A 133,614-nucleotide genomic window follows, 5' to 3' on the forward strand; every position below is an offset into this window, starting at 1 on the left:
ATTTTTTGCAAAATGTGATTTTACTTAACGAATATAGTTTTTCAGTAGACATCCATTTTCACTTTTTATACATTATTATATGTGTTTGTACTTTTTTGTACTGAAAATAGTTTATTTTCTCAGTTTCAGTTGAATTAATTATTGTTTGGTATAATTGCTTGTAGACTTGTAGAAACCAAATGTTGTTGCCCTCCCCAAAATATCATTTTGATTCATCAATATGACTAACAATTGAATAAACAACTCAAAATGAAAGTATATACTCTACAGTTTCTACCTTTCATGTTTCAAAAATGCTTAATTTATTTGCTTTTTATCGTATTTAGGAATGACATTTTGATAGCGTAATTAATTATGCAGTCTTCATCATAAAAAAAAATCATCAAAGAAACCAGACTATAAACATGATAAACGACTCTTCATCAGTGAAGGTTAAATAAAGTTGAAGAGCATTGAGACCCAAAAATTTCCAAAGGAAAATTGAAGTAAAAAGATTTTGAATATTACAGAGATAAATTCCTTAACCCTTTTGATTATTTTATGCAGATGGTTTGTTCAAGTTTTATCAGTTATTGCTAGTATAGCCGAGCTTTACAAAAGCTGGGGTATACTGTTTTATCCATGTCTGTCTGTCCGTCAGTCTGTCCGTCCAATGAATATATTTCGTCGCATCTCTCTCAGGAATTTCTGAAATTTGGTTTCAGGTTCTATATAAGTCTATACTGTGTTGTGCGTTTTCAGATGCATCACTAAACAACTTCCTGGTCACCTTATACTTTTAGCAGGCAGGGGTTTCATTAGTGATATTGATTGCTATTATGAAAATGTTGTTCAAATTTCTATACATATTGTTAATGTAAAGAATCATTTGAAAGGTGAGAGGTAGTAATTTTTTAATTGCTTAAAAAATGTCTAATCTAAGCTTTCGTATTATATTTTTTTTTAAAAAGTGTTCTATATCTATATAAGAATCAGACATGGTTAGAATTACAACTTGTTAATAAGTTACAATGGGAGATTATCTGAAATCATTAATCTCATCTCCCTTTCAATCTTCAAAGAAAGTATTAAGCTTAAATAATATTTCAACAAGTAATCTAGATTTCCATTTAAAGAAAGCTTTCTAGTATGCATAGAAAACACTTAAAAGAAATAATTAAAAAAAATCAGTTTTGACATTTTTTACGCCGTTGAAAAATTTATACTGGAGCAAGAGTCACTGACTTTTGCTCGAATATATGCATCTTCTCATAGTTGATGAAGAGAAAAGTGTTTGTTAATGAAATTGGACTAGAGATTTTGAAATATTTTTATGTTGACATGGTTGATATGTTCTAATTATATTTTTATGTAGACAACTCTATATAATCCCACCCACTCATATACACATTCACTTATTAAATATTCGAAAGAAACCATCAGATGTAAATTCAGGAATTCGATATACCAGATAAAAGATAACCCAAATCCATTGAAATCACTCGTAATATTTCCAATGACTCCAGATTACCTTTGTTATACAATTGAAGATAAATTGTAAGACAAACTAAATAATAATCATAATAAAAAACAACAAATAGTAAGTTTGAATTTTGGCAATTTTTTGTCATGGATTTATTAGGACAGTTCAACTATATATCAACCGGCCTATGAATTTGCATTCATCGACAATGTCTCATTAATGTCCAAGATAAAAACATAGAAGGGCAACCATCATATGTTTTCTCCAAATGGCAACTGGGCTACCAGACGCCAACTGTAATAAATTCAGCCATTCAGTAAATCAATATATTCAGATCATATTCTGTCCAATCCATGACGCTTCTTTAACGATATCTGAAAATATACAACAGAGAGCAGAAAATATTCTCAAGGGTGGGATAGGGTGGGTTTTGTGTTCCTTCAGTTGAAATCACGCAATGAACAAATCACGAAAAGCATGCAATTTTATACCAAATAAAAGCGGGAAAACCGCTTACGAAATTATGTAGGTAAATAAAAGACGCTCAAGTCGTTCAAAATTAAAGAAAAGATAACTCTAGTTTAGCAGACGATAATCTTAATTTATTAAATTGATTTAATGCTTAATGATTAAATCTTATTATTAAATATTCGAAAGAAACCATCAGATGTAAATTCAGGAATTCGATATACCAGATAAAAGATAACCCAAATCCATTGAAATCACTCGTAATATTTCCAATGACTCCAGATTACCTTTGTTATACAATTGAAGATAAATTGTAAGACAAACTAAATAATAATCATAATAAAAAACAACAAATAGTAAGTTTGAATTTTGGCAATTTTTTGTCATGGATTTATTAGGACAGTTCAACTATATATCAACCGGCCTATGAATTTGCATTCATCGACAATGTCTCATTAATGTCCAAGATAAAAACATAGAAGGGCAACCATCATATGTTTTCTCCAAATGGCAACTGGGCTACCAGACGCCAACTGTAATAAATTCAGCCAAATGCTAGCAAACTTGTTTGAAAGCATCGCCCAACAAAATTTATCAATCCATGACAAAAAATTAACTTTAACTTACAAAACAAATTAAAAATTTAGGTTTTGAACAAACATATTAATTGAACGGAGTTTAAAAACTAAACATTAGTTCATCGAAGTATATCAACTATACTAGACATTAGTTCAACGAAGTATATCAACTATACTATACAACAGTTCAACGAAGTATATCAACTATACTATACAACAGTTCAACGAAGTATATCAACTATACTATACAACAGTTCAACGAAGTATATCAACTATACTATACAACAGTTCAACGAAGTATATCAACTATACTAAACAACAGTTCAACGAAGTATATCAACTATACTATACACCAGTTCAACAAAGAATATCAACTTTACTATACAAAAGATCAACAAAGTAATCAACTTTATTATACAACAGATCAACGAAGTAATCAACTTTACTATACAACAGATCAACAAAGTAATCAACTATACTATACAACAGCCCAATGAAGAATATCAACTAAACTATACAACAGATCAACGAAGTAATCAACTTTACTATACAACAGATCAACGAAGTAATCAACTTTACTATACAACAAAACAACAAAGTAACCAACCATACTATACCACAGATCAACGAAGTAATCAACTTTATTTTACAACAGATCAACGAAGTAATCAACTTTATTTTACAACAGATCAACGAAGTAATCAACTTTACTATACAACAGATCAACGAAGTAATCAACTTTACTATACAACAGAACAACGAAGTAATCAACTTTACTATACAACAGATCACCGAAGTAATCAACTTTACTAAACAACAGATCGACGAAGTAATCAACTTTACTATACAACAGAACGAAGTAATCAACTTTACTATACAACAGTTCAATGAAGAATATCAACTAAACTATACAACAGATCAACGAAGTTATCAACTTTATTATACAACAGATCAACGAAGTAATCAACTTTACTATACAAAAGATCAACGAAGTAATCAACTTTACTATACAACAAAACAACAAAGTAACCAACCATACTATACCACAGATCAACGAAGTAAAAAACTTTACTATACAAAAGATCAACGAAGTTATCAACTTTACTTAACAAAAGATCAACGAAGTAATCAACTTCACTTTACAACAGTACAAATATAAACAACGTGCACAACAAAATTAAGATTTTTAAACTTTGTATTTACAACTAACAACAAAACTGTTGTATATTCAACAGAGCTGTTCAACTTGATGCATGCGTTTAACAAATGAAATAAATTATTCAACTGACATACAACTTCATGTTTCCATGCACGATGGCTTGCAACTTTAAATAGGTTAAAATTCATTTGGATATAAAAATCTGTTTGGATCTTAATAAACAACTCTAATGCTGACTGAATAGCATTAATAAAAATGTCACTGCCAATATATGACAGATTCGCCATGATCTGACAGCGAAAAGAGTTGGGTGGATATCATCAAAATCAGTATGTTTAATAGCCTTGCCCCCAACTTTGTGTAGGTAAGATCTAACCCCCTTTGTTTAAAACAGTCTGAAACTGAAATCTTGTCAATGATTTCCCATTTATATGGCAAAAATGAGGACCATCATATCCAGGTCTTATTTGCAAAAAGGCTTTAAAACTTTGTAGAGGACAACTCTGATTTGATTCATTTTATTTATTTTTTACAACTAAAGTAGTGGATCTCCCTTTTTGATCAGTTTTGAAAAAAAATTAAAAAAATATCGTAATAAACAGCTAATAAAGATGGTCAATATAAACATCCCGCCTATGTAAAACATGCTCTTGCATAACATATGTTGTAATGGCAAATTCACTCACACGTAAAAATGCAGCAAGCTAAGTTAAATGCTGTTTGAAACAATATTGTTTCATAATAAGAAGAGCACACGTGCCTCAAAGCCACATTTAATCTAATCAATAGTCAAAGGTGCTCGAAGATCTTAAGAATTGTAAAGTCTATCACAACCACCCAAAAGTTTCTGAATGATAAAAGATTTAGTTAAATCTTCATTCCCTTGAATTTTCAATTTGTAACTTATTCCAGATATATATGATCTAATTGTAACGATGAATAATGATTTAGTGACAAAAAAACAAACAAACAATGTAACCAATAATTTGTCTGTTACTTGGTGGCCAACTAAGGGGAATAGAATATTCCATCCTGAACATATTGAACGAATGCAAAACATTTTTAGAAACATTTCTGGTACTTTGAGAAATTGAATAATTCAACAATTTTGAAGCTTGTATAACAAAAGATCTAAGAAGTCATGTTGAATAGTTTGTGGCGTCCGGTCGGCATTGCGCGTTACTTCTCTGAACTTCTGTATCTGTCCACGAGATAAAGCATCAGCAATAAAATTGTTTTTGAAAAAATATGCAACGCTTTAAATTAAAAATTAAATAATAATGTCCACAAAACTATTTTACTTAACAAAAAAACATAACCCTGTCATTTTTTGAAGATTTTGATTTTAAAATTGTAACAGCCATATTATCACAATGAAAAATTATATTCTTATTCGTAAACCTTTCTTTCCATAAAAAGATGGCCAAAGCAATAGGTATAATTTCCAATTAAGTAATGTCACTTAATAAAACTTTGCCCCAACTATGGCCATTGTAAAATTGCCCATGGTCCATTTAAATAAGCTGCACAAACCAGTGAATGACCACCTGCACTGTCAGTATACAAATGTAAATCAGCATTTGAAACCCAATTCAAATCTTGGATATATGTTTAGCCATTAAATTCTTTATAAACATATTGCCACATATGCAAATCATCTCGTATTCCTTTGGTCAATCTTATAAAATGATGAGATATTTTAACATTTTTAAAAGAGCCATATAGATGCCTCATAAATGCCCTTCTGGAGGGAAGAGCCCTTGCACAAAAAGCCAATGAACCTGTTAAAGACGCACTTCTTTCAGAGTAATTTTTCTTTTGCTATAGGAACATCCAAGTTTGAGCAAACTTTTGAAAATGCAGTCATAAGACAGAGACAGTCATCTTATGAGCTTCTCCAACAAATATAAAATCATCAAGATAATGATCCAAATTTCAGAATGCGTTTTATTTTTAACTGACCAATGCAAAAGGTTGAAAAAAAAATTCAAATGTAGCACAACTAATAGAACATCCCAAGGGCATTTTTTTTTTTGGATATAGTAAAGACCATTTAGTTTCAGATGCCTAGTAAATCAAAATCACCAGGATAACATTTAAGTAAAGGAAATGCCGATTTAATATTCATTTTTTCCATTAAAGCCGAATTCTCCATTTGTTTTACAATTTTGACTGCATTGACAAATGATGAATAAGTGACGTTGATAAACTGAGTATCAATAAAATCATTGATACTTTCATTTGAAAGTAAGACAAATAAGTTATCAATCTAAGTCCACCAGTTTTCTTAGGAACTAAACCAATAGGTAAGCACCGATGATTTGAAATAGGTTTATGTTTGAATGGGCCTGCCAATCGACCTAATGATATCTCATTATTCCACTTCTTTTGAGCTTCAAAAGGGTGTTTCAAAACAGACAACAAATTTCTATATTCACAATTCACATGAACGTGTAGACCTAATGAATTTTAAAACCATATTTAAATCCATTCAAAAGTTCAACAGCGCTTTGCTTATCATGATATAGTTCCAGAAGCTTAGAGAGTTCATTTACATTAACCGGAGAAGTTCATAGGGCCCAAATATTAAACTGGTCTGGATGTAGTTCTGAAAAATTATAAATTATCTTTGCTAAAACCTCCTTTTTGGTTTTGTCTATTAGCAGAGTTGTTAACAAAACGTGAAATGTTATTTCTCTTAAACCTAGATGGACCAGTATTACATTCATAGTCCATAAGCAACGACAGCGTAAAGCAGGATGATTAAAACCACATTTGAGACATGCATGCCTGTATTGGCAACTGCGTTTATTGGAAAAACCTTTAAAATTAAAATCACAGCATTTATATCCAACATTAGCCTGCTGTTGTTTTTGAGTATTGTTAGTTAAAATATGCAACAACAAAAATTAAATAAAAATCTATGGATGACCATTATTTAGTATGATCCCTTGATACAACTCAAACGAAATTATTGATCATAAGAATACCATTTTTCGACAGGATGATCAGCCGCTGCACCGCTTATGATTGACATATATGAGAAAAGTTCACTTGCTTTTCACGGATACTTTTCAATAAGGACCTGGATATAAGCAATACAACCATCAGTCCAATCCTCAACATAATTAACAGTATGGTTTTTCTTAACTTTATTTTGTATAACCAGCATACCATCATTAATTCAAATGGTGTTTTCTTTTTGTTTGACTGTTGAAATTGTTTTGATGCATAAGGGACAAATCAATATATTCAATGCCAAATTTTTTCCTTAAGCTTTTGAGTTATCAATATAACAACCTCATTAAAACCAGGCAACATAGAGGTTCATCAAAAACTTCAATAACCTCACCTAAGGCAGCTAATTCAGGTTCAATCTCTTGAATTCTTCATCTGGTTGCAAGGCAACTAGTTGAGGTTCATCAACCCTCCGTCGTCTTACTACAGGGGCATCTTCATCAACATCAACTTTGGGACACCTTTTCTCATTCCTAAACGGTGGTTGAAGTTGTTCCCTGGGAGCCATTCTAAGACGAATCTCTAACCGTGTCCTGCCGACGACGCCTGCCTCTACCTCCTGGCGTTGTTATAAACTATTATAATTATTAAAACAAATTAGCTACATACATCAAGTCTTGAAATCTCATTCAACTTTCAAAAATAAATTCAACTTCTTATTCTATCATTCAAGTTAGATAAATAAAATATCACATATAACCCACTACGTTGTCTTAAATAAAATTAATATACATTTGAATGCATTAAAAACCTGAAGTTGGTAATAAAACGCAATTAAAACAAGTGCAATGTTCCTTCAAACCAAATATAACGTCGATATAAACGATAAGTTAAATTACCAAGCTTACTTAATTATCCGCAAATCAAAAAACTTATAAAAGATGTACGTGTAACAAATTAAACATTAGCGGGCATGTAAATGTTAAAACGGCTTACACTACAAACATGTAATTACCTGTTTAAAGAATATCGCTCATACATTACAATCAAAACAAATATATCACCTGTATTAAAGCATTTTAAATTTAATGCTATTCAATGATTAATATATGTGTGCACAAATGTAACTATTAAATAATAGTCTAATCAGTATAAATGCTATCCAAGTAAGCGATACATTGAATTAAGAATCAAACTTTTTGCAAGAACAACTTTCAAATAAAATAGAATTATTCTTTATAAATTACAGAAATAAAATCATTCGGAAAATTCAACTGCAACAACTATATCTATTTATCACTAAAACATATGAACTTATCTTATGTCTGAATCAGCCTATCCCTTTTGTGTTCCTTCAGTTGAAATCACGCAATGAACAAATCACGAAAAGCATGCAATTTTATACCAAATAAAAGCGGGAAAACCGCTTACGAAATTATGTAGGTAAATAAAAGACGCTCAAGTCGTTCAAAATTAAAGAAAAGATAACTCTAGTTTAGCAGACGATAATCTTAATTTATTAAATTGATTTAATGCTTAATGATTAAATCTTATTAATAGCTTATATAATAATAGCAGTAGCATTCACACGCTTCAACACTTTATGGTGATTTAATAATAAAATCTTTGCAGTTATGCATTTCGGTGAGAAAAATTATTTGAGACATCTTAAATGTCAACATAGGCAAATTCTTTATTACTCGACAAACAAAAACTTGCAAAATGGAGTGCTAGATTTTGAGATTTTAATTTAATTTTTTTTATCATCTTCAATTGTTATAGCCATGTTAAAATACATCATTTCGATTAGTTAGGTTCTTTGATCAGACTTGTTTGGATCATATGTTTTAATTTTGGAAATCAACACAAGATTCCCAAGGGAAATAACCCTAATAATTTCAGATTGAAACTATATATAACAAACAGCAATCATACACTGGTATATATGTATTGTAGTTTATAAAATCACATTTTCACACCACATGTCATTAATGAGCAAGTGTTATATATCACACCATAAGTCATTAATAAGCAAGTGTTATATATCACACCAGATGTACTGAATATTTGTAAATATAGAAAATAACCTTAAAATGTTGTCCTTTATTAAAAAAGTGAAATGTTTATATATTTCAGGGGGAATTTAACACAGGGAATCAAGGTAATTGAAAATAAAATATTTTCGAAATAATATATTTTCATATGCTCTTGAGAGGGAGCGGGAATCGTAATCAGATAAATTTTGAAATGGTTTGAAGCGAAACATATATCATATTCATTTGGACTTGAGCAAATTGGTATCAAAACTGCTTAAATAAAATAAAATGTCCCAAAATGAAGTTTCTTAATTACGGATTAAATATTTGAGTAACTAATGATACTATTTTAAATTATAGTTATTATCCATATAGACACATCTGCATTTCTATTGGTCTTTACATCTTTTTAATCATTAATTTGTTGTTATTGCTTTCAGCCATCAGAATGCCAGCAATAAATCCTCCTAACCCTATGCAGCAGAGCATGGGCATCATGTCAACATCCATCCAATTACCACAGCAATCTGGTTCCCAACAACCAATCCAGGCTGGAATAGACCCTGGTAACCTTTCCATCATTCCAAATCATCCAATACAAGGACAGAACAAAGACAGGAAAATCATATGGTCAGGTAATGTGAACAAATTGTTAAATAAACATACAGTATTAGATATTCATGTCAATAGAGTTCTGAATTATAGATTGTGTTTAGAATTACAGCACAAATGGTTCCTTTACCAATATTATATGTCGTAAAAATGACAAACATATCACTTGTATAGCTGTGGAGTAAACAGTACTATTATTGTAAATTGTATTATCTCTCCATTATAAAAGTTCAAGAAAATATCAACAGCTGTCAGAATAAAAAAACAGTAAAAGAACAGACAATACCATGGCAAAAAAAGAGAAGACACCGCACAGAAAACTTTGAAATTTGAACAACATGAACAAAACTAAAATCGTTGTGAGAAATTGATAATATGGAAGAAATAGCAATCTGCTCCACTAGTTGTACATACAATATCCTTTATGAAGTGAAACAGATTTTTTTTCTTAAGCCTCGGTCACACCTTACCGGATAGCTCGAACGGACGCCTAACGGATAACTTTTTTTCAATCCGTTCATGTCCGTTAGACGTCCGTTCTTATCCATTAGGCGTCCGTCCATATCCGTTAGCCGTCCGTTAAGCGTCCGTTTTATCCGTTGACGTCCGTTCTGGCCGGTGGTAAATTTTGAGCATGTTCAAAACTTTGAACGGACGTCCAACGGATAAAATGACCGTTGAACGTCCGTTAGGCGTCCGTTAGACGTCCGGTTTATACGGTACTCGTCCGTTTTGTATCCGTTACGAGTCCGTTATGCGTCCGTTGGAGATCCGGTAGACTAATTCACCAAAGGACGTCTACCGGACGCCTAACGGACGCCTAAAGGATAAAACGGATGTGAAACGGACATTAAGGGAAGGATAACGGATAAAACGGATGCCTACCAAATGTAAAACGGACAAATGCCAATTGAAATTTCTCATGGTTTATTGCATTTAATTTTTAGATGGTTTATTGCCTTTAATTTTCAGAATATTTTGTTCATCCGTTTTATCCGTTACGCTTCCGTTAGGTGTCCGATTTATCCGGTACTCGTCCGTTGGATGTACGTTCGACGTCCGTTCTGTCCGGTAAGTATCCGTTTCACGTACGTTCAATGTTCGTTGTGTGTCCGTTAGGCATTCGTTACATGTCCCTTAGTACACCAACGGACTCCCAACGGATAAAAATTTTGTCAACGGATAATTTTTTTTATCCGTTAGGCGTCCGATCGAGCTATCCGGTAAGGTGTGACCGAGGCTTAAATCTAATTTATCTAATTTTAATAAAACCTCAGGTATGCTTGAATATCAGGAGAAGATTAAATCAAATGGTCCAACACAGCTTAAAATGCCTCGTCAACTACAGTGCCAACTTTCAATAGGGGCTGCAGACCCAGAAATGTGAGTATTGGTCCAACACAGCCTGAAATGGCTCGTCAACTACAGTGTCAACTCTCAATAGGGGCTGCAGACCCAGAAATGTAAGTATTGGTCCAACGCTGCCTAAAATGGCTCGTTAACTACAGTATCAACTCTCAATAGGGGCTGCAGACCCAAAAATGTAAGTATTGGTCCAACACAGCCTAAAATGGCTCGTCAACTACAGTGTCAACTCTCAATAGGGGCTGCAGACCCAGAAATGTAAGTATTGGTCCAACACAGCCTAAAATGGCTCGTCAACTACAGTGTCAACTCTCAATAGGGGCTACAGACCCAAAAATGTAAGTATTGGTCCAACAAAGCCTCAAATGGCTCGTCAACTACAGTGTCAACTCTCAATAGTGTCTTTTAACTAAAGTAGAAGTCATGGAATTCTAGAACTTAATTAATAAAATTTATACTTTAGAAAAATATTTCAAAATTCATGCAAAATTTTACTTTTCTACTTTTCGGATAAAGAATAATGTACCAGACATGTCAAGATTTAGCATCTAAATGACTAATCATCTTAAAGTAGGATTTACAACTGAATTTTACAGATTACAAACTATGGAACTAAACGACAGATTATTTAATAAAGACTAAAAGACAGATATTTTAAAAAGACTAAGAGACAGATATTTTATAAAGACTAAGAGACGCTGAGACTGAAAACATATATTAACATCAAAATTATGGATTAAGTAAATTTTTTCATGAAAATCCTTTATTCATAGTTTTACTTGATGTATTTCAGTATTACTACAAATTGGCCAAAGGAACTTATAATGCAGTTGATACCACGGTCTTTGCTTAGCTCTCCACAGTTCCAGCCATTGTATAAAAGTTCTCGTCAAGTGTCCTTTCACTTCGGTAACTACAACGTGGACTCTTTAAGGAATCTCCGCAGAACAATGAGTTCTGGTTTTGTAAGTTAATTGTATGAATGTGGTAAAACAATATAACTGATAATACCAAAAATATAACAGCTTCAATTTTATACTTAGTATTTTCAGCTTTGTTGAAATTAAAACAACATTAAGAATTATAACTAGATTTTCTTTTTTAACCACAAAATGAATTGTTTAAAAATCATATGAAACATAAGGAAATATATTTTATTATTAATAAAGTTGATGTTATTTGATTATTTTAAGTAAATCAATCAACTTACCACATATTCCATATAAGAAGTGTAGATATCAAAAGAAAATACAAAATTACCTCCCATGTTCTATATTGTGGTGACAGTACATGATCTTGTCAGTCAAACAAATGATACAGGTCAATAGTACAGTGCCTAAATGTAAATGTGTGTAATATCAACCAGTTAGTGATAGTGGTAGACTATTCAGATGATAGCTGTATGTTTTGATGTGTAAGTCGGCTCTTGGACCGGGTTTTTGGATATCAATGTGTATAATAAAGGACATAATTTATATTTTTTACTCAAATTTAATTTTAGGCTGGTTGTGGTCATTTCCCTCCTGGTACCAAGTGTGACGTATTACTCATCCTGTTTAGTAACAAGAGGGAGGCCTTTATAGGGGTGATCCCTAATGATCAGAAAGCATTTGTTGATGGTTTAAGAAATTTGATATTTACCCATAAACTGAAGGTAAGTTATTTGCTAGTTAGTTAACATGCACTGCAAATTGAAAAAATAGTGCAACGTTTATATGATTGCAATTAATGCTTCAGAATGAGTATTGCAATAACATGAATAATAAGAACTTGCATCTAATATCTGATACATATATCTGAATCCATATTTTTCAGAAATTAGCAATAATAAATGCATGCAATAATTTGTGCATTTACAGTATATACGTAGACTGAAATGTTTTCTGATACCTCTTTTTGTTAAATACTTATTTTCAATTGAAATCCTAGACTGAAAGCCTATTACATTGGTTTTGTATCCCTATATAGTGTAGGAAAAAATAAAAGACTTATAATTCATAAAGGCAGAACTTTATACAGTGATTAGTTGGGTATACAGCCACAAATGTTAATGGCAAATGCCTATTCTTTCTCACAAGCTAATTAATCAACTGGAATGGTTTAAACTTATTTCCTCTTTGATTGTTCAATCACTATGTTTTACAGCAAGCACGGGCCCAGCAGCAGGCTGGAGGAAGTCCACATCAATTTGTACAGCAGCCTCAAGGTGGTTTACAAATGGGACAAGGCATGGCAAATTCCCCACAGGTAATTATTGTTCAAAGTTATAGGTGTAATATTTTACCCCTATAGTTATTATATGAGAACTGAAGAATATCTGTGCCTATAAATTTCATTTACCAAGTAGATTTTGTGTAAAAAAAGATTATTATAGAAAAAAACACTAGAAGGGTTAATTAATTAACATGAAAAACATCTCGTTTAGGATACAATTCTGTTACTTTCACTAGTTTTCAGTCAACTATAAAAAACTACAGTGTCCAATGTTTGGAGTGTAACATTTGAATAGTTGTATCCTTATTTTATTTTACTATTACCTTTCGTTTCAGGAAATTAGTAGAATTTGTTTTGAAAGGCAATAACTCAAATTAGGTACAAATCATGTGTCTAGAATATATTTTGGGAAGGCTACTTTATCTTTTAGAACCAAAAAAATAATCTGTTTTTTTTTTTAATAATTTTTAAACTTCATCATGATAAGGGTATATTGTTGCAAAGAAACAAAAAAAAAACATCAATTAATAAGTTTATTTGACATTTTTTTCAGATGCAGCAGCCTGGACCATCGCATACAATGACATCTACTGGCATGGTTACACAGACTTCAAATATGGTACTGACATTGTTTTAATTTGTTCAGTTTCTGCTTTATATAAAGTAATAACAGCATCACACATATATGTGTTTTTATAAAAATATATAGAGAGATAAAAGACTTGGCATAGACATCTATTAATCAGGGAGTTTAATACCTTACCAAATATAGTGTGTACTGACTCGTCCGTAATTATTTCATGATGTTTCCGAAAGTTGACTTACATTTACTATCTTCTTCGTTACTTTCCCCTCTTTTGTAATTTCCCCTTATTTACATGCTCACGTTGATGATTCAGCATCATTTATTGATATATCTGCCAGATTCCGGCACAGTGTAAGTTTATAACATATTGACAATTTGAAGAACTGTTTATTGTAAACATATATAACATGTATTGTGTTTTGATGACGTATAAAACGTTGGGTAAATGGCAATGATGACAAATATGCCACGTCACCAGATTATTTGTTTTATTGTTTCACAACCGTTTGTTATTACTTGTAAACACACAGATACAACATTTACACTATAAAAATGTTCTATAAACATTCAAATACCCTTTTTGGTAATTTTTGTATGATTCATAGCACCCCCCTCATTTCGTTATTTTTAAAGTATGGAAAGCAATTCGTGTCATAATTTGCATACATAATTTTTGATACTTGTCGAGTTTTCAACACATTAAAAGCTGTACACACCAGTTTGACTCACAGTTATGTTACAAACTTGATATATTGTTAATACTTGTATTTTTTATGTGAATGTATGGAACACAATTAGTGTCATAAGCCAACTTTGTATTTTTGTATGTTTTGGCAAATCTTTTTGATTGATAGGTTTTATATTGAGTTTTTATTTGTTCTTTCAGCTTTTTACCGTTTGATGTTCACGTTCAGTTTGGAGTTATACTTACCTGTCATCATTTGTAATCATTCATTGAACACCAGCATACCTTTGTTATTCATGCTACATTGTGTTAATAGAGTGGATTATATGACAATAAATAAAACGGTTATCTTTAATGAAGTCCATTATTTAATGCCCGCAAAGAATAGATGGGAGTCATTACATAGTGAAACCTGACTAAACTGCAAACCCTTTTTATCTGTTTCAAATTTGTTAAAGACTTATAATTTATAGTATAAAAACAACAGAAGTACTTTATCATACTCTAAAATTCATCAATTTTTCTAATTCTTCAATTTTTGTAACTAAATATTGAATCTATGTACAGTTTATGATCAATACTACATGATATATTAAAATTGGTTTTTGTTCTGAGGATAAAATATATAGTATGACAACAATTATTCACTTTACTAGGTGCCACAGGCTGGGAACATGCAGCAACTTCAGCAACAACAGGCGATGGTAATTATTGAATTAAAATATAGCTTTAATATTTGGGTCTCATTATTGCAAATAAATCATTGTTATGCTGTGAGTTAAACCAATGCTCTTCAACTTTGTACTTGTTTGGCATTATAACTGTTTTGATCTGAGAGTCACCGATGAGCCTTATGAAGATGAAACTCGCATCTGGTGTACTAATTTATAAGCCTGGTACCCTTGATTACTAAATAAACCAAAAAAGTTATTATTTTGTATCAAATTTTATTACCGGATTCATAAATACTCATATAGAATCATTGTATAGAAAAACATTATGAAGAATCAAAAACTTTATAAGTTACAAGATTTATGTATAATGCTGTATCCATGCTTTTTTTCCCATTTAGACATTCACACATTATCATAATTCAATGGTTTATGTTTATATTTATACATCAAATATATAGCAGATATATGTCAGTCAGAATGATACAATTGAATCATTTTGAGAAGACAAAAATTATTTCTTTGTTTTGCTATGAATTTTTTTTATTCTTTATAGCAACAAAAGATCCAGGAAGCAAAATTACCAGAACAACGAACAGAACAACAGTTATTAGGTTGGTGTCTGCTTAAACAAATTGATGTGATGTGTGTTTTATTTTATATTAACATTTTATTGTTTCTGCTTTATTTTAACTTCTGTTTTTAAGATGTTTTAAAATAAGTTTTGGAATGAGCTTGTGACAATTTTCTATTCATATTTTATGTCAAAATTATTTATTGTCTGAAAGGCCATGTGATTGAAAACCATAATTTGGTAACCATTGTGTAAAAATTTAAACATTCCATTTTTGTGGTTAAAGCAAAAACATAAATGCCTCATTGAGTTCTAAAAACTTCATAAACCTTCTGGAATGAGTTTTGTAATTTTTTCTGAACATGAAAAACTAAATCATTTCAAAGTTGACTTTATGCATGACCTATATACTCTGTCATGTCATGCTTATTATAAATGTGGAATTCATCGCAGCAATGATAGTACATACTACATTGCATTGAGGTTTTACCGTTTAGGAGAATCACATTTGATTCTGACAATACCTTGCCCCATCATACCAAAACTTATAAGGAATAATATATGGATGGGCCTTCATATTAGAGAAATCCACTTTCATTTCGATCGTGAAAAAAAAGTATTTTTGCTGCAATACAGCATTTTGGTCAAATTGACGCATAAATCCTTTAATATTGAAGTTATATTGCCCTGTAATGACGATTCCCACCCTTTTCTATTAATAGAAGCTTTAGATAGCAGCCTGCTTTTTAATGCTAATTTTTACAACTTTTTTTCATTTTTGCTTTTTATCTTGATAACTATTTTTGATACAAGTACAGTATATTGATAGAAAGTTTAAAAAATTGAAAATGACCAGCAGGACTATTTACCAATACTTCTCTATAAGAGTTGCTGCCCTTCCATTCTTTTTTCCGACAAAAAGTGGCCGTTGTAGGTAAGCTACACAGGCTCTACAGATCCTCTAGTATGAATTAGAATTATTTTAGAACAAACAAAGGTACTTAAAATAATTTTTTTTCCTAATTGGTTTGTAAAGTGGTGTATAAATGAAGTTCCGATTAGAAATTAAAGATTTGATAGATAGTCTATGTTGAAATGTTATCTTATTATTTAATATCTTTAAGTTTTTGATTTCAAATATTAGGAACCTTTCTTTTTTCTTCAACCCATAGATATATTTTATGTTTTATTTTCATCTATAAAACAGTAGTATTTTTGTTACATTACAACTATTTTTAGAATCCATCTTCTTCAACATTATTACTCTTATTTCCTGCTGTATCCTTTAAGATGAGATATATTTTGGTCCACCGCCAAATATGTATAGTGGTAGGTACATTGTCGCGATGGTGATGGCTATCCCATGATGCATGGCAAGCATCCCATACTTTGTTAAATTGATGGTGCATTACATTTTATTTCAGGTCATTCTAAAAATACAATCATATTGGATAAATGGCTTTTGGATGAGGAAACTGTATCTTATAATTTTACTTCCTTTCCCTCTGCTAATTCTAAAAATAGGGGACATTGGGTATTTATTATTATAGTTAGATGGGTTCTTTTCTATGTATGCTAATGTGAATTAAACATATAATAAAAAAGGTTCTTTATTGTGTATGCTGATGTAAATCAAACAATTATAAACAAGGTTTTTAACATATGCTAATGTGAATTACTGTAAATTCAGAAATTAATTCACACATTTATTATTGTGATTTTTGAAAATTGAACCAACAAGGAAGTTTAATTATTGAGATTTTAGATAAAGATACATACAGATATATGCACACTATATCAGAATGTGAATTCGTATGATTGCGATACTTAAGCAATCTCATTATTCACATTAGTGAAAATCTCACGATTATTTCTGAATTTACTGTACAAAAATGATAAACTATCTTCAACAAACTGTTGTCCTGTTACTGATAACTTTTCTTTCTTGTCATATTTAAAAATAATTTGTGAATAAAACCCCTTAGAACCCTAAAGTGAGAACAATTGAGATTCATTCCTTTTGGACAGTTCTTTCACATCTGATCTTTTTAAAAAAGTGACTATGATGTCAGAACAGTTAAAATACAAAGCTAAAAAGTAGTCAATATATGATGTTAATGTAGTAGAGGTATCAATAACTCTATTAATGGGATCTTATAATGATCGATGTCAGTATGTTGAAATACAAAGGCAAGCAATATTAGTTGAGAGGGATACCATATTTTTCTACATAAATATGTTTAAGTTAAATCTCATACTATTTGCTTACCCTCCCTTATATACAAGATGCTGTGGATAAAATTTCATTTGGTACCAATTTTCGTGGATACAGGAAAAATAGTATTGTAATATGGATATTTTATTTCATGGATTTACCAAAGTCACTGTGCTTAAATGGATGTGGGTAACTTAAGTTACCTACAGCCTAAGATGGAGCCGCCTGGCGTCGGTAAGAAAGTTTGCTCGTACATAATAACAATACCATGAGTACAACAGAAATGTTCATTTATTAAAAAGTTATATCAATATTTTAGGGAAAGTTTGCAATGTAAAACATGATTAAATACTTTGAAATATACTATTACAGCACGAAAAACACTTAAGATGTTCGTAACTTGAAAACAACTTGTCCGTAACTTTTTTCATTATACCAATAGTGATGTCCGTAACTTTAGCATGATATCTGTTATTTTTAAAGAATCGATATTCATGGATGTAAATGTTTTAAAGAAATGATAAATAACAAAAATACCGAACTCAAAGGAATATTAAAAGTCCATTATCAAATCGCAAAGCCAAAAGCTCAAATTAACACATTAAATGAATGGAAAACAACGGTCATATTCATGACTCAGTACAGGCATTACAAAGTTAAATCACAAAATACTGAACTACGTAATGGTATCTGTATAATATATACTGATGGTCCTTCCTTTTAATACCTGCTCAAAATCTACTGTATTGGCGGAAGATGAAAATTGGGAAAAATTAACGGTAAATCCATGACGCTCTTTTTAATAGCTGTGTTCTTTTTGTCTCTTGGTTAGTTTGTAGCATATCGTAATTGTATAAATCTAGGTAATAATTCAGGGGTTTAATAGTGTTTCTTGTCCTTTATATTGTTGAGATTGTCAGTCTAATAATTTTGAAAAAAAAAAGTTTCCCACATTCGAGAATAAAGTTACGGACAGTCTGATTATTTTTGACTATTAAGTTACAGACATCTTATGCATATTTTAAAAGTTGTCCTTGCGCAAATGTGAACTAAAAATTAACAAATTTATTGTGATGATAAGTAATTTCTTTATTCTATAATCCTATCAATATTTACAAGGAGCATGAAAAACGTCACAAAACATAGATTTTGTATCAATTATATATCAACGAGTCTGCCATCTTCGGCTGTGGGTAATTTAAGTTACCCACAGCCGTTTAAGCACAGTGGAAGCTAGCTTAGAAGCCAGAGAAACCTTTACCCACTAAATCAAAGAAAATAGACATCCCTTAAATAATTATGAATCCCAGTATAATTTTTTTGTAATACACACAGGGGAATTACATTTTCAATCTTATTATTGAACTTTTTTGCAGGATTGAAATAAGAAACTATTCATCAATGGTTGGAAGCTTTTGTTGATATTGTATAGTAATCTAAAACAAATGGTCAGGGACACTATTTATACCCTGAATTACAATTTTATAAGCAGAAGAATTTACCAACAATGTTTGAAAATAAGACTTAAAGATCCCTCCATTTTACACTACAGTAAGCCTCAATCAATAATTTATTTAATTTATATTTGTTGCACAGCTCTCTTTTCATAGGCATGAATCATATATGGTTTCTCTCTGTACTTAGATCAATACAGAATTACTTAGACTTGCATATATATACATATATATATACAACTCGTCTAAACATCAACCCAACAATGTTAGATCTGTAAATTTGCTTTCGCAAATTTTTGGTTCTTCCCTCGCCGGGATTCGAACCCATGCTACTGTGATATCGTGACACCAAATCGCCATATGTATATATTGTATTTGAATCAGCTTTAGGTCATCTGCAAACGTGTTGTAAACTATAGCACTCTAGTGATGAGTCTGAAGACTTTTTGCATTTCTTTTAAAATTAAAACTATCAGGTCAAAAAGGTTAACATTTAAAATGTATCATAGAAAAGCAAAACTTTCGTATGAAATGATTGTTTTAATACCGTATCGTTAAAGCTCACTTTAATCATAATATTGAATGTATTTTTGATTTTCAACAGAAGACTGTAAAAAACTATATACATTTATATAAATAATACAATTCAATTCAATTCAATATTTTATTTAAGTCTCATCTCTCAATAAAATATAATACAACATTACATTAAATGTAAAAATATATAAATATAAAAAGAGAGCCATTCTGTACAGAATTACAAGAGACTATATCATTAAAAATTATATAAAGAATGCATCTATTATAAAACATATTGACATTAACATTATTTACAGTATAAAACATTTCTACGTCTATTTAAAATAAGATTACAGGCTTTGGCACAGCTACGAATCATATTATTATCTGTAAATAAAAACACTAATTTCTGTTTATCATCATAAGACATAAAATCACTATTAAAATGTGTTGCTTCATCAAATAATGTTTTTCTAAAATCATCATACAAAGGACACGATAAAATAACATGGGCTTCATCTTCTACATGTCATATGTCTTAATCAATCGTTATAAGGATTAAATGTGGAGCGGTTTCATTATATCTCTGGATTGTAATCACCCTGTCCAATTATATTCATCGCCCTTTTCTTAGAAAATAACTGAAAAGAATGACTTCATATTGGGTCCACATCTTGACAGAAATAAGAAATAAGTATTAATTGTGTGTGGTTTCCAGATATATGAGGTTATCACATCCTCTTTGTTGATACTATGAATTTTTCAACATATTGAATAAAAACAATTTTTTCGCCACAGAACTTTCGGAAATTAATTAACAGATTGTCGCTTTATATTTGATCATTAGTTTAAGAATGATGAGTTGTAATATGTAAACACTTTTCAGACCTGCCAAACACAAACTAATTTCTGTATGGAGATGAAAAGTTATATTTTCTTTTAAGTAATCCCACCATAGCTTTGAGTATACTCAAGGTCAATAGCTGTATTCAAAAATTCAAGCATTTGATGTATATCAATGATATCAGTGTATCAAAATGATTTTAAATCAAAATTCAGGTTTTAATTTAATTTTATAAGAGTAAAAAAAGTTCTATACTAATATTTGGAATGCTTCTTATTTTTTGCCTGCTTTTTCCCCAGCATAAATCAGATATAAAAAGAAAACAACTAAGGTTTAATACAGATCTTAAATTTTGTGTAGAACAATATCCAATTTCCATAATTTTGTTTTATGAGTTTATCAAACCACCTTCATTGTTTTCCAGCTCAACAAAGGCTTCATCAACAAAGATTACAGCTGCATCAGCTACATCAACACCAACAACAAGCATTTCTTCAACAAGTCAGTAATCATCAACTTCAACAACTTTTGCTCAGTCAACAGGTAAATACCTACATAAGCCAATTAATAATGGTACTGCTTAGACAACTGATGGGTAAAATCAAGAGTTATTCAACATGTCAGTAATCATCAACTGAAACAACTAATCCTAACACAAATGCCATTGAAGTAAGTAACACCAACATGTGTCAACTCATATCAGTAATCATCACAACAACTTACACTGAGTCAACATGAATTTGGGGAAGTATCAACAACAAAGATTTATCAACAAATCTATGATTATCAATTACAACAACTACTGCTTAGACAAGAGGTAAGTTACAACAACATGAGCTTATGAACAAGTCAGTAGTCATCCACTACCCTGGAGTCAGCAAGTGAGTTAAAAGACCCTTAGCCAATCAACAATACAGTATACTTCAACGACAAAATCCAAAAAAAAAAATCATTAAAAACAAAAAGAGTCAATCAAAAAGGCGGTTATAAACAACTACAACAACACCTATATAGTCAATTGGTATTACAGTAAGCTACAACAATAATCAATAACTCCAACAACTATTTCCAAGTAGAAAAAAACACTCGAGCTAGTAATAATAAGAAACAATGAAGAAGTCAGTAATAATAAATTACAACAACTATTTCTTTGTCAAATGTATTCATGGTAGTAGCAACAAGAGTCAATCAACAAGTCAAAATGCAAGTAAATGCTGCTTTTTGTGCGGATTATGTAGTTATAGTTAAACTCCTGCTAGGAGTTGATATGAGTCATTAAGATTATTAATTTTTAAATTGAACATCACAGCAACAAGGCCAGCAGATTAGAGAGTCACCAATGATGATGCAGCAACAGCTCCGAGGACCAAATTCACAGGGACAACATAATGTGATGGGAGGGGCACAACAGATGATCCCTAATTCAATGCAGATGGGTCAGCAAGGTCAGGTCATGGATCAAGATCAATCAAACTTATTAGACAATTTCGACTTCGATGATTTGTTTTAAAAACTTGTTTTCTGTTATTATGGAGGAAGAAAATATTCAGAATGAGATTACATATCTTTTGAGATAGAAGTGCAATTTGACATTTTTCATTAAAGATTTTATAATGACCAAGAAAATAAATGTTTTGTCATTTTATAGATTTGTGCAAGTATTTAATATTTATTTGTATGAAATTTTTATCAAATATCATTAATTGCCTTAGAACAACATTGCTTTCTTATTTAGGTATATTGTAATAGGTGAGTGTAAGATTATCTGGTTTCTGAGTTGTACCAGACAAAACGATAAGTTGTAATACAATATTAAGCCAACGAAAGGTCATCAGTCATTGATAGTTTTGCCTAACAACGAAGCTGTCACCATACATAGGAATCAGGTATTATTGTCTTGTTCCACACTTTATTTCAATCATGCAACTCCTTAAAATTACATAACAAAATTCATCTACAGGACATGACATGATGATGTGTACCATCTTTTTTAAGGAGGCTCGCGGGTACAAAAATTTCAGATTTTTTTTTAACATTTTCGTTTTCATTACAAATTTTATTTATTACACTAGTAGTTGTTACTTTATGATATGGTACACAAATAAACGGGAAAAACAATTCGTTGATGACACAGATGACTTTTAAAATATTGTTTACCGTTCCAAATGAAATAAAACATTTCTCTTTCTAGATTGCCAATTTACGTTTTATTTATGACTGTCATACTTACTAAGCATGTGAATTGTGGAATAATAAGTAATTTGATTATCAAGATTTTACCGATGATAGTGAGATGCCTTTTCTCCAAAGATTTCATAAGTGAACTTATTTTCCCAATTTAGTTTTGCGCGTTCTGCTTTATTTATGCCGACATACAATCCCAGCACTTTAACGGGTTTATCTGTAAACTTTATATCATCGACTTCATCTTTCCACTTTTTTAGTTTTCCTATCCAAATGCCTTCCGTTTTGTTTTCATTCAATTTAAGACCAGAAAATGTGGCTAATATTTCAATAACGTTTAATGCTGCTATAATTTCATATTTTGACTTAAGGAAAACAGTGGTATCATTTGTTAACTGGGACATTTTCAAATTATGTTGTGAATGGTCAAGTTTCATTTCAAAACCTTAAATGTTATTATCATTCCTTAATTTACATGCCATGATTTCAACTGCAATCACGAAGATCATGGAAGAGCTGAGGTTTTGCTGCTACTATCGATGATTACGTGTAAAAATAATGAAACGATCGTCTTATTCAAACTGGTAAGAAAATAGCGTTAACCTTTATCATAACGTTCCGTTTTATAGATAATGTCCATTCACAGACAAATTCAGACTTAAGTGACTTAATTGGCTGCATAATTCTAAATAATATTAAATTTATTTAGAAACAAGAGAAGCCGTTAAATCTGTTGCAAAAATTGACTTTCATCTAATAATTGACAAATACATGTAAAGAAGGTTAATCATGTTAATTACATGATTGAAGCGGTAATTTATTTTTCATACTTTATGAAAGTCGTGCATCCGAAGCGCTTTTCTGTGTTTACCTTAATTAAGGTTGTTTTAATGTCTGCATATACACGTAGCTGTATATCTGTTGAACCAAAAAAAAAAAAGAAAACAACAGAGCTGTTGTCACCATTGCTGAGGAAGTTAGAACCTTTGTATTATTTGGCACATTATGGCAGAACCTGCATACGAATATACATCTCCAAATTGATATGATTTTCCAGAGCTTTTGCTTCTAATAATGATAGGAGATTTGTGTTTACAAATAAATATATTACAAACCGTTCAACCGTTAAAGATGACAATAGGTAAGTTCCACATTTAACAACTAATACTATTTTACGAAAACAAACTAACAACGTCATGGCAAAAAACAGATATACGCTAACAAAAACCGGGGGTGATCTCAGGTGTTCTGAAGTGAAAGCATAGTTTACTACAAAACGATTTAATCACAAAAGTTTAACATTCAGTAAAACTGTTTACCTTTGGAACATTTGAGATCACCATTTTTTTGTAGGAGTTTGTTTTATTGTTTTCCATTGATTTGCGTAGGCCTAAGTATGTTTCGAAGAAAACTCGCTCATTTAAAAGCAATACTATATTTATATTAAAATAAATTTCTTTATTGAATTTTGTTGAAAAAAATTAGATTACCTTAGATATATTTGGCAAAACTTTTAGGAATTTTTGGTCCTCAATGCGCTTCAACTTCGTACTTTATTTGGCCTTTTTAACTTTTAAGGATTCGAGCTTCACTAATGAGTCTTTTGTAGACGAAACGCGCGTCTGGCGTATTTACAAAATTTAGTCCTGGTATCTATGATGAGTTTATTCATTTTTGAACAGTATGAAAATGCTATTCCAGGGGTTGATGAACAAGTAACACACTATGAAATGAAATGTTAACATTGTTTAAACGCATTTTACGAAATTATACAGATTACAACACTCTTTCATGTAAGATTAAACAAACGTTCTGTTTATAACGAATAAAGGGCCACTTGTTTTAAATTTAAGACATGTAAGGATCACCAGCCGTATATAACCGATGCCTTAATGCAATTGCATTTAAATAAATATTGATAAACATTCTCATATTAAGCAGGCATATTCTAACGTAGTCGTTGTTTGTAGAAGTCATTTCTTCTGCACATCATTTGTAATATTTCTGTTGATGATTGAAATTTGTACATTACGTTTACGTCATTTTTCAGAATGTTTGTATAACTTGCTGTAAGGAGATGTCTGCCATGTCCTAATTTACATAGAGATTTTATTATAGCGTTTTCTTCTCGTATTAAATCCAAGTCTATTTTCATTCCCAGGGTTACTTTTTCTAAGTTTTGTAATACGAGTTATATTTCTTTGTTTTCTGCTCATATTTCCTGTATACAATTTTGAAGATTTTTATCACCTAAAAACAATACATACAAAGTCAACAGTTGTATTGATGTATTTTAGTCTATACTGAAATAAACGAAATGTGCTAATGCAAGTACGGTTTGGCCAACAGTAAAAAGTGTTCTAGATGTTATTAAAAATTCTGTTAAATGCTCATAAATCAGTTACACTTGATTGCTATTTCTATATATATCACAACTGCAATTCCCTTTTAAGCACTCTGATTGTATACTTGAACAAAATGCTGTCAGGTTTGACTTAAATTGGTAACAATTACCCTGCACCTGAATAAGTAATTTAGGTTCATGTTAGTTTTACTGTTCTTTTGTTTCGATGGTAGGGGAGGGAGGTGCAAATTCTTTCCTAAATGATGACATAAAGCAATAATTTTAATTCAAGTTTTTTTTTCAGATTGTTTATCCCTTTAATGAATTGTGTATTGCATGATAGTTTTAAGGAAAATTATATATGTTTTTTGGGTTTCAATTTTTTCAAAAGATATAGCGTAAGGACATTAATGTCTATAACAGTCATTTGTATTTCAATTTGGTGTCTTATCAAACTTTCATCAAGGTCTGGTAAAATAAAATTATTTCTAACTGAACTTCGAAAAAGATATTTGTAATTCCTATAGTACAGTGAAGGCTAAATCAACATATACTTACATGTATTCCAAATTTTAGCCTACTCATTCAAACTTGCTAAAGCAATGCATGTCAGCTAGCATAGAGGTAAACCACAATTCAGTGTAGAACCTTAGAAATATATTAAACTCTATATGCACAATATTTTTAACTGAAATGTAACTGATACATACAGTTAATGTAAATATTTAAAATAATAATTATATGTTGTTGTACACGGATATATTTCCGAATTGAATTGAAAATGTTCGTACGATTTCTTCGTATTTGAATCGTGCCATTTGAACATTCGATAGTGTTACTAACTGTCATATCATTTAGACATAACAAATATATAAGTTAGTTAAATATTCTATTTTCATATTAATTAACATTAATATTAAAAGGGGATGAAAACAAATAATTATACTTTGATATCAATTTATATAAATATAAAAAAATGGGACAAAAAAAAAACCTAAACGAAACCGACAACACAATGTCTAAAAAGAAACGAAAACAAAAACTTAAACAACTGTAGCGAAATATTGCAAAAGGAAATGAAATGTGATCAATATTCCACAAAAATCTGAGCTTTATCCAAATTTCTATGTTAGGGCAAGCAATCCTTTAACTGGGTTAAAACATGTATGTAACGGATCTAAGTTAAAGAAAATGTCCAAAACCAAACATGTACATGTATACCACACAAATAAAAAATATCTGAAGAGAGTGTTTATTTAGAAGAGCAAGATTTACTTATATGCTATAATTTTGTTTGCTCAAACTGTAAGTAAATATGATAACTCTAAAATCGTTTATTCAAGTCTTTTTTTGTAGTTGTGTTTTTGCTTCCTGTCGATCTTCTTATTCAAGCTCTCGCCCACTGTGTTTTAGTTTACTACACAACTGTTTTAGTCTAATGGTTGCAAACTCAAAATATTATATGTTTGCATTCATTCATAAAAAGATAAATTGATCAAGGCTGTAATAACCATGAAATATTATGTCAATTGATAATATGTAAGGCTGAACAATATAGTTTTCCATACATTTTTGCGTACTCCTTAGTTATATTCGTGAGATAAATGCGATTATAATGCTTTGTCTACTAAAGAAAAACGATAAACATTTAGAAAAGAAAGCAATAAGTTTGACTACAGAGACTCTTAAAGTTTTTATATAAAATTTCGAAATGTTGTTATCAAAAACTTGTTTAATAGATTGGACAATGATATATCAACAAATATTTCACCATAAACCTATTTATAATTAAAAAAAAAAGTTATATTATATTTTCCTATTTTCAACGCTTTAAAAAGTTTCTACTCCAGTACCTTCCTTCCTTGCATATCGTATGTCATATTCAACTAAGTTAGACATCACGTGACTTTTGTGACGTATAATAGCCGCCATTTGGTATTATATTTCCCCATATAAAATGCATGTATTCTTCAATAAGGTTTAATTTTCTCATAAACCTGATCCGTTTTCGTACTTTTGCAAATCAATCCTTGATATTCAAACATAATTCTATCAAACAATGTTGGTCCTAACAGTTTAATTTTTGATTAAATTCGGTCAAATCGACATCGTAAAACATGCGCTTTTTCTCGTCATTTCTCCGTTGACTCAATGCTAACTTACCGATATCCATGTCTACTTTAACAACAAATAAAGAAATTTTGTAAATAAAACTCAAACTTTGCAAATCGATCAAGTATATTCAAACATATAGCTGGCGAAAAATACTACTTAAAACAGTTTAATTTCAGGGCAAATTCGGTCAAACATCGATTTAAAAAAGGGAATTTTCCGAGATTTTTCAAAATGGCGGCTGATGTATCATATGGAAATGTTGCATCAAATCAAGGATTTCTATAGTAAGACTTTCCTAGATTATATCTAATTTTTCATAAAGAATCTCTGATGTTTCTGTTATTTTCCTTTAGTGATATTTCGATATCATTGATTTCAAAATTTCTTAATAAAAAAAAATATTTTTAGTGTGACACGGGAACATTTATTTTGACAGATATTCATCCAGGAGATACTTTTACCAGAAAATAGTTTACAATATCTATAATAAAAAAAAAATCTTCTTTTTTTTAAAATATTTTTAAAGTTTTCTGTATATTCTTTTTTTTCTTTAGAAATATATTAAACATTCCTTTTAGAAAAAAAAAAATGTCTTCCTAAGAGAAAAAAACGATGTCCAATTATAATAGATAAATATTCTATACCTTTACATTCCTTGACCGGACAGGTAAAATCTAACTTTGGTTAAATGTTACATCATAATATATTGTCAGGTAGACGTGCAAACCAAAAGCAACCAGGTGACATTCAACATCCTGTCAGTGTGTATACATGTATTACCGGTATACCAGAGTTTAAATTTTGTGATATACAACAAAAATTTTAAAAATGTACAAATAAATATCTTCTCCTTCCCGTGTCAAATCAGAAGAAGTATGGTTCATAATAAACTTAAGGAGAATATTAATATTATGAAAATTGCTTTAAAAAAATATGTTTTGCTTTAAAGGCATTCAAATATTTATATGTTTCTATACAGGGTTTCCCCTGGGTCAATTATTGTTTTCGCTAACTCTTTCGCCCAAACAATATATTTTTCGCCACTTTATTAATTTTTTTTCGCCAAGTAACACAAATATATTTTTCTTTTTAAATTTTCCTTTTTTCCAGCCTTCCCCCCTCCTTAATAAGAAGTGTTTTTTACAACAAAACAAAGCATTTTATCACTTGGAATGGTGTAGTCATTACATTGAAGGGTTACTCTAATGCCAACCTTTTGAATAGATTTCTTCATAACCACAGTTTTCTTTTCTAGACCATCGTAAATAAGTAAAACGATATGCTTGAAACACGTGTGTCACTGAAACGACTTTAAAGTACCCACTCCAATCAATGATCTTGAAAGTTAAATGATAAAGTTTTAAATCAGAAACCTATTTTGCTTTTGAACATATTTCGTCATGACAACAATTGTCTTTTCTGGACATGAGAGGAAGCGTAAAAATTTTGCTTCAAACACGTGCGTCGCAAAGTGGTTACAAAAATCCCTTTTGTGACATGTGACAGAAGCCATATCATACAATCAACACCTTTATTAATTAGTCCTTTGATGTCGATATTATGAATGCAATCAGCTGATTATTGATTTTCTGTCAAAATCTTAACGAGTTCAAGATGAATTCCGAGTATCGTCTGATCGGTAAAGTCAGAGAAACCCGAAAAAAGTAAATAAACAAGATGGCTGAAAATAAATCGTTATATATATTTCTTTCGCCAAATTCTTTCGCCAATGATGAATTTTAATCGCCACAATTATAAACAACCCTGTTTCTATAATTATTTCAAAGAAATATTCTGATTCAAATTTTAATTTAAATGAATTTCGATAATTGAATATGATTTTATTGTTATTTATTTTTTGATTCAATATTTAAAGCTAAATCCAGGCAATGAATCGATATAAAGTTTAAATTGTGTAAAAAAAAAGAGTTATTGTATACATTCCAGCAGAGACGTATGATACGATTGATCTGGTTTCAACAATGTTGTATACCCTATAATATCTATCGACAGAGTTATCGGTCCTGAATAGGACTGATATAGTTGGGTATGATTGAATAGGTGTTTTATTCTGAATGAACCACAAGTCAACATTGTTTTTGATAATCATTCACGTGCAAAAAAAGGTCAACAGTATTGATCGAGGAAGTATGAGACACAAAGGCAGCTTCTGTCAAAACTAAGGTGAGTTATAATTTATATTTAATATTCAAGAGTTACGTTTTTTTTTAATTTATTTTATTATTTTTCTACAAATTTGAGAAAAGGTTTTCTCGTTATTCAGCAGGCTTCTTTTTATCATGTTTATCATATTTTTTCTTTCGTTAACTTACATATTTGCCTACTCTTATAAGAAGATATCATTTGAAATTTCAAGGACGTTTCATATATATTGATCAACAATCTGATTTTCTAAATAAGTTATATCACAATGTTGTACATTTTGACTAATACGGTTCTTACAGAAATGGTCACATGACAAATTATATATTCAAAGTTCGCTTGAAAACGTATAGAGCAGCATTCTGTAATGCATTACGACCATATTTATATATTTGATGATTTTTGTACAAATTATATGCATAATAGAAAAGGAATATTGCAAGATTATTTTTAGAATATATAAACAAGTATATACTTTGTGACGACATCTTATTATCATCATATTAATAACGGATATTAGAAATTATATATTTTTGATCGATAATTCAAGTAGATATCTTTTACTGAATAAATCGTATAATAGGTAAAAATCCAGATTATCCTTAATGATGAGACTCAAAATAAAGATTTCTGCATAACCTACAATATACTGAATAGGGAAAAAACATTATTGAGTGTTATGTCGTAAATCTTTTTAACTGTCGGTCGATCTTTTATTGTTAAATTAAAAAGGTGTAATAGTTTCTGTACGGAATACGTTTGACGAAATTTAAAACGCGGACATAAAAGGTTTAAGTCAATGAGGAGATTCCTAAATAATATAATGTCTTACGGTACGTTTCACATTGTCTATATATTACATTACACGTTATTGTTTAAATTTGTAAAACAAAACATTTTAAAGTGCCATAGGATAGCTTTTTGTCTTTCATATCAATGTAAATTTGGGAAAACTAGATTTGAGCATAGTTAATGTTTTTACTGTTTATTCCAAAACACATTATATAAACATTAATTGTTATATTCATACAAGCGACGATTTTAATTTGCAAGAATACCTGTATAATTAAAATGTTTTCATCTTTGATTTCCTGATACATATTGTACTCGTTTCTCCTAGCTATTTTTTTCACACCCCTGGTGTAAATTCTATATATATTTTTTTTAAATATGTGTTGGTTTTTTTTTTCGTTTTTTCTTATTATTATCCAATACAAATTAAAAGAAACCAAATTTAATTTGTAATAGTGCAAGGTTAAATGCGCGGTAATCTAGGTAAAAATTTCACCTGTTTTAATTATCAAAATAGTAGCATTAAACAGTAGTGGGACATCTTTGTCATTTTGAATGGAAATATTTCAGGACATTTTAATCTCATGGGCCAAAATAGGCAAATAAATGGGAGGAAAAAAAATGTAGGAACAAATGTTTCAGAAAAAGCATGCAAAATAACAACATAAAATCAATACAGAGCAATATTTCGTTCGTCTATGATTAATTAAATTACACTGCTTTTATAAAAACACAAAGGACAAATTAAGTGGTTAACAGTTTACAAATAAAGCGCATTTCTTCTTTGCCGGTCTGTGATTATAGATGATCATAAGTATTTAAATAATATCTCGAGGCAGAAAACTCCACTCCCCATACCAACATAAACTTATTTTACATGGGTAATTAAGAAATTCCGCCTTTCGTCCAGGTTATTTTTAGTTAAATACCTAGGTGTCAGACCACCAACTGTACTTGTATATGAGTATGCATTTAACATTGACGATTAATGCGCTCCAAATGCGCTCCATAGTACACTTATTTATGATTTCCAGAAAACCAGGGGTTATTTTTGGAGTACTTCTTTTTGAAGTTCATTTTTTTTCCTTAGAAGGCTTAAAGGTATGTTGTAAACTTGCATGCATAACGCTGATTCATGTACAATTCAATGGTTTCAATGAAGCTAAACTTAAGATCACTTTTTTAGAAAGCTGTGAAAAGTGCAAAATCTCTCCAATTTCGAACGTATGTAAAAATAGCCCTACTCTGACACAAAATATTGCTTTTGATGTCGTTGTTTACTTCAACTAACTAACAAACTTGCAAAAATGAAACTTTTGGTGAAAGAGAAATATATTTACATCATTTTAAGCCCAAATTTTCTTGTCTATGAGTTTGCATTAACAATTGAGGATTCATGCGCTCCATAGTATACTAATTACAGATTTTCAGAAAACGAGGGGTTATTTTTGGAGCAACTCTTTTGAAGGTCAGTTTTTTTCTTCTTAAAAGGATATACCTGGTTTCTATGAAGTTAAACTTGAGGTAATATACTTAGAAACTGTGAAAATTGCAAAATTTAGTTGAACAGATAGGGATATTTAATTCGTGGTCTGACCAATTACACTACCTATATGATATGATGATTATGTCAACATATTAGTAAAGTAACATTCAATTGTTCCTTTCAGAATACGTAACTTATCAGCTTTATCTTGTTAGTAGATATGGTTGAACATATTGTTTCATTAAATTTTGGATGTCATAAAAATTATGATAAAGACCATAATATTATGCCGTAATTAAACAACGAAAGTAGAATTACTACATGTACATGTATCTCATTAATAAGTCTAATTAGCAAACGGATGCGTTTAGTGGCATTTTTTTCCATTTTATTTCCTAACAAACAATACCGGTATGACAAGCAGATTTTATATTAAGCATATATGTTGAAATACATTTCTGCTATCGATCTCTATATATAAAGATAATTTTGTAAAAAGTGTAAGCTTGCATTGATAGTTTAATGTGCGGACTAGGTTTGTAAATTTCTGTATTACCTAGTACATACTGAACAGAAGTTCATTCCATTATTCAAAATAAGCTATTTTAATTTTCACCCGTATTGCTATTTTTAGGTCCTTCGGTACTCCTCTTATATGAGTTGTGGGACATATTGACTGTATACCTTTTGTTCCTCTATTAATAGGCTTTTGAATGAAGTATCATATATATTTGTAATAAGTGGCTGAAGGGTCGCAGCAGTACATTTTATTATTCAAAATTTGCTATAATTTTCAATATTTTCACGCGTATTTTGGCATTTTGGTCCTCCGTTACCCTTCTCATTGTTATTGCAACACAATGGACATGTTATATTTATGAATAAGGGATGATTAACAGCAAAGGTAACGTGAAAACAAGATAACGTTAAGTATTTTAATATTTATATATGTTTTGGTATTCTGGTCGTCCATACATTGAAGCAAGGATTTTTGTTTAAAAATTAGTAAGGAAAATCCACTAGTTTATTCTCCGAAACTAAATTGATGAATGAATTTAGGTTTAATATTTTAAGGAGTGCATTGATTTTTTTCTGATATTAATTTGAATATTTGTTAGATAACATCAAAATGACTAATACAGTTTCATTTTATCGAGATGTCAATATATTTAACCTAGATGATGATTTAATATTCCGAGATCTCATTTTAATAAATCGAGATAACGATATATTACATCATGTACATGGAGAAAACGATATAAAAATCCGAGAACTTCATATAATAAATCAAGATAACGATATAATAATCCGAGATCGCAATATAATAAAACGAGATAACGATATATAATTCGCCATCTCGTTATAACACTATCGTTTTATCGAGATAATGATATAATAAATCGAGATAACGATATAATAGTTCGAGATCTCGATATGATAAATCGAGATAACGGTATAATAATTCGAGATCTCGATATAACAATTTCGTGTTATCGACCTAATTTTTTGTGTGTCCCCTTATACGAAAGTCGAGAAGGCTCACCTTCAATTCAGAATTCATCATTCATAATTCAGCATTCAGAATTCGGAATTCAGAATTCGGAAATATTAATTTTCTAATGTTATAAACTTAGTTATAATGGTAATAATTAGTATTTGTTTTCATTGTAATATGAAAATTTATTACTTTTCCTTATATCTTTGTACAAAAAGTATTCTCATTATCCGTATTTTGACATGTAGATACGGACCTTCATATAGTTTGTATCTATAATTTGGAAGGGATTTTTTAAGGGGTAAAAATCAAGACGAGAAACAGGTGACGCGGATCCTAGCAGTTTGCTAGTTTTGGGCTTGCTATCCCTCAACACTATATTACATGCCTCTGATTCTAACTACAATCCCCTTTTTTCGTTGCCCTTGTATTAAAGCATGTTTCTGAATATTTACTAGTTCCGTGAAACGTTTTTCTATGAAAAATGTTTGATTTTGAAAAAAAGTTCAGATATATATTTAAGCCTTCATTTTTTTGGCATTCCAGTTTCCACTGACGCGATAAGAACGTGTAAATCATGGATATTCTGCAGAGAAAGGCGATATCAATTTCCTGCGATTTTTAGTGTGGTGCTAGCAGTCAACATTTCAACAACTTGCACAATACTGAGTACATACAAAAACGCAATACAACAAGTTGAAAGTTTTATAACAGTTACTTCATTATCTACTATAATAAAAGCAACAAAAAAATTTAATAACCTTGGTATTGCACATGTTTTTTATTTCATTTGGATCGATCAAATTAGTTTAACGAGTGAGTGAATGAATTCTGATTAACGTACAGAAGCAAATAAAATATTTGCATATTCATGATGTGAATATGTGCATGAATGATGAATAAACTCTGCTTTGTCCTTGTTCGACAAGTTTAGCCGGACACCAATTTCAAAGTCTTTTGTTTGATCTAGCTGGCAAAGATTCGAACTTACGACAATTTGTACTCAGACAAGCACGCTAACCATGAGACCATCTAGGGTGAATAGTATAATCATGGATGTTTAAACATTACTACCACGGAATAATATATTCTTCCCTGAACAAATATTTTTTATAAATATCTTTTAAATCCTGTTAATTACATAGATACTGATATATTTCATGGGAGATAAATGGTTTCAATCTTTAGACAAAGTAATGTTCCATTTGTTGTTGCGTTTTAATTGACACTCACTATACAAGGGAAATCAATGACCAATCATCATAGACTATCAATTACAAACCTATTAAACTCATAATGTAAATTAAACCTATTTCTCGTATCAAACATAAATTAAAAGAACTAGCCAAGGAATTTGTTTTGTCCCGGCCGATAAAGTTGCTAATAATATTATTATTGTTTGACGTAAATTTTACATTGAGGTTCTGAAAAAAGAAATCACCAATTCACCAACATTCCAACTGACTCCACTTAATTGTTCAAATAAGGCCTTCGAAAATAGTGGAATTAATTATTTTTAGAGTGTCAAGAACTCGTTGGAAGTACTTGATAAATTGCATGCTTATATTGGTGATTTTGAATCTGTTCAAAGTTAGATTTGTCTACCCTGTATACCACATTGCCTCACATTCTCATAAAGAAAAAATTTACACACTTAATTAAATGGGCATTTAAAAAAGTCAGAATGTGAAAATATATGTTTAAACTCTTTTATGTCATTTTTTAGTAGCAATAAACAAAAAAAACTATGTTAATTGGACATGCTTTGATACTATACATGCCCTTGAATTTTTACTAGATAACATTTTTGTTCGCTTTGGGGATTTCGTATATCGTCAGATTATCGGAATTCCAATGGGGACTAACTGTGCACCACTTATTGCGGACCTGTTTTTGTATTGCTATGAGTTACAATTTATGACAAAAATAAGCAAAGACCCATCGAAACAACATCTTATAAACAAATTTAATAATACTTTTAGATATTTGGATGATATTTTGGCTCTCAATAATGACGACTTCGGTATGTATATTAAATAAATGTATCCTGTTAAACTTACTTTAAATAAAGCTAATACTAACAATGACCACTGCCCTTTCCTCGATCTCGATATGTATATCACTAACGGAAAGCTGAATACTAAAATTTATGATAAAAGAGATGATTTTTCATTTCCTATCGTTAATTATCCATTTTTAGATGGTGATGTTCCCTTGTCACCATCTTACGGTGTTTATATATCTCAACTTGTACGATTCGCTCGTGTATGTAACAATGTTTTATATTTTAACGAGAGAAATTTGTGTATTACTGAAAAATTATTACACCAGGGTTTTCGATATCACAAACTAGTCAACACATTTACTAAATTTTATCATCGGTATAAGGACAGCATTCGTAAATATAGCTCAACATGCAGACTTCTTATACGTTCAGGTATTTCACATCCAATTTTTTATGGAAATATTCTTTATAAAGCACAAAGGTGTCAGTATTCACCTCAGAAACTAACAAAACCTTTGAATAGACTTATTAAGAAGGGATATAGTTACGATACTGTTGTCAGGTCATTAAAGATTGCATATTTTGGCGTTAATATTGATTCACTTATAGGGTCTTTGCATCGGAACTTAACACATTTATTATAAAAACAGTTGTTGGCATGACACGGGTTATGTTCTTCTCATATATGTTATGATGGTAAGATACTAAACCCCTAACGGGAAGGATTGTGCCTGATGTACATATGATGAAATCATAATCTTTCAGTTAGTTTAATTAAAGTCTGGAGCTGGCATGTCAGTTAACTGCTAGTAGTCTGTTGTTATTTATGTATTATTGTCATTTTGTTTATTTTCTTTGGTTACAACTTCTGACATCAGACTCGGACTTCTCTTGAACTGAATTTTAATGTATGTATTGTTATTCGTTTACTTTTCTACATTGGCTAGAGGTATAGGGGAGGGTTGAGATCTCACAAACATGTTTAACCCCGCCGCATTTTTGCGCCTGTCCCAAGTCAGGAGCCTCTGGCCTTTGTTAGTCTTGTATTATTTTAATTTTAGTTTCTTGTGTACAATTTGGAAATTAGTATGGCGTTCATTATCACTGAACTAGTATATATTTGTTTAGGGGCCATCTGAAGGATGCCTCCGGGTGGGGGAATTTCTCGCTACATTGAAGACCTGTTGGTGACCTTCTGCTGTTGTTTTTTTCTATGGTCGGGTTGTTGTCTCTTTGACACATTCTCCATTTCCATTCTCAATTTTATTATCTTAAGCCAGCAAATTCTGAAGGTTCTAATACTAAAATCTGACAAGTAAACAACCTGTGTATTTTTTATCTTTATCTTGATCTTGTATAATTGAATCGGTCGCAGTTGAAAATTAGCTCTTATAATAATTATTATAACTTTATTTAAGGAATAAAAAAGAAGATGTGGTATGCTTGCCAATGAGACAACTCTGCACAAGAGACCAAAATGACACAGATTTAACAACTATAGGTCACTGTATGACTCAATTAGCATTCACTTATCTACCTCGAGACGCCCCCCCCAAAAAAAAAAATAAATAAAAAAATAAAAAAATAAATAAAAATAAAAAAGAACAAATTTTATAGAAATTACAAGTTAATGATTGTCTGTAGAAAAGGAAAAAACATAAATTTATACAATCAATTTATTGCTCAGACTTGTATGTAAAAGTGTCTATATTTTGGAACTCATAATTGATAATAAATAGTTAATATCTTTTTAAATATAACCAATATATTTGTTCTAGTACTTTAAGTTTTAATACTGCAGTTAATAACGTGTGTGTAGGAGGCACACGCGGGAAATGTTTCCTTGTAACAGTTGATTGGCATACAGTAAAACATGCGATGATAGTTTTCATTTTCCACATCACGTATCTTGAATTTTGGACTTGACTGTATTTAACTTAATAAAAAAAAAGTTGGCCAAGTTTTGAAATAAATTATTTATTTTTATAGTATAAAATTCCCCCTTAAAAAATAGACGCATTATGATATTTAAACGTATATAACCGTCCGTCTTAAATAGGCTGAATATGGCGTGTAGTTGACTTTAAACTAACTTAGTTGTTTATATATACGCTTTGGTCACACCTAAACGGATAGCACGAACGGATGAAGAAAAGGTTTGTCCGCTGACAATATTTTCTCCGGTCGTTAGCCTCAGATCTCCCTCCGTCGGTACATTAACTGATATATATCACATGGATACCGGATATGAAGGCTATAGGATATGAAATGTACGGTAACATATATAACGGATGTAGAACGAACATGCAACCTGACGAATATCGTAACAAATTGAGATGATATACGTTACTCATCCGTGCGAGTTATCCGGTATGGTGTGATCAGGGCACGGTCAAACGATCTGTATACGTTTTGGTGAAGTTATGACTGTTCGTTCCAGAACTATGGGATTTTTTTTATTAGTTAAAAAAAGGAAGGTATGTTTTTACATATCTTTAAAATGCCATATTTGATTGGCTTTAAACTCTTTGTTGTTATAGTCTTAAGGTCTATTTAATTGTTGGTGACATTTTTATTTAGGTATTTAGGTTCGTGAGTTGGACTTCTTTTGAAAAAAAATATTTAACGGGGGAATATATTTCTTACGTGTCGCGCTGTATTTTGAAAATGCCTTTTGAAATTGGCTTAACACTTTACACAGTTGTTATGGTGATATAAGGTCTGCACAGTTTTGGGTGAAATTTTATTATTTTCATGTCGCAGTGCGTCTTGAGAATGCATTGTTTTATTTACTTCCGACTTTGCACAATTGTCTGTTGTCATATTATTAAATACAGCCGGGTCATACACGTATGGTAGGACATTTGCCAGCTGGACCATATGAGTATCAATACCAAATAGGTATTTTATACATGTATCAGAAATTCTTAAAATATCTTCAAAAATGTAAAATTTATATTCTACAAAAACGATGATAGATTTCAATAGTTGAAATGGAAATAGCTGAAAAAATTGAAGAAATTGGATTTGAAAGGATCAAATATTAGTATATGTCCGTTTAAAAAATACTATGACGGTATTGTTGTATAACCATTGCCCGTCCGTCCGTCGTCCACACTTCGTACAATATAACTCAAAAACGATTTTTGATATTTTAAAACATCCGTGCAACCTTGCATTATATTTAGCCGGATAGGGTCCGGCAAGGTGACGTCACGCTAGTCCTACAACCATTATTCCGACATCCAATTATTCCGACAACCCATTGCTCCGACATCTCATTATTCCGACAGCTCATCATTCCGACAATGCATTTGTCATTACCTTGTGGATTAAGTTTCTCTAAAATGACCAACTTCACTCTCGATATAATTTGTGGTTGTCCAACGTTCTTATTGCCATTATTCTTCTCATGATGGATATTTGCTGGATATTTGTCTCAGTTTCTTGGAGAAACACATGCTTATTAATTGACCCCTTTCAGGATTATTGCCCTTCAAATTCATTTTTTTGCAATTTTTTGTACATTTTTGTAATCTTTTACAAAAATCTTATCCTCAGTAACTTCGGAGCCAAATTAAACCAAACTTAGCCTGAACCATCCTTATGGAAATATTGTTTAGCAAAATGTTTCTGAAAACTTCGCCCATCAACCAAGATGGACGCCATTGCTAAAAATAGAAAGGGGGTAAAAAGAAGTTTAGCTTATATCTCTGAAACTTAATCATGAAGATCTATCTACTGTTGAAAGTTTTACTCGCCTCGGACAACCTGCTGTTTGATTACTTCCCTGAATTGGTAATTTTTAGGACATTTGGCAGTTTTTGTTTATTTTCTTGAATATTATTGTAGATAGAGTTAACTGTACACAGCGAAAATGTTTAACAAAGTAAATAAAAGCAACAGTAGTATACCGCTGTTCAAAACTCGTAAATCGATGGACAAAAAACAAAATCGGGGAAACAAACTAAAACAGAGGGAAACGCTTTAAATAAAAGAGGAGAACACGACACAACATAAAAATGTAACACACACAGAAACGAACTAAACATTAGACAAAATCCGATGAGAATAACAAATATCACATCAAAACCAAATACACGAATTTGGGATAGACAAGTACCGTGACACGTCTTATTGTATGTGAATTCACACTCAAACACAAGAGAAAACAAACGACACAACGGAAACACAACGTTAAAATGTAACACACACAGACACGAACTATGATATAACAATGGCCATATTCCTGACTTGGTACAAGGCATTTTTCAAGAAAAAAATGGTGGGTTGAACCTGGTTTTGTGGCATGCCAATAATCGCACTTTAATGGTAAAGTTAAATATAACATTAAAATATTACAATACAAATAAGTAGGTGAACATATTAGACAAAGAAACACACGAATAATTGCTAACAAAAGGCATCTGGTTTAAAAGTTAATACGCCAGAAACGCGCCGTCCACACAAGACTTACCAGTGACGCCAATATATAAAAGTTCGAAAGGCAAAACAAGTACAAAGTTGTACAGCACTGAGGATGAAAAGTTCAAAAAGGTTATGCCAAATATGGCTAGGATTTTCTTCTTGGGATAAGAACATCCTTATTATTTAGAACAATTTATGCTATTGCAAACAGTAAATTTTATCAAATGAATATAAAAGATATACATGATAAAACTAAAGTTTTAACTAATTACAGAAAACCAAACCGGATACATACATAAACCAACACAAAAAATAGACACATCCGACTTAGTCAAGGCCTCAACGCAAAAAGTGAAAAAAAGTGACGTCAAATACGAAGTGGTGAAAAGGCACATAAATTACGTAACATTTGAAATTCTGAAACAGCACAAAAATGACGTCACATAAGAATGACTAAAACTATTCAAAATAAGATATAATAAGGATTGATTTAAGATTATATTTGAACTAAATACTGATATTACATTGCATAACAATGCACATTGCAACAATTGTTGATAGCAAACTAAGGTAGCAATTAACTATATTATATAGCTATGTCCGGTTTGTTTTGAAACTAACTTCAAACGTAAAACATCGTACAGATTACATTGAACAAAATCAAATTTAATAAATGAAGGCGGTGATTAATTTTCTTTACCATAACACATGAATATAATAAAAAAGACGTCAACACATTTGACAAAATCCGAAGAGAATTGCAAATATATCATCAAACTAAATACATGAATTTGGGATAGATAAGTACTGTAACACGTCTTATAGTAAAGCGAATTCACACTCAGTAAAACAGTCACAATCGGGAATAAGTCACGTTCGGTAATTAAAAGATTAGACGACATAATGACTAACCACAATCTACCAATGTCCATGTGGTAAAAATGTCCTTAGCTAGTTTGGTAAAGTCGTAATGGTGTCCATAAAATATACGGAGTGTCAATTTTAATCTGTGCTCCTCATAACTTTGTTGGAGCAGTTTCTGCGTAAGGAGTACACTCCTGTATATGAAGTATGTATAGTGTGAACAAGCACGAGAATAACGTATCAATAGACAACTTTCGAGTTTGATGCATTTCCGCCAAAAACTCTGGTTTTAGTGAACGTCATTTGTGCGTTTAGGGCGTCGTCACTTCCATTCTAATGTTGAGCGAGTGGTTGGAAAACTATAATTCTTTATTGTACGATTTATTCGGCAAATTGTATTCTCAAAATTGACAATCAGCACTGCTGTCATTGGGGAATTGTCATTGAGTACCTACAGAACAACCATTATGTCTAGTTTATCCTTCACAAAGACGATCACTAGGACGTTTGATGAACGTTAATAGTGCATAGATACAGGCGAGCCCCTCTATCTGTTAAATGGCGTCATCAAGGCGCGCATAGTTGACGATTTTTTTCCGGTGACGGATGAACTCGAAAGTGGTCTATTGTGATATGTAAACACTGTGCGGGACAAATTTGCCATTCCGGTATCGGCAAATCTGACTTTGTCGGTTTACAAGATATCAAAAAAAAATTTTGTCCAGTGATAGATTATTGAAAAATTAAAAAAATGCCATATGTCCCAACTTGTCACTGTTGTCACTCTTGTCACTGCAGCTGATTAAAAGTACATTTCCCATGGGAAATTTGATAATTCCCATGGGAATATTAGAATTTCCCATGGGAACATTGAAAGTTCCCATGGGAAAAATTACTTTTCCCATGGGAAGTTTAGAGTTCCCATAGGAACTTTAAAGTTCCCATGGGAACATAAGTAAATTGTTTGTTCCCATGGGAAGTTCTAAATTTCCCAAGGGAAACTTTAAATTTCCCAAGGGAACTTTTCTTCCCAAGGGAACTCCTTTTCTTCCCATGGGAAAATACTTTTCCCATGGGAACAATATTTTTTCCCATGGGAACAATAATTTTTCCCTTGGGAACAATATGTTTTCCCATGGGAACAATAATTGTTCACATGGGAAGTGATATAACTAAAAAGAAAACATAAAAAAAATCTTCTAATTGCATGAGTGAAGCAATTTCACAAAACGGACTTAGTTATTATGGGTGCAAGTATTTCTTTGAATCTTAATTGTAGAAATATATAATTGTGTGTTCTACGATTTTTGTCTTGGCATGCTTAATTGAAAGTAAATCACTACGTGTCAAAAATTTAACTACTATAAATTCAGAAATTATTGCTGTTTTTATTATTGTGAAAATAGTGACAGGGTTATAATCACAATAATATACACTTGCATATTGAAATTTTTTATGAACTAAACAGGATTATTCTAAATTTTGCACACAAAAAAATGATGAAATTGAGAAAAATCGCACTTACAATTGCTAGCAATAATTTCTGAATTTTCAGTATATAGTTTTGCATATATAGCTTTCACACCATTGCACACAGTGTCTTATGTTTATCCATTTGAATGTTTTTGTGTTTTTTTCATGCAGACATTTAAATGTTGATAGGTCTTGCTCATTGTTGACGGCTGTTCAGTCACTGGCTGAAAATACCTTTATCTCTGGTTTTTAGTTGTCTCATTGGCAATCACATACCATATCCTTACTTAATTTCAACACTTCTTAATTTAAGTTATATACATTTGAGAATATCATTTTCAAAAAGACAAAACATTACAATTGGTATAACAAATAAGGCACTTGTGTTTTAATATTTCATCTTTCACTGAGATAACACCATCAAGTAAAATGTGTAAAACAAAAACAGAAAATTAAACAAACAGCAATAAAATAACTCAAGCAAGTGTCAATAAACCTGCACAAATAACATGAATAACATATCTAAGGTCATAAGCAAGTGACAATAAAACATACAGCAATAATATATCTAAGGTCATAAGCATAAACATGCAGCAATATAATACATTGTATATCTAAGGTCATAAGCAAGAGACAATCAACATACAGCAATAGTATATCTAAGGTCATAAGCATAAACATGCAGCAATAATATATCTAAGGTCATAAGCAAGTGACAATCAACATACAGCAATAATGTATCTAAGGTCATAAGCATTTAAAAAAAAACATGCAGCAATAATATATCTAAGGTCATAAGCAAGTGACAATCAACATACAGCAATAATGTATCTAAGGTCAAAAGTATAAACATGCAGCAATAATATATCTAATTTCATAAGCATAAACATACAGCAATAATATATCTAAGGTTCTCTGATATTTGTCCTAAAAATGTTTGGCTCTAGCACCACTGTTGAAAAAGTAATGCCACTTTTTTCAACAATTTCCTCAGAGGAAAAAGAGTTTTCCTCAAGGGAAAAAGATTTCCCTTAGGGAATTTGCTGCATAATTATTTCCTTTGAGGAAATTCTTTTTCTTTTGAGGAAATTTGCCGCTTCAAATTTTCCTTTGAGGAAATTTCCTCTAAGGAAATCATTGTTCTTCAAATTTCCTCTAAGGAAATTTCTGAACATCAAATTTCCCTTAAGGAAATGTTTTTCCTCTATAAAAATTTCATAACAGTACAAACATTGACAAACAGTATAAATATATTTTCTCCTAGACTGAATTATTGATCATGTTGATACAAAAGATTATATAAAATAAACACTTTTCATGTCAAATTAACTTGTCTTCTGTTTCAGCTGCTGTGTATAATTATTCTACCCCCTACATAACAGTTCAGTGCATAAATAATTCCATTCACAAGACATCTTCCTTCAATTGGTTGAATAAATTTTGGCAACTTGTTCTTCAAACATCTTCTCTGTATATTTGATAGGCAGTTGCTATTTGTCCGGCTAGCCGGACGAATAGTACCAGGACTATTTGTCCGGCCAATACAATGCGCATGTCACTATTTGTGTGTGCGTGTAATATTATCTTCAGCGGCACCAGGGGGTAGCACATGTTTGTATAATCTTTATTGTTAGGGCCTAATCTTGTAACTAGTAATTGAAATTGTTGTTTTCTTCATACCAGAATATAGACCAATGTGGATGACGAATAATTATAGAAAAGTCATGTATATTCCATATTTTTTAAATAAGTAGAGAGAATAAATTGCTAGTAAAACAAACTTTTAAGTATTGTTTGACTCAGTAGTGCATTTTAAGTTAACGTAAAGGATTTTGTGTAGCTGAAAAAGGTACAAAATTATTATGTCTGTAGCTGTCAAAGAGAATTATAGACCCCTTGACATAAAGTTATCCATATTTTGAGTGAGAGATTGGAGATTTTTCTATGTCCCCCCCCCCCCCAAAAAAAAAAGAAAAAAAAGTGAACTACAGAAATTCTGGATTTTATTTTATTTACGTGAGGGGTCGGGGTGACACGGTGTGCTCCTTTTCTCAAATTGCACATTTTCTTTTTTTCTCCTAATCCCATCTTTGTTGTCCCCTGTATTTCATTATCCCACTTTTTATAATCCTATATCCAACATCCCCACTTCAAGGTTGTAACCCCCCCCCCCCCCTTTTCTTTAGTCCCTTTCATAAGATTATATCATTTTTTGAAGTTCATACTATCGTTTTTCATTGTCAAATTCCGAAAACTGCAAAATTTATCCGTGACAAATATTGATATCGCCGTTTTCAGCCATGATCTTAAAATTGAAAATCAGTGATCGGATTACACGCGCCCCCTCGGTGCTACTGAAGATAATATTACACACACTTCCGAAAGCACATAATCATTATATGACATGCGCATTGCAATGGCCGGACAAATAGCCCTGGCACTATTCGTCCGGCTAGCCGGACAAATAGCCACTCCGTATGTGATATGATGGAGAGCCATGTACATAATATTATGTACATAAATGGATAACGCATGTGTTTATTTCGACAACAAACATGACAAAGACACTATTTTTTTTCTTAATTTCTCCATAATCCATCAGTGAATATGTAGGTTGTTACATTTTACACCATTGTGTCCTTGTGCATCTTTGATAGTACTCCATTTTGTTTATAGCAATTTTGTAGAATTTTTTCTATTTCTTTTTCCAGAAAAACACACAATTGAGTTCATTTCACATTAATTAATCCAATTAGCACATTATGTAGAAAAGTATTAACAAATAAGTTTCCTCTTCAGTATAGACTTGCAGGACCTGACGATGATCATAAAAACCAAGATATCTGACCTATAAATACATAAAATAAAAATAAAAAGTTATAAACATGATAAATGGAGAAAAAAACAGCAATATAAATAGGCTTATTTTATCATGTTTTAATTAAAGTCATAAGAAACCTCAAATTAAAAAAAAATATGTATAATAATTATGTTTTTTTACTTATTTTTAATTGCTTGCTTCCAGGAAGCAATTCACCGATACATATTTTCCATATACATAGTGACCCGAGCGTAACCCTCCTCGTAAAAATCCGGTGACCACAATATGCAAGGATCTGTCATTGAAATAAACAAATAGCTGATTATACATGTTAAACACGTGCTCAATACCCATGCTTTTTGTGATTTGTTTACTATAAGGTGGCAATCGGTAAAACTCAGCTTCAAAACACGGCATTTAATGAGCAGCATTATTTGTTAAATCATAACAAACAGAGAGAAAAAAAAATTGACGATTTATATGATATACTTGTGAAAATAATGATAAAATCGTGCACAGAGGACTAAGTTTATGATGTATACATGCATTGGTTCAAAAGTTGGACAAACTTTATTTTTCATCACTCACTCGTTTCATATGGCGTACTTTAACATTTGAGAAACTTTCATTTGATATTCTTACTTGTCATGCTTTATATGAGTTCTCTTATTTCAGTGCTTTGTGTCCAAGATTTAATATTCGTTGTTTAGTGCCTTGCAGTGATATTTAAAGTTTAGCCACTTGCAAAAGTTGTTATAGAATGTTCATATGCTGTGTTATTTGAACCACTGTCCTATATTATTGTCAGGTAAGAGGTTGAGTGCTCACAGACATGATATTTTTTTATTAATTGTTATTGTTTTTGAACATGTTGAACTAAATTGGATTGTTTAAATCTTTTCATGTTGGGAACTTTATTGGCTGACCTATAAAGGAAGTGTTGTCTCATTATTGAAGGCCAGCCCATCATTGGCCTTTAATTTCTTGCATCCACTTCTTTGAACTCTGGTGGATAAGTCACTCATTTACCATACCACATCTTCTTATTTTTATAAGAGTCATCATTCAAAGGCAATTACTTTTATCATGTTTATTACTGTAATTCAGAAATTATCCAGAGGTTTTTAGTAATGCGATTAATGTGACTGGGTGAGTATCGCAAAAATAAGAAATCATATTTTGATAACAGAAACATATATATATCATGTATATACATGATATATAATTGATGCAGATTTTTTTTGTAATCACAATAAGTTGTCCATTCCCTGAAAAATCACAATAATAAAGGCAAGCAATAATTTCTGAATTTACAGTATATAGAAGTGGTCTTACCATTTAGGCCTTGTTGTATTCTGTTTATCTTGTTTTGTCGCTCATTTCTATTGAAACTGTTTATATTTTTCATTATTTTTCTATATTTCTTGTCCTATAAAACATAAAAAGGGTAAAAACTATTATTAAACATCAGTATTTTCTTTATATACAATAATATTTAATAAGAATGGAATATTTGTGCTATTTCATTTCACAAACTTTTTGTCAGTCATGACTTTCAAAGACTTTCACCCTGGTCAATAGTTTAAAAAACAAACATTCCCATACTTTTTCTTGGTGTTCGTACTAATTTTTCATTGGACAACAAAAACATGATTTAACTATTCTTCTATGATTTGTTTTGCTTGACTACCTTAAACTCTGAAATATTGTTTACACTGTATAATCTGTATGTGTCTCACTCGTCAAAATTTCAAATTAATATATAAATAACCAATAAGAATGCTATGCATGGCTCAGCTTGATACAAACGTACACTTTAAACCCTGAACAGTTGGAGCAAGTATGGACACAACATTCAATTCAAACTTTTCTCCATTGGTTAGAGGTATAGAGGGAGGGGGAGATCTCACAAACATGTTTAACCCCGCCGCATTTTCCGCCTGGCCCAAGTTAGGAGCCTCTGGCCTTTGTAAGTCTTGTTTTATTTTAATTTTAGTTTCTTGTGTACACTTTGGAAATTAGTATGGCGTTCATTATCACTGAACTAGTATATATTTGTTTAGGGGCCAGCTGAAGGACGCTTCCGGGTGCGGGAATTTCTTGCTACATTGAAGACCTGTTGGTGACCTTCTGCTGTTGTTTTTTTATTTGGTCGGATTGTTGTCTCTTTGACAAATTCCCCATTTCCATTCTCAATTTTATGGATACAACTCTGAATTGTAAATTTGGATTGTGATTCAATAGTTGATGCAGCATAGGTTTCTGACATTGAATGAATGTGGTCCAAGTACTTAAAAATTTTAAATTGACAATTAACCTCTAAAATGGTCCAATATTCAAAATCTTAATACATGGTTAGATGCAGCATATCAACATGATCACAGAACCCAAATAATTCATTATTTGATGAAATCAAATAAAGTTCAATTTTGGACCCTTTAGATCTCAAAGTGGACCAATTTGTTAACGGGCCAAAATATCAAAAATCTAAATGAATGGTTAGATTCAGCATATCAAAGAACCCCATATATTCAATTTTTTGGAAATCAAACAAAGTAAAATATTGGACCCCAATTTGGACCAACTTGAAATTTGGGCCAATACTAAAAATCTAAGTAAATATTCAGATTCAGCATATTAACATGATTAAAGAACACCAAGAATTTTAATATTATTAAAATCAAAATAAGTTTAATTTTGGACCCTTTGAACCTTAAGATAGACCAATTTAAACAGGACCAAAAAATTAGGAAGCTTAATACACAGTTAGATTTGGAATATATATATCAAAGAACCCCAATAATTCAATTTTCTATAAAATCAAACAAAGTTTAATATTGGCCCCTTTTGGCCCCTAATTCATGTAATTTCTAAACAACTCTGGACAAAAACTCTGGTCACAAACCCTGTGTTTGAGTTTCATAGATTTCTGTTAACTTATACTAAAAGTAATTATGCGAAAACCAAGTGTCTTCGGACTACGACCACTACATGATAAAATTAAGAATGGGAATGGGGAATGTGTCAAAGACCCCCCTTTTTTGGACTATCAATGCATTTGAATGGGGACATGTAATTACCCCCCCCCCCCTTTTTGTCCTGGGTTAGGAAACCCCTTTTTAAAATGACTGGATCCGCCCCTGAAGGGTCTATCATTAAGTTTGACAACTTCAGACATACTACTTTACCAAAAAAATTGACACATTTCATCCAATTTAATTCATTCTTTACTTGCTATTTCATCCATAATATTTTAAAGAAAGAAATTTGGAAGGAGTATGATTTTAATTTGCAAGTTATACACTATCCAAACTAGAGACCTGATAGAGTAGATATATACTTGACTAAGGGAGCTACCATTTGTTTTATGGGGGGGGGGGGGGGGGGGCTAGGATGAAAAATTTTATCCTGCATTTTTTTTAGCTGTAATCTCTGTCCTGCCTTTTTATTTTTCACTCTGTTCGTTCCTGCCTTTTTTTTTTTTTTTTTAGTTTATCCTGACTTTTTTTACCTAAATTGTCGTCCTGACTTTTTTGCTAGTGTCTCATCCTGCCTTTTTTTTTCTCAAACAGTCAGGGGACTTACTTAAATGAGTGATTTTCTAAATCACTGATTTAAGTAACATTATTTCCATAAAGGTTGGAAGTTAGAGTTGTCTTTCTTTAATAATCACCCATTTAAGTAGTACAAATTAATCACTAGAAGAAGTGATTTAATTTTATTGTAGCTTTAAATATAGAATACTAATGATCCAGGGACTAATTATGTTTCTAAACTTATCAGAACCAACATCTGTGTTGTCTAGGATGACCAGGTCATTTCAGGTGATGACCTTGTACTGAATCTAGGATAATGACATAAAAATCACTTGTTTAAGTATCAGACCTCAATTTCCTTCCCAAAAATCACTTCTTTAAGTATCATTTTTTTTAATTATCCCTACTAATTTCAACACCCCCGAACAGTGAGATTTTTATCGCAACAGTAGAATTTTATTACATAATCTGAAAGATGAAACCTTGAACTTCACAGGAAAAATACTCCCACTGCTGGGAAAAATCTTTGAAGAAAGTATCAGTTCATTATGTAAAGCCATTATTATAGCATTTTTTCAACTAAAATAGAATTTTCAGCTAAATGATAGCATCAAAGGCAGAAACCTTTCTACTTAAAAGAAGCAAAAAGTTTATTTTTTTTTTAATTTTACTAATTAAAAGATATTATTTAAACCAGATGTGTTTAAAATTTGGAAAAAAATACAAAATTTCAATTTGTGACAAAACCACAATTTTGCTACTCGAATAAGTGATTTAAAAATCACCTATTTCAGTAAGTCCCCTGACTGTCAAAACTCCTGTTCTGCCTATTTTTTTCAAATTTCATCCTAGCCCCCCATAAAAATCAAATGGTAGCTCCCTAATTTAAATCAAACTTGGGGTGACTGGCGACAAAGATTTAAGGAAATAGATGACAGTTTACCTACAATGATCTAGCTTCATGGCAATGGCATACATTACAGACTACATCATGTACATGGTCATTCTTAATTATGTTTAAACTTTGGGAGTTCATTTTTTTAATGTTTAAAGCTAACAATTTCAACTACATACATTTATCAAGATTTGATTCTACATTTATATATAATTGTGTATGTCACATGTATGTACATGATGTATTTTAATGTAAAGCATCTGAAAACTCATTAGCCGTTTTCATAGCCTATGCCTGAAAACAGAGATTTCTTATTAAGGAGAAAGCCCCGCCCCCCCCTTTTTGGTGTGAAATATTTTGTTGATTATATAGGGAATCACTGAAGCATGACTGGAGCAAGCATCCCCCTCTGCCCCCCCCCCCCCCCCCCCCCCCCCCAAAAAAAAAAAATTATTAAAAAATGGAAATTTCTGGATCTGCCCATGTCAACCTTTCACTCAGGTCATTGGTGAAGAGTTGTCACACAAAATAAATGATATCAAATGTTCATATGTATATGTTTTAGCTCGTGTAGGTGTAAGGAGGCAACCATTTGATTTGTAGGGCGAAAAGGGTGAATAATCTTGCCTTGTAAAACTTGTGCTATAAATAAAAATTAATACATTTCCATTTAAAAATCCGTCAGCCCAATCTCATCCAGTGAAATACATTATTATCTGTTTTCGAAATTATATGGAAGTACTTAGTAGTTCAGACGCATTGCAAGGCATTTTTTCTAAGGAGACGTGTAGACTCATTTAATTGGGGGAATGGAACCAATAAATTGATAGGATCCGATATGATCTTCCCAGTAAGGAGCACCTATTTTTTTAGGTAATTATTATTAGTGTCGGTGATCTCACAAGTAAATCAGAGAAAATATTGCATGCAAGTTAATAAGCAGAGAAGAGACAATTATCAACTTGTGTATTATTCATTTTCTCGCAGTTATTTACGGTAAATTAACTATATGTATATATATCCCAAAACAGGTGTTCGGTTCTAGTACTATACAATTTAGTAAAACTGCTATATTTTGGGGCCGAAAAGGGGTCTTACTGAACCTACTCCTTTATAAATCTTAAGTAGGAATGCGTGGGTTCCATTTCATGAGACCTACACGGATTTTTTATAAAATAAATTTAAAAATTATAAATACAGTTTTCAATTCTTTCCCGGCATAGATAAAAAAAATATGAAAATAAATAATCTTTTGAAAATAATACGATATGGTTTAATTATTTCACTTCATTATAATGATAAATCCTTTAGATCTGAAATGTTTAATTAAAACGAATTTATCATTTTGATCTACCGATAAACTTTAAATTGAAGTGACATGGTCAGTTAAGTAACCTGATTAGTTGCATGGCTGATTACCATCTTACAGGTGACCCAGTAATTTTCCATATGACACTAGCGTGTACCCTCGGAGTGTGTATAACTTATTTTTTGGGGAACATCCTGTCCACGTGTAATACTTAGCATATCTTGCAACATTTGACATTAAACAAATTTTCTTTGTAGCACCGGAGGCAATTTCATGTTCAACCACACAGAAAATTTCACACAAAAAATATGATAAAATCATAAGAAAAAGAATAAGAAATACTAACAAATAAATTTGGCATTAATAAAACGGGGATTCGTGTATTCAAGGGCTTATTTTCAGTGGACAACAACAAATGGAAGTTTTTAACGACCTTGACTGGCTATAATATATATATAGCACTTGCACGGTCGTTCCAGTGGACATATTTCATACCAGATTACTTATTCTTTTTATATATATGACAATTATTGTTTAATCTGATACACGTACCTATAATGTACAGTATTTTGAACAGCTTCAAATATATGGGGTCCGTAGTAATACCGCAAAGGACCTCCTTAGTGCACTAAGAACAAAAATGTGCACTAAGGACCTGATGGAATGATACAACTGTTACAAAGGACATGGCATATAAAAATAGACGTTGTAAAAATTCATTATTTTAAATTTTACAATTATACCTTTTTTAATAAGAAAGTTATCTAATGTGTATTCGACACGTGCCTCAAAAAATTGATTGTCACCTTTTTAGTGTAATAGGTAGAAATTCACGTTCGCTCAACCTTGACCCGTTCATAATCTGCTAGTAAACTGTTTAAACATGTATATATGGTATTTCAAATTGTTCTTTATTTTTTTCCCATTTGTTTGTTTCTGCCGTATTTATTCTGTCTGTTATAATTTTTACTTCTAAAGTAATAAAGTATTTTCAACTCTTTTCAGTTTGGGAATTTTTAATCCTTTTAATTTTAAAAAGACAAATAATTGTGAACACTTCACGGAAAAGTGAGGATTTATATTTGGTTGCTTAACGTCCAGTTGCCAATACTTCATTCATTTTTCTGATGTCAGGGACCATGCCTCACAGCAAGGTTTTATAAGGATAGAACATAGGCAAATGCAAATAGATTCTATTGACTATATCTTTGCTGCTTTGGTCTCTGCATGTATAATGATTCATTATGTTTTATGGGATACTTAACTTCTGTTCTACAAATTTTATATTAAAATATATTCTGATTTTTCATTTTTAATGAGATTTTAGTTTCTGTTGATTAGAGGCAGTACAAAAAACATGTTTTAATCATAATTAAGGTGAACCCCCCCCCCCCCCCCTGTCAACATGACACCCAACCACACCGCTTGAAAATCTTAAAATATTTTTTAATGTTATCTTTACTATATATATATATATATTGAATAGGGTGACACGTTGTCGCTACATAATAACCAGATAAAATGGATCTTGTTTATACAAAAAATCTTTCAAGATTGTGGTTTCTCAAACATATGGGAGTCACAAAATTTTGTTAATAAAGAATGGTTAAAAACTGTCATAAAGCAGAGATTGCTATATCAATATATTCAGAACTGGAATTCCCTCATTCAAAATTCGTCAAAAGGTATAAACTACAAAAATTTAAAAAAAAAAACTTGAAATTGAAGAATATTTTAATATTTTGGACTTCAAAGACGCTTTTGTTTTTTGTCGATTTCAAACGACTAATACTAAGTTGTCGATTGAAACAGGAAGATGGCAAAACGTAATCAGAGAAAACCGCTTTTGCAGTCTATGTAACAATCGACAAATAGGTGACGAATATCATTTTATATTTGAATGCAAATTTTTCAATCAAAAACGAAAAGAGTTTTTAACTGCATATTTTACAAAACGGCAAAATACAGTTAAATTCTCTGAAGTTATGTCAAGTACAAGAAAACCAGTTCTGAAGAAGCTTTGTTTTTTTTTATAGAAAATATAAATACTTGTGTTTGTCGGCCCGTGCTTGTACTCCTGGCTTGTAACTTTTGTAACCTCTCTCGCTTGTTTTGTACATATTGTAAATATTTATTGTTGTATTTGTTATCTCTGTACCGATGTAATGCATTTGCTTTATGAGAATAAAGATATATAAGTAACTTCTTTAAATATACACAAGTCATAATTACATTGGCCAGAGGGTAACTTGATAATTAGAGGATCAAAGGATTTAATTAAGACAATCCAAGACTGCTACCTCTATATTTTATTATACATATCTTTATTAGCCTCATTTAGGGTGATACAGCAATTGCAAAACGGGTAGATACGATCTGTAATCAAATAATTAAACTAATCAGAAGTTTATTTAGAGTAACCATATGCCGGATGAACAAAAAGTTTGCCATTTATTGAAAAACATATGGTTTTATATAACAAGAAAACTTCTCTAGTATTCTAAACATTTATCATGTACCCCCTCCCCCAAACCTCCGCTTCAAGCTCTAGATTTGCGCCTGCACATTGTGAATTATATTTCTTACATCACGATGCTTATTACATTATAAAATAAAATAGTATTCATCTTCAATTGTTGAAATAAAGATGAATTGTTAAAAAAAAAAGCATTGACATCAGTTTTAAAGTTATTGTTCATAGGAGACAGTTATGATTTATAGTCTCTTTTTAAAACGTAATATAATTTTACCTCTTGGAGTTTTTCTACATTACTTCTGTAATCGGATTTTGAAGAACCCCACGGACACCACATACTCTCATGCATATGTCACTCATTCAAGGTATAATGATAATATATGTAAACTCTTGTGTTGTTAACAAGGAAACGAAATCTCAAAAGCATTTTTGTCTCAATTTGTATCTCAAAATATGGTTCTTTAATTTAAAAAAAAAGCTTGCATAGCAATTTCCTTAAAAACAAAATATAACAAAGGCAAAGTTTTAAAACACAAAATTCATTTTTTTTTAATTTTTCTTTCATAAACTTGAAAATTTACCACGCTAAACCGTTAAGTTTATTCAACAACAACCATTAACTAATCAATAAGTAACGATAAAAAGACAATTGTGTATTGGATTAGGTTGATTGAACATGATGATTATTGAATTTGCAATAAGCCGTTGGTCACGTGCCGAGTGGCACGCGTTGATTAAAAAGTCATTTAACTTCAAAATTACAATATCTATTGATACCTAACTTTACAGATATGAGGTATTTAATCATATCCTCCTATATATCCATATTCTCTGAGATCTTAAAACATCGTTTTAGTGTCCTTAATGCAAAAACTTTCTTCTTAGTCAGCGCCTTTAAGAATTCCTTTGCGGTATTTCTACACACCGAAATATATGGCCTTATTGGTAAAATACCCACGTGAAAATACCACAGTGTTAGTGTCACTAATAGTCAAAATATTGTGCCGTGAAAACTGGAAATGAAGTTTAGCGGGACATAGGAAATTACAAAAATATTAGAATTGTTTACTTGCATAGTGTAAGCGGGATGCGGGAATCTAAAAAAAATAAATAGTAACTATAAAGCGAGATCCGTGAACAGAACCCCCAAATGAGACCCCATTAGTTGTGGCTTATTTTTGGTCTTTTTAGCTAGTTTCCTTCCCCTACATTACTTGTAAGTTGATCGTTTTTGTAAAGCAGCACTCGAGGTTTGACAGTATATTACCAAGAAATGCACAAAATATTGAAAAAGAAGGTTTAGAAAATTTAAATAATGGTATGCACACACACTCCCCTGTCAGCACAGACAATTATATTTTTGTAAACGCGCCAAACTCATTTCTTCCACAGTGAGACAAGCTTTACAATGTTGATGGTGGTGAAAATCTAGTCCAAATAATTATTACGTCTTGCAAGGCTATTTTATTTCTGGAACGCTTTCCTCTGACGAAGCCGAAATGTGAAACCAAATCAACAAGAAGTCTAACATCTATAATAGAACTGAATATAAAATCGAAATGTAAATGGGGAATGTATCAAAAGACCAAAGAGCAGATAGCAGCCAAAGGGCACCAATGGGTCTTCAATGCAACGAGAAAATCCCACAACCCGAGAAGGGGTTCCTAACCAAAGACAAATGGAGGGGGGGGGGGTCCAACTACATGTCCCCATTCAATACAATACAATACAATACAATATGCTTTATTTGAAAAACACTTTGTCACATTGACATGTGAAACAAGAGGTAAATTACAAAATACAATCACATACAATTAAAAAAAAAATAAAACAACCTAGAAATAAAATATATGGAAAATTACTTTATATTATAATATTTTAGTTAACTTTGAAATGAATATAGACACATTTTTAAATAATAAGTTAATATTTGTCAATGACAGTTAGTCCTTTCATTTTTGCTTAATTCTGATATTTCACATAGTACTCTGGAATATGCTGATTTCTGATATTTTTTAACTAATAAAGAATTGCATTCAAATAAATAATGGAATTCATTGCCAATTGCAGTTAAACACAGATTGCATGTCCTTTCTTCTTTTGGAATGACTTATACCATCTTCCCAGCTCTACTGGGATTTTACATTGCAGCATCTTAATTTTGAAATATATTTACGTTCGAATGGTGTTAATTTTAAAATTCAAATGCATTGATCGTCCAATAAAGAACAATGTATAAAGGGGGGTTCCAACATGTCCAACCCTCAGACCCTCCTGGATCCCTGCCTGTGAGGCATGCTTTAGCTTGCCATTAATGTATACTAGTTGAGTGATAATGGACGTCATATTAAACTCTTTGATATTAAAAAAGAAACTAAAATAAAAATCATACAACGGTCACAAAGGCCATTATCTGGCTCCTGACGTGGGAAAAGTGCAAAATGCAGTGGGGATGAAAGCCTTTACTGTAAATTCCTGAAATTACAATTATATAAATCATCTCACATCTTTGCGCATTTCTTGAAATTGGTCATATTAATAAATGCATGCAATATTTTCAGAAAATTTCAATATATAGGCTTTTTAAAAAAAGTCAATCTTGTGCATGATTTATCAATGATTATACTTGCACAATTAACGCATGTTGTTCTCAAAACTAAGAGGTGTCTATGCTATTTATGACAATTTTCATGGTTCAGTGGTTATAGTTAAGTTTTTGTGTTTTGGTCTGTTTTTCTCATACTTTATGCAATAGGTCTACTATATTTGTTGTATGAAATGATTGTAAGGTGAACATGTCTAGTGGGATGATATCATCTGACCTTGACCTCATTTTCATGGTTCAGTGGTCAAAATTAAGTTTTTGAGTTTTGGTCTTTATCTATTAAATACTATAAGCCATAGGTCAACTGTATTTGGTGTATAGAAATATTTTATGATCTTTATGTCAGTGGCACAGGTTTTATTTGACCTTGATCTCATTTTCACGGTTCATTGATCAGTGTTTTTGTGATTTGGTCTATTTTTCTTAAACTATAAGTAATAGGTCAACTATAATTGTTGCATTGAAGCCTTGTTAGCTGTATATGTCTGCCTGGCATGGTTCATCTGACATTGTCCTCATTCTCATGGTTCATTAATAGTCTTTATTTATTTATTTTGGTTAATGTTAAGTTTATGTGACAGTTGTGATAAAGCTTTATACTTAGGACTATCAACATATTATCAATGATTAGTAAAAGAAGGCGAGACATTTCAGCATGTGCACTCTTCTTATTAAACACACATTAATATACATCATGTACATTAAACAGCAAAAAAAAATATTGATGCAAGATGCCATTCAATAATAACTTTTACTCTTTTATGTATAGGACAAGAACTATAGAAGATACAGAGAAATTATAAACAGCAGAAATGATAGGCAATTTAAAATTTGCAGAAGCAAACTAAACCTAAATGGTAAGGCCACTTTTATTTATTATACGACCGCAAAATTTGAAAAAATTTTCGTCGTTTATTGCTATCACGTTGGCGTCGTCGTCGTCCGAATACTTTTAGTTTTCGCACTCTAACTTTAGTAAAAGTGAATAGAAATCTATGAAATTTTAACATAAGGTTTATGACCACAAAAGGAAGGTTGGGATTGATTTTGGGAGTTTTGGTCCCAACATTTTAGGAAACAGGGGCCAAAAAGGGCCCAAATAAGCATTTTCTTGGTTTTCGCACTATAACTTTAGTTTAAGTCAATAGAAATCTATGAAATTTTGACACAAGGTTTATGACCACAAAAGAAAGGTTGGGATTGATTTTGGGAGTTTTGGTTCCAACAGTTTAGGAATTAGGGGCAAAAAAAGGGCCCAAATAAGCATTATTCTTGGTTTTCGCACAATAACTTTAGTTTAAGTAAATAGAAATCTATGAAATTTAAACACAAGGTTTATGACCATAAAAGAAAGGTTGGTATTGATTTTGGGAGTTTTGGTCCCAACAGTTTAGGAATAAAGGGCCCAAAGGGTCCAAATTAAACTTTGTTTGATTTCATAAAAAATTGAACAATTGGGGTTCTTTGGTATGCCGAATCTAACTGTGTATGCAGATTCTTAATTTTTGGTCCCGTTTTCAAATTGGTCTACATTAAGGTCCAAAGGGTCCAAAATTAAACTTAGTTTGATTTTAACAAAAATTGAATCCTGGGGGTTGTTTGATATGCTGAATTTAGAAATGTACTTAGATTTTTAATTATTGGCCTAGTTTTCAAGTTGGTCCAAATGGGGGTCCAAAATTAAACTTTGTTTATCAAAAATTGAATAAATGGGTTCTTTGATATGCCAAATCTAACTGTGTATGTAGATTCTTAATTTTTGGTCCAGTTTTCAAATGGTCTACATTAAGGTCCAAAGGGTCCAAAATTAAACTAAGTTTGATTTTAACAAAAATTAAATTCTTGGGCTTATTTGATATGCTTTATCTAAATATGTACTTTGATTTTTGATTATGGGCCCAGTTTTCAAGTTGGTCCAAATCAGGATTCCATATCAAGTATTGTGCAATAGCAAGAAATTTTCAATTGCACAGTATTGCACAATAGCAAGAAATATCTAATTGCACAATATTGTGCAATAGCAATTAATTTTCAATTGGAGTTATCTTTCTTTGTATAGAATAGAAGTTGATAATATATGTTGGAAATTTGCCAGACATGACTATGATGTCATTTTCTATTTTTATTTGCCAATAACTTTATGTAAATAACTTCATTGGAAATTTGCCAATATAAAATGTTGCTGATGAAGCTTTTTTTCCTTATCTTATCTAAAATGTTTTTAGATAATGTATGTTGGACATTTGCCAGACATGACTATGATGTCATTTTCTATTTTTATTTGCCAATAACTTTATGTAAATAACTTCATTGGAAATTTGCCAATATAAAATGTTGCTGATGAAGTTTTTTTTATTGTTTTATACAATAAACAATGTATATTCACTTTTACTACCAACCAATCTTTACCATTCAGTGATAACAAGCACTTTATTTTACATTTTAATATTTTATGATGTATTTAAAAGAGTAGTTATTGTTGCAAACTCCATTAGAAATTTGAATTGATATCAGTTTTGGAAAAAGGGAAACGGGGATGTGAAAAAAAGGGGGGGGGGGTTTAAATTTTTCTCATTTCAGATTTCATAAATAAAAAGAAAATTTCTTCAAACATTTTTTTGAGAGGATTAATATTCAACAGCATAGTGAATTGCTCAAAGGCAAAAAAAATATTTTAAGTTCATTAGACCACATTCATTCTGTGTCAGAAACCTATGCTGTGTCAACTATTTAATTTTAGATTTAAAAAGTTTGAAGAAGAAATCTTTAATTGATTTGTAAAATCTTGACATTTGTTTTGTGTAAAAAAAAACATGTAATGTCAAAAATTTGATCACAATCCAAATTCAGAGCTGTATCACGCTTGAATGTTTTGTCCATACTTGCCCCAACTGTTCAGGGTTCGACCTCTGCGGTCGTATAAAGCTGCGCCCTGCGGAGCACCTGTTTTTTTTTTAAAGTTGTTGAACTTGAAAGATGATAATCATGATTACTATAAAAATTAAAAGATGTGGTATATTAAATATGAAAACTATCATGGCTTTAAGAAAGCAATTGTAGGCCTGTGACGACCTTCAATAATGAGAAAATCCATACCCTATAGTCACAGTAGGCAGCTATAAAAGACCCAAAGATGAAAAATTGAAACAATCCGACATGTCCAAACTGTAAAACTAATTGCCTAGTTTATTACAAAATAAATTACAAAAAATAAATATAACCGGTATGAAACAACAACAACAACAACCACTAAATTTTAGTGTCAGACTAAACTTACAAAAACTACAGGCTCTGAACTTTGGACAGGCACAATAGGAATATGGCAACCTATGATGTAAATTTCCTGCAAACACAGACTGGACTAATGTAAATCAACTAATTTTTCGCGACTACTTTATTTTGCGTTTTATACTTTCTAGTCTACATCACAACTAATTATTTTTCGCAAGGTTCAAGTTTACTTAATGAATTTTAATAAAGAAAGCTACATATGAAAAACATTTATTGCTGTTTCTCTCTCCATTTATAACATTTTATTTGTTTATTTTGTGTATTTATAGGTGATCAGACATCTTGGTTTTCACGATCAATAGGTCATTACTGAAGAGGAAACTTAAAGTTGAAATTTATTTACAAAGTGCATAATTGGATTAATTTGAACTGGAATGTGTGCTTTCCTGCAAAAAAGAAACAGGAAATTTCATCATTATCACATGATAATGCCAATAAACAAAATGGAGTTCTATCATAGATACACAAAAACACTATTGCATAAAAGCAACAACATATTATATATATTATTCGAAAGAAAGGAGAATGCAGAACAAATACTATTTTGTTGTTGAAAAAAGGAACACCAGTTTTATCCACTCATTTACATCGCTCCCTCATATCAAATATACGGAAGAAGATCATTGAAGAACAATTTGCAAAAATGTTTTCTCTTAGAATTGAAGGAAAATGTTAAGTGAATGGAATAATGTATTCACTGAATTCTTACGTAGTGGATTGAAAACTGTACACAAGCTGAAACAGAAGAAAATTTTAATTTAAAATAACACGAAAAGTGTATATTTTATTATTTAATCTGCAAATATATAAACAAATTCTTTAGAACACCACAAATGGTATGACATTCAAATTGGTTGCTTATTAATGTATTGCATTGAAACAATTACATGAATTACAAAGAAAACAGAATCATTTGCTACAAATTTTTGTTATAAATCATAGTTAAATTTTATAAAAAGTATGAACAATACCTAGATCTAAACAGTCAGACTTTATCAATTTTCAATGTCATTAAAATGTTGAGTCAAACATTTGTGAAAGTTTTGAATATCATTTGCATCAACTATACAGTCTTGTAATAATTATATTCATACTGTTTGTATACATGGTATAGCGAAGAAATGTTTAACAAGAACAAATAAGGGAAATTTGATGTTCAGAAATTTCTTTAGAGGAAATTTGAAGAACAATGATTTCATTAGAGGAAATTTGTTGTCTTGAAGGAAATCTTTTTCCCTTGAAAAAAAAATTTCCCTTGAGGAAAAAACAATTTCCCTTTGAAGAAAAATCTTTTTCCTTTAGGGAAATTTGATTTCCCTTGAGGAAAACAACTATTCCTCTAAGGAAATTGTTGAAAAAAGGGGCATAACTTTTTCAACAGTGGTGCTAGAGCCAAACAATTTTAGGACAAATATCAGGGAACCAATACCAACCAAGTTATCAACTTCATTTTGACTTAACTCCAAAAATTAAGGTGAACAACTTTTGCACTCAGCGGAATTGCAAACTTGTCCCGGAGACAAATCTGCTTTTCTGAGATGTTTTACAAGGTTCCAAAAATGTGTTATCCCCTACAGCTTTCCATCCAGCTAAGGCAGAAGTATATTCTCTTTTATTCTCATATATCCAGTATCTGCAACAAATTGTAATTTTTCTGAAGAAAAAAATTCAAATGGAAAATAATGTTTGTATTGTACATGTTATAATATAGTATGTTCCCATGGGAAGAAAAATTGTTCCTATGTGAAAAAAAATTGTTCCCATGGGAAGAAAAATTGTTCCCATGGGAAGAAGATTTGTTCCCATGGGAAGAAATATTGTTCCCATGGGAAGAAAAATTGTTCCCATGGGAAGAAAAATTGTTTCCATGGGAAGAAAATTTGTTCCCATGGGAAGAATTAATTCCCATGGGAACTTTTTGTATTCATCTTTTCCCATGGGAACTTTAAAGTTCCTATGGGAACTCTAAACTTCCCATGGGAAAAGTAATTTTTCCCATGGGAACTTCCAATGTTCCCATGGGAAATTCTAATATTCCCATGGGAAATGTACTTTTAATCAGCTGCAGTGACAAGAGTGACAACAGTGACAAGTTGGGACATATGGCATTTTTTTAATTTTTCAATAATCTATCACTGGGCAAATTTTTGTTTGGATATCTTGTAAACCGACAAAGTCAGATTTGCCGATACCGGAATGGCAAATTTGTCCCGCACAGTGTTTGTAAACACCATACGAAGGGGCAGAGGGTATAATACTGCTGAGAAATTAGAAATTGATCATTGATAGGTTGAAATCGTCCCGTTTATCATAGATTTTCGTGTGAAGTCGTCCATCTGCGTCAATATTTAGGAAAATATCAAGGCATGAAGCTGTCCTTCTAGTGTCAGTAGTATCCTTAATTTCAAGTTCACTGGGATATATGAGATGTAAGTTTTGGCTGAAATATGAGTTATTCAATGATACAACATCATCAATATATCGGAAAGTAAAATTAAAGAATTTTGCAAGGTGCTTTTTCTTTTTGTCTTTTGGTAAGTTCGGAATAAATTATGCTTCATACGAGTAGAAAAACAAATCGACCAGCAGGGGTGCACAATTAGTACCCATTGAAATACCGACTGTCTGTTGAAATATAAATCCTCCAAATTCAACAAATATATTGTCTATCAAAAAGTCCAGCATTTTGGTAATACCATATTCAGTATATTTTCTGGAAGATGCAGTGTGATTCTTCACAAAATATGAATTATTGTAACCCAAAACAATTTTTTTTCCATGATTCCCATTGTTATAGAAAACGCTCTGTTTTATTAGATGGTGAGGTCGATCTTTCAACTGAGCATGGGGAATAAGCCCTTCTAATAAGTCAACATGATCTGAATTGTCAATTGACTCTTTCAGGTGTTATTCCACTTGAAAGTCAATGTAATCATTTTTTTTTAATTTTTGTTATTTTTTGTACAAAAATCTTTTCCTCTGAAACTACTTGTCCAAGTGCATTATAGGTAGAGATAACTGTAAACAGTTGGACTGTTCAGTAAAGTTAGATCTACAAACAAGTAATCACTACCAAAACAGAGAATGTTGTCATGAATTATATTGTAATTGCCTATATAGTTGTATGTTCCTTCCTAGAATCGGATAATGCCTAGAATACCATAAAAGTCATGAATTAAATATATATAAAGCATTATGTTGTTTTTGATTGATTTTGTATTACTTTTATTGAAATCATTCTAATAAATGTGATTATTTGGGTCGGGTGCCTGTTTAGTCAATTAAAGACTCATAAGCGACGCGCTTGCCGAAATATTAAATAATCCATCTTAAAAGAACATGTAGAAGTTGCAAATCAAAAAAAGTATTAAAACATCTTAAAAGTAAAGACCACTTAAACCAAATTATTAGATCTGGAAAAAACAACCTTAGTCTTTTAAACAATTGCTGGAAATTTTGTCGGATGACGCCAAATTAACACCAATGTGTTGACTTTTGAAGAGGGTCTACTTGGGGAGTATGAAATCTGCAACGAAACATAGACGGATAGTTTTAGATACGAGTCTGATAAAGTGATGCTTGATTTAAGGTCAGTGCTGTGAACATATCTTTATCTGACACGCATCTATTGCTTTTACAGTGAAGATGTCCACTTGGATTTGCACCTATAGTGAAGAAGAACTGATTAATTTGACGTTAAACGGTTGTTTGCTTCTTCTTTTCTTCGAACAAGGTCAATCGGGGTGGGGATAAATAGTATTTATATTATCGTGTGATAGACACATTTTGAGGGAGTTAATGGACTAAAAGGAACGAAAAACAGCGTACGGTGTATGTTAGGAAGGTGATGAGGGGGACAATTTGAACCAGAGACTTATAGGGGTAGATTTCAAAACGGCAAAAACACATAGGTATGACAAAGAGCAACCCTCTCTATAGATTATGGACAACACAATAAATATAAAATATTCATATAAGGTAGAGTAGTTAACATAAAGACAGGCATACAATTTTCATATCACAATTAAAACATATCACAATTGTTACAATATGTATGTTATAACATTTGAAAAAAATGATTACCCAATTCTGAATTCTGAATGCCGAATTCTGAATGCTGAATTCTGAATTATAGGTGAGCCTTCTCGGCTTTCGTACGCCTTCGGGCTCGGGGATCTGAACAACCCTTTTTGTTCGAAAGTCTTTTAATATCAATATTAACTTATCATTGAACTTTTACTATTACTTACGGCTTCCGTATTTACGCATTTCATTAGAGGTAATTGTTGAAAGTGAGAGAAAACACAAAACATGTCAGTGTGCCATATGATGTCTTATTTCATCCCAAATATAGGCACCAATATAATTAAGTATAGTTATAAATATGTGTTTGTACAAATTTTAAATTTGATATCACCTTTTTCAATAATTACGAAATTTAAAAGGGAAAAACATACAGTTGTAATGGTGCAAAGTGTAAAATCTATCTTGGTGATACAGTTTCTTTTGAAATCGAGAATTATCTGCATATTCTGCCGGAATCTTACGAAATCTAACTACATTGAATAAATCAAACTAAAACAGTTAAAACCGTTCATTCTTAGACTTAAATATTCCAGTTTAAAAAAAAAAAAATCCAACAAAATGGGTATTTTTCTTTCCCCATTGTATTTATTTTTCATTTTTGGATGGTGTTGTACCTTGTTTATATATTAAAACTAGTTTGCTGTTTTCATGTCTTACGTCTTGGATATCAATGAACGTAATGTACATGTATTTATCACTGGTGAACTATTTATTCACTTAGAATGTTAATAAGAGTCTTAACGATACTTTTTGTTGTTGGGATATATAAGTACCCGGTCACGTTCACTCTATCTAGTATTTTTATTTGTAACCATCTAATGAGTTCACCCTTTTTCAAATGGTTTTATAGTTCGTTCTTGTTTTTGTACTTTTACACCACTGTCACACTAACATGTTTAACCTCGCCACATTCTGTATGTATGTGACCGTTCCATGTCATTGTAGTTGGGAGCCTGTAGTTCAGTGGTTGTCGTTTGTTGATGTGCAACATATGTGTTTTGCATTCAATTTTTTGTACCTTAATTAGATCGTTAGTTTTCTCGTTTGAATAGTTTTACATTTGTCATTTCGGGGCCTTATATAGCCGACTAAGCTGTATGGGCTTTGCTCAATGTTGAAGGCCGTACGGTGACCTATTGTTGTTAAATTTTGTTTCATGTTTTTTTTGTGAAGAGTTGTTTTTTTGGCAACCATACCACATCTTCTTTTTTATATCAATAATCATTCGCATTGCAGGGTCGTGTTTATGGCAGAATGTTAATGACATCTTTGAAAACGTCTTTGGTTATTTTTGTATCATTTGTTGTTGACTAAACTAGCTTGTTTCGATCTACTGAGTTAAGTCAATTTTCAAACAATTTTTAAAGGTTGGTCAAACATCACTGTCCAATGACAAATGGAGATTTGGGCGCTCGATAAACCTGTTAGATTTCGTCAAAGCCTTTGTTCTATTCCAAATAAATAGTAAACCACAAAAACATGTTTTGCTTTATCAACAATAATTATAAATAATTTGTGTATATATTTTATGCTATTCAAATAATGCAGGGCAAATTGCCTCTTTAGTTTTGAAAAAAATATGTTCTTTTAAACTCTTAGTTTGTCTGATACTGTTCAAAGTAATGAATCAATTTAGTTTTTGATTTATCTTGAAAATTCAATAAATAAGATCGTGTACTGCAATCTTTGACTTCTCTTACTTATTCTTTAACGATATATGTTCTCGATAAATTGAATTACAGCCGTGATCGAGTATGTTTACATAATTTTCCATTCGAGATTTTTGGTGAAATTTTTGGCAGGATCATTTCTACTTCTCAATTTTTGGTCATTATTTGGCCTTGCTCTCTCCATCATGGTCTATTGATTTTAAAACTGTTGCTTAGGTTTGAAGGTTAGGGGAACTACTAATAATTATTCATTGATACTTATTTGCTGTTGTATAACATAAGAATATTTTATTGTCATGGTGATAAGTTTGCCCTTCTCCTTTTTATATCGCCAATCAACTCTGAAACGTTTACTTTGTTTAAGTTTAAAGTTTGGGATTATTTTTTGTTAATGGGAAACGACTAGTGATACTACAAATATATTCAATATTTAGTTATATAAGCATTATCATATCTCATTTTAATGGAATATATCTAGCTCCACTCCTTTTCTATAGTCTATTATCTTTGCAACTTTTCATGATGTTTTTGATAAGGTCAATATGGACATCGAATGGTAAACCAATACTAATTGGTACGCAGTTTTTAAAAAACTTAAGGTTTTTTTCTTCTTTTCCACTCAACTCGATGTTTCATTGAAAAAGGAATAACTTGATAACTTGATTATTACCATGATGATTTTAATTCATACATTCGCTCTGTACTATAATAGTTACATACATAAGTGACATATTTATATGTCCACACTTTGTGCATTGGGAATGATTGATCAAAGGAATTGTCACCCAAAAGTTTCATTTCTATTAGCAAGCTTACTGTAAATAAAAACCCTTAACCAGTGACAAAATGTAAACATAGTTTATCTTAAAATCAAGGACAATCACCTTGGATTTCAGGTAATTCTATGACTGCACATGACTGCATGTAACATGAGTTAACAATTAATTCTTCCCTGATATTTGTTATACGGACCACTAATTTTTGAAGTTTGAATTTTCATACGAGAATGGTAAACAATACTTAATCAATGCAGGTATCAATGTATTGTAATATTTTAATGTTTTGTAAATTTTGACCTTAAGTTAAATTGGCTTTATATCTGTTTATTTGTGTACACAGAGAAAATTAATGACGCAAGGGTAATTTGACAAATGGCTAGTTTTATTATCTGCAATTAAAGTTGAACTGATGTGATTCAGACAAGTACTAATGTCTTGGGATGTAGGGTAATAAAATTAGTTATGCCTATTTTGTTTGTCTAGAGGTAAAGTTATTAAACTCATGATAAAGGTCAGTTGTTCAAGCAATTGGGAGATTGGGTATCAGCTGTGATACTGTAAGGATGTGTCTTGAATCAGTTAGATTCTGGAGGACTTGTATTTAAAGTTTATATGTTTAAACTTTGTAACTATATTTGTCAATGTAAGTATTGTACATTTGTTAATAAACTTGTATATATATACCGTATTATTTAGTTACTAGGAATTTACCACATGATATATTGTCGTGCCAAAGATGGCTATGTCCGTCCGTCTGTGTCGGTGTTGACCTCCCCTCGATGACGTTACAGGATTTATCTGACTGTTTATGGCATCCCTAGTGATTTTTGTATTATTTCTTAATGGTTCTGAACTAGCGTTCGGTAACTGCAAGTACTGTCAGATCTGTACTTACATTTTGTCACTTTGGTGGCAGCGGTGGGATGAAAAGGTTTAAGTATGGAGACTTAAACTGAAGTGTGTATTCTTGTGTTTGTGCTTTGTTGTTTGGTATCTACGTTTTACACGTCCACGGACGACAAATGCCAAATATACTCTTTAACAGGGTAACCCTTAAAATCTCTGATAGCGTGATTAAGGGAATCCTGGTCACATAAATAAATAAATGGATCCTGGTGTAGTCTGAACGAAGTCTTGCAAGTTACATATAAACACAAAGTCGATTAAAAGCTCAATAATGTATTATTCAAAATTCAAAGTACATGTTACAGTTATACAAGTTTACAACATCTAAAACTGCAGGCTCAACAATACGGTGGTATAATCATAAATCGTAAGTACACACCTCTCGTACACAAAATCGTCTCCCCTCCTCTTATATCGTAGCTCGTCTATCTTCTCACTATCTATTTCTTTAAATTCTCCCTCGCCCTGCTCGTCCGAATTTAAAGCATTTAATTTCTAATTCAATAGGCTATAAACAAGACAAACACAGATGTAGGGTTAGTTGCTCGCAGTAACATCGTATTTTCTCTTGCGATACAATATTTTATTTTACTGATATGTACATATTTCTTCAATCGAAACATTATATAAACACATGACATATAACATTGTTCCTCTTTCGCATCGTTTCTTTTCCCCCGGCTAATGCCTCCAACGCCTGTACGTACAATAAACATAGCAGCAACTGCACATATACCTATGTGACCAACTTCAATCCGACGTAACTGCGAGCACCTTCGATACTAATACATTTAAATCCCAAACTTTATATAGTACCTTTAAACCCCACCCATAAAAACCGCCAAAACTTTCCTCGTGCCTCCTGCACCTAACATCAAACTTATAAATAGTACATACTGTTACAAAACCAGTATCCAAACTAGTTATACTAGTTCCCATCTGTAAATATTAACTACAAATAGCAAACGGGAAAAACCCTATTTCAAACGAAATAAAATACATTTAAATTCTCCCTCGCCCTGGTCGTCCGAATTTAAAGCATTTAATTTCTAATTCAATAGGCTATAAACAAGACAAACACAGATATAGGATTAGTTGCTCGCAGTAACATCGAAATAAAGAAAATGAAACAGTTCAGAATAAGATGCTGATATAAAAAGTCTTTTGAGATATTGCTAATTGAAGATGAATCTTCAACCACTAAACTGGACCAATATCAGTTTCAAGTCGACAATCGGAACGTCAAATACGTCATATTGAACCGGAAGCTTTCGCAATAGATGGTTATGCAGACAAATTTTTTGCAAATCTTGAATCGATGGATAATTTCTCAAACTGTTTTCCTTGATTCTGTAAATAGAAGAACACAATCAAAACTTCATACATACATGTACTTGTATCTTAATCAGATAAACATTAAACTCTATAGATATATACATATTTCATATCTATATACATCAACTTCTAATCATACTATGTGATTCTTTATGTTACACACTGCAACATAGCTCATGAAAGTCTAAACATATATGCATCTCAGATCTACATACATCAACTTCTAATCACACTGTGATCATTTATGTCACACTGCGCAACATAGCTCATGAAAGTCTAAACATATATGCATCTCAGATCTACATACATCAACTTCATATCACACTGTGTGATCCTATTGTTACATTCATAAAAATCTAAACATATATATATATATATCTATTATATCAACAACAACAAAAAACAAAGTCTACAGCTATGTCTGAAGCTCTGACTTTGTACAAGGTTTCTTATTATCTTTGTTACATTTTTAATATCGATTTTAAATTAAAAAAGTTTTCCACTCAATATGTTATGTACCATGTGTACGGACTGTAAAATATTACTGCTTACCGTTTTAAAATCTCTCCAAGTTGAACTCTTGGTACTGTCCGATTTATCTCACATAAAAACGGGCTACTTTTTATACCTACACCTGCATATTTGTGGCATCCGGGAAATAATTAGCACATACATAAGGTCTCCAATATGGTACTAAAACTCTGATCGTTTTATAGTAAATGCGACCTGCTGATAAAATAAAATCAAAATTGTGGTATTTAATGAAAAAACATATAAAATTGATGATTATTACAAGTCTCATCTTCAAATCAATTGTATACATATATTTAATTATGTACAAAAGTTAATGCCTTTATATTTAATCTTTTGTTTTCTGTATATTCATTTAACTATACAACATCCCATGGTGCATTGTGCAACCAATCACATCGCTCCCAGCGACAACATTCCATGGTGCACTACACTGTGCAACCAATCACATCGCTCCCAGCGACAACATTCCCAGCGATCTAATAAAATAAATTTCATACATACCATTTCAAACTCATCTGTAACTCGTATCACTTTCCGTGACAAAATCATCTCACTGAGAGAAGATTTAAACATATGTTGTTTCCATGTCTCAAATCTAGTACAAGTCTTACAAATTCTTTACCTGAACTTTGTACTGACACAGTAATCAGATTTATACAAAAGATGGACACTGTAATATTTAGTGAGCATTTCATCTATCAACTTTTAAATAAAAGTTGCATGCTTAAAAGCTGATTTGTTTTTCATATTAATGAACTCAACATGGTTCACATGGTTCAGTATTGAATGGAAATATATAACCAAATTCTGTAGTATTTTAAAATAAAATCATAAACCTGTAAAACGGTTTTTAAAAGAACACAAATATATTGATTTTCGCTTCTATCTTAATAATACGTTCCAGGCATGATTTCAGAATGTAAATAAAGTCAACATTATACTCAACTCCGTCATGTGAAAACATGTTCCTCTTTCGCATCGTTTCTTTTCCCCCGGCTAATGCCTCCAACGCCTGTACGTACAATAAACATAACAGCAACTGCACATATACCTATGTGACCAACTTCAATCCGACGTAACTGCGAGCACCTTCGATACTAATACATTTAAATCCCAAACTTTATATAGTACCTTTAAACCCCACCCATAAAAACCGCCAAAACTTTCCTCGTGCCTCCTGCACTTAACATCAAACTTATAAATAGTACATACTGTTACAAAACCAGTATCCAAACTAGTTATACTAGCTCCCATCTGTAAATATTAACTACAAATAGCAAACGGGAAAAACCCTATTTCAAACGAAATAAAATACATCTCTTTTATACTACTCTAATTAACCTGATTAAAATATGGTTAAATGACTCTGAACAAAGAAATATTCTACAGGAGCCATATTACAGGAGCCCGGAGCCCATGAGCCCGGAGCCCGGAGCTAAGGTCAACCGAAACTGCGGTCAACCGAGGCACCTGTATAAACAAAGCAACGGGGCACCAGCTGATTAACATGATTGATTTGACATTTAACAAGTACAAGCTGATTGAAGGCGATAAAAATAAATTGTAAGGAATTACTTTATAACGGTTAATGAGAATAAGTAATCTAATCATACCATGATAATAAAATACAAAGATGCATGTAATAAACGAAAAACGTTACACAACCCCCCTCTTAGCCCTGAACTTCCACTGTTCAGTTTATGCAGCATAATAAATATAATAAAACTATAAACATTACACATTTCATAATGATATTCTAACTGTTCCTTGAACACCAAAAAAAACTTGGGATCCAAGAGTAACTTAAAAGACAAAATAAAATTTGTTCCGATTGACACCAATCAAAAAGTTAGGGTCACAGGTTCCAAATTTTCATAATAAACTTTAAAATAGTTTTGCGAACAAAATTAAAGTCTATGTAAAAATAAAAATAAGCACCTATCAAAACAAAAATATATTAAAAAAATATATAGATTTGCTAACTAGTGCTTTCAATGATATATTTTAAGTCTACAATTTTTTTTAAGATTTAAAAAACTTTTAAAACAATAGAATTTACTGTTCTTTAATTTTTTTTAGTTAATCATTGTTTAAAGGGCTCCGTGACACCATAACAATATGTTTAGGTTCTCGTGCACCAATTTGTACTTTTGAAGGGCTCCGTGACACCATAACAATATGTTTAGGGTCTCATGCACCAAATAATGTTTAAATTTCGACTATAAACAGTCACAGCAAAACTTCTGCATAAAACAACATATGCTTCTGTAGTTACATCTTAATCACTATCCCAGTCTTCAACTTCAAATATCGGCTGCTGAATTTGTTTGAAATTCAGGCTAACGAGATCCTTCTCTCCAATTCTTAAGCGTTCTTCCTGCATTGAATTATTTACCGCCTCCTGCAGGGTATTAGGTCTGGTTCGCTTGACAGCAAGGCGAAAATCCTCTGATTGTCCGCACTTGTCAAGGAACGCGTTAATAGACTTCTCCTCTACAATCTCAAGATTGCCCGGATACGCTCTACGGTACACATCCTCTATTGTTTGACCGAAGTCTCTCAAAGATTCTTCCGGTTTTCCTTTTCTCAGTGATGCCTCTGTCACATACCTTTCTTTCATCGCCGTATGTCCAAATCTTTCTTCCATCTTCCGTTTCGGGTGTTCAAAATCTCTTTGAATAATTAATGGCATCCCGTATGCAAAGGTCTAAGCTTGTCCTCTTAAAGTACTAAGTAGTACCCTACGTGCCTTTTCGTTATTCCAAACATTTAACTCGGGTACATTCTCAAAGTATTGTATCAATTCATTCCAAACGTCATCGCTGACTTCGGAAAACGTTCTACGGACAGGGTATTCGTTTGATGGTCGAACATTTCTCACACGAAAACATTTGGTTTTCGGCATATCTGTAGTTAATTCATTTGCCCGATTATGACAATCTGGCGATTGAATTTGTTTTGTCGATGTGCCCATGTTTTCCAATTCGTGCCCGGATAACTCCATTTCCGTGTTCCTTTGCCTGTTGAAAACAGAGCTGTTAGGTCTAGGATAGGAGTAAGAGGGCATTTCATCTGAATCATAGGGCGTATCGCTTTCATCCATCATGGTGCGAAACTCCTCAGTTCTTCGTCTCTTCTCGGACAATGTTTGTTGAGCGTTGTCTGTTTCCTGACCATTAAGAACGAAATTCCATATCAATTTTAAAACAATTGTACAAATTAATAGTCCTATTATCACCAAGCGCCCAATCATAACGTATTCCGGAGATTTCTGTACAACCCGGTTGTAAGGAAAATAAAGCCATGCTGATGCAACGAGGCCGCTACTGAGTGTAAGCAAAATAACCCACATTTGCCAAAATTTCTTCCAGCCATTTTCTCCGTCCTTTTCCGTATTGCTCATCTTCTGGATAACTCTATAATGATTTTTTATTGGGTAACAGTGCCCGATGTTCCGGCGATACCGGACCTCTGACAAATTCTCTGTATGAATATCATTAGGAGTACGTCCAGTGGCAGGCAAACTACCTAACCCAGAATCTGCTGGGGAAACTACTTGATTTCTAAAGCAATTCTTCCTTACCTGAGAGAGCATTGGAGCCAGAGTTGATGTCCTTGTTGTTCTTTTTGGTGTTTCCATTATTTTATTACAAGTTCGTTGAAGTCACACACAGTAAATCCCACCGCTGCCACCAATGTGACGAAAAGGTTTAAGTATGGAGACTTAAACTGAAGTGTGTATTCTTGTGTTTGTGCTTTGTTGTTTGGTGTCTACGTTTCACACGTCCACGGACGACAAATGCCTATTATACTCTTTAACAGGGTAACCCTTAAAATTTCTGGTAGCGTGATCAAGGGAATCCTGGTCACATAAATAAATAAATGGATCCTGGTGTAGTCTGAACGAAGTCTTGCAAGTTACATATAAACACAAAGTCGATTAAAAGCTCAATAATGTATTATTCAAAATCCAAAGTACATGTTACAGTTATACAAGTTTACAACATCTAAAACTGCAGGCTCAACAATACGGTGGTATAATCATAAATCGTAAGTACACCGTTCTCGTACACAATATCGTCTCCCCTCCTCGTAGATCGTATCTCCTCTATCTTCTCACTATCTATTTCTCTCTTTTATACTACTCTAGTAACCTGATTACAATATGGTTAAATGACTCTGAACAAAGAAATATTCTACAGGAGCTATATTACAGGAGCCCGGAGCCCATGGGCCCAGAGCCCGGGGCTAAGGTCAACCGAAACTGAGGTCAACCGAGGCACCTGTATAAACAAAGCAACGGGGCACCAGCTGATTAACATGATTGATTTAACATTTAACAATACAATCTGATTGAAGGCGATAAAAATAGATTGTAAGGAATTACTTTATAACAATTAATGAGAATAAGTAATCTAATTATACCATGATAATAAAATCCAATGATGCATGTAATAAACGAAAAACGTTACATTACTTACTTTTACTTTTTACCTTCAATTATATGGTCATTTTCATAAATTTTCTGTTTACAAAACCTTGATTTTTTCGAAAAACTAAGGATTTTCTCACCTCAGGAGTAGATTACCTTAGCCGCATTTGGCACAACTTTTTGGAATTTTTGATCCTCAATGCTCTTCAACTTTGTATTGATTTGGCTTTTTAACTATTTTGATGTGAGCGTCACTGATGAGTCTTATGTAAACGAAACGCGCGTCTGGCGTATAAAATTATAATCCTGGTACTTTTGATAACTATTTTACGATTTTTTCACTAAATTTTCAACATAATTGTTTGTTTTCTTTTGCATGACATGCTTACAGGTAACATTGTTAAGGGAGAAACTACTGTAATTGCCCAAATCTTGCGAAAGATAACTCTTATCCTACCTATTTGTCCTTTTGTTACACCATTGACTTAAAAAATGTTACATTTCCTTTTGGTGAACATTTTATTATAAAACCAACATAAACCTCCTAAATCATTAAAACATGTTTGTATGTATCAAAATGCAATAAAAAGTGATAAATCATTATAACAAATGATATGAATAATAGTCCTATTTCAAGTCTGAAAGGATTTATAGTAAAAAATAACAGTTAACCAAGGGTTTAAAAAAACATTAAGGATCTTTTTATAACATTTCATACTGTAAACTGTATATTGTGTATCACACAACATTCATATCGATCCAAATAAAAAACGGTTAAAATAAAACATTAAAGAATTTATCGAAACTCTCTTCTTTCATTTCCTCCCAATAAAGACTTAGAAATTAATGTGATCAATTCATTTATATATCTCTCCTAGCTACATTACTATGTTTACCAACACAATATATTGAATATTTATTGACAATCTACTGAAATGACACTTTCACAGGTTTCAGGTTTTCATCATTCGGACAATATTTTTAATGGGGCTTCTAAAAGTTTTAATATTTATCTCTCTGTGACATTGAAGTTCGGTATACCATATATGTAATACCCATAAGTGATATATATTAAAAAATCTGAGATTGATGATAATGAGGGGGAGAGACTATGGGGGCTCATAACAGGATCTGGTCCTCAAGCACCTATGGAAATAAATATGAAAGTGTTTGCTCGATAACGTATATAACACAGACGTCTGTTTGCTTTTATAGACTGCCTCACAAGATGTAAGAGTTTTTGAAAAACGTAGGAGACTATCAGCATCCATTGATATAAAGTCAAATAAAAGAAGAAGTAAAAAATACAGTGTAAATTAAAACTTCATTCCAAAGTACTGCGCTAGAAATCGTATAAAATGTGGATAAGTAGGACGGACGCTGACGCATGTAGTCGTGCCTCACTGCATCAAAGTAGTTTTACAGAGAAGATTGGACAATGATGCCAGGCAAGTGACACGGTCACTGAACGTTTCAAGGGTGGGTAGTGGTTGCTGGAAGCATAGCTTTTTGAGTTATGCAGCTTATATAAAATACATGACTTTCTAACTTAATGGTGTTCTAATCTATACAGGAAAAGTGTTACTTTTATTTCGATGATGACAGACGGCCGATTATATGGGTGTTACATCTATGGGCATACGTTTGTATTAATCAAGGTAATTTTTCAACAAAAAATATCAATAATACGTATACAGTTTATATAACAATGTATACATACATTTATTTAAAACTATTTATAGACAGAAATCAGGAAGTTAAAAAGGGGATGGAAAAAATCCAAAACAGAAAGCAAATTCACTTTAGTATCATTTTTGTTATTATTTTACTTTTTTAAAGATTTTGGCTATAGTGTTAAATAATAATATATACCTTTTCAGTTGATTTATATTCTGGAAAGGTTTTTTTATTCTTTCATTTAACTTTTTTTTAAAAGAGGTTACATAAGGGTTGCGTTGAATTACTTTGATTTTTAAAATGTAAGTCGAGGATCAGTTGTTGAAAAAAAAGAACTAAACGTTATAAAATTTCAAGAGGCATGAATGATTACAAATAATATTCATGAACGTGGATTCACCTAAACAGACAATTCAATTATAGGACTCCCAAAATGACGTAAAAGTCGCCATATTGACTCCATTATGTAGAAAACTGACTTATTTTTACAGAATGTTTGAGAAGCATTTTATATGGCAGTTGATGCCTTTCTTTGAATTCTCCTAAAGTCAGATAATTAAAGAACAATTTACACAAATAATTTAAATTAATCTTGTAAAATGCTTTATATAGAACTCTAAACATGCTAAACTAGGAATCAAATTCTTTTGTGTTTTTTGTTGACTTATTACAGCAGATATATCATACTATATTGTATTATATTTCTATCGTTACAAGGAAATGTCTTTGATTTTGAAAATAAATTATTTTATCAGGATGATATGCTTAAACTTGATATAACTGGAAATGAAATATATCTTGTATCAAAGTTGACCTTTTTTTATTCCTTTTCGTTTCGCTTCGACGAAATGAAAAAGAAACACCTCAGAGACTTAGTAATGCTATATCCAGCTACAACGACAGATGCATCAACTATGATATTTAGTTTACATTTGTATGAGTTTTGGTACACTTCATTTCCTGTACCTTAATGCATGGTTTATTCAACAAATAATTGATGCAAGCTATACTTTGTTGTAGTTTAAACATGGGTCGGCATTAAATTCGTGATTATTTTTGCCCGATTCATAGTGAGGACTAAAATACCACGAATATGATGCTTACCCCATGTTAAAACTAAAATAAAATATAGCTTGCATCAATTATTTCTACAAAAACATTCTACCCTTATTCACGTTGGACATAGAAATAACCTTAATTGTTCTAACCAAAATCGAAATATTTGATGCAAGCTATCCTTTATGGTAGTTTAAACACGAGTAGGCATTATGTTCGTTTTTTAGCCCTCACTATTGCTCGGACAATAATAATCACGAATATAATGCCTACCCATGTTAAAGCTATAATTAAGTATAGCTTGCATCAATTACTTCTACAGTTTTCCTAACGCACTAAATAAAAAAAAAAAAAAAAGTTACTCGCCTTGTAAAAAGATGTCACTTATGAAATATGAAGTCCAAAATGAAAATAAAACATCAAAGACAAAAAAAAAGAGGAAAGCAGTCAATCTGAATGTCAATTAAATTTGCATCTTATACAACGATGGATCGCTGGCCTTCTAAAACATGTTATTTCTGACTCTAAATTTGGATTTGCGTTTGATTGAGCTTACATTGTGTAATAGTATAGCTGTTCTTAACTTAAACACACAAAAAAATGAGGGCTAATCACATGTGTCTCGAACGCTGAAAGCTTGTTTCAACAGTCATTCATCTTCCATGTTTATCACATGTTTCTTTCAGAGTAACACAAATACAACATCATGTCTAGCATAAATGAAAGACAGTTTTTCCTTCAGCTATTGAGTTTCGTAACTGGTCCAGCAATTGACGTAATGCAACATTATTTCGAAGTGAAAATACTGACCAATATTGAATTCGAAGATTTCCTAAATGATCCAAACAACATTCATCAATTATTTCACCAATGTTATCCAACAACACCGTGTTGTAAATGCATGACAGCATCCTTGGCCTCGACTGGAAAAAGAGGATGTTTACATCTACAACAATTCGATAAATTGTATGACAATTCTGGTTTACCTCAACCGAAACATGAGAATAAGATGGGATCTAAAATTCTTCAACATTGTATTTGCAAATTTTCCGCAAAAGGTTCAGTTACAGTTGACGAGCTCGATATCACGCTATTCTATGACGTTGTCCAACATTGTTGTCCATCAAAAATGAATTTTATGTGGCGCAAAAATATCAAGGACGTGAGAAATTTCCTCTCACATATCCCAAATGGTCAGGTTAACAATGCAGATTTCGACGATAACTGGAAAACACTGACCAATGCAACTTTAGGTTTTGCACGAGAGATTGGAAATAAATGCAAGAAAATGTTTCAGGAGAAAATTTCAGAGATTAAAAATTCATCAATAGAGGTACTGAAAGAAAAGCTGAAAAAGTCAAATGAGGATCTAATCAAGGTAGTTTTATTTTTACATCTTATGTCTTCTAAGGACTTACATACAAATGTACGTGATACAAGTAATTGCAATGTTTTATGTGTAAATATACATTTTTTAAAGGAGAAGATTAAAAACGGAAAAACATGTTTTTTTCTTTTAAAAAAATAATTGTCCTAAGTATGCAAACCAAATTAACGTTAATCCTCTATTCTGATAAGTTATTAATTTTAAAAGTCACGGGACAAACAGTAGGGATCAGTTCTAACCTCTCTTTCAAACTGTCAGACTTATTAGTATTAGCAGCTTTCTTAAAAGCTCTGCCAAAGAACTGTTCCAGGGTAGAACTTTAAGAATAAAACCCTGTAGTGATCTACAGTGCTAATTTGGTCAAGTTTAAAGGTGAGCATAATTTACACGTATAGATGTTGTTTGTTTGCATTTGTTGATGTCTTATGGTATGATAAAACATTTATGAACTCTTAGTATTGGGTTTGACTCATTACAACAGTTTTTGTAATAGTAACACTGCGGGGTGCACTATTTGACCTTTTGAATCTTTTATTGAGTCAAACGTCACTTATGAGTCGTTTTTAGATGAGACGCGCGTCAGGCACACATACAAAATCTCAGTTGTGGTATCACTGACGAGTTTACTTACATGTGAAGCAGAACGTTGTGACCCTTCCGTGGCACCAATGTCCAACCCCGGTATAGTTATTACGGTCCTCATGATGTTTAGTCTTTTTTTTATACAGATTTGTATGGTTGTTCGTTCTTGCTATTTTTTCTTTGCTATTTTTAAATTCATGTCCATGGTGTTGTCTGTTTTAGTTGTTCTTATACTTGGTATCAAAATTCTCGTTCTTTTTAACGAAACTTTTTTTTTCATATTTGAGGACATTGTTTTGTTAAAGTGAAATTGTTACGCTTTTATTTCAACGATCGCGAATGGCGTTCGCGTTTGAAACTTTTGCACATATTTGAAGCATGTTCTTGTTCAACAGAATGCATAGTGGCAAATTGTCCTCAAATCAGACATATTTATATTTAAAACAGAAGCTGAGTTAACTTTTAGTACCGGTTATTTCAGATGTTAGAGACTCTAAATGGAATAAAACAAACTACAGTTGATGAATGCAAGAAAACAGTAGAATTGATAAATAACAAGCAAGATGAAAACTTCAAGGAACTGCTCGGTAACATAATATATATTTACTTAAAACTTTTATTACATTAGTACTAGTATGCAACTCCAAGTAACTTGTGCATGGTGGGCTACATATATACTGATCAATTTCTATCATTTAGATATTTTCAATAATTTATTTACTCTTTGAAGGAAATTTTCGATTGATAACCGTTTTGTTGATAGATTCGCAAAACGAGGTAATATACATGTAGACGCACCTGGTCTTGCGAGTTCATGCGAATACCTCTGTATTTGTTTTGTTTTACCTAGTTTGTCTTCTTAATTGATTTATATGAGATTTGAACACGGTTAAATATTGTTGCCTTGATAAATGCTTTCTGAACCCATTTTTTTTATAAAAAATACTGCAATTATTCTAAGACATTTTCAAAATATATTGAAATATGCACATGCAAATGAAATACCAAAATGAACATCAATATAGGTCAATTTCTTATTTAACATAATCACTTCATTGCATACTATGTGTCTTAGTATAATTGGGAAACAAAATCTTTGGCCCGCTATGATTAATCTTATTTTACTTTTTGTCGTGATTCAGCAAATCTATTAGCTTAAAATTCTTAAAGTTCTTAAATACTCATAACAGTTTGTTGAACATTTTAAGTATGTACGCCTCTGAGGAGCCAACCATTTCTAGAATTAAACTTTTTTTCTTAACCTGATTTTTGGGTTTATAATACTATAACAAAATAGTTGGTGAAGAAAACAATATTATAGGGTGCACTTCTTTTTATGCTACGGCCCTTTGAAAATGCCCAATTTTTATGATTTTCCCATTTTTCATCGATTTTTGGGCTATTATCGTGAAAAGAAATCACAGTTCCACAATATTTATTTTCATACTTTCTATAAAGATGAAGTGGACCAATCTGAACAAATTTCACTTAAAAAAAACTATAGATACGATGTTTATATAAGAAAGTTTTATCATATTTGACGCTCCTTTTTGTAAAATTTACCATGCTGTCAATTTTGTAAATTTGTGATTTTTCGCAGTTTAAAGAACAAAATGCATATTATTTCAACTTTTTTGTTAAAAATGATTGAAAAGATACATATCCAAGAAATTTTAAAAGACCAAAATGATATGGGATGTACATTATATTGTTTTTTTTTTGTATCCCTCACCCATTTCTCAAAATTTTGGAGAAACATACTGACTTGATTGGTCGTAAAGTTTGAAAACTGGATTACTCAAAAACTTTTATAAATATTATATTAAATAAATAATATTTTTTAAATTCATCGATATTTTTCACATGTTTTGGAAATGATTCAAAGAACGAGATTTCTACGAGACTGAAACGTCAGAAGAATACATCCTTAATGTATGTTTACAAGAAAAACTGCGTTTGTCTTTATATAGAATATTTATGGCATTTAAGTAATGTATTACAAATAACACAAAATTATTACAGATAAATCAGACAAAATATCAAAGGAAACAAAAGAAAATACAACCGAGATGCGTAAATTGAATTATAAAGTGGACAACCTGGAGTCAGTTATAAGAATTGTAATAGAAAAAGCTCTTGAAAAAACAAAAGGACAAACTTTTGCTGATGGTAATCAAATTAAATATCTTAGTTATATAATATCATATAGATATATTGCTACTTTTCAAACGATAACAAATAGGTAAATAATTTCAACCAAGTAAGGCATATTTTTTTTTAATCTTTCATAAATTATGTGTTGGCTTAGCATTTGGCCATCATACTAAAGTACCAAATGGGATTGAATTTAAATGGATTAAGTTTATCATTAAAAACTCATCTTTTCCTTTTCAAATATGATATTATAGGAAAGCTTCTGTCAGTACAGACTTTCATAAAAGCATAATGTGTCAAGTCGTATTACACTAAAATTTTTCGAATTTTCTACATTTAAGATTGTTTCGCCTCAGGTTTATCTACAGATATTTCAATACAACTATTTATTAGATTTCTGGGCAGTTTTAATGAGATGATCATAAAAAAAAACAGTTTTCGATATCTTATACCAATATACATGATATGGTTTTCATATTTTTTTGTATTGTAGATAACAGGGAAATCACAATTGCAACGAAAGTTGACTCTTCTAGTTGGGACGAGGAGAATACCATTACAAAATTATCGAATATAGTTAAATCCGAAAGTGATAAAAAGAGTGGTGATGCTGAAACACTTCAGATAAGAAATGTTGAACATAAATGTATCCAGCTGGACCTTGTTGCTTCCCCAGATGTTTTCAAAACCGCGCAAAATTTACGTAAAGCTGTTAAATCCCTCGTTCATCAGCTAGTAGAAGCTGGAGAAATTAACACAAAAATCTCTGGCAAACTAGCAATACATCTTACAGTAAAAACTTCACTAACAAGAGGTAACTATCTTTTTATTAAGAGCATTTCAACAATCAATTGCATAACCGTAGTGTCCACATTTTCAAAGAAATGGCAACAAGGCGAAGGTAAAACTGTTTAAATCCTGAAGATGAATCATTTCAACTCAAACATTTTCATTTACAACGTTCAAAAGTTCTTATTACCCAATAGATATAGGAAGATGTGGTGTGAGTGCCAATGAGACAACTCTCCATCCAAATAACAATTTAAAAAGTAAACCATTATAGGTTAAAGTACGGCCTTCATCACGGAGCCTTGGCTCACACCGAACAACAAGCTATAAAGGGCCCCAAAATTACTAGTGTAAAACCATTCAAACGGTAAAACCAACGGTCTAATCTATATTAACAAAACGAGAAACGAGAAACACGTATATATTACTTAAACAAACGACAACTACTGTACATCAGATTCCTGACTTAGGACACCAAGTCTTTAAATAATAATCACAGGTTACTTGAATTTGATTAATTCCGATGACTTCATAATTCAGGCATTTAAGAAAACTTACAAAATCATAAAGGGATTCGGTTGGGTAGATTCTAGATACCAAAGGGACATTTAAATACATAGATAGAAAAGTTAACTGACAACTCAAAAAAAAAAAAAAAAAAGAACAGGCTAAATTAGAAAAAGACAAACAAATAATAATATCAAATGGGATTTACTCATTGTTAAAGGCCGTACGGTGAACAATAGTTGTTAATTTCTCTCTTGTGGAGAGTTCACTCTTAGGAAGATATACCACCTTTTTGTATAAATAAAAGTATACAAGAAACAACATATAAAAATAAAGGCCCCTATCTAAGAACGATAATTTACTTTGATGAGCTGTTGTTTATATGTGTCATATCCCACTCAAAAGAAAATCATAAAATGAATATTTGCAAATTAAACTTTCCATACGGTGACCTATAGTTGTTAATGTCTGTGTCATTTTGGTTTTTGTGGATAGTTTTCTCATTGGCAATCATACCACATCTTTTTTTTTTTTTATATTTCCAAATTATTCTGTTTGAGTTTAACTAAAAATTGAAAATAACAAAAAAAAAAACGAACTCTGAGGAAAATTGTAAACGGAAAGTCTTTTAGTAAATTGTAACAACAAAGCCTTAACACATCAAACGGAATGGAAAACAACTGTCATATTCCTGATTTGGTACAGGCATTTTCTTATGTGGAAAATTATAGATTAAACCTGGTTCTATAGATCTCACTTTTTTATTCGTTTCAAAATTTGTCAGTTGACCATGTAACACTTTTTTCATCCAAACGTATTAACTTAAGTCACCAGACTATAAACATGCACTTACTTTGGCAATCTAATCAATTTAGAAAAGTACTGGATAATTGAATAATTTTACATATTAAGGCAAACATTATTACCTTTCTTAACATTACGAACAATTAGTACTAATAAAAAGTAAATTCGAGCAAATTCTTTATATAAATCGGAGTATAAACCTCAAGCCAAATCCGTTGCTTTTTTCTCTATTTAATTGATTAAAGTTTGACTTTAAATACGTGAAACCATTTTTATATCTATTATGTATGTCAACTACACATAGCATGTAAGCTTAACATTCACCTTTATTTTTGAGTAGGAGAATTTTACTAATTCTGTTTTTTCTTTGATATTTCGGTCCGTAATAAAAACATGAATTAAAACATTGCGAGTTATGATATTTGACCGAATATAGCCAAAGTTATACTTTCATCAGAAATAAGATTAAAGAATCAACATTTTCAAGCGTTTACACTTAAAGCATAAGTGTTTTTTTTCATTACATATTGAAGTCATTGAATTATTTAAGAGGTTTCGTAGATAGTTTTTATTCTTCAAATTGTATTGTATACTTTTCACAGATGAGATAGATGTTGTTCATGAAGTCTTTGACAAAAGTGAGACATTTGAAGAAGAGGCTACAGGAGAGGGAATTGACGTTAAACCAGTCTTATATAAGGGCTTCCCATTGGTCCAAGCATTGAAAACTGACCCTGATCATTTTGACAAATCCGGTTGTGAGTATTTAAATATGTGTAAGAGATGAGACATTTGTATGGCCAAGTTCATAACAACCCTAAATACTACCGTGGCAATTACTCAAACTTATTGGTTTCAGTGCAATTGCATATTGAATGATATTAACATTACTTGAAAATGTATAATTAATTCAACCAGTCCTTGGTTCGAATCAATCTTTTAGAACTTTTTGTTTGTTAACAAAAGCGCATTAAAGATAGCGATATCAGGCTCATGATTTGGTACGCCATCGCTCCCGATAAAAAAAACAATTGGAAGGTTCAATCCAATACTAAGTCGAAAAGAATTGAAACGCAAAAAATTCCGATAAGTTGCGCTAAATACGTCCATGACAAACTTAGCTTTTTTATCAACAGTATATTTTTTTTTACCAAAACTGATTATATTAATTAGTTTTCATGTTTCTGAATACTGGGCTTGCACTATCTCCTGACACTAAAAATCCCCCAACAGTGAGAAAGACCATCAAGGGTACCTATATCAGTCTAATAATTTTGTACGCGATATGCGCGTTTTGTTTTAAGAAGACTAATAAGCGGCGCTCGAATAAAATGAATAAATTGTAATACGAAGCTAATGAGCAGTGTTGATAAACTCATTATAAATACCAGGATTGCAATTTTCTATTTACTCGCGACACGTCTACAAAAGACTCATCAGAGGCGCTGAAATCCAAAAAAAGTTAAAAAAAAAAAACCCAAAAAACAAAACAACAACCAACAAATAAAGTTGAAGAGCATTGAAGACTACAAATTCCTATTTTTTTCCAAATGCAGCTGTTATCAATTCCTCAGGTAGAAAAGCCTTTGTAAATCAAATAGTTGTCAAGTTGTGTAAACAGTTAATTTTGAATTATGACCATATTAATGGTAATTCGTGTCAACACAGAAGTTCTGACAACTGGGCAGGTGATACACTCGGGAATACAAACTCAATTAGTAGTAGCATCGATGCAGAGGTTGTTAGTACACTCATCATAGATAACGGGATTTAATTTTGTGTATGTGCCAGACGCGCGTTTCATCGGTGTCGCTCAAATCCGAAAGTTCGAACTTGAAGAGCATTGATGACCAAAAATTCTCAGGTAATCTCTTCCTGAGGTAAATTAGAAAGGTTTAGTATCTCAAATATTCAAAGTTTTTTAAACAATTAGTTTATAATTATGACCATATAAATGATAATCAAAACATACAAAAGTTATTCCAAATATGGCCTGACAAAAAACCTAAATGTATATGGTATCGTTTAAGACCTGGAAAAATGAACAGTCCTCCGTTTTTGTGGCAGTTCCTGTTCTTTTATCCTCGCTTGAACACAGGGATTCGCTAATTTAGTTAAATTAAGTAGTTAATTTTCGTGTGGTGGTATTGTCTTTCAAATTGTCAAAGAGGGGCGACAGATCCAAGAGGAACAGGACAGTCATACTCAGAGATCGAAAATAAACTGACAACGTTATGGCTAAAAATGAAAAAAGACAAACAGACAAATAATAGTACACATGAAACAACACAGAAGACTTAGCAACAAGAACCCCGCCAAAACTGTGGGTGATATATGGTGCTCTGGAAGGGTAAACAGATCCAGTTTCACGTGTGGCACAGTCGTGTTGCATATGTTATTACATATAAAGAAGGGCAAAAGTAGTATACTGCTGTTCGAAATTCAGAAATCGATTGAGAAAAAACATTAATCCGGATTCCAAACTAAAACTGAGGGGAAACGCATCAAATATAAGAGGAGAACTACGACACAACAGAAACACTACATTAAAATGTAGCACACACAGAAACGAACTATAATATAACAATGGCTATTTTGCTGACTTGGTACAGGACATGTTAAGACACAAATGTTGGGTTGAACCTTGTTTTGTGGCATGCAAAACCTCCCGCTTTTATGGCAATGTTAAATGTAACATCAACATGACAACATTACATGACAGGAGTACAATACAAACAAATGAGGGAAAATAATGGACAGAGAAACACACAAATAATTGCGAAGAAAAGGTACCATGGTTAAAATTGTGCGTTTCGTTCACACAAGACTAACCAGTGACGTTCAGATGAAAAAAGTTCGAAAGCCAAAAGAGCATGCACTGAGAACCAAAAGTTCCAAAATTGCGACCAATACGGCAGACCCGGAAAATAGTCTAATTCGGTAGGTCACATTCCTAAAAAAAAGGAGATTGTAGTTACGATCTACGAAACGGTTATTCCAATACGGTCAACTAACTCATGATGGCGTCCGTAAAATTTACATTTTCAACTTCACAATTTGGAACTGTTGGTTGAGTAGCTTTCTTATGAGCAGCAAGCCTTTATCAAGGAAATCATGATAGGAAATACTATCACGGGAATATCGTATCAATTGGGAGATATATACTCCGTATGTAGGCGCTGCTGGAAATGGAAAGTTCACAATTTGGAAGATGAAATCATCTCTTTTGTCTTGAAGTTTTGATTTCAACCGACCCTCATTGTCAATTTCTAGATGTATGTCAAGATGTGAGGCCGACTTAACTGTGTCTGTTGTATCCTTTATCTCTAGTTTGATTGGATAGATGCGTTCAGCATAGTAACCATATTTTGAATTATTTAGTGAGCTGATGAATTTCATTTGATTTACGTAACAAACTTCATTTCCTGTGCAAGTGTAACACCAAATGCACGTTCCTGGTACCTTTGATAACTATTGCGACAACTATTGTCTTAAGTGAGATTTAAGGCCGATATATTTTAAAATCCATAACCTAATTCAAACAGTGAAAAGCTGCAAAACCTAAAAAGACCCTGAGTGAAGCTATATCAGGACAATGAGTAAAATATATGACAACGAGTTTCAGTTAAACGATATCCATTTTTTCCTGTCACAACTCGATGATGAATTCTATGGAGGTTCATCTAAGATATGATTCTTAATGATACTATACTTGCTATATAAAAGATAGAAATTACTTCAACGGTTTATGAATAGAATAAATGGTAATTCGAACTGAATATAAACAAAATGTATACATACATTTTCGTTTATTTCTTTCAGCAACATATGTGATTACTAGTTTTGGTAAAAAAAAAATATTTATTTCATGTAATACATGAACTAGTACATATCGGTTAAAGGCATCCGATACAAGGTCAAGGAAGTTAACTCTTGGCATGACGATAAGGTGTCGAATTCCCTCAAAACGTCACATTCAGCGAGACGACATGCATGTAATTGTCTGTGAAAAGTACGATACTTTGCATTATCGATGCTCCAATTTATGTTTCTCACCAAAGTTAACTTCGACGCCCTTAATATAAGTGCATTTGATTTTAACAAGGTAACAGTCTGATAAAATCATAAACACATATGACTGTAACAGTTTCTGATGTTCCTCGTTTCGAAGCTTCTGTGAGATCTACACATTTTCAAAAACAATTAATATTTCCAATGGGAACTACTCTTTGAAAAATTGTTGAAAGGCACTCTTTTTCGAATGTGACCCTATGATATAAGTTTTATAAAATGTTTTGCAAGAAGTGTACACTTGCGAGGCTTATAGTCTGAAGGAATAGACAGACAGACGATGTACGTGCGTTATTTCAGCATGTCGCATGGGGGGCAAAGTATGAATATTTATTTAACAGTAAAATTACGCTTTAAGGGAAGTATTTTAATATTAAGACCCCCAAAGTAACAAAAAAAAAACCCGGATCAATTACTGATTATTATACCGAGAAAGTATGGCAATATAATAGTACAAAATTGAAAGACGCAGGTTAGTTTTTAACAACCTTATTACAGATTCACAAACAGAGAGAGGCATTTATTATTACATTGTTTTATTTACGAAAACAATATTTATCAGTAATGGACTTTTGATATTACGTTTTATATGGACCTGTTCAGATTAAATTGACCGAGGATGAAGTCCGAGTGTCAATATAAGCAAAACAATATACATAAAATTAGAAGCAAGGCTTCGGATACGTAAAGTAACCTTTGAAACACGGGATTGTAATATCCAATGGAAACACGAGAATTCTACACCATATGTTGTATTGCAATTGATATGTTTCTATTTATAAGCAATATAGATCCATCTAATTAATGTTTTGATAATATTTGTGATAACACAAACTACATTTGAGAAATATTTGATATACGAAAACAAAAATAAAGATTTAAAAAGAAGATTAAACCCATAAAATATAGAATATTCGATAAGATTTGACTGTTATGAAGTGTCGGAAATCAGTAATTCAGATTTGTATTGGTATCTTAATCTTTGTGTATTTCGTAATTAAAGACTACAGACTCAATAATTTCGAAATTTTACTTAAATATGAGATCATCTGTACCAACTAATAGATGCTCACTCAATATTGATTATCTTTTCAAGTTCAAATAGAACATATCATTAACTTCATTGTGAAGTGGGCACACGAAAAACATAAGTTAGAACAATCATCAACATGATGGTTGCGGCTGCATGCAGAATTGGGTATACGAATGTTTTATGTGATGATAATAATGTTTATCATCACAAATGTATTATTATATACAACTACTGACTTTTAGTGAGGTAAATACGTGGTGTTACTGAAGTTTGAAAAACTGAGATGCACTAAGCCCAACGGCCAAGTTTTTTCAAAGATCAATTAAACTATATATTTACCGAAACAAAAGACAGTAATTGTTATATTTCATATTCCGAGAGACATGTATGTTTAACCCAAAATCTAAAGCTTTTACCCAAAACTATGCACCCAACACAGTGAATATACTATTTCCGCAGATGAATATGCCTATTAATTCAAATTACAATTTTTATAGAAAAAAAACTACTAACTTAAAGGCTTTAGCAATATTGAAAAATTATTATCATCTTTATTGTAGTGAAGTCAGAAGTAGAAAATACAGACGACTGTACTATGATTAAAGAGGTTAAAATGGAGATAACAGATGACGGAAAATATGGTATTTTCTGAAATATATATCTATAATACAAAAGAAGCTGTAAAGAATTAACACATACACACAATCGCAATGTTATACAAACAATCTATTTAATATTTACTGTATGTTTGTTCCTGAAAGATTGCATGTGAATTAGAAAGCTTTGATACAAAAAGAACTAATTACATATAAAGCAAAATTATAATTTATGTTCTACATACATCAAACACTCAAATTGACTTTCAAACTGTGATGGTACGATAACTTTACACTATATTTTTAATGTTGCAAGCTACATTTGCTGAAAAAAAGATTAGAAAAATCAATGAGTATAAAGTTTGCCACAAGTCGGGTTTGCCTTTTACATAAGTTCTATTGACATTCCTTTCGTTATGTCAAAAACATATGTTTATTCTTAGTTTGATGAAAGACTGATTTGTATGCGGCAAATTTTGTAATGTTTCTGTAAAGTTTTAGAAATAAGTTATCATTAAAGGAGACATGCCTTATCTATTGTTTTTTTCAGAAGAGATTTTTATAGCTGTTGACAATTTGAAATGCTTGTTAAAACTAACAGGACTACCAAATGATCTATTGCACACTACACCTGGAGAGAAATCACCTGATGTTAAAGGTATCATAATATAACTTATATTAATATTATATTAAGTATTACGAATATGCAAATCAACATGCTTATTTGTCTTTTTTTATTCTTTAAAAAAGGTTTAAGTGCAACTGACAGTTCTAATTCAAGATTTATCTTTCAGGGAACCAATTACTTTACGTCGAATGGACAATGGAATGTCCATTGAAATGGAATGTGGCATTGATTTCCTCAAGTATAAATGACAACTTATATTCTTTTCATGACGAATTCTCCGTTGACTACGTGTATTCTGAGACCAGCAGTAAATTGATAATACATACAACAGCAAACAGATGTGTTTTTAGATCCTACTCAACACTGGAAGTGGCTGTGAAAAATTTCATTGGCAAAATTATAAATGTATCCAGCATAAAATCTACTGAGCCAGAGGAATTGTCTGCTTCGGTTCTAATAATGACCAGACCAGAAGATGAAGGTAATCACTATCAATGGGTTACTCTTGAGGAGAGGAGCATCAGTTACATTTCAGTATTATGTCGTTATTCTCCTATTATATTCAAGGCGTTTCCCTCGGTTTTAGTTTGTTACCCCGATTTTGTTTTTTGTCCATGGAATAATGAGTTTTGAACAGCGGTATACTACTGTTGCCTTTATTTATTAAACAAGTAAAATTCAGAATTATTTATGCAAGTTATGTCTGAGAATGCTGGAAGTCTTAGCACCGCATAATAAGCAATTCTCCAGAAACACAAATTACCATCCTGATTTATATGCATTTCATGGTTACTCTTGCAGGTCAAAAATGGTTTGATGATATTTTACTGCAAAAAAAAAAGATAGATTATACTATTCCTAAGAGGACAATCATATTTTATAATCAAAATAAAGAGAAACAATACCATAGACAAAAATAAATAAGGATGAAAAAACAAACAACGGTAACAACACATCACAAAGAAAACTAAAAACTTGAACCTATAATTATTTATCACGTAAACAAGTTATTGCTAAACATTTTTTAAATAGTAGTTTATACAGTATGTACAATGTACCTGATTCAATAGTTCTTCAGAATATATATTCTGAGTAATGATTATGATTTGTTTTAGATTACCTATATGAATGGAAAAAAATTATAAATTGATAAAGAAATGACCAAGGCTTAATTTGGACCATAATCTAGTTTAGTTTGAGTTGTTAAATTATTATCTACGAAAGGATAATCATTAGACCAGGTTGACAAATTGGAAAATAAACTGTAACATAATATGTGTAGAAAGAAGATTAAATCTGTGTTTAACAGATATATTTATTGGTTGAATTATAATTGCACTTTTGACAATTGGTCAATTCAGTTTTAATATAATACAAATCAAGGACGAGAGCGAAAACAAACATAAACCCACTGGTGGATAACACAGGATAAACAAACTGACATCGAATGGTAAAACATCATATAACAGACACATGACAACATAAATTATTTATGTTTTATTCTTAGGCATAGAGCATACGTCTATGTTAACAATGTTTATCCTAAACACCTTGATTCTAATTCAACTAATTTTGTCACTTTAGTAGTTTGTATGTTTTTAGAAGACTCCAGTATGATTATGCAAGCCTTTGTTGTTGTGTATTCAGCATGTCTATAGTCTGAACATTTAAAAGCTCCTTTAAATTAGAATAAATAACCCTATAAGTCCTTTATTGCGATATGTTAGAGAAGAATTCATATAGGTTGAAGTAAATAAATGAATTACTTGAGTTATCTCTGAGTTTGTGTTAAAATTAGTAACAGTATGGGTGCTCCCGTTTGTATGGCTCAGTCTTTAGATTTTTATGCTGTGTTTTATTATACATGGTTCTTTTTGTTTTCGTATCTTGTTCTTTGCCAAGATGGGGCATTATTGTCAATGAGACAACTCTTCACAAGAATACAAATGACACAGATATTAAGAACGAAAGGTCATCGTACGGCCTACAACAATGAGTAGAGCCCATACTCCATAGTCAGCTATACATTGTTCGTTTCCAAATTATAAGTTAGATATCTTTCGCCTTTTTTTTTTTTGATTGTCCTTATATTCAACAGAATCCTTTCAAGACAAATTCAACAAAGAGTGGAAAACAGACAAATCAATATCTGGATTGAAAGACAATATTGTGACATGTGATCATTGCACACAGAGTTTCAGCTGCAAAAACTGCACGTCAAAGATAAACCACATCAGGAGACAAGACAAAGCTCTTAAGATGAAGGATCAAACTATACAAAGTGAGTATGTGTTTGTAACTGTCGCATTGTTAATTTCAGAGCATAAATACAACAAGAAGAAGATAAAAAGATATCTTTGAACATTATAAATCAAAAGAAATTGAGAAACCGACAACTATATTGAGATAGACAAAAACAAAACAATTCTATAAAACTCAAAACTGAACAACTCAAATAGATATTGCAAATAATCTAACATTCTCTGGAAGGGTAAACAAGATTCGCAATGGATTATATCACATTTGTGGAAAACATGACGGGTTGTGTTCAAAAACCGTTGTCAATATAAAGGAATTAAATGCGACTGTCAAACAAATGAGATGTTTAGCTAGCTATAAAACCAGGTTTTATTCACCATTTTCTCAATTAAGAAATACCTGTATCAAGTTAGGAAATTGACAATTGCTGTCAATTCGTTAGACAATGTTAGATGTGTTTGAGCTATTGATTTTGTCGGTTGTCTAGGGATTTTTCGTTAAAATTTAGCTCGGTGTTCGGTAGTTTTGCTACTTTAATTTCTACTATAATTAAAACATATTGGTAGTGAAAATCCGCAAAACCAACTGTATCAGTAAAGTAACCGTATCAGTGATATGATTTAAATGATTTGTCAGTTAGGTCGTAGTGTTTTAAAATCATATTCAATTTGATAATTAAATAATGTATGAGTAAAACACTTTCATTTTCTTCTTAACACAAGGGTTAGAAAAGGCATTAACAAAGAGAGAGAAAGAAGCGATTGAAGGTATGATTGTCGTTTTAAGTTTTAAGTGTCCACTTCTGCTTTACGAATATTATATAAAAAACATTGTGGTTCAACTAGGAGTTTACAAAAACCAACAAAGCACGCATACTTTTAAAACAAAATATTGTATACAACAAGTTTTTTTAAAACTATGAATGAAACAGAATCAATTTCAAAAAAAATAAAGCCTGACAAAACCACATTTATGTAAATTGACTAGTCGATTACTTATATTGAATCAAGTTTCAGAAACTGTGTCCTTTGAATAAAATTTGCTCTGCTTGCAGTCTTAAGATTTTAAAGACGAATTTGATCTTATTAGTTAGTTAATTTGCCTATTCATCCTTTTTTTACCTACTTGTATTCTTGAATATAACATTATTACGATGGCGGATGATATAGATATGGCATGACACACTTACTCCTTCGACGCATATAGTAAATGTAGTATTGCTCGTTTTGTGGTTCAATCGAATCCATTAGTTTAAATTTTCACTTCGATTTGTGTAATGAACATTGATCTATGAGACCATCGTAACAGTTTACCTCTTATTTCCATTGACAAGTATATATAAAAGTTGAAAAGAATATTTCAATGTAATAAATAACTTTTTACGTCATATGGTTATATTATCTTTACGATATCGCTTATCATAATAGTTCATACATTTTTCTAGTTTCGAAGATTTCTTTTATCTAGGTCAACACATAACAGGATACAATAAGAACGCGTTTTAATGGTACATGTTACCTTTGATAACTATTTTAATAAAGTTATGTTTTTTGATTATCAGTGATCTAATATAGTTTTATTCCTAGTATTTTATTTACTGCTTTTATTGATAAACCATATCATGGATATGTTCTTGTAGAGGACGAATCTGACTACGACTCTTATTATTCTGTCGAAAAGAACACTAACTACGAAGGTAAGTACACAAATCACGTCGTCAACGTTCTAATTCATAGAATGAAGGGAGGATACAGTATTGATCTTTTGAAGTTTTAAGCGAGTTATATGTATAATTTCTGAGTTTTTTTAATGTGAAGGTAACTCTTCGGACAGGTTTGATTAAGTATCTTAAGTAATGCATCTATTTCCTTCAGCATATGTGTAATAAGTCTCGAATTTATATTACAAAATAAACAAGCAATGAAAAGTAAGATTTTATAAGGAGCGAAATTTTTCCTGAATAAACTGTGTTTGGAGTGTTTTTTAAACAAAAGTATACAGCATATAAAATTGAAAGAAAGTGGAAAAAGGGCCGGTAGTCGTGGGAAACCGACACAACTATAACTGGCCATAATCCAGTATTTTTCAACAATGAATATTTCACAACAAGTGTTATATTGGTAGCATGCATTTGAGAGTGCACTGCAAACTGATCATTAGACAACCAAGTAGTAAAACATTGAAAAAAATACATCAAACAATTGAAAGACAACTAGATGAGCTCAGATGCTCCGGAAGTGTAAGCAGATCTTGCCCGACATGTGGCACCCGTCGTGTTGCTATGCAACTTCAAACCAGGTGATAAGTCTGCAGGTATAAATGCTAATTGTTATAATCATCACAATATCTAAAAAAAATATGAACCAATGCATTGCTTTAATTATATATTGTTAGTTTTGATAATTTGCTACTTGTCGTTGCGTTAAGTGGACTATTGAACAAATATTTTTATTTTTTCCACTTAGAACCAAGGGACTACACAGGAAATTCATCAACAACAAAAGAAATTGAAATGTCAGAAGGTAAAAAACAATTTTCCGGATTTTAAAATGTTACTACTGTATTTAAACAAACAAGTATAAAACAGTATCAATATTTTGAAATCAGAATTTCATTCGAAAAAATGCATGTTAAGGAAGGTTTATTACTAGGCATTGGGTAATGCAAAATTTTAATAAAACAACTTTTTGGAATTTTGGATCCTCAATGCTCTTCAACTTTGTACTTGTTTGGCTTTATAAATATTTTGATATGAGCGTCACTGATGAGTCTTATGTAGACGAAACGCGCGTCTGGCGTACTAAATTATAATCCTGGTACCTTTGATAACTATTAATAGTGATGCATGGTAACGTATTACATTTTTTAAGTAATTGTATGTGATATGTATGTAACAATTTCTTTGCATTACATGTAATTTTAATTTAATGCATTACTTTATCCAAATGTTGTGTAATTTCATGCATTGCATTGCGTTACATGACATTACTTTTTCACATATTAGTTATCTTTTAAGAATTGTTGGAGATGTAGCGATAGCAGAATGTAAGATTTCTGGTTTAATCAAGAATATATACATTTGAATATTGATTTTTATTGTATTTTAAAAGCATTAAAGTAAAGGTGTTGTGAACAGATTGTTGAATACATTGCCATGATTGAATAATAGAAAATTGAACACTGTCATCAAACACTAATTTTCATAGCTTTTTAAACATCTCACTTGTATGACAGTGTTACAAAATTCCATTATTATGTCAACGATGTGTAAACGAAACAAACGGACATAAAAGGTTAAAAAAAAGGATACAGCGTATAAAATTGTGTTAAATCATCGTAAACATTATAAAACAAACAATTGATACGGAGCATTTATCAATAAGGTCTGGGTGCCTTCCGATTAACTTTTTTGAGAAAGGACAGGACGTTCTTTAACATTCGTTCTTAATCTTTTTACACCTTTGACGTTTTACAAAGTCTAATAGCAGCTCGTGTGTCATTTTCATAGATTCTGGTACTGAGATGGTCATGTATGTGAAATTGGAGGTATAAGTCTAAAAATCAGTCTGAGGAAGACATACTTTTCTGATAATTTTGAAATTTACAAAAATTATGAATGAATTCTAAATAAGAGGGTATATATAGCCTGCTTCTCGAATATTAAGTGCCTGGTTTGGTGCATCCGAAATTCCGGTTACCAGTGATCTATAAGTACAGGCCTAGCTAGGTATATTGATCCCGATTCCTTAAAATGTTCCATAAAAAGTGAAAAATTTAACGTGGATAGGAATGTGACGTTATATAAAGAACAAATACATCATAATTTTAAAATACAGAAGAGCATTTGAGCGCCTTTTGCATTCTTTGTTAATGTATTAATAGTTGTCAATATTTTGTATGTAGTTTGTATTTTTTTTTATAACAGTAATAAACCGTTCTCACATATGCCTACAGCAATAATATAAATGTTGAATATCAAGGATTTTATAATTCTATAGTTTAAGAATTTGTAAGGTTTGTATTTTGTAAGAATATGTTTTCTCAATCTATTAATTGTGATATCCTTCTTTTTAGAACCAGAACAAAAGAAAAGAAAAACAGCTACTACTTCGGAAATTGAAAACTTAGAGGAGAATCAAACAGAAGGTATGAGAAGTATTGTGATCCAATGTATCAAAAAATCAGAAAGTAGCATATATCCATCTATTACGTTATGATGGAACTTTAAAACAAAATAATAGTCTGATATACATGTACATAATCCTATTTGATAATTGTGATTTATAATATTTGAATTAAGGGTTTTACTTTTTTTGTATTTGATTAAAAGATGCAAATGATATTAAAAAAATACCTATTGTTTGTTTTAATACTTTTGAAATCGCAAACAATAAATATAAGACCTCATCAAATGCAAATGTACTTGACCGACAAAAGAGAGGGAAAAAAAAAGCCAGAGAGATATCCAAAGTAGAAAATGAATTAATTATGTCATTGTAAAAAACGACCAAACGACAAACAACAATCTACAAAACACTACATATGAAAATACGACTGAACAACACGAACTTAACCTAAAATCGGGGTTGTCCTCAGATTGTCGGGAAAAGTAATCAGATCCTGTTCGATACACTGAATCCTATGTTTTTCTCATGTCCTTCGCAGTAGTTCGAGGATAAGATAACGATATTGTGGTGACAACATTTGGTACATTACCGTCGTCATGTATGCAACAGGTATTCAATGCGGTCAATTATATTTTCGTAAGGAATGACTTGAACATCAATACTTGTTAATCTTGTTTAAATAGCTTCCTTGAAAGGTTCCAACTTAGAATTAGAGATATGATACTGTTGGGAAATACAGCAAACAAATTATTAAAAGACAATAGATATCTTTTGCGGAACATATAAGAAAAAATAAACTAATAAGCACAAAAGTTTTCAAATTAAGGATCACAAGAATAATTATTATATTCTAAAAATGAAGGTCAGAATAAAATATACTCTACCCTTCACATTCTGTACATGACTGCTCCAAAGGAAGCACATTTAGTGGTTGTCGTACATTTAAGTTGCATTATAGCCGTAATATCATATTTGCTCTTCATTTATTATTTTATACATACATCATTCTGTTTGATTGCTCGCTTGAATTGTTTTGTCATGTCGAGGCGATTTATGCATTACTATGTAGTATGTTTTTAATTATTTTATGAAGGCCGTATTTGACATATTTTACGTACATCTACATCAATTGTCTCTGGTAAAAAGTGGTCTTATTGGAAATCGTACGATATTGTCTTTGTTTGTTGTTGCTAAAACATATCAACAATCGAATACTTTACAACTTTTGATGTCAGAACATATAGTTGATAAGCATTTATTTAAGGCATTCACAAGCTGAACAGGGAAATATAATCTACTATAGACTATAAAACAATATAATTTTGTGTATTCTTTTGATAGATTGACTTTAATCCAAATAAACTGTACAACCTTTATAAATTGAACGTTTTTATAGATGCGAATAAATCATTAAACCATTTAGTTGTTGATATGAAGCAAGCATTACAAAAACTTGGTGAGATTCCATTGCTTGACCATTGCATAAGATTATATAGGAAATATATGAAGAAAGAAAAGGATAAGGTAAGGTAGATTTAAACATTCTCTTACACGTTCACATTATGTACCTTTGACAAGAAAAGATTAACGAATAATTATACAAACACTTCATATATTTAAACAAGGAAATGCAAGATTGTTTTTTTTATTTTATCGTGAAATCTAATGATTTCTTTTAACTTCTATTTTTTATTCATTTAAATATTCCTATAATAAAATTTGACAAATAGAATCTAGACCCAAGCTTTGTTTAATTGATCAATGTTACTCATTTTATCCTGCACCAACGTGAAAACCATCCAGAAGACTTTTCATTTTTGAAACAACAGCATTTTTGTATAAGTGTTATACAATGTTATCCTACACCCTACATGTGTTTCTAAATAATATTAATGCACTACGCTCGTAATAAAACCCTGGAAGCTAAAAAAAAATACGACTGAGAGGTTAAATACTTATAGAGAACAACCAACCCCTTAGTTAATTCTTTGAAAAGAAATTAATGTAAAGAAAGACGACAGTAGTTCACCTATGTTAAAATCTCGTAACTCAATCAAAAGAGACAAATTTCACAATCGGGGTTATATCATAATCTGTTACAGATCATAAGGGTTTATTGGTATTAAAACTTTAACTACCGTTATACATGTCAATAGTAACATGAGTAATTTGAGACTACGACATAGCGAATAGATCAACCAATCTGTGACTGAGCGTTAACAAATATGATTTCGATTCCATTCGTTGTTTCTGATAGTCTGTTTGGGCAGTTTTGTAAGAGGAAAATCAAAGTCCTCATTAAACCATTACAGTACACGCATAACGTATCGTCTGAGATAAGTACATCCCATACACTGGAGCAGGTGCTGAGAAACGGAAAGTTGACAATAAGAGGGTTGAAATCATCACGATTGTTATGGATTTTAGTTTGAAGTCGTTAATCAATTTCGGGAAAATTTCAAGAGATTCCGACGCATAGCTTTTTTCCTCCGTAGTATTTTCAATCTCAATAGATATTAAAAAGTAAAATCATAAAAATACTGAACTACGCGGAAAATTCAAAATTAAATGATAAAACACATCAAACGAATGAACAACAACTGGCATATTCCTGACTTGGTACAGACATTTTGAAATGTAGAAAATGGGGATTTGAACCTGATTTTAAGGGGTAGGCCTTGGTGACACCCAAAAGTTCCTCTCGTTTATTTTTTTTCTTTTATTTACCATAATAAAAGGCAGTGGTCAATGCATCAACTGCCGAGGTCTTGGTTAAATTCACCGTTGCATTTTATCTTTAGGGTATATTGAATATGTCAGTTTTATCTGAGGAAAAAACTATCAAAGACACTTATAGGTATATATCATTGTGTGTTTTTGCACATATTGTCATTAGAAATAAACATGAATGCATAGAGAAAACATATTGTCAAGTAAATCTGGAATATCATGGTAATAACAATAGCCTTAATGTAAACAAGTAGTTTTTAACTATTGATAAGGTGTAAATTCTTACCAGCTTAGTTAACACATTTTTTTCAAACTTTGCCAGAAAAAAAATTTGTCGTACATGTAATTCCTGCCAAACTATGCTTTGACATTTATTGGTTATATATTAATCTTGAAAATCACAAACTTTCATCGAATTTGACCGTTTGAATTTTCAAAATCTTTAAACAGATTGGCTCACAAGGCAAAATAAAAAAATAAAAATTAAGGGACAGCAAATATCCCCCCCTACAAAACAATCAACAGACTGTCTTTGCATTCTATGAATGTGCAATAGTCAAAATTGTACTGTCCGAATAATAATTGTAATCAAATTTATAAGAAAAAAGTATGGAACGAGCACCCTTGGGACGAATTTACATATCTCTAGGACGAATTGACATATCTCTAGGACGAATTGACATATCTCAATTATGTATATTTTTCTCTCTCCATACTTCGAAATGCCCCTGTCATCAATAGACGCTATTATAGTTCATTGTTTTGACAGTCTGACACTATCTTAGAACTATATGTGTATCATTGTAGATTCTCTTTTAACATAACTTTGTACTAGAATTGATGTTCAGATATTTTCTAGAAAATTGCAGTTTAGTACAAACTCTGAATCAATGGCTTAGCACTGAAACCATATGACTGCATATGCAAACAGAATTCATAATCCGTCCAAGTTTGTTCCTAAATGATGCCACAAGACACTATTGTCAGTGTAGTCGTTCCAGAACCCCTAAGTACAGTGGTGACTTTTTAAAGCATTTCACGTATGAATGGTAATTGTCTACCTATTCATCCTTACCGTATTGATCCTTAAAAAAGAATTTCTTTAATTTAATGCATGGTGGTGTTTAACATGTACAGTTAACTGGATCTGTTTGCATAATTCTCACAGCCAATTGTAAACAACATAAATGCTTGATCACTGTTTTAAATACTGCTATGTTTAAATTAATGCACAAATAACTTTCATTACACGTAAAAGAGTTGTCTCCAATATGCCTTGTCTACATTTTTAAATGTTAGCATTCATTACAATGTGGGTAACTGAGTGACATCGTCATTATATATGGAAGTGAAAGTTAAGACTGTTTGTTGGTTTTAAATCCTTCTGACGTAAACAAACTGCAGAGCTTCAAAACAATGTTTGCACAAGGATAAATAAAAAGATAAGGTTAGTTACATTACATATACGGGATATAAGTTACATGTACTAGACTGAGTATAATGCAGAACCAAATGATGTTGTCATTTTACAAAATGAACGTGAGTGTGAATATCGTAATGCTTTAACATAATCGATTGAATTCAATGGTATCGTATAAATTCTAAAGAGTCTCATTGTTGTGGATATGTCGTTGATTCGTGTATATAAAAGATGTATCATTGCACTCTTACCATTATTAGAAAAATAAGTGTGTCTGCATTGATGACATCTACTGTTCTACTGATTTCTGGATTTAAGTTTGTTCTTGGTGTTTTAGAGTTGCAATCATATTTACGTATTTATAACAATTACCTGTAAATGGGATATTTTAAGTAACGGTTCACGAGCACTCATCATTTATACTTGATGAAGAGTATTAGCACAAGGAAATTAACATCATAAAGCATTCGAAATCTGAAATTAGAAAGTTAGAAATTTTAGGAAGTTTCAGTTTTGTAGTCATACATCAATAGAACCAAACAGTAACAGTCCATTAGTTTGTGTTTGTCTTACCAGAAGAACAAACTAATGTATACATAGAACTTTACTTATACGTAGTTCTTATATTGAATTGAAATATCATTTTGATCTAGGAGATGGAAGGAACACCATTCCTAATGAATAAACAGGCAATACTGAACAACCTTTTAAAGGAGAAAAAGAAGAGAACTAAGTTGATTGCGAAGTTAAAAGATGTAATTCATAATCAGGTAATATTACACAGTTACCAAATTATTGGAAGATATTGAATGTACTGTTAATTATTTTCCATGCTCATATATCTGACGCATACATAAGTTCATTTTTTAAATTATAATAGACATATATTTGATAAATATCGATGGTGAAAAATTAACTATTTGAGTTGTGTGTAGTTGCAAAAATTCACCAGATAAAAAACTGAAGTCATTAAGGGTTGCTCTCTTCGTATATATTATATGTAAATAGTATTTTTATTTGCTAAATCGATTAAGGAATTTATTAAGAAAAAAAATCACCTAATAGTAATATATTTCCATTATTTTCTTAATATCTATTGTTTATGTCTCTACAAGTATCATGAGTACGTTAGTAAAATTTAAATTGTGTATACAGGATGAGTTTACAACCACCGATGAGGGTTATGGTACTGACATAAGTGAGTTGAAATTAAATCAATAGTTTTTTTTAATAATGTTTTTTTGATTTTGATTTGAAATAAATCATTTATTAAAAAAACTATGAATAGAGACTTAGTATCAATAAAAATGCCAACTTGTGTTACTAAAAATAAGTGTTTCTCTGATAAATATAGACTGAAATGGTTTTCCGATCACTTCATGTAGGAACTATCGTTTTTGAGATGATGGACTTTGCAATACATACTAGTATATTACAGTGTAACTTTGTATAACAGTTTGGGACTCGGTGGCCGAAATGTCTGAAGTAGTTGCTAGTGTAATCACCATAAAAAAGAAGATGTGGTATGATCGCAAATGAGACAACTATCCACAAAAGACCAAAATGACACAAACATTAACAACTATAGGTGACCGTACGGCCTTCAACAATGAGTAAAGCCCATACAACATAGTCTGCTATAAAAGGCCCCGATAAGACAATGTAAAACAGTTCAAACGAGAAACTTAACGGCCTTATTTATGTAAAAAAATGAACGAAAAACAAATATGTAACACATAAACAAACGACAAACACTGAATTACACATGTTACAGGCTCCTGACAGGCACATACATAAATAATGTGGTGTTTTTTAGTCTATTAGTTGAACTATCCAGTCAACACTGATGTTGTGTGTTCGAACCCCGATCGTGCGGGTGCACTCGACTCCAATATTATTTGACTGGGATTGTCAGTTTTCCTATCAAAGTTTGGTGGTTTTCTCCGGACCTTTCGGCTTTCTCCACCAATAAATACTGGTCGCTACAAAATAGCCTAAATGCGGTGCCTAAAAGTGGCGTTAAAACAACAAGTTGACATATTCGGGATATGCATTAGCAATAACACACATGTTTATCCCTGATATACGGTTTGTGTATGGTTATTAAAGGTACTAAGAAAGAGATAAGTAAATCGATGGTTTTTAATACTAGTATGCTAAAACATGAGACCCAATTCTTGTTCAAATCCTTTAAACTATATACGAACAATGAAGCCTTTTCTACTATGTTCTACACTTTATATATTTTGAGTGACCAAGCCAGTGTAATGACCTTTTTAATACTAAATAGATTCTCTTATACATTACTGGCAACTCGTTTTAAGTATTATGTATTTTCTATTGTGTATGAAAATATTGTATATATTTAAATACTTGTAACAATGACATGTAGTATTAACAGGTACATATTATAAGCAAATATTTACTCACTATATCTTTGAAATACAATTTTTTTGGGGGGAAACACAATCTTAAGTCCAATTTTTATGAAAGAACTACACACTTCCTTTAAGTTTATTTTTAACGATTAGCACGTGGGAATAGATCACTCGACCAGAAACTTAATGTAAATGTAAATTAGCATAACAAAAGAACGGTTTGAAGAGCTATACCATTTAAACTGCTCATAAATAAATACAGGTAACTCATTTGAGAGAAAAAAACCCGAAAGGATGAATACTTTATTCAAATGATTCTATTTGGTGTGAGGTTGCATGATTATTTAAAATGTAAGGTTTTTTTTCTCATCTGTTTTTACCGACAAATAAGCCTGTAAAAAATCGGGGCCCCTTAGTTGCATCCCTGGGTAACGTAGGGTTGATGTTACAGGTGATTATTTAAAAAATATGTTTAAAATTTCAAAAAAATAAAAAAATAAAAAAAAAGGTACCAGGCTTATAATTAAATACTCCAGACGGACGTTTCATCTACGTAAGACTCTTCAATGAAACTCAAATCAAAATAGATAGAAAGCTAATTAAGTACAAAGTTGAAGAGCATTCATGACCCAAAATTCAAAAAAGTTGTGCCAAATACGGCTAAAGTTATCTATGTCTGAAATACGAAAATCCTTAGCATTCGAATTATTCATACTTTTGCAAACAGTAAATTTATAAAAATGGTCTTGTAATTGATATTCATTTGAACATCGAATTGCTGACCACTGGGCTGGTGATCCATTCGGGGACGAAACGTCCACCAGCAGTGGCAACGCTTCAATAGTTATCAAATTAAAGGTGGTACCAGGATAATCATTTAATACGCAAGACGCGCGTTTCGTCTATATAAGACTCATCAGTGACACTCAGATAAAAAATGTTTGAAAGCCAAACAAATACAAAGTTGAAGAGCATCGATGACCCAAAATTCCAAAAAGTTTGACAAACGAGAGCTAAGGTCATCTATGCCTTGGATACGAAAAGTGTACCTGTTCCGAGTCAGTGTACCACGGATTGTCATTCTTTTTCTAAATACAATCACTTTTGTTTTGTGTTGGTACCTGTTCGATAAAAGTCGTGTTCTATCGTAAAGATCAATAAATAAGGTATCACAATCTTGTTGATAAGATTTCAGTACCAACTTCACAAATAATACACGATGGTCTTGAAGTATAGATTCTGGGTTCTGACGTTTTTTTATTTTTTATCTTAATAACGTATAATAGTATTCTTTTATTTGTCCTTATGAATATTTCTTTAACTGTTAAGTCTGTTTCCGGTGGTATTCATTTAACGTGACTATGTACTTGTACATCCCTGTGTTATTGTTTTAAGATGATTTTGTATTCTTCTGTTCTATTTTTTCTAAAATGCTTCGTCTATATGCCATTTTTATACACATGAAATGTCTCTGTATTTATACATCCTGTTATAATGTTATTGTTCTATGATAATTTTTGTATTCTTGTCTTTCATTCTAACATGCTTTGCCTATATACCTTTTTGTGTTTCTTTTTTCAAAGATGACATGGCTCTGTAGTTATACATCCCGTCATTGGGTTATTGTGCCAATGTTAGTTTACATAATTGTCTTTTTAATTCTTATAATAAATCAGATAATAAAACAATGTTGTTTGCTGCATCCCTATTTTAGACATTTTTACCTAAAATATTTGTTTGTTTTGTTCACACATCGTTGTCAATATAATGGAATTTTATACAACTGTCATACAAGTGAGAGGTTTATCTAGCAATAAAATCAGGTTTAATCCACCATTTTCGACTTAAGAAAATGCCTCTTGTAAGGCAGGAATATGACAGTTTTTGTTTTAAGTTTGATGTCTTTTGGCTTTTAATTTTACCATTTAATAATGGACATTCCATTTTGAATTTTCCTAGCAGTTTTTTTATATGATTTTATTTGTTATGCTTTTTTTTTCTATTAGTCGTTTTAATGCTTGTGACCTCTCTACGCAATAAAGTGATTATCTGTTACTCTGCTGTCCTAGATCAGGACATGCATTGACCACTTAAACACATGTCTTACCCGATCATACTGTTTCTGTTCATGTTCCGAATCAGTATTCCATGGATTGCTCTTTTCTAGATGCAATTATTTGCATTTCTTTTGAGTTTTGTTTTTGTTAGCTGTACGATATTAGTTTAATCCAAATCAATATGATGACCCGTTGTTTACACCTTTATCCTGCAGAAACAGGTATCTCATTTCTAATCAAGCAACATCTCATCATATTCATGTGTACAAAATAAAATAAAAAAGGTATTACACATCAATTTTTTTTTTATCCAAACTGAATAAACAAAATGGTATGATAAAACATGATTGGATTCTGTCTCCTAGTTAAAATAATGTGTATTTTTGGTTGAAGGTGGGGATTTTTGGAAGGGGGATAATTGAACAGAAAGTGAAATACTTATTACAGAATAGTTGTATTAGTTCTGAATCGATTACTTACTTAATAAAATCGTTAGAAAAGCGTAGGTTTTATTTGGTTTAAACGTTAAAGAAACTACTAAAAAAACTATATTTATGTCTTTATCTCTTTAAAAAGGTTTGAACTTTTCTTGAAGTCAACACTAGTTAGATATTTAATGTCAGGAAAGCAAGGTTTGAACAAAATACACTAGGAGATATTATAATTTCAGAAGGGAGACATTGTATAGACAGTCATGTAAATGAGTTTGATCTAATTGACACAACTAATTAAATAAAGATAATTTCTTTGTTTGAAAGGTGATAAAAGTCAAATGTTAAAGAATAGTAATCATTTTTTTTCTTCGACTGACAAATCATGAGTACATCAGATAGTGGGTTAAGTGTACAGACGTCATAAGCATTTCTTGTACAATGCCAAAATATAGTGTAACACTACACATGTTGTTTACAAGAGGGCAATCGATGTTTATATACATATATGCATATCACTCACTATAAAATACATATATTAGTACCAGGTAAAAGGAAATATTCAAAGTTATTACAAGCAGGAAGTTGAAAAATCTGTAAAGGTTCAAATAAGATTTAATGGATCATATCTCAATTCATTTGATTATAAACAACGTCACCATAAACATAAACATTCATATCCTGTTAGTTATAAGATTCAACATTTATATACTACCAAAGTTTGTTTATCTTTGACGGAATGCAGCAAAGGTTTTTATATTTGATAACACTGTCCCCATAACATATTAAATAGTAAGTTTTCAATGAGTGTAATAAGGACCATGGTTTTATATTTAGATAACATGCACAATTGGTATGTTCATATCCTACATTCATACAATGTTGTAATATATCAAAGCAATTTACTTTAAATTTTCGTATTGTGTTGTAGGATTTCTGGATGTTGACCAAAATCCCGCTATAAAGTAAGTGTTCTTATATTAATCAAAGCAATCATGGGTTTCTATTCAATACTTTCCTCATTAAAATGTTTCTTGTATCAATCGCATGTTAATGACATCTTTCATAATCGACTAATCTCCTTGTTTCTAATTGATAAACGTTTTTTTGCATGAAAAATGATCTGCCACATATCCCAAGCAAACCAATGCTCAATATTTGAAACAAAGTACGTTATCATTGAACATCAGAGAGGGTAAAGGACAAATTAGTCCAACTGTCTAATTTGTTAAATGACATCATCGTACTGTACGAATAGCTTGCAATTAGGTTTGATTACTAGCAGCGTCATAATTGCAATTAGAATGATTTACAGCTAGTATAGCTTTATAGGCATTTTGGTTTCCGGTTGGTCCAAGAAGATGCCTTTATATTTCAATGGGGTTCCTGTTCTCTTAATTTAGTTGGCCTTAGGCAAATGTTATGAAACAAACCCCATGCTTATTTTCACAAAATAGAATTTGTCTCTTTTACTGTGCTAAAGTAACAACCCTTTACAAATGGTATAATTGTTTAATTTTCGTTTTCGTTCTTAACCAAATGTTATGAAATTTATACACAATAGTAATTACAATACAAATCAGATCTAATTTAAATTCGGGCAACGCCATTTGTACCGTTTTTCAGTTTAAGTCACTTTTCAATTGTATATGCTATAGCGGAAGCATCATCTTGTCCCATGAACACATTCCCTATTTAAATTTTAATTGTATATAAACTTGAGCTTAATACTAAAAAATCAAAATATTCTTTTAATAATGTACTTGATAATATTTTGTTACACACTCAAACAGATAACAGATCCCAATACACACCAAATGTATACAACTACAGTATGTATATACGATTCGAAAATTATGTTCGTACTTTCTTTTACCGATCGTAAAAAGTTGGAAGGTGCAATGTTCTTGACATCTAGATCAAATAGCAAGAATTAACAATTTCAAATCTTGCAAGAACTACAAGTTTTACTTACTTACTTAATCCTCTTCGTGCTTTGATGCACATAAGGCCTACACTAGCTCTCTCCATAACAATCTGTCTTGTGCTTTCTTCTCTACTTCTCGCCAAGACATCCCAACCTCCTTCATCTCGCTAACCACTGTTCTTCTCCATGTTTCTTAAGGTCTCCCCCTTTTCCTCTTACCAGTTGGAGTCCACCTCAGTGACACCTTAGCGATGTTTGCTGGTTCCTTCCTTAAGACATGGCCTATCCATTTCCATCTTATTGTCTTTATTTCGTATCTTATGTCTCTTTGTGCTGTCATTTTGAACAGTTCCTGGTTGGATATTTTGTCTTGCCAAAAGATTTTGCATATTCTTCTTAAGCAGGTGTTGTGGGATGCGGCCAGTTTGTATAATTCTCCAAAATTCTGATTCATAAAGCAGTACAGATTTGACATTGTTGTTGTAGATTTTGAGTTTTGTGTTTCTTGCAAGAGATGACGATTTCCAGATTGGTCTGAGTAGACAAAAGGATGTTCTAGCCTTACTCAGTCTTGCTTTGATGGTGGTCCCATTATCACTGCTTATTACGCTGCCTAGGTATGTAAAGTCTTCTATTTCCTCGATGTTTACGGCTCCAATCTTTATTGGAATTTTATTTGATTGGTAGTTGATAGACATGAATTTCGTTTTCTCGATGTTTATTTTGAGCCCTAGTTTGTGTGACATAGTGTTCAGTCTTGATGTTTTCTTTTGCATTTGTACTCTGTTGCTGGATAGTAAGCAAATGTCATCTGCAAAGTCTAAATTTACAAGAAAGGAGTTGAGTGTCCATCTTATCCTGTGTTTCCATTTCCTAAGGTTGATCTCATACACCAATCAACACTTATTAAGAAGAGAAGAGGAGAGATTATGCATCCTTGTCTGACTCCTGTATACACTGAGAACCAATCATAAAGCTGTCCATTGTGTAATACACTACATTCATACTTGCCGTAGAATATCTTTATCAGCTTGATTATTTTCGGTTGTACTCCATATGCTCTTAGTATGTCCCAAATATATTATATATTATAACACTTTCAAATGCTCTTTGGAAGTCAATGAAGTTTAGTACTATTTTGTTCTGCCACTCTATGGATTGTTCTATGATGTTTCGGAGGGTAAATAGATGGTCAATGCAGCCTCTGTTATTTCTAAAACCTGCTTGTTCTTCACGCAGCTTACTGTTAATGGAATCAGTTATTCTATTCTTGATGACTCTAAGGAATACTTTACTAGGGATTGAAAGAAGTGATATTCCTCGCCAGTTGTTGCAAAGTTTCAGATCTCCCTTCTTTTGCAGTTTTATAATAATTCCTTTGTCCCATTCAGTTGGTATTTCTTCATCTATCCATATGTTCGTAAATAGTAGATAGTGTAGTATCTCACTTGTTGATTGTATGTCTGATTTTAGTAATTCTGCACTGAAGTTATCTATGTCTGGTGCTTTACCATTTTTCAGTTGTCTTATTGCCTTTTGGATCTCATCTTTGCATACAGCTTCTGTGTCTATTTCAAGTGCATCTCCAAACGGTTGAATGTCTGGTATATCATTGCTGGTTTCAGCCCTATTCAGGATAGTTTTAAAGTGTTCTGCCAAACGATCTAACTTTTCCTTGTCTGTAGATAGTAGTTTCCCCTCTTTGGATAGTACTGGTGCATCATTTTCCTTTGACTTTCTACAGAGCTGCCTAGTGATTTTATAAACTACACTGAGCTCTCCACGCTTTGGCGCTTCTTCAGCTCCATTTGCAAGTTCTTCCACATAGTTTCTCCTATCACTCTTTGCCCCTTTTTTAACTTCTTTGTCTTTATCTCTATAGTCTGATTGCAATTTGGTTTTCAATTTGTAAGATTTAGATGCATTAAGTTTTATTTTTATGGCTTTCATTTCCTTGATGTTTTCCCAAGTCTTGTCTGACAGCCACTGTTTTCTTTTTCTGTTCTTAAACCCAATACTTTCTCAGCTGTTTTAGTATAAATGACCTTGATGTTATTCCAAATTTCAGTTATGTTTTCACCCATGTTTTCATTGTTGTCATCAATTTCACGGAGTACTTGGTATCTGTTTTTTACTTCAGTATTATTTTTTTGTATTATTTTGTTGTCCTTCAGTCTCTGCAGATCAAATGCTTTCCTGCTCGGCTCGTTTATCTTGGGAGCTTTCTTGAGTTTTAATTGAATTTTGCCGATAATCAGGAAGTGGTCACTTCCACAGTCTGCCCCTCTTTTCACAGATACATCATTCAGTGAATGCCGCCATCTGCCATTTATCATTAGATGGTCAATTTGATTTTTGTCTCCTGTTTGGCGATGTTAATGTAAGTTTATGTATCTCTTTGTGCTGGAACAGTGTACCACCAATAGGCCACAATTCAGGCCACAAAATTCAATCAGCAGGTTTCCGTTTTTATTACAAGTTCCACATCCGTTGTTACCCATTATTCTCTCCACTTCGATGTTATCATTACCTACTTTGGCATTTAAGTCTCCATTAACCAGTACAACATTATGAACATGTACTCCTTCCATTACACTTCTGAGCTTTTCATAGAAGTCGGTTTTAGTTTCAATGTCTGCTTCATTAGTTGGTGCATAGCATTGGATCAGAGTAAGTTTAACATATTTCGAATGGAATCTAGCTGTTATTATTCTCTCATCTATAGGTTTCCATTCTATAAGAGCTTTACTTGCTTGCTTATTCATAATGATGGCTACACCTTCTCTATGGATTTTATCTTTTCTCCCAGAGTAAACTATCTTCTGTCCATTTGTTGTTATAACTGACCCATAACCTGTCCACCTGCATTCACTTATGCCCAGTATATCGATGTTATAGTTCAACATTTCTTTTTCAATTTGCGCAGTTTTTCCTACTTCGTACATGGTGCGGACATTCCATCCACCCACTCTAAGTAGGGATTTTGGCCTCAGAAGTCCATTTCTCGTGTTATTAGCTTCATCTCTGCTTTCACTAATAACAGTCATTCCATCAACAGTTTGATGAATGTCTCATTGAGTACCGGTGAAGTTAGTTTTGATTTACTAGTGTGGTTTCCAAGTTTTAGCATACACATTTGTTTTTTTTTCCAAAATCACGTACATCCTAATAAAAATATTGATTAAGTCACACAAACAAACGCCTATTAAAAAATCGAATATGAAATCTTGCTAGAATGAAGAATTTATAGAGAAAAGTTCTCGAAGAATGATAAAATAGCTGTAAAAGCACATAGGTTTTTTTTCTTTTTTTAATGTTTGGAAAATATTGAACTTGATATACAGCGATAAATTCAAGATGAAATAAGAGAAATTTGATGTGTGTCAGAGTTTTATAATAATCTAGTTATTTATCTATCAATTAATTTTGTTTTTTTAGCAGATTGACTTTTTAAAAATACATGAACATAACTTTCAATCTATGCTTGCAACAAAAACAAAAAAGTGAATTTTAAGGAATCTTCGAACGATGTTTGTTCATGCTTACCATTGCCATGAAAATCAAATTAAAACTTCAAAATTCCGCACCTTAAATTCCATCTAAAATCATCACCTTCTTCCGATTTTTTTCACGTTCTCTTCAAAATAAAATCTGATGTATAGACCATATGTACTGTACATACAACTGAAAACCTTGTTTCTGGCAGATTGCAGTGTTTTGGCAAGTTTGTGATTGAAATAAATTGATGATTCAAAATTCATGACCACTAAATACATGCTATTTTTCGTTTTGCGGTAATAAATAGTTGAATAACAATGTTTTTTTTCAATCAATTTTAACTTTTTTTTATTGAAATATTTGATTAAAGGCGTGGTTTATTAAAGATATATCATTGATATTTTTAAATGATCGTTTGATAATTGATTTTTATTGATGTTTTTAATGTTGACCTAATTTCTTATACTTAAGTCAGAATTGCAATTGTCCTGACATATTTTTGAAATAAGAACTGCCCTTCTCTGATCTAAGATCTTGAATCGTCGAGATTGGAACCGTTCATACAATTTAAAATCCGATAAAAAGATTTTGCAATTGATAGGCTTTATTATTCATGTTATTATATATGATTTAGATGTGTGTTAGGTTTGTGCATTACAATACTTTTGTTATCATTAACATCACTTTACTAAATTGAGTTGAGTAATTTCAAATGATTTAACGATACTTTTTTCATACATCAAATATGAGTTCACTTACAAAGATTTAGTTCGAGGAGGTTCAATAGTGAGATGTATCGTAAAAATGCACATGCTATTAATGATTTTACGGTAGACATCTTATTGAGACAAACGTATATGAAATTAAAAATTGTGTTTTGTCTGTACGCCTTTTTATGTTGTTTATTTCTTACATATTTCTTTGTTTCAAAGTGTAAAGATCATAACCTATGTTGGCTGTTTTACCCCTATTTGTTTTACACTTGTACCCATTATGTCTGTTTGTTTTCTTCACACATCATCGTTGTCAATATAATGTAATTGTATGCGGCTGTCATACAGGTAAGAGTGTTTCCTAGCTATAAAACCATGACTGTTTAATCCACCATTTTCTACATAAGAACATGCTGTACCAAGTCAGGAATGTGACAGTTGTTATCCGTTGGATCTGTGGGAGGCTTCTTAAAAATCCACGTTATAATGGTAAACGAATGACGTTTAAATATCGATACACGATTATCACAAAGACAGTGTTAACGTCATAAATATATGTACACAACTCTCAAATTTAGGAAGTCTCTTTATCTTAAACAGTTTTCTATTAGTACTGACAAGAACATCTTGGCTGAAGTCATCTATTAAATCAAATTATACATAGAACTTACACCGTAACAGTCAATTTCGCAACATGAACACTCGTATTTATCCAATAATTCACCACTAGTTTATAGATATTATGTGTGCATTAAAGGAATCAGTTACAAGCTGTATAAATGCGTAAGATGTTCCTATAAAACATTATACTAAATCGCAAATAAATGCAAACGTACTATAACCAGAATTAGATTTAATTCCAGTCGACAGTTTTTGCTTATTCTGAATTTAACATTCAATCATGGATTAATTGCTTGTGCACGCATCTATGTATTGAAACTAGAGTTCCTATTGGTAATAAAATAAGTAATTTCTTCTCCATTAAGATTTTGTTTATTGATTTGCATGTCAAAACAAACTTAGTTCATTTTAATTATCGGTATATGTTTCATTTGTACTATTTCAATCCGGTTATTTCTTTTTTCAAACATGCCATCACCAAATTTGAAAAAAATACATTACAATTTTTGTCAACTCTATTTGTGGCAATAGTGACACCAAAAGTTTCTTTTCAGAGCACGTGAATGCATCAACGCTTTTAATGATGTCACATGGCTCCATTTTCAGCTATCTATGTAGTGTTTTGTACAATGTTTGTATGCGTCTTTTTATCGTTTATCTGTTAACCATGATGTTGGTTATTGATTTCCGATGTGCTGATTTTGGCAGTCTATGATAACTATTAACTATATGTGCAATATGATATAAACCTTACACGCGTTATTTTCGTCTGAACCCTATGGAGACAATAAATGTGTGATTGCATTCACAGTTTTTCTTCTTCAAACAATAGGTGATCTGTTGTAAAATATGAATTTATGTTCCAAAGGGAAAATCTTTATTGTTACGCGGATAGAAATGTTATCGCCATCATTTTTTTTTACCTTTATGCAGTTACGCATTTTTCTCTTGTGATTGCAGAGAATCAATAATCAAAGTGTAGATACTATTCTGTACGCTATCCGGAAGTCGCGATTTTCGAAGCGAATACTTTTTGGATAGCATGTGAAATTTGATGGATATACTGAATTTTACGGTAAGTGGATCATCTGTTCATTGCTTAATGATTAATTCAGCTGACATCGATATTCTCAAACGGTTTAGATTTTAATTTAGCACATTCATTATTCGTATCTCTGTCTTAATCAATATATTTTCAAGTGCATCACTAAGGACAATCAGTCTGTGAACCTAAAAACAATCTTTTTAACCTCTTAGTGTACAAATTAACATAAATACCAGACTTAATTAACTAAATGAAATATATTTCAAGTGGTGGTAAAAGTTTCAACCAGATCTTTGAAGCCAGAAATAAGAAAATAACACTTGTTTGAATTTCTCACTGTACGATCAGTCTCGCTTGTATATTTTGAAACTGTATGATCAGTCTTTATTTCACTGTCTTCTAGTAGTGATTTCAAAGTTATTTACGATACATTTAGAAGGTGTCATTTTTCTAAATAACACCAATATTTCAATAAATTCACATTCTGAAAACTTATATGAATCATGTTTAGCTTAATAGGGTGTACTCGACTTACTACATTCAGTATAAGGATGTTTAAATGTTGTTAAAACAATGGGGGTTTGTTGTATGTATAAGTTTCAGAACTGTCCTCCGTTATACTTAAAATTGTACAAACGCACAGATTTAATTGTAATACAAAAATGCATGTATTTACACGAGGCCGTACTGTAGCCTATAATTGATCACAGTTACTTTACTTTGTTTTGGGAGTAGAGCTATATCTGTGACACCCAATTGTACAACACTTTGCGGGGGTTTATAATGATAATGAAGTCCGTCTTTCCGTTCGTTCCTTGGACAGTTGTAATATGTTTGGCCGGTTTTGTAAGTGCATCTCCTCATTTACCACTTAATATACAATGGGGTTTTCAGCCATTTTTAAATGGAGAGAGGGTCCAATCCAGGAGAAAAGGGGATTCCAAATATATGTTCCCATACAAATGCATTGGTAGTTAAAAATCGTTTCAATCCGCCGGATCTCCTTTTTTTATCCGTCACTGATATGACTATTAATTAATCTTTCCCGGATTCCTTATCATAAATTATAATGACTGTATTGTGCACCGTCTATTTAGAATTTAAGTAAACATTTTTTTATGGGGGTTCTTTGTATAAGATACGGACTTTGCATTACATGGGGCACCTATCAGGTCTTTCCAACACCACCTCCTAAACCAATTATTAAAGTTCTGAAATTGCTCAATTTTTAATCAATTAATGCAAATATGCGCCTTCTATTTCGATTTTTTGGTGAAAATATTTTTCATGTTTTAATATCTAAAATACGGTCTTTGCCATAGCTTTATATTGGGCGTATCTATTTTATATCCACAAATTCCTTCAGGCACTTAACTTTATGAATCTTTTTTAGATTCTTTATCATTTAATTCAATTGTTCACCTCTTATTTTGATTTTTTAGAAAACTCACTGTTTTCTCCTTCCGTGATAAGGACTTTTCCACTACCTTATTGGGTGGTACCCATTTACTATACGCAACTTTCCTAAACTTACCGTATATTAATAAAACTTTCTCAGATTCTTTATCAAATGATGCCACTCTGCACCTATATTTTAGTTTTTTTGGGGGGGTTCCAAAACATGGACTTCAGAAGCGGCGGGGTATACTTTCGTTAATTCCTTTCTCAATACCTCAAGTTTTTAAACAAATCACTGCATGTTGTATTGAGTTGTAAATACTTAAATTTACATATATTACTTCAAAAAGAAGATGAAATATGATTGTCAATGATACAACAAATATGATTGCCAATTATACAACTTTCCCTCCGCGACCATATGTCGTAAATGTAGACAATTATAGCTATATGTCACTGTACGGCCTTCAACGTGTAGCCTTGACTCACACCACAAAGTCAGTTGTCTCAAATGTTCCCTAAATAAAATAATTCACATGAGACAAACCAACGATCATAAATTATATACAGCAGGTAATTCGTATTTGTTAGATCCAACCAACACACACACCAACACAAACACCGATACACACCAACAACCCTTTTTAACCCTGCACAATTGAAATATGAAAAAAAAACCGTTTAAATCCCTTTTAAATAAGCTGTACTCGCCAGACCGATAAAATGCCAAACTTAAAGCAAACAACAATGAACAAAAATGAGGACAAAAACTCAAATATTCAAACGACAACGCAGTGAAGCAGTGATATAACTTAGGGAGCTACCATTTGATTTTTAGGGGGGGGGGGGGAGGCTAGGATGAAAAATTGTATCCTGCCTTTTTTTTATTTGTAATCTCTATCCTGCCTTTTTATTTTTAAGTCTATTCGGTCCTGCGTTTTTTTTCTTAGCTTATCCTGACTTTTTTACAACAATTGTCATCCTGCCTTTTTTTTTTGCCAAGTTACTCATCCTGCCTTTTTTTTTAACTCAAAATCCTGTTCTGCCTTTTTTTCAAATTTCATCTTAGCTCCCCCATAAAAATCAAATGGTAGCTCCCTTATAGCAAAATACATAACGGGAGACAAACCTCTAGATGAGAGACATGCATTTTTGAATTTTAAATAATTTTAAATATGTGAAATGAAAAACCGTAAACTTAGATGTGGGTCTTCCATTGAATTCGTCGAGAAATAGCTATCCACGAAACTACAATTTTCAACAATACATTAATGAGCCCGACTATAAAATTGCTACACAATGTTGTAAAGCTTTGAACCAAATATCCAAATTATGTCCCACGTTTTTGGGACGATTTTTTTTGCACACGACGAGACATACGACGGAAAGTGATCCCTAAATGTCGCATCTGCTTGCACAGTCGACGTTATTTAACGCTACAAAGTCCGCATGTACATGCCGGTTCATACGTATATCCAAAGTATAGAAAAAATGTTTTTAGTGTATGCGAACCAATAAAATCGATGACTTGTGTTCTCTTTTTTAATCAAAACTTTCTTTCTTGTAGGAAAAGGGTTGACTCTTTCATTGTAAACGCATTAGATGAAAGCTTGGAAGTGGAAGAAGAAGTGGAAACAGAACCATCTTCCATGCATTGTTGCACTTTTTGTAGCTATTCCAGCAAATACAAACAAAATGTGAAAAGACACACACAAAATGCCCATGCTCCAAATAATGCAGAAACTAAACATTTTACAATGTGCTTATGTGATCAATGTGGCATGGTTTTTAAAACAGCTAGTGGACTAAATATTCATTTGAAGGGCAAACATACTCAAGAGTTTAGGTTTAAGTGTAAAGTGTGTGACAGAGGCTTTAACACGCTCTGGAACTATAGAGGGCATATAACAACACACGATCCAGTGCTTAGACACCGATGTGATGTGTGTGACAAGACTTTTGCGTACAAAGAAACATTGAAACAACACATCACATCCGTTCACTCTAATGAGACAAGTATCAACATATGTAGCAAAGAAGGATGCGGAGCTTCATACAATTCACAGAAATCTTGAAAGGAACATTTCCTTGCAGTACATGGTGGAAGAGAACTCAAGTGTGATTAATGTGGAAAATCGGACAAGTGGAGATCAAGTTTAAGATACCACAAAGAACATGTGCATTGTTAGAATGATTTTTTACACTTCGTTCTTGTTTATTTATCACATTGAGGTCCTTTACTGACCATGGCTATTTGTCATTTTTTTATTTACAATTGTACACATTATATGGCAGCATTTAAATTTGTTTAAATTTGTTGTGTTTGATGTTTTGGAATAAACTTTCGGAATAATAACGCTAGTGTTTCTTTACACTCACGAAAATAATTTACCACAAAGAACAATTGCTTTGTTAGATTTATTTTTTACACTTCGTTCTTGTTTATTTATCACGTTGAGGTCCTTTACTTTAATTCTTCTGAATCATGACGAATTATGCAATGATCTACCAGTTCTGCAAAATCTCTTGACCGTACATTTGTGCAATAAAAACAGCGAAACTCTGTCATTGGATTATCCTGAAAAAGAAATATATTTTTTGTATACTTGAATGCATTACAGCATTTATATTGATTTTAATTTAACATGTACATTTCATTAACAATTTTCAAATAACAAAGTCAGTAGATATTAATAATGTGCCTCCTTTTCACCCCATCCCAAAGTTTTTCTCAGGGTCGACTAATACCAACTTTTAACCTGAATGTTTCGGCGGACGGTGTAAATAGTCTTTTAAAATGTTATAGCTAAAAAGATAACTGCAACGATACACTATTACAATGTCCACAAGCAAATCATGCATTGCTCTTTAGGCGTTTGATTTTAAACAAGACTGACGGAACAAAAATACAATTATTTTGCAGTCTACAAAAATCATCATATCTATATTTATATTGTCTGATGAACGATATAACACTTTAAAGTTCATAATATCATATAGATGCGTAGATACCTTCAAATTGCCTTTGTTTTTTTCTTCAAAATCACGACTGGTCATACAGTAAAAAAAATTGAAATCGGTACTAGAATACAGTCAGATATGGACTGATCGTACAGTAATTTATTTTGGGATCCTCAAGGAAAACATATTTTTTATGGGAAATACGAATGTTCTACTTAAATACGAAACGAATATTGAAACAATATACATTGAACTTTAAACTGATGCAGATATTTGCAATAAAAGGTTATTTGTTTTGTACTACGAGAGCAAAATTGTCCATCGATTTCACTTGTTTCTATCAAGTTGGTATGATGCACACGTATATTTTATGTTCTAATGCATGTTTTTGTTAAAGTTACACATATTTATGATGCTTTACATACCTTGAAGATGTTCAAAGCACTTTATAGATATAGGAGTAAACAAATGATGAGAAAAGTCACCGTAGACAAAACCGTCCTGTTAGCCAGTTGGTAGTCATCGCTTCGATAATCGCGACTTCCGGATAGCGTACAGAATAGTATCTACACTGTGATAATATTATCTCTTGAATTGACAATATAATTTTTGTTTTATTTTTTAGGTGCAATAACTGTCAAACTAAGGAGGATAGTCATATTTCTTGCTACTGCACTGACTTTCAGATATTCATCTGCGATAATTGTGTGATAGGACATCGAATGAAAAACAAAAATCATAGTTATATCTATCGACCAAAAATTTTACGCGGATATAAACACGCAAATTCATTGAAACCATCCATTTATTCCGAGATAATTGATTTGGAATTCGTGGCTGCTGACATAGTAGCGATATTAGAACATAAAAAATTGTATACTTATAACTTGATAGGAGGATTGATTAATTCTTTCACCTTTACACCTGATCAAGAAGACAGGAGCAGTCGGATAGCTTGTATAAATGATTGCAAGATAGCAGTTACAGTACCTAGTAATAACATTATTAAAATTGTTACAACTATAACTCCCAACCCAATAACGGATTTAGGTACTCCCGAAGGAACAAATATGACTGGGGGAATCACATGTAGAATGGATATGTTATATGTAGCCTTCTCTGATGCAATACGATTGATGGATTTATTAGGACAAATACAGAAAGTGGTTAAGATACCAGGTGTTAATATACTTCATTCTGTCAACAACGACAAGATGTTATGTGTTTACAACAAGTTTGACTCAGTAAAAACTGTGTCATGTTTTGACTTTACTAATGACAGTTTGTATGACTTTGAACGTTTCCCGTTCCATCCTGAAGATGTTACTAGTGATGACATTGGCAATATAATTTTCAGTGAAAATGGTGTGATATGGCAGGCCGATAGTGACGGAAAAAACATTAAAATCATAATGTCATCAGGAGACGTCTATAACACGTATAACAAGATGACTTATAATAAAGATTCAAAATGTTTGTTAATATCTAACTACTACGATAACCGTTATAATTATTGTGTTAGAGTATACAGAAAACTAGAAAAGATGCCATGACACTGATATAATGTACAAAGAGTGTTTATATGAAAATGTGTTGACTAGATATATCAATGTTGGTCATTAAAAAGTAAATAATAATAAAAAAGAGATATAGTCTATGATATTTAAATTCATATATCAGAAATACCAAAACATCTCAAAAACATAAACTCTACATTTTCTGAATGAGAAATTAGGAAGAATTATTTTGTCATAGCTCATTGATACTTAATGGCATACTGTATGATCATCACAATGATCGTCCAACAATGTAAATTAGTACTGATGCAGAAAAGTAAATATAACAAACTTCATAAATTCAAAATGTTCAAGGTACTATATAATGTTTTAATACTATTGATTAGGTTTTAAAAACATTACATAGTACCTTGAACATTTTGAATTTACGAAGTTTGTTATATTTACCTTTCTGCATCAGTACTAATTTACATTAATGGACGATCATTGTGATCTATTTATACTATTGATTATGTTTTACCGACCGTGCAAGGGCTGTATAGCCAGTCAAGGTCGTTAAAAACTTCCATTTGTTGTATTAGGTTTTATCTGTCAATCTTTGAGGGTAACAACAGGTAATTACTCAATACTTTGGTCCTGAAATACTTTTTTAGCAATCATTTCTTAAAATCCCTTTTGATATAAGAAAATATTGAGAACTAATGGTGTCATCTTCTTAAGCAAAGTCGACCTGACTTTACATAACAATAACTGTTTGGGTTTGAGCGGTTCTGATCAAGGTATATCACAAAAAAAGGGGACGTGCTATACATACAAACAGTATTGTTATGTGCATTAACATGCATATCAACAAATATTAGTTCATAACTTTCATGTCTTTGATTTGGAAAACCTTACCGATTTAACAATTGAAGAATTATTTCAAACAAGAGGTTAAACAAATTTTTCAAAGCTGTAACAAGAAATATAAAGTACAAACATAAGACTACTTAAGCATGTTAAGGTTATTGTACTGTAACTAGTACAAATAATTGATATTATTATAATCCCCAAAGATGTATACTCTCATTACGTATTACAACTTTGACAATCCTGACGGTCTGAGCAACAAAAACAAAAACGGAAACAACAAAAGAGTGAACAAACAAAATTTAAAGGTGGTTGCAAATGTAAAATCATATATACTTTAAAAAAGGAAAACAAAATCCTTAAAACAAATCGAGAAAACTCATTGTCAAAATGAAATCTTTCGAAAAAATAAAACTTGAAAAACCGTGATCTGGAGGTAATACAGACTATTGTTCCTTCCATTTATAGCTCATAATTTCAAAATTGTTGATAATAATAATATTTTTCCTCATTCGAAAGAGGAATTTTTTGCACGAAAAGCAGGTACTCTGTTAATGAATAAACTAACGGTGGTTTGAAGGGAAAAATCTAAATTTGATTTCATTGAACTCAAAACAAGCAAATATAACATGCATAAAGATACTGTCTAAAAAATAAAACAGAGTGTCAATTATCCGATTCAAGGCGTTGTCTACAGAAGTTTAAATTAAATATTTGATTATTTAATCATTTCTCCTACAAGATGACACATATTACGCGAGGGCTTAAAGGCTTGATATTTGCATTTAAATTACTTTTTTAATACAAGGTGTCCAGTATATGTCCCAATTTGTTAACAACTCGGAACAAGTTCAGTACCCTTCAGTCATATCATTTACCTTTAATGCAGGAATTTTTGCAGTCGGTACTCACTTGTACTTAATTCTAGCAACATTATACAAACCCGTGAATATTCTACCATTTACAATAGTATATTTATAACTTACAGACAAATGGAAATAAGTTGGCTGATCTTTTGTTCATAAAAAGCTGGCCAAAAGAAAGAGAGGAAGGCCACCAAAGGAATATTTAAAACTCGGGAGAATATCGCTATGCAGTGGCAAAAAAACAAAAACAAACAAGTCCACAAAACACTATATAGAAAAAAACATACAGAAATACCCCTACAATACTGGGAAACTATAAGGTTCTCTGTAAGGGTGAGCAAATTCTGCTATACTAGTTTCACCTATTTTAATAGTCATGATTAATGGTAATTCGGTGATAAGTCATATTTACAGTTACGTTGAGGTGAGTTGATAAGAGACAAATTATCTTGTTTTGTGAAAACCACTGTGATAAAAACATACACATCAATCTAAAACTGACAATATCAAACGTTTATTTTTATTTATATCATATTTGTTTTGATCGCATCTTTTAATATTGGCATCAACTGTGGTGTACCCTATGCCGACCTTGCTTTTATTCATATCAGGTAAACTTTATACATGAGCCTATTACATATTTCATAAAGAATATATTTTTTTTGTTATTGCACAGTCGTTATAATAACAACTGTTTGTTCTCTTAATGGTTCAATGTTTTGTGACTTTTTAAAACGCATCTACCATGAGATGATAAATGAAAGATATCATACATTTAAGTAAGCCTTAATAATTGACTACCGTTATACTTTGAAAAGAACAACAATTTTTAGTTGAAAATCTTCCATTTCTGTGTATCAACATTCCAATATCGTATGCATATTACGTAACTATCTCACAGGTAAAATAATACTTGTAGTATTTGTTGCTACTATTTTTGATGAGATTATGTGAACAAGTAGGAGGTTTCATATGCTATAAAATCGGTTTTGCTCAAAATTCGTTTGAAACTGTCTTCACAAAGTCATGAATCGGACCGTTATTCTCCATTCACTTCCCTAGTGTAGTTACGTTAAACTTTGTCCGATTATAAGGACTTATTTTTTGGAATGTTTGACTAGAACGTCATACATAATTTGATCAGCATGTATTATCTATGTCACAGAAGACGGCGAAATGGCCTTATCTTCAAAATCACACCTATCAGGATTCTCATGTAAGAAAAATCGGGAAAAGTCTTATTAAGTAGGTCATCTTCACGGAAAATACGACGAGATTTAGTTGAACATTATGTCGTTTGACCATTTTTCTAGGTACACGATATCTGATAACAAGTCTAAAGTGGTAATTGCTTTAGTCAAAACTAAATATGACACATGTATAGCTGGTTACTCCTTCGGAATTCCCAAGATCACTAAAACAGTCTATGAGTGGTAGACTGTTGCTGGTCTTTCAGTCATTATTTGTATTTTCCGCTATGTATGTCATAAATTGACCAAACCACCTTAATGAACAATGATGAACAAATATAAGGATTAAATGTTGAAGTATGTTTCTAAAATTTTTACATAACAAATTCCGCATGCACCTTCTAATAGTTACATTTTTTGAATCTCTGGATTTGCATTTCCCATCTTTATAGATGATTGCTGATCCCTAGAAAGCTATTAAACCAATAGTTTCAAGTTGTGAAGAACGGAAGTTATCCCTTTAAAAAATGGGAACACTAAGATGACTTTGTTGACCGTTTTAAAATATTGGTTTCTCAAAGACAACGGATATGTTTACCCAAATCTCGTCGTCTCTTCCGTGAAGATGACCTACTGAAAAAGTCTTTTTCCCGATTTTTCTTACATGAGAATCCTGACAGGGGTCATAAGTGGAGCATGACCTGTCTTTTCCAGAGCACCTGCGATCAGCCCTATTTTTAGAAATTTTCGTGTTGGTCATCTCTTTATTTTTCTGTGTTCTCTTTTTTTGGTCCTGATTTTCTTACAAAAAAATCAACGTTGTCAGTTTATGACTTTCAAGGTCCCTTTAATCCTGGTCCCTTTGATAACTATTTACACCACTTGGTCGATGCCACTGCCTGTGGACGTTTCGTCCAGAGGGAATCACCATCCCAGTAGTCAGAATCTTGGTGTTGACATAAATATGAGTTATATTTTTTTTGGTAAATTTCCTGTTTACCAAGTTTTGAATTTTTCGAGAAAAAAAAAAGAATTTTCTTATCCCAGGCATGCATAGATTACCTTAGCCATTTTTTTTTGGAATTATGGGTCCTCAATGCTTTTCAATTTAGTACTTGTTTGGCATTTTAACTATTTTGATCGGAACGTCACTGATGTGTCTTGTACAGGCGTCACACCTCAGCATATAGCTCCGACGTACGAGAGTGTGGTAAAAAATTATGTACGTTGCCAATACGCTAGTAATTTTGAATGCATTCAATTTGTCAATTATATCTGTATCGTGTGTAGTGGGCGTACGAGAAGCGTACATTAGCGTGTATCGGGCGTTCGAATAACGTTTGTTGGCCTATTATGGCTTTTGTCTTACGTATATGGAATGCACGCTACGAAGGTAAAAGTCCCCTGAACGTTTTTGAGACGCCCCCTGTTCGTATCTGGGACGTTTAATACTAGGTTTTGTGTTACATGCAAACATTTTAGTTAAAATCGAACGATCTTGAAACATAAACAATGTGCCTTAAACGTGTCTCTAGCTTATCTGTAGCGTTTATAACGGGCTTGTCACGTATGTATTACGTGCGTGTAGCGTACAGGTATACGCTTGACAAATGCTTGAGCTAGATGAATTTTAAATACTGCATAAACATTTCCGGGAGTTATATCCGTTCACCAAGCGTAAACCTTTGAATTTCGACGTACTTCAAACTTATGCAACGCATAACGATTAACGATTGCTTAGCGTTACTCTGGCGTTCAACTTACGTATACGGACTTTGTCAATGTCTTGTGCAAGCCGGTCTATACGCCAATGTTTGATTCCGGAATTATGTAGACGAATAGTTATCAAAAGTACCAGGATTATAATTTATACGCCAGACGCGCGTTTCGTCTGCATAAGACTCATCAGTGACGCTCAGATCTAAATAGTTAAAAGCCAAACAAATACAAAGTTGAAGAGCATTGAGGACCAAAAATTCCAAAAGATTGTGCCAAATACGGCTAAGGTATTCTACTCCTGGGGTAAGAAAATCCTTAGATTTTCGAAAAATTCAAAGTTTTATAAACGGAAAATTTATAATATGACCAAATAATTGATATTCATGTCAACACTGAAGTGCTGACTACTGGGCTGGTGATACCCTCGGGGACGAAACGTCCACCAGCAGTGGCATCGACCCAGTGGTGTAAATAGTTATCAAAAGTACCAGGATTATAATTTTATACGCCAGACGCGCGTTTCGTCTACATAAGACTCATCAGTGACGCTCAGATCCAACGCGGGTCTGTCTTATTAAATCAATTTCCTGATACCTTTGATAAATATATATCTTTTACTATTAAGGACACTCCTTCAAACATTATTTCTTTATCGAACGGATATATAAGGTATGTTGTGTTTTACCTATTGCGATTAGAATGTTATGGATAAGATCAATTCTCTTATCCCTTATCTAGATATGGAAAACATTACTTAGTTGTTTCATTTATTTTATGTTGTTTCCTATTTTGACTTTTGTGCAAATTCATAAAAAAAAATCGTTTTTTCATGACATTTTCTATGAAGTGCTACAATTGATATAAAAGGTTATTATAATTATAAACGAAGATCAACTTTAAAACTACCAATAATTGTGTTTCTGTGGTCTATCATACAGTATTGTTTAAGTTAAACTTTACATGTAAGGCTATAATTTTGCAGTCTTTAGACTATTGACTACGAAAACACATACATTATATATATATATAGATATATATCTTGAGAAATTAGAAACAGAAACGTCTTCTTATTTAACTCGATAAAAAAATCCAATCGTGTTGATTCATCTCGGCATCCTTCATTTATCTGTTTGTGGACCTATCTCAATTTTATTCATTCATCGTATAACTTAACTACATAAATTATCTCAAGAAAATTCAAAATCCTAATATTGGAGGTAAATAATTGAAACATGTAGCGCATGTATCGAAAAATAGGGTGATTAAATCCCAAACCTTAATGGAAAGAGTATCAAAACTATTAGGTCTGACTGTATCACCATACTTTTGGAGTGTAAAACATGTTAATTGAAGATCTTTTACACAACCATGATTTGGTATTGAATAACTAGTATTTATTTGTTTAAAGTTAAAAAAAAGTATATGAAGGAATGTACAGGGCAATTGCACTTTTCAGAACAACTAATTTTTCAGTGGCCATTAGGTTTGAGACTGCATTGCACTTTGATTTTATATAATCTTGCTTTATCTGTCTTTTATTTGTACCATTAAAGTGCTGTTGGCGATAAATATTAGTATAAGCCTTCATGCAGATCAAACACTGCACGTTTCACAGAAAATATTATTTAGTAATTCAAAGGATCAGGTTACCATGAACATAATAAAAGCGTTATAATAACCTGGATAAATTTCGTAATTCATGTTTACCTAGAATCCTTGTCAATGAAAAATCCAAATAAAATTCTGTATATACCTCATTAAGTATATATAGCAGGTATATTCAATGTTTTTAACAAAACTTTTAAAGAAACAAGGAATAACAAAACAGCACTGTTGAAAGTTGATGTTTATGTATGTAAGTGTTTTAACGAATGGTTTTGTTTAACTGATGTAGTATGTTGTACTGCGTACACTGTTATCATTTTGTTTGTATTATAAAATGAATTATCTAAATTATCTGACAACCAGATTGTTACCTGAAACAGGGATACACAAAGCTAAGCACTCCCAAAACAGAAGGGAAGAAGTTCTTTTGATTTAATGAAGATAATCGTTTAAATCTAATGATGCTAGCCACCAACCTATGGAACTAAAACGAAGGAAAAATTAGCAAACAAAAAACATAAAACAGGCAACGAGGGGGCAAATGACTTTGATTGACAACCGAATATACACTCATAGGGTTGAGTTATCGACGTTGCCCACACAAATGCTACAAAATAGAGGTGTTTTATTTGACTGGTGAAGATTGTTAAGACAACTATTTCAAAATGAATTTTGCGTCAGTTTTCAAATACGTTTTTATCAGAGTGGAACCGGATTTAATTGGGTGGTTTTTTTTTATATTCCAATACTTTTTTCCCATCTTTTGGGAATGCATCGAATTATTATTCCAATCATTGTTTTGATTGATTCCGTTTTTTCATCAAAATTGTCAAATGTGTTTAAACAAATCTGGAATAAATATTAAGCATACATCTTTAATTATGCTATTTAAGAAATAAGACATGGCAACCGTAGATCCCTCCTACCCCCACCATATGAGATAGTAATACTATATTATTCTATACACACTCACATTTGTTTACCTAACCTATTCTTTCAATGTAATATTATTGCATTCTGATGCGTACAAGAATCTTAAAAATGACTACTGTTTACATTTATTACCTAAAACATACATATGACGTCACCTTGTGAAGTTGCCAAAGTCGATGTACATGTACTAGTATTAATTGTAATTACTGCATTTTAAACCAACTGCTAAGTATTCACTCAAAATAACACAAGAATGATGGTGCATTTGTCTATGAACTGTTGTATAAGTTATGATATTTCAATGCTTATTTTTTGTGACTTTTTGTAATTGAAAAACGTCAATGTCTGTCAGGATTTCGTTTCAATTTCCTGACCAGTTTGTATTTTTCTTACGTTAACATATACTTACAGAAATATTCGATTCTGATAATTTAGATATCGATTCCAAGTAGAGAATGTTTTATTCAGGTTATAATAAATATCTTAATACAGTCTTGTAAAAAAACATTTTTCATGATTGTCATTGAAACTTACATATTATAAATTTGTGTCTGTGATTGGTATAATAAGACCACATTCTCCGCATAGTGTTGGCCCTATAACCAAAGTCACAAGTTTTGGGAGAAGGGTTATATTTTGTATCCAAGTCGTTCACTCCAGGAATATACCAATGTGATCAATTACCATAAGACCATAGAATTTGGTAACCTATAATTCTTCCACTTTTTGTCACTTGGTCAGCCAAGGCATTTAGTCCTGCAACCCATCGGCAGTCTCCCCTTGCTGATCGCTCTACTTCCGTGCATACTGACTATAAATAGAAAATATTGGCGAATGTAAAAAGGAGATACATATTTGATTGGTTCGTGGAAACAAAGGCACTGTCTTGTGAAAACACTCGTTTTCTGCCATTTATTGTACAAAAAAAAAAATCATTTTCTTTTTCACATAAAAAATATAAAACAAGTTTGATAGAACTCATAAATAACATAATATTATTAAAATATGAAACAAAAACAGTTCAAATACAATTTTGTCCTACCTGCGTATTAATGTCGTAAGTAACCAGTTGAGCGTTTGCCAACATGGTCAATGTAGATATGATTATAAGGATCTCCATTGTGTGGTGTAAGTGATGTCGACAATCTAAAATAAGACCAATGATGTTAACTTTACAAAAAACTAAGTCAATGTTATGTTTTTATAAGAAAATCAAAAGACACAAAAAGGATATTCAAACTTTTTCAACTGATTTTTATAGTTCGTTCTTATGTTGAACTGTTATACCACTGATCCAGGTTAGGGGGATGGTTGGGATCCCGCTAACATGTTTAACCCCGCCACATTATTTATGTATGTGCCTGTCCCAAGTCAGGAGCCTGTAATTCAGTGGTTGTCGTTTGTTTATGTGTTACATATTTGTTTTTCGTTCATTTTTTTTACTTAAATAAGGTCGTTAGTTTTCTCGTTTGAATTTTTTAATTGCTTATCGGGGCCTTTTATAGCTGACTATGCGGTATGGGCTTTGCTCATTGTTGAAGGCCTTACGGTGACCTTTAGTTGTTAATGTGTTTGTCATTTTGATCTTTTTAGGATAGTTGTCTCATTGGCAATCATATCACATCTTCTTTTTTATATTATTAGCCGAAAACAAATTGATAATGCCACGTCTAAAAAAAAAGGACCAAAAAACAAATCAAATGTACAGAAAACACAATATAAAAAAATTAAACCCCTACAAACACCGTAGGTAATCTCAAGTGCTCCGAAAGGTTGAACAGAACCTTATCTGCATGTGGAACACGTTTTGCTCGTGTTACACCGATTATGATGTTACATAATTGGTAAAATTCGGACAAGGAAAACGTGAAGGTTATAACGACAATTGGGACACCTGAACAGCCAACCAGCTCGTGATGACCTAAGGACCAGTTTTGAGGGCACGATTTAAACTTTCTTTCGAATTCTTGGTTCAAAAGTTTTCTGGTAAGAAGCAATCCTCAATCAAAGAAATCATTATAGGAAATTCAAGCTCTGAATATCAACATGTAAACATGTTCGATACATAAGATAGACCCCTTAACATGCTTTACTTATATTCTTGAATTTGGCCAACTAGACCAACGTAGAAGGTATTCAGAAAATAAAACACATTTCACATTGATCGAGTAATCATGGCAACAAACCATTACACAATTTGCATATTTTGAAAACAATACTTTATTTCCCTTGCTTTTCATAAGATTTTAAGAATAATTTAGTTGGAAAAGTATTTGGGCAGCCATGAAACAATGTTATATTTGGTGAAATTATTCCAGTAGTCATAATAAAGCTTTTCTCAAAACATATTGTCTATGTTCAGTAGTTGTTATTTGCCTATGCGCATCAACATCATACTGAAATGTCTGAAAAACTAATGAACCGTTTTTAAGAATTGACTTCACTCAGAAGATCTTAACAATACTTGATTGCAGATAATAAAACAATGTTGGCTGCTGTACCATAATTTTTGACATATTTGCCTATCGTTTTTTTTTTTACACATATTAGGTAAGCACAATAGATTTAGAGTCAACTGTAAATATCTCTAACATATGAAACGTTTGTTCAATGTGTATATAATTTATAATACTTTCCAAGCTCAACTGCTTACACTTAAACAGACCAAACTTACCTTACTAAATGCTAAACTATCATAAGCTTTATATAAGTTTATCATTTTATTTATACGGTTGTTTGGCTGGTCTTAATTAAAAGAATTTTACATATATATTAAACATACACTATTAATCTCCTGAGACAGCTATAAGGAAGTCCTGGAATGTGTGTATTACTTATGTGTCGGTTATTTACCTGCAAGAAAAGTTGAACAACGCAAACAGGTTGTTTCCCGACAACAAAGCGTAGAAACGCAGTTTGTATAAGTTATATTATTTAATTATTTCTGAAAGTAAATGTTCTGACTTTATGTGTGTTTGTATCTTTATTGTTTTCTACTGAGAAGTTTGAGAAGTATTGTATTAAAAGTTATACACATTCGAACTCAAACAATAATATTTTTTGAAGATCTGAAGATAGTGATACAAATGTTAAATGCTATGTCATTTAGTCACTGGTGGAGAGTTGTATTTATAACACATCTTATTTGAATATGGTTGACCAAAAATGGAAAGTTGTTCGTGCTTTTCGCGCTCCCTTTTTATAATTGTATATATTCAAATTCTCAAAAATAAATACAACTAGAAGTTGTCTTTCTCGGGTTTACGTTGTTTCTTATTATAATATCGATAAATGTATACAATGTTTACGGATAAGATACTCACTTATTCCTTACCGTTTTTACTCCCTCATGGCACCTCAATCATATTCTGTCGAGTTAATTATTTACAAAATGAAGCCAGCGGAAGCGGAATGGCAGCAGACTGAGTCATTTAAACGGACTGGTGTATGGTTGTTACTGGCATAATATGGTAATATGGATTGAGTAGAAAAATTTACCTGGGCAACAGTTCCGAACAGAATTTTTTACTTGTTGTATGTGGTTAAATGCAGTAAAGCAGTAAAACGTAATGCTAAAATAAGTAATACTTGTTCACGACTTTTCCATAGGACCGATTCGGTATTTGATACTTCAAAACAGCCTGAGATAATAGTAATCAGTAAGATTAAATGTCTTGCCTGAACTTTGAATTAATGCATACAAATATTTAGTAACTTGTCAGATTTTAACATTATATAGAACATGAATACAGATAATATGATAATGTATTGCTTAGATTATTCTGTATACTTTTGCAGTTAACTTTTGTTTATAAATTATAAAGTTTATTTTGGTTTATTGATTGTGCACTTGTGACATGTATAATATGTATTAATTTGTTCGCAATCAATTCTTTCACCATAGATACAAAATATATATTTTGAAAAGTATGTAAAGTGTACTAGTGTCCTTAAAATAAAACTAGGAATTTGAAAATTTAAAAAGCTCCAGTGAAACATTAATTATAGTAATTCATATCATGTTGAGCATAAAATAAATGCTCCATTCTTTTATCTTAAAATAATGATATTGTACTATATCCCACGTTTTGGATGTTTCAAAATATACTGTTTTACATCAGTCAAGATGAGCTTATCGTATATATATAACTGACATTGTACATGTTGTAAGCTACAGAAATATAGATATCAAACGGTACAAATCATGATTTTATATACTCTTGCCATTGCAACTATAAAAAAAAACATCCATCGTAGGTCAGAGGTTAGCGTATTTGTTCTTTGTCTTATACGATAAAAAATATCACAGCATTAAAGAGTCTGTCGTGTGTTGTTTAACATAGAATGATGGTTACAACCTGTATCATATAGATCAGGACATGGTGCGAGTTGATATTGTCCTGCTTATCAAGACATTTGTTATACAAGAAAGCTTAAGGCGAATTATATCAAAGGGATATTCTAACTTATGAGCAGAAAACAATCCTTTAACTTAAAAAAAGAAAATGACATAGACATATTCAGAAACCGGTGCGTAACTTTATTATTCGATACGGACATAAATGCGAGGTTGGTCATTGGTTTATCTGGAAAATTTGCAAACCTGTATATGTAACATATGTCTGAATGCGAGTTTTTTTATCATGGCAATAGTCACTCATTCGCATTATTAGAAATAATAAAAAAAAAGTCCCAATAACAATAACATAATTAAATATTCGAAAGTAACCAACAAAAGTCAATTTAGGAATACGATATACCAGATAAAAGATAACTTAAATTCGTTGAAATCCCTCGTAATATTTCCAACGACTCCAGATTACCTTCGTTATAAAAATGTAAAAAAATTGTAAAACAAACTAATATATGATCATAATAAAAAAAAACACAATTAGTAAGTTTGAATTTTGGCAATTTTTTGTCATGGTTTTATTAGGACAGTTCAACTATCTATCAACCGACCAACGAATGTGCATTCATCGACAATTTCTCATTAATGTCCAAGATAAAAACATTGAAGGGCAACCATCATATGTTTTCTCCAAATGGCAACCATCATATGTTTTCTCCAAATGGCAACCATCATATGTTTTCTCCAAATGGCAACCATCATATGTTTTCTCCAAATGGCAACTGGGCTACCAAACGCCAACTGTGATAACTTCGACTCTTCAGTAAAACTATCTATTCAGGTAACATTGTGTCCAAACCATGACGCTTCTTTTGACAATATCTGAAAATATACAATAAACAGCAGAAAAAATATTCTAAAGGGTGGGATAGGGTGGGTTTTTGTGTTCCTTCAGAGTTCAAATCACGCAATGAACAAATCACGGAAAGCATGCAATTTTATACCAAATAAAAGCGGGTTTCCCGCTTATGAAAAATGTAGGTCAACAAAAGACGCTTAAGTCCGTCAAAATTAAAGAAAAATTAACTCTTGTAAAGCAGACGATACTCTCAATTCATTAAATTGATGTAATGCCGAATGATTAAATCTTCTAAATAATAATAATTACAAAGATAAACATAATAAATGCATAACAAAGCAAATGTGAACAGCAAAAAGGAAAATAAAAACAATAAGGTTAAGTGGGCTTAAACTAATAGCCTGCTAAGCTAATAAAACATATATCAGGATTGTGGTTAATTTATGTGCATCAAGTTCATTAACTATTATTTTGTTCTATTTATAGCAGGTTTTAAAACTTTCACATTATTTTGTTTTATTAAACTGTAAAACATCATTTAAATTTGACAAATTGTTTGATGGTGTTTGTTGCAAGTTTAAAATTTCTGAAAATACTGAATTAATATATTGATACTTATTCAAATGTAATCTGCACATAAAACCAATACGAAAGTGGTATAAAATATTTATGCAAAGAAAACTTTTACAAGGGCTTCAAAGTATACCCAAGTCCTGTTACATATGTAATGCTAACGTCCCGAGCTTCACGGTGATCAAGTGACCAAATATGGCACCAATGCTTGAAATACAATTGTAAATCCGTTATTTAACCATTTTAAATATATAAACCAAAGTAGCTGAGTGCAAGTATTTTCACAATAACAGGTATGATTAATATTTTTTTTTCTTATTCTATTGATTTAGCTTATAGTAAATATTGTATTAGTGAATAACAAGTAAACAAAATTAGTTAACCTATTATTGCGTAGTTTCTTCATTTTGTTTCTGTCGTCAACTTAATGTTTCTTTTTATTTTTGATCGTGGTCCTTGAAATATGTGATTGCTCCTCATTTCCGTGTTCCATGTTCGAATTGTTCAAAGTGATTCTCAGTTAGTTACATACGTATAAACACAGGTAAGAAAGACGTACGGTAAAACACAGGTAAGAATTACATACGATATAAACACGCAGGTAAGAAAGACTTAAATATAAACACACAGGTCAGAATGACATACGACATAAACACTCAGGTAAGAATGACTTAAATATAAACACACAAGTGAGAATGACACACGACGTAAACACACTGGTAAGAAAGACATAAATGTAAACACACAGGTAAGGATGACATACGATATAAACACACAGTTAAGAAAGACGTACGATTTAAAAACACAGGTGAGAAAGAGATAAATGTAATCATAAAGGTAAGAATGACATACGAAATAAACACTCAGGTAAGAAAGACTTAAATATAAAAACACAAGTGAGAATGACACACGACGTAAACACTCAGGTAAGAAAGACTTAAATATAAAAACACAAGTGAGAATGACACACGACGTAAACACAATGGTAAGAAAGACATAAATGCAATCATACAGGTAAGAATGACATACGAAATAAACACTCAGGTAAGAAAGACTTAAATATAAAAACACAAGTGAGAATGACACACGACATAAACACACAGGTAAGAAAGACTTAAATATAAAAACACAAGTGAGAATGACACACGACGTAAACACTCAGGTAAGAAAGACTTAAATATAAAAACACAAGTGAGAATGACACACGACGTTAACACACTGGTAAGAAAGACATAAATGTAATCATACAGGTAAGGATGACATACGATATAAACACACAGGTAAGAAAGACGTACGATTTAAAAACACAGGTGGGAAAGACATAAATGTAATCATACAGGTAAGAATGACATACGAAATAAACACTCAGGTAAGAAAGACTTAAATATAAAAACACAAGTGAGAATGACACACGACGTAAACACTCAGGTAAGAAAGACTTAAATAAAAAAACACAAGTGAGAATGACACACGACGTAAACACACTGGTAAGAAAAACATAAATGTAATCATACAGGTAAGGATGACATACGATATAAACACACAGGTAAGAAAGACGTACGATTTAAAAACACAGGTGGGAAAGACATAAATGTAATCATACAGGTAAGAATGACATACGAAATAAACACTCAGGTAAGAAAGACTTAAATATAAAAACACAAGTGAGAATGACACACGACGTAAACACTCAGGTAAGAAAGACTTAAATAAAAAAACACAAGTGAGAATGACACACGACGTAAACACACTGGTAAGAAAGACATAAATGTAAACACACAGGTAAGGATTACATACGATATTAACACACAGGTAAGAAAGCCGTACGATTTAAAAACACAAGTAAGAATTGCATACGACATAAACACACAGGTAAGAAAGCATAAATATAAAAACACAGGTAAGAATGACATACGACATAAACACACAGTTGGGAATGACAAACGATATACCAACACAGGTGAAAAGACATACGATATAAACACACAGGTAAGAAAGACATAAATGTAAACACACAGGTAAAAATGACATACGATATAAGCTTACAGTTGGGAATGACAAACGATATACAAACACAGGTGAAAAGACATACGATATAAACACACAGGTAAGAAAGACATAAATGTAAACACACAAGTAAAAAAGACATGCGATATAAACATACAGATGGGAAAGACATACGATATACAAACACAGGTGAAAAGACATACGATATAAACACACAGAAGGAAAAGACACGATATAAACACACAGGTTAGAAAGACATAAATGTAAACACACAGGTAAAAATGACATACGATATAAGCACACAGTTGGGAATGACATACGATATACAAACACAGGTGAAAAGACATACGATATAAACACACAGGTAAGAATTTCATAAATGTAAACACACAGGTAAAAAAGACATGCGATATAAACACACAGATGGGAAAGACATACGATAATAACACACAGGTGGGAAAGACATACGATATAAACACACATGTAAGAAAGACATAAATGTAAACACACAGGTAAAAATGACATACGTATAAACACACATATAAGAAAGATATATGATATAAACACACAGGTGGGAAAGACCTATGATTAAAGCACACAGGTAAGAATGACATACGATATAAACAGGTTACTTCACAGTTATCAACAATGCAATCATACAAAATTCGAATAATTTAAACGACGAAACCTATGGTGAGATCTATGTAAAAACAGTACATCAAACATATATATACATATATTTCGATGAACAAACAACGACTATCACTGAATTACTACCTCCTTATTTAGAAGAGGCAACATGCTAAAAATATTGTAAGAGCTGAATTCTCCCAAACGTTGAAAAGGGTTGTAACAGCACAGCACATACACAAAACTTTGAAAAAATGCTTAGTATAAAATTGGAAAATTACTTGACTATATATTTGATAAACTTGCATCGATTATCTTTATTAAAAAGAATGCAAACATATCGGTTGACAATTGATATGTACTTAAAATAGTATTTCTTTGCATTTAAGTCTGTGTGTTCTGAGGAAAAATAAAGTGCAAGAAATGATTGTCGATGGCCGGCAAGATTAAATCTTATGATAGATGAGATCGTAGACGGGGGACTGATTATTGCCTAGAAGGTTGAATGGTCCAATGGCAATTGGTCTGAGTGGTACATTCCACGCGTCAATGATATCGACTATAAATTCAACCCAACTACCCAACACTGTGAAATACCATACCGTAGTAATACATTGAGAAGAATGTGGTGATACTTCACTGATCATGCGCGTAAGTATATCATTTGTAATTTTGGAAATATAGATAATAGCGTAAACAAAACAACTGTTGTTGTGACAACTGTCAAAACCACTACGTATACAACTACTATTACAACAACAAGAAATGCAAACATTGCAGACAATACTACAGATACCAACAATGACTTTGATGACAGGGTGTACAAATCATTTGCTTCTCCTGTGTTTTGCAAATATTTACGTTTCTATACAATATTTGTGGTTATTTTGGTGTATTGTTTTACACGTTTCATCTAGAACCATACTAGTATGAAATGAAATTATTTGATTTTTTTCATTAATTGATGAAATAACACTGATTTAGTTTGTTTGATTGTAAGACATATATATTCGATAAGTATATTTGTATTGCATCTTTTACTTAAACATTTGACAGGTATGTTAAATATCGAAATTTAATATCGAAGCCTAGTTTTAACATGATATTTATAATTGGTAAGATTTTATCAGGATTTTTTTAATCTTTTAATAGCACATGTTTTGAGATGATAAAACTTATCAACGAAAAGGTTAAATCAAACCATTTAATAGTAACCCAACGACACAACAGCAACAAGGCAAA

At 31.6% G+C, this 133,614-nt stretch overlaps 2 protein-coding genes and 4 long non-coding RNA genes across 6 annotated transcripts; 4 read left to right on the forward strand and 2 right to left on the reverse strand.

The window, feature by feature from the left end:
• Nucleotides 1-1,580: 1,580 nt before the first annotated feature.
• On the reverse strand, nt 1,581-8,175 carry LOC139482240 (uncharacterized). Its single transcript, XR_011654805.1, has 2 exons — nt 7,020-8,175; nt 1,581-1,836 (listed from the first exon to the last, which is right to left on the reverse strand). It is a non-coding gene; the product is annotated as an uncharacterized lncRNA (long non-coding RNA).
• Nucleotides 8,176-10,843: 2,668 nt separating this feature from the next.
• LOC139483430 (mediator of RNA polymerase II transcription subunit 25-like) lies at nt 10,844-17,920 on the forward strand. Its single transcript, XM_071267451.1, has 9 exons — nt 10,844-10,896; nt 11,432-11,603; nt 12,140-12,292; nt 12,784-12,885; nt 13,406-13,471; nt 14,780-14,827; nt 15,351-15,408; nt 16,793-16,902; nt 17,903-17,920. The coding sequence occupies exons 1-9, from the start codon at nt 10,844-10,846 to the stop codon at nt 17,918-17,920; spliced, it is 780 nt and encodes a 259-aa protein (XP_071123552.1).
• Nucleotides 13,632-14,478, forward strand: LOC139482238 (uncharacterized). Its single transcript, XR_011654803.1, has 2 exons — nt 13,632-13,789; nt 14,325-14,478. It is a non-coding gene; the product is annotated as an uncharacterized lncRNA (long non-coding RNA).
• Nucleotides 17,921-44,465: 26,545 nt separating the features above from the next.
• Nucleotides 44,466-49,707, reverse strand: LOC139482235 (uncharacterized). The gene is made up of 3 exons (XR_011654800.1): nt 49,664-49,707; nt 45,906-45,999; nt 44,466-44,597 (listed from the first exon to the last, which is right to left on the reverse strand). It is a non-coding gene; the product is annotated as an uncharacterized lncRNA (long non-coding RNA).
• Nucleotides 49,708-53,860: 4,153 nt separating this feature from the next.
• On the forward strand, nt 53,861-59,715 carry LOC139482236 (uncharacterized). Its single transcript, XR_011654801.1, has 3 exons — nt 53,861-54,104; nt 56,161-56,248; nt 58,952-59,715. It is a non-coding gene; the product is annotated as an uncharacterized lncRNA (long non-coding RNA).
• A 16,038-nt stretch (nt 59,716-75,753) lies between these two features.
• Nucleotides 75,754-116,919, forward strand: LOC139482227 (nuclease SbcCD subunit C-like). Its single transcript, XM_071265960.1, has 18 exons — nt 75,754-76,535; nt 77,608-77,713; nt 79,149-79,295; nt 79,774-80,094; nt 81,983-82,138; nt 87,045-87,125; nt 87,631-87,738; nt 87,875-88,189; nt 89,807-89,989; nt 90,690-90,734; nt 91,607-91,663; nt 92,433-92,489; nt 94,042-94,113; nt 95,491-95,618; nt 98,898-99,014; nt 99,400-99,442; nt 104,042-104,075; nt 115,899-116,919. The coding sequence occupies exons 1-18, from the start codon at nt 75,864-75,866 to the stop codon at nt 116,824-116,826; spliced, it is 3,570 nt and encodes a 1,189-aa protein (XP_071122061.1). The 5' UTR covers nt 75,754-75,863; the 3' UTR covers nt 116,827-116,919.
• The last annotated feature ends 16,695 nt before the right edge of the window (nt 116,920-133,614 follow it).

Source organism: Mytilus edulis, chromosome 7 (assembly GCF_963676685.1).
Source record: "Mytilus edulis chromosome 7, xbMytEdul2.2, whole genome shotgun sequence".
Lineage (NCBI taxonomy): Eukaryota > Metazoa > Mollusca > Bivalvia > Mytilida > Mytilidae > Mytilus > Mytilus edulis.

What these genes read in the sequence shown, in the direction of transcription:
- LOC139483430 (XM_071267451.1), top strand. Translation starts at nt 10,844, where the DNA reads ATGGCTCGTCAACTACAGTGTCAACTCTCAATAGGGGCTGCAGACCCA. An exon ending in TATTTACCCATAAACTGAAG is followed by an intron (nt 12,293 to 12,783) that starts GTAAGTTATTTG and finishes TATGTTTTACAG; the next exon opens with CAAGCACGGGCCCAGCAGCA. An exon ending in TTACACAGACTTCAAATATG is followed by an intron (nt 13,472 to 14,779) that starts GTACTGACATTG and finishes TCACTTTACTAG; the next exon opens with GTGCCACAGGCTGGGAACAT.
- LOC139482227 (XM_071265960.1), top strand. Translation starts at nt 75,864, where the DNA reads ATGTCTAGCATAAATGAAAGACAGTTTTTCCTTCAGCTATTGAGTTTC. An exon ending in AGGACAAACTTTTGCTGATG is followed by an intron (nt 79,296 to 79,773) that starts GTAATCAAATTA and finishes TTTGTATTGTAG; the next exon opens with ATAACAGGGAAATCACAATT. An exon ending in AGAGGAGAATCAAACAGAAG is followed by an intron (nt 94,114 to 95,490) that starts GTATGAGAAGTA and finishes ACGTTTTTATAG; the next exon opens with ATGCGAATAAATCATTAAAC.